The sequence below is a fragment of the Pipra filicauda genome, unplaced genomic scaffold (assembly GCF_003945595.2).
Source record: "Pipra filicauda isolate LSUMZ 115617 unplaced genomic scaffold, ASM394559v2 scaffold299_size895176_pilon, whole genome shotgun sequence".
NCBI classification, from domain to species: Eukaryota; Metazoa; Chordata; class Aves; order Passeriformes; family Pipridae; genus Pipra; species Pipra filicauda.
In genome coordinates, this window is record NW_024104419.1 from 695814 (window position 1) to 834159 (window position 138346).

General features: G+C 49.0%; 7 protein-coding genes across 11 annotated transcripts in view; 3 read left to right on the forward strand and 4 right to left on the reverse strand.

Moving 5' to 3' along the window:
* Window positions 1–18668: 18668 nt before the first annotated feature.
* YWHAB (tyrosine 3-monooxygenase/tryptophan 5-monooxygenase activation protein beta) lies at window positions 18669–32688 on the forward strand. The gene is made up of 6 exons (XM_027745852.2): window positions 18669–18803; window positions 26345–26645; window positions 27637–27760; window positions 28776–28939; window positions 30252–30347; window positions 30784–32688. Exons 2-6 carry the CDS (start codon window positions 26352–26354, stop codon window positions 30838–30840), a joined length of 735 nt encoding a protein of 244 aa, XP_027601653.1. The 5' UTR covers window positions 18669–18803; window positions 26345–26351; the 3' UTR covers window positions 30841–32688.
* Window positions 32689–35742: 3054 nt separating this feature from the next.
* Window positions 35743–46501, forward strand: PABPC1L (poly(A) binding protein cytoplasmic 1 like). The gene is made up of 15 exons (XM_027745883.2): window positions 35743–35944; window positions 36689–36882; window positions 37387–37502; window positions 38279–38418; window positions 39231–39325; window positions 39562–39699; window positions 40238–40333; window positions 40926–41192; window positions 41598–41688; window positions 41989–42114; window positions 43143–43276; window positions 43630–43723; window positions 44569–44699; window positions 45474–45557; window positions 46147–46501. Exons 1-14 carry the CDS (start codon window positions 35752–35754, stop codon window positions 45549–45551), a joined length of 1893 nt encoding a protein of 630 aa, XP_027601684.1. The 5' UTR covers window positions 35743–35751; the 3' UTR covers window positions 45552–45557; window positions 46147–46501.
* Window positions 46502–49144: 2643 nt separating this feature from the next.
* TOMM34 (translocase of outer mitochondrial membrane 34) lies at window positions 49145–53907 on the reverse strand. Its single transcript, XM_027745860.2, has 7 exons — window positions 53060–53907; window positions 52867–52966; window positions 52598–52750; window positions 51851–52011; window positions 51448–51592; window positions 50682–50808; window positions 49145–50164 (listed from the first exon to the last, which is right to left on the reverse strand). Exons 1-7 carry the CDS (start codon window positions 53310–53312, stop codon window positions 50066–50068), a joined length of 1038 nt encoding a protein of 345 aa, XP_027601661.1. The 5' UTR covers window positions 53313–53907; the 3' UTR covers window positions 49145–50065.
* STK4 (serine/threonine kinase 4) lies at window positions 53175–98192 on the forward strand. Of its 2 annotated transcripts, XM_039383061.1 has the most exons (12): window positions 53175–53342; window positions 55804–55884; window positions 56714–56842; window positions 58710–58824; window positions 59340–59504; window positions 59906–60073; window positions 60649–60786; window positions 61451–61579; window positions 62011–62064; window positions 63890–64076; window positions 77246–77403; window positions 95026–98192. In XM_039383061.1, the coding sequence occupies exons 1-12, from the start codon at window positions 53311–53313 to the stop codon at window positions 95182–95184; spliced, it is 1515 nt and encodes a 504-aa protein (XP_039238995.1). In that variant the 5' UTR covers window positions 53175–53310; the 3' UTR covers window positions 95185–98192. The 2 variants fall into 2 exon arrangements, with proteins under 2 accessions (XP_039238995.1, XP_027601659.1); XM_027745858.2 differs by lacking the exon at window positions 62011–62064 and having other exon boundaries at window positions 53177–53342; window positions 95026–95184.
* A 3358-nt stretch (window positions 98193–101550) lies between these two features.
* KCNS1 (potassium voltage-gated channel modifier subfamily S member 1) lies at window positions 101551–114846 on the reverse strand. Of its 4 annotated transcripts, none has more exons than XM_027745917.2 (4): window positions 113974–114846; window positions 109720–109861; window positions 108469–109461; window positions 101551–104016 (listed from the first exon to the last, which is right to left on the reverse strand). In XM_027745917.2, the coding sequence occupies exons 3-4, from the start codon at window positions 109432–109434 to the stop codon at window positions 103558–103560; spliced, it is 1425 nt and encodes a 474-aa protein (XP_027601718.1). In that variant the 5' UTR covers window positions 109435–109461; window positions 109720–109861; window positions 113974–114846; the 3' UTR covers window positions 101551–103557. The 4 variants fall into 4 exon arrangements, with proteins under 4 accessions (XP_027601718.1, XP_039239005.1, XP_027601721.1 ...); XM_039383071.1 differs by lacking the exon at window positions 113974–114846 and adding an exon at window positions 113847–113955; XM_027745920.2 differs by lacking the exon at window positions 113974–114846 and adding an exon at window positions 113499–113533.
* Window positions 114847–125045: 10199 nt separating this feature from the next.
* LOC114001059 (veswaprin-c-like) lies at window positions 125046–128655 on the reverse strand. Its single transcript, XM_027745921.2, has 4 exons — window positions 128487–128655; window positions 125777–125852; window positions 125436–125594; window positions 125046–125242 (listed from the first exon to the last, which is right to left on the reverse strand). Exons 1-4 carry the CDS (start codon window positions 128508–128510, stop codon window positions 125238–125240), a joined length of 264 nt encoding a protein of 87 aa, XP_027601722.2. The 5' UTR covers window positions 128511–128655; the 3' UTR covers window positions 125046–125237.
* Window positions 128656–129763: 1108 nt separating this feature from the next.
* Window positions 129764–138346, reverse strand: part of MATN4 (matrilin 4) — a 26281-nt gene continuing 17698 nt past the window's right edge. The window contains exons 3-12 of the mRNA XM_027745881.2: window positions 136081–136197; window positions 134519–135088; window positions 134063–134185; window positions 133491–133613; window positions 133267–133389; window positions 133004–133126; window positions 132146–132559; window positions 131638–131790; window positions 130765–130869; window positions 129764–130588 (exon numbers count right to left, since the gene is read on the reverse strand). Coding sequence (XP_027601682.2) covers window positions 130530–130588; window positions 130765–130869; window positions 131638–131790; window positions 132146–132559; window positions 133004–133126; window positions 133267–133389; window positions 133491–133613; window positions 134063–134185; window positions 134519–135088; window positions 136081–136156 — 1869 coding nt within the window. The 5' untranslated portion in view covers window positions 136157–136197 and the 3' untranslated portion in view covers window positions 129764–130529. The remainder of the gene's footprint in view (window positions 130589–130764; window positions 130870–131637; window positions 131791–132145; window positions 132560–133003; window positions 133127–133266; window positions 133390–133490; window positions 133614–134062; window positions 134186–134518; window positions 135089–136080; window positions 136198–138346) is intronic.

Here is a 138346-nt window from a genome sequence, read left to right on the forward strand (position 1 = left end):
GCGAGTCCCTGTGGCCCCTCACAAAACCTCCCAAACCTCTGGTAGGGGCAGAACTTTGTAGTCCCCAATGGCCCAGCCTTCCAGTGCCACATCCCACATCAGGGGACCTCCTCAGCCTCCCAGGAGTCCAGCAAGCATCACTGCTCCTCAGCCACAGCAGCCACATGCTGCCCCAAACTCTGGCCTTGTTACAAAGCCATAATTGAGCTCTTATCATCCTGAATTATTAAGTTGCCCTCTATTGAGAGAAACCAATTTGCCAGCAAATTTTCTTCTACTCTGCCTGTAGCTCTGTACCACTAAGTGGTCATAAGCCTGGTGCTGATCTTCCTGAGAATGTATGGAGAGATGAATCTTATGGACATTGTGATCCTCTCCAACTCCCTTCTTCCCTCTCCTCTCCCTCTCCATCTCCCTTCTTCCCTCTCCCTTTACTTCTCCTCTCCTCTCCTCTCCACTGGAGAAATAGCAGGAACCACGTGAATGAGATCATCTGCTCCAAAATTACTCACAGTGAATTAATCACCCAGAGCGGCAGCAACTGCAGTGGGAGTGAGCAGGGGTCACTGGGAAGGAGCTGGTGGCTCAGGCAGGGGAGGCAGCCCCACGGCAGGGATGGTGCTGGAGGAAGAGGCCCTCGCTTTTCCTTCTCTGCTGCCAAGCTGGTGCTGGTGGAAGGCATGTGCTGTGGCAGGAGTGTGCAGAGTAGAGAGGGCACAGCAGTGTGCACAGGAGAGCATGGAGAGTGCCAGGAGGTGTGCAAGGTGGCACTGCATCCCTGCACAGGTCATATTGCAGGGAAACAGCAGCAGGTACATGGGAGCTAGCATGGAGCCTGCTGAGTCCTGATGCAGAGCCTGGCTGCAGCCTCAGTGGGACCATTTCCCACTGGGGAGCCTCATCTGCTGACTCCCTTCACACAGAGCCAGCGCTCCGCACCACGAGGAGCAGGTTAAGGCTGATAGAGGAGTGCAGCTGCCAGAAAACATCACATTACTTCCCTCTGTCACCATAAATTAGAAGTGCTCATCCTGCCAAGATTGCCAGGCTTCTCCCCAAAAAGGAAGCCAGCCCTGAACTAGCTGAATATTTTCCTGCCCATTGCCTTCCTGCTGCCTGGAAGAGCAGCGGGCATGGGCAGGGAGGATGGTGCTGCCCTGGGAGGATGCTGCAGGCCAGCCCAGCTGGCCCAGGGGTAGCAGCCAGCGTTTGAGAAGCTGTTGGACAGAAAAAGGCCTTTTCCTGGATCAGTCTGCAGCAGCAGGTGACCAGAGCCACGGTGACAAGGACACTTTCAGTGTCCACACTGGTCCTCAAATCACATTTAATACAAATGCCCATGGTGCCCATGATGCTCTCAGAAGTGCAGCTCCCTGGTGCCACCTCAGCTACCTCAGTGCACGCTGCTGCCTCAGCTTTCCCTCCTCCTCTCCAAACAGAAAGTGCAAAGGTGAAAAGGTCTTTGGGACCAGGAGCCAGCTGGAATCGCCCCACCTGAGCCAACTTAGGAAACCATGTGAATCCCAGCAGGAATAAAGCAATTGTGTTGGGCTGGAAAGGGCACAGCAGCGAATGGAGCCGGGGAGAACGAGCCATTACGGAGCAGTGGGTGAGGCAGCAGCACCTCAGCACGGGGTGACAGGGAACAGATCGTGTCTCCTGCTGCCCTGTCAGCTGTGGCCGTGCCCAGCCCTGGCGGGTCCTGGCAGCCTGCACAGGAGCTGTGCCCGCAGGGAGGGGGCACAGATCCGGCCCAGAGACACAGCAGAGAAGTGTTCCCAGTGCCGTGGGTCTGACCTGCACACACCTCAGTGTGTGCTTGGTGTTTTGCTCCCTGTCTCAGACTGCTCCATCCTCCTCCCAGCTCCCGGCCTCTGTGGTTTGTTTAATGACATGGGATCTATATCCATGTTCACCTGGCATGGACCTGCATTCCTGGGAGATTAAATGATGTTCACATGCTCAGGTCCAGTGACAGGAATGAGTTATTTCCCACAGAGGACCTCAAAGCACTTTGCATCTGTCATCCCACTCACAGAGGTGCAGAGACATGAGTGGGTTTGTTCCATGTCACCCAGTGAGATGAGCACTCACCCCTGGGTGATGGCACTGGGGACGAGCTGCAGGGATCTGCTGGATGGGGACACAGAGACCAGCACTGTCTGCATCAAGCCTGGGACACTTTTTGTGCTTCCCCAAGTATTTTTGCTGAGAGTGTTGTTTGCCCATCACAGAGCCAGAGAGGGATGCCACACTGCTGCTGGGCACAGCCAGCTCCATCCATCTCTGAGCTCAGCTCAGGGTCCCAGAGTTGGCTGCCAGCTGCAAAAAGCCACTTAATCAGAGACATCAACGGGGAAAAGTGTTTGTCCCTGCTCCTGTCCCCTCCACTACAGCAATGATGCTCACTCCAAACCAAACCTTTGTCTTGCACAGATACATCCCTTGCACACCAAGACGTGATGTTGGTGATTTTGGATTAATTTGTTGGGTGGAAGATGGGTACATGTGGACCCAGTCACAGGGGTGAGTACCCTGCACCCCCAGGTCCCCTGCTGCTCCCCCCCCCAAAGCCACCAGGGCATTGAGGCACCAGCAGAGCCTTGTACAGTACATTAATGCCCACCCAGCACCCCACTGGAGGAGCTGGGCTGGGGTCCCACAGGCTCCAAGATAACCAAGTGAATGTTTCTGTGGTGTGTTAATGCTGGGATCAGTTCAAAACAGGGATGCTCAGACATGCACTGAGTGTGCATGTAGAACAGGAGGGCTCCCACTGAGGGGGGGGGGGGGTGTGCTCAGGGCTTCTTTGGGGTTTTAAGAATACTAGGGAAATTAGATTTTTTTTTTTTTTTTTGCTTTTGGTGCTGCCTGAAAAATTGCATGCCTTAATGAAATGCCAGTGTGTGAGCTCTAAGCCATCAGCAGCCCAGATAAGGTCCAAATCCATTTTGTTCATGTTTTGCCTGTTTCAGAGAATCCAAACTATTTTTTGGGGATTTATGTCCATCATAAAATCAAGCTCCTGTCCCAAAACAGCCGTAAGAAGGTAGGGCTGAAAATATAGAGGTTTAATAAAAACTTGTGGAGTAATTTGACTCTTAATCCCAAACACAATCTCTCCCCTCAAATAACTGAGTCTTTGCAAGATTAAATTCTCTCTACGTATTGTTTTTAAGTCTGATACCTTCTATCAAGCTTAGCTGGGTTTTAAGTTCTTAAATCATGGCTCTGTAATTGCACATCTTATTCAGTTTGTCATGCAAAGAGTTCCCAAGGAAGCTTTTGTAAAGATTTCTTCATATCTGGCAGTAGGGCGTGACACATGTCTGTATGTTGAAGCTACACAGTGCAGGGAATGCAAGAGGTTGATGTTTTTGAAAAGCAAGAGGAGACTGTGGCTTGTGTTCTCATTTTACCACTGAGCAGCAGGTCCCAGAAAAATCAGGACAACTGCAAACTGTTGTTGAACTGAGTGCTTCATAAATGGTGGGGAACATGTTCCTGAGGCAGCAAGGGCCTGGGGAAAGGCAGGACTAGTCACCCCCTTTGCCCTGAGCTTCCTTTTCTTCCAATAATTAGCAAAATCCCAATTCACAATGGATAACTGAACAGAAGTTTTAAGCGTGGGCTACAAGAAGAAACAGGCAGTGATGAAAAGAGGCCTGAAACTCAGGAGACCTGGTGCAGCACCAGACCCTCCCAGATGACCTCCAGCAAGTCCTTTGATCCTTATATGCCCCTGGAAACACCAATAAGGAGCTGTCCCTCTCCCCTGCTCTCGCCATCCTGGACTGCAGCCCTCAGGGTTGCATCCGCTCCGGGTGATGGTCCACATCCAGCTGGAGCTGTGGAGCAAAGGACACAGGGCTTGTGGGGTGGGATGTCCACACTGCCTTTCTTTTTTGGGCTTCCTTAGGCCAGGAATGCACAGTGCTTCCTTCCCAGGGCTTAGAAAATATCCCTCAGCTTTACTGCAGTTTGCCTGGACAAAAGCAGGATCCTGCAAAGGACCGGCTGTGTTGGTTCTGTCCGTGCAAAGGTCTCCAAAATACCTGCTTCACCTGCATCCCTGGGGCTCGCTGGAGAGATGCCCTGAAAACTGTGCCACTGCAACAGGCAGGTCCTGTCTGCATCTCGCTCACTCAGCAAAACGTCACTGCCTGGTTATATTTAAGTCCTCAGCTTGAATATCATTGTCGTAACCTCCCCTGCGATCTGCCTGGGCAGTGTCGTAATTAATAGTGCCCTTGCTCAGAGTACAAGTGGAACATGTGATGGCTCAGCGAGCTATAAATCACGACAGAGTTTCCATCTGGTCCAGCATCTATTTATACCTCACCAGCCCCAATTAACTTTGAAACTTTGGGGCTGGTGATTAAGGAGAAAAATTGTTCTTGAAAAGCGTGATGGAATGCACGGCCGTGTGGATGGGAAAGAGGAGATGGTGGTGGCTGCTCACTTCTCTGCAGAGGGAGCTGCATAGCCCAGTGCTCCAAAGGACACTGAAATGCAGCTCACAAGACCAGGTTGGCCTTTGAATCAGTTCAACAGCAGCTGTGAGATCCCCTGGGAGATATAGAATTTCAAGTAAGTCCTGGAGCCTGACACACATTCCCTACAGCCAGCCATGGCTCTGGTCCTACATCTCAGCCAAGGCCAGCGGCTCCAGTGGGCCAAGGGGGTGGTAGATCAGGTCCAGCAGCTCTAAGCAAAATGAACTCTTTGGAAAAACACCTCCAGGTGCTGGGACCAGGCTCTGCGGGGTGAGGGTCTCCTCCATGAAGGAGCCTGGTCCACCAGGCTGATTGCACTTCACCATCAATCACACCAGGTCATCCCCTATATCAAGACTGGGGAACTGAAGCACAGCATGAGCCAGCCAAGGAACCCAGCAGAGTCCTGAGAAAATGGCACATAATCGTCCTGTGTGCATCCAGGTCCCTTCAACGGGGGCACAAAACTGAGCTAGGAGAGTTTGGCCCAACCTGAGAAAGCTCCTCAGCAAAGACTCTGGCACTGCCTCCCTCAGAAACCTTGGAGGGTTTCATCCTGGTTTAGAGCCCAGCAGAACCACGTCCCTGATGTGTCAGCCCAGCATCAAGCCCACAGCTGCCAGCCACTGAGTTAGAGAGCACAGCCTGGCCTGGTGCCTGACAGCCCTGGAGCTCCCAGAGAAGTCTGAATTCAGCAGGTGTGGATGCAAAAACTTACCTTGGGCCTGGCACAGGGTATAACATGGCTCAGTGCACCAAGTCCAGCGGAGCTGCTGTGGGCTCTGCATGAGCTGGGACACAGCAGTGAGGGATGGTATGAAGTGCAAGTGTTCCCAGCTCCACAGGGCAATGGAGTGGCTGGGAAGGGTGCAGCAGGCACACTGGGGACTATATCTCTCTCTCCATCCATGCTGGATCAAAGCCCCAGCAATGGGCACAGTGCAGAGATGCCGTGCTGTTGCCTTCCTAAAAAGTCAAAATCTGCTCCTGGTTCTTCAGTACCCACCTCTCCCATCCCCGACTCCCTCACATTTCTCATCTCTTTTGCTCTGGCAGCACTCTCACTCCTGGAGTCCTGGCCAGCTCCCAGCTCAGGTAATTACACGCTGTCCTCTGCTATTTGAACAGGATATTTGTTCTCTCGGTTTCCTGCCCTCCACGCCTGTGCAGTGCTGCAGGCAGCCTGTCACCCTGGGAGAGCCTATTTCCCTGGCAAAGGCAGTCATCCCAGGGTGTCCAGCTCCAGCACTAAGTGGGCATTTTGTAAACATGGGATTATGTAAATGCCCTCCCCAGGGAGGCCAGGTGGTCTGTAGGACCTCTTGGGCCTGGCACAGTGCCCTGTACAGGTGTGGAACTCCAGCAGAATCCCCATCCCCACCTCGGTAGAACAAAATCCAGCCTGGAACATTAGCTGAGAGATCTCCCAGTCACCCAGGCCCCTCTTTAAAAGGCTGTTTGTGGCTCTCACCATGTCACCTGTTCTTGTTTGCTGTAAACTTTCCTCTCTGTTTACGTTGACCACTGACAGACGTGATCTCCAGCACGTCCAGCCTGGCAGGCTGGGTACCCACCTGGCAGGAGGGTAAGAGAAACGGGCTTGGGGTACATCTACCCTACTTTAAAACCCACCAGGAGATCATGAACAGAGCAGTAGCATGGAGCCCTTTGCCAGCACTGCAGGAGCTCTGCTGAGGCAGGGCTGGGGATTCTCCACCTATCTCTGGGCTTGTTCCCACCATGCTCCCAGGTGCGGGTGGATCACCATGCTGCAGCTTTCTCCATGGCAAGAGGAACAAGCTCTAGGGAGGAAAAAGTCCTACTTTCTAGCAAATCAGCTCTATTCCTGTGCTTTATTCGACTCTCTGCAAAGGAACCTCGAAGAAAGTTGGCAACAGTTTACTTTTTTCTTTAGAGTTTCTAGAGCAGGGACGTCTCGTTAGTTAAAAGCTGCAGGGAGAAAGAAGAAAGTTCTTAGAGGAAAAAGTGGAGCAGAGTTCTGTTCCTGAGAGTAGAGGGGAAATGCCCTGGGTGGTGGAACTCAACCCTACTCTCCAAGAAGCACCTTTCTCAGTGCTACCTGACTGCTGCACAGCCTGCTAAGCTCACCCTGCCCTTGAGCAGGAAGGAATCAATTTTGCTGGCCAGGCTGGCTTGACATTCCAACTTCTTGATACAAGGAATCCTGGGGCTCAATCCCTTCTGCTTTGTTGTGTGCACACAGAGCAGTGCAGCAGGTTATCAGCCCCGTGCAGCTGCACTGGAGTCCCAGTTTGCAGAGGGTCAGACAAGGGGCAATCCTACAGCTGCCAGCTCCTTCTGCCCAGCTTCTGCCGACTGTGGCACAGCTCTGGGCTTTGCTGGAGCTGTCACGGAGCTGCAGCTGGTTTCTGTGGAACACCAGAGAATAGGAGCTGCATTAGAAAGCCATGTTTTCCTTCCTGGGAAGGAACTCAGTAGTAAGCAATTGGAGAAGACTGGCATTCTTTTTTATGCAAAGTCTCTGGATTTGAGCTGGGTGGCAGACAGGTGCCAAGCAGCCTGGGAACTGAGAGAGATGCCTGGCACAGGTTTGCTCTGTGTGCAGCAGTGATAACCCAGAGCAGCTTCTCTCTGCTGCCGGTCTCAGCTTCCCGAGTGATGGGAGTGCTCCAAGAGGATGATTAGGCTGGGCCTGCTATTTTCTCACTCGGTTCCCACGAGCCTTCCTCATTCTGTTGCTCGCAGACTCCGCTGGCTCATGGCTTTCCTGTGCTCAGGACTGCTTGGAGATATTATTATCCCAAGGGCTGAGTCCCAGGGCAGGCAGAGCAGATGGCTGTCTCCAACAGCAAGAAGACTGGGAGAGGAAAGGGAGAGGGTGGGGAAGAGTAAAATCTTTGACACCCTTAGCATTCATCAATAATTGTTTCCTCTTAAAATGACAAATTCCTCTAGTTCCATGGGAGTTGTACCAGGAAAGAAGGCAATGGATCACATGTGGTAGACAGGCCCTACAGAAAACAAACACCAATTCCAGGTTTTCTCGTGCATTCCCTGGCCATGCTGTGGATGGAAGGCAGCCTCAGTCCTGCAGCCTCTGGAGAAACCAGAGGTGTCTGAGCTGCAGAAGAGGAACAAGGTCAGCAGAGGAATTGGCAGGTTGACAGACCCTGTGCCGGCAGAAGACTTGGGCTCCAAACCTCCTGGAGCAAACCAAGGTGTGAGGGGTCACACCTGCACGTGCTCCACCACCCCACCCCAGCACGGAGTCAGTCGTGTCACCGTGAGCTGCCTCCTCCTCCTCATTATGGAGGTTTCCTCAGACTTCTGACCGTGAGAAAGCCACTGAAGCCGTTTTGCCCCGTGGGGATGGTGGTTGTGTGAATGCTGGGTGCTGGGTGCTGGGCAGACTGAGCAGCCCCAGCCCTGGGACACGCCGGGGGCCTGCAGGAGGCTGTGCAGCCCACCCGCCTCGTGTCACAGCCCCTGCGTGGGGGGGCATTTGCTCCCGGCCTCCTTCTCCTGGCGCTGATTTGGAGCCTTGCTTGGCAGAGCAGCTCCACGCTCAGGCTGTGCCTGGGGACGGCTGGTGGCAGATGGTGTGTGTGTGGTGGCGAGGCAGTGCCACGTCACAAGCTCTCTGAGACATTTGGCCGGGCTTCCTGACAGCCACGTCCCACCACCCAGGAGTTCAGCTTCCTGGCAAAGCCAGTTCTCCCCTCCCGAGGAGCGCTGCTCTCCCTGTCTCTGGGCAGAGCCAACACCAAACACTTTATCTTTGCTTCCTCCCAGGCAGGAGGCTCGTTGGCTGGCAGGGCTCCTCCTGCCCAGGACCAGAGAGATCTGACATGCAGCTGAACAGGGAGCACTGGTCCCTGCCAGTCTGGACCACCTTCATCTGCTGCATCACATCCTAAACTGCACTCTCTGTTCCCTCTGGTGAGGAATATCTTATTCCCATGTTTTTGGATAAGACCCAGCACAAGCAAACCATAACTGATGGTAGATATGACAAATAATAATGATCACGGGAATAGTGGCATCACTGGTGCTTCAGTGTTTCTTCTGATTTCTTCCATTATTCAGATATTTGTGCAGAGAAGACCACAGAGATTTGGCCACAGAAAGAGAAGTGGGCAGATAAAGAGGCATCAAAGGGCTTTATTATGAAGGACAGTAACAGCAGTCCTCTGACAACTAGAAGAGTGTAACAGCCTGGGCAGTCTGAGCTCACCTGCTTAGGAGCCCACACTGTGCTTTGGTTGATCGAGGCTTGGCTGCTTCCTGCCTACCCTGGGGCTTCCCCAGGACTGAGGTACAAACTGACGGCTTTGTTGGATGACTGTGGTTTGATAAAGCTGTAACAGGTCCTGATTTGGGCTCCTACAGTCACAGACAAGCTTCAGAAGAGCAAGACTGCAGCCTGTCCTTCTCCCCTCCCTGCCTGCTTTTAGATGGCATTAAGCATCAGCTAAAGCCCGTGCCTGGCAGTCCTGACTACTGACAGCTCTTTGACCGGCACTGCTGCCTCCTGGGAAAAGGCTTTATCCCTCTGCCTGCAGCTCTGGCTGCAGAGATGAACTCTTTGAGCATTCCCATCAGAATAAAGGAGAGGATCATCTGAGACCTGGGCCCATTTGCAGTACAGGCTCAGAACAGTCAGAGAAGTAGATGACAGGATTTGATGGAGTCCAGGATATGGCCCCTGACAGGGGTGTAGATTTGCCTCTATTCTTACTCAAAGGTCATTAAATTAAGATTTCATGAGACCCCACACTGTTATAAATGTTGCTGAGCTCATTTCCCTCACTGGGCAGTGATTTATCTCACAGCCTTGATAAAATGACTAAGCTAAAAATGTCACCCAGTATCACTGACTTGTAAGTAAGGTAGAAGGAGCAGGAGAAGGACACGATGGATTTTCCTACCAAGGGAGACATTAATAAATGGTTTCTTCCTGATGTTCTCATTAGTTCTCTCTCATTCATCCTCAGGACCTGCCAAGCACAAATGACACCACCATTCTGCACCAGAATGGGGGGCAGATGCCCCCATGCAACCTTCCTGCCTCCAAAGCCCCATTTCTCTCTCACCCTGCTTAGTAGCTGATATATTCAATGGGAAGGAAGCAAGAGATCACAGTACTTCAAGAAACCTTATGCTATCACATCCAGCCTTGTCTTCTGATATGTTTTATACCTTCTGGCAGGAATAGTTTGGAGGAGGCAAGTGGCAACACCACAGTTCTCCAACACAACCCTTTCTCCCTCCTCATCCAGCAGTGCAGCAGGTCACACAAAAACGATGTGCTGGATTCATTTCCCTTCCTTTCTGCCTGTGAGGGGGTTTCAGACTCCTCTACTTCCTTTGAATCTAATCAAGAATATCTTTTTTTTCCTTGAATCCTTACTCCCAGGAATGAATGCCAAAAAATTAGTGCTGTTGCTTAGTTGTGACTGATCATGAATCACATTAAATTGCTTCTGTTCCTTTATTGGACATGCTGGCTGGTTCCTGGTATGTGTTATTAAATTACTGCTCTGACAGTGAAGAAAAAGCAACTGATTGGCAAGTGAGTGCTGAAGGAAAGAGGCAGGTTTGGGAATATCACAGGTTTTGTTTCTAAAACACTTTTATGTGGAAGGAACACGAGCCACACTTGAGGCATTTTCTCTGTCTTTACTCTTAGTGAGCTGTTCACAACTCTCCTGTGTTGACTGCAGGATCAGAACACTCCTGAATATTACAGCAAAGCAATTCAATGAAGGGAGAAACGGTGGGCACAGAACAGCATAGGTGTGTATAGAAACTTGCAGCATTGCAGCTTGCTGAGGAAAGGCACTAAACCATAAATGAGGAACAGGAAAAGAAAAGCAACTCGACATTGCACCTTTATCCACACATGCAGATCCCATGATAACCCTGGCTTGACGAGAGCAGGAATACTTGTCTTCTGCTCCTCCATATTGTTACTCTGAGGAGTTTATTAACACTGAAATGTTGGCTTTTCCATCTCACTATGCTTCCCTGAGCAGTGTTGCTGTACCCTGCTTTAAGGTAACAACAAAAAAGAAGCAAGACCAACTTTGGGATGTAGAAGCTCTTCCTCGGGTCCATCTGTCCAGATTCCTTATTTCCTCACACCATCACAGCTACAATACAAGGCCTAAAGAAGGGCATATATATATATATATATGCTCAGTTAGCCTGCTGAAGGACATCCTCTCTCCTGCACCACCAAGTTTGCCTCCCCTTTGTCTGCAGCTGATGGGTGCAGTCTGAGTGCTCTGGGACATCTAGTGGCTGGTAGCACTTGTAGTTCAGGGCTTACAGCAGTTTTGTGGTTCTTCCTCCAAGAAAACTGGTAAACTGATGTAAAACAAAAAGGCACACTCTGTCTCTATTCCTGGGGCTAAAACGACTTCACTCCTTGACATATTTACATTTGCAGGATGTTTAGGTATGCATTTGTGATGGTTTTGTTATTCCTTTGCATCTCCATCTCACCCAGCCTCGGGAGCCATCTTCTGCTATTTTCATTTTATCATTTCTTTACCACAGTTGCTTCTTTATTAAGGGCTTTCTGTGTTCCAAGGCAGCTGGCATTAGCACAGATAATTGGATAATGTTTTGGCAATCCAAGAGTGAATGTGTTAACATGTTCCCATTTACTGCCTGGGCCCTTGGCTGAGCTGTGAGTATTCGATAAATGAATCAGGCCTGAAATAAAGATGATTTGCAGAACCAGGCAGATCTTTAATATGAATAAGGAACTCGCAGTTGGGATTTTCAAGAAAGCCTCAGGCTGTAATGGGCCCCAGTCTTTATTCCTGTAGGATTCATCTTAGGCAAGAACCTAAAGGAGTCAAAGAAGAAGCAACACTCCCGGTGTGTTTTTCTGAACCTGGATAGTCTCCAATGAGCTGTAGTATCCTGGCCAGTGATCTGGTGACAGTTGATGGCTTTCTGGGAATTTGAGAAAAAAAAAAAAATCTATGTCTTCTATTCAGCCTTCAATTCAGCCTGTTTCTCTCCATCCCTGATGATACCTACTAACCCTGGGCAGAGGAAAGAGTGTATCTCAGCCCAGGGGATTGCCAGGCTACCAGGAGAAAGGACAGGGAGCTGAAAGGAGCTTTGTAACCGTGGAGATCTTTTCTGACTCGTGTTTGTGTCTGCACTGTTCTGAACAGGTGACCTGAGGCACAGCTGAAAGTCCAGCAAAAGGTCCACACCAAAGCCTTTGGGCAGCCAGCTGGGAATGTCCTGCAGTGAATCCAGGCCTGCAACATCAAACTAACTGCGTTGTAAACTCCTTTGCGTCCTGTTCTCTCCAGAGTACATTCTCTGATGGGTTATATTTCACTTCATCTACACAAATGCTAAGAGAAGGATCAGTTTTCCCTGATTCTTCTCTAGGAATCCTGCTGAAGAAACTCAGGTGGCCACTGACTGTTTTCTTACTCTGTTCTTGGAATATGGGACTAACCCACACTGCTGGGAGAAAGGGGGTCATGATGTCAAGGGGTTTGTTAAAAGGTGGGTGTCAAAAGTGACTCATTTGGAGAGTTTCTCCTGGAGCCAAGGGACAGTTTAAACAGCTTCTGAAAAAGCACAAGTGAGTCTGCAGAAAGCTGACTTGCAGACCGACTTCTGGCCATCTCAACTGCCCACCACTGCTCACATCAAGAGGTCAGCATGAAGGAACTTTTCGGTTACAGTGTTGTTCACTTGTACCCGGGATACAAACATGGTCTGTGCTTGGAAATCATATTGTGGTTTCCCCGTGCTCATCACTGGATAAGCCTCGAAGCTAAAGTGAATCTTGATTTTATATTCTGTTTTTTGTTTTGCCAGATCAGACTGTCTTACGGCTCAGCAGGGAAATGACATTTTGTTTTGTTAATACTCACAGACAGAACTCGAGGTTTCCCTGAAAGGCTTTAAGCTTTGTGAAAAAGTAGATCAAATCTAGTAACATATTGAATCTGGTTACTGAGATTTCAGGAAAAGCAGTGTGATGAAATGTCCTTACTTTGCCCTTGGGAGAAATGGTACCTTCATTATAACGAAACAGCTTTTTCATATGGAAATAGCAGGTGGCAGGAGTAAAAACAGACTTTCATTTCCAGAGAAACAGACGGAACAATTCCAGTAGAAGTGGAATAGCAGAGCTAGGTTGGAATGGTTGCAGTTTTATTCTGCAAAAATATTCTCCTTTTGCTGTGATGGAAGTGAGAGAAGGTGTCACCCCTTACCCTCTGTATTTATCAGTCACTTCAGTACAGCTCAGATACAAATGTATGCTTTAAGGATCAGAGTTTTAATATAAATTAGGAAGAAACCTAGTTCAGCTTGTTTGGGAAAGCTCTCCAAAGTCCATCCCAGAGCTGCACAGAAACTTCCAGGGAGAAAAAGCAATTAAGAGCAGTGGATGTAGAAAATAATCCTTAGAGCCAGTGTCAGACAAAACTGAACTCAGAGCTCTCGCAGCTGTGATTTATTAATCCTTTTATCAGGCCTCTGCCGTTCGCTGAGTTATTTTCCAGCTCTGAATGCTGGTAAGCATTTCCTTAGAAGCTGTGGACTGTCAAACTATTAATGGTCTAGTGGTAGGTGCTTACTAAGAAAAGACACCTTGAACCACAAACCAGAATAAGAACAGATATCCAGCTGGAGCCGTGCTACTTGAGAGCTCTCGCCCTGACTCATCTGAGAAAAATCAAGTTTTTGAGAGTCAATTACACGGGGAGATGGAGGAACAGTCATCTCCTCCTCTGCAATTGATTCATTGCACACTGGAATTTGAGATTTGGGGCAGAAATCATTGTCCTATTTAGGAGCAGATAAAACTCCACCCTATGCCGTCAATTCTTTTTTAAAAGTCAGGGTTTCCACAGGATGAAGGTTAAATATTTCATGCATTTATACTAATTATAAAGAAACTCTTTGGAGCTCCAGGCAGCTTGCACAGTTCTTTAAGCTTCAGATCTTAGTCCTTTGGACAGATCTTGTTTAAAAGGAGAAAAGCAAACACTAAAAACCCAGGCTGGACTTTGAAGCGTGCCCTGAAACAGATCTATATTGCTGTGAGAGGAGCTGCCTTTCCCTGGAGACATCCAGAGAAAACGTCATGCCAGGCTCCCCTTTGTGTTATACCAAAGAAGGAGCTCCACCACTCCGTGTATTAAGGAGAGATTTCTCCCACATTTGCCATAAAGGGCCTGGACTTGTCTAAGCTGATCTCACCAAACCCCAAAGGGATCCATCCTTCTGCCAAGTGGAGGTTTCTCCTCTGGATGTGTCTCTCCCCATGAAGAATTCCAGCTGACCTGCACCTGGCCAAGGGGTGAAACATTATCAAAATTTTAGCAGACCCAACTGTGATTACCACAGGGAGGATTATTTCTTCCATAGCTACTTTTCTGGCAGAAATCCCACTTCAAAGGCACCTGGAAGATAGGTGGTTGTGAGAAAGCTGGAGCTCTGCAGGGCCCAGGCAGCCAAGCCTTGGAACCGACACCGGCTGGGAAGCTCTGCACAGCAGACTGGTATTAAATACCAAGAGAGAAAAGAATGAGAAAGCAGGAAATGGAACAGTGTTGGTATTTCCTAAAGATCAGAGTTTCCTATAAAATGAATGCTTGCCATGCAATTTCAAAATTTGCCATTTCGAGACATTTGCCCTTCTTTAGGGCTTGTCAGAAACAGCTAATAAATAAAGTTCGGGGTTTGGGAAGCCACCTCTTCAAACCTCTCTTCACACGCTGCTTTGAAACTGGATTTCCTTCAGGTCACTGAGTTGGCAGCAGCTTTGAAGGATTTGCTGTGTGTTCCTTGGCTTGAATTTTTCTTAGGCATTACCTGGCATCAGATGTACACGACAGCTCTACAGGTCTCAGCAGCTATAAAATTTACAGCAATATATTCTGTTCCATTTCTGCTTGGTTTTTTTTGCACTGCCACTTTTTATGAGCAGAACATAAATTACCTGAGTTTAATTCATGCCCCAGAGTTCAGTGCATTTCCACAGAAATAGCATTCTCTGTTTTGGACACTACTGCCAAAATTGCATTCCTGGAGATGAATTCCTATCCCATCCAAGACATTTGTTCCAACCATATTTCCCATCATACTATTTTATACTATTTAGGTCATTTATATTTTCATGCTCCCACAGTTACTTCTTATAAGTTCCCTTGCAATTATGCTCTTAACTGTGTTCTCTAAAGTCACCTTCAGACCTTCGAACACCTTCAAATTAAAACAGCCATTTGACTTCAATCCAAATTGCATCTAATGGAGAAGCTTCACTAAACTACTTGCATTCCTTGGACAGAAGGAAGATGCCCAAACAAAGTATTATTTAGTCTAGCATTTAGCTGGCAGAGACCATGAGGAAAACCTGCTGCTCTTTGCTTTAAATGTTGCTTTAATTAAAGTTAATAATAGTTCTATCCTATGGCATATGCTTATCCCCGATCCCAGTTTGGTTGAAAATTTAATTCTAACTAAGCTAATTTGAGTTTTAACTTCATCACAGCAGTCTGTAATGCCACAAGCAGCTTACATACCGAGAAAATACAAGACAGACAAGAAATGCAGAGATTTTTCCCTTGGAGCTTTTCTTTTATTTCATATTGCAGAAATATTAACGGGGAAAAAAAAATACTTTTCCTTTTTTGTGTCCCTTGTTACTTCCTTACAAGTCTACTTCTTATCTCCACCGTGTACAGTTCAGAGTACACCACAACCAGCACTGACAAATGATGGAATTCTTAATATACTGATGAGACTTCTGGTAGACATCCATCCCAGCCCTCAGCTCCAGCAGAGCAGCCATAACCACTATGCCAGTTCCATTTGGGATCCATCACCTAATCCATTATTTAGTTATCCATGAGATCCAGCTCTAGAACAACTGAAATGTCCAGGCTGTGCACTCTCACACATAGAGGAGAAGATGGAGAAAATGAGTACCAGGAGATTCAAGAAATAAAACACACTTAGAAGGTGAAGGTCACATTTTGAGAGAGTCGTTCCCACAGCACGGAAGGGTAACACCTTCCCTTTTCATTCAGAGACAGGCTGCAGGGAGACATCAGCTGCAGGGACAGCGATCATGCAGTGCCATCAACTGTTTGCTTCTGGTACCCACAGCAGCTGAGACTTTGCTTTCAACAAAAAATTACCCCCAAAAAAATCGCAAAAATCGAGCAACTCATCAGGATTGTATTTCTGAATGAAGGTTTATCAGTTGAAATCCAGTATTTTAGTAAAAATCTCAGGTTCACTTTTCCTGTGCCAGAAGCTGCACACCTGAGGGCAGGTACGTGCCGCTGAGAGCAGCGATGGAAGCAGCTCAAGCTCTTGTGCCATCTGCTGGGAACAGCTTCTTCTGGCGTTGCTGTTCACACGGGGAGCAGAGCCAGCCCTCCCTGTTTGGCAACTGGCATCTCTGACAAAGAGCTTGTTCCACCTCTTTTAACTGCTATTGATGTTAAGTAAACTTAGTGCTAGAGAAGAGTTTTGGAGCCTGAAATCCTCTGTAGTGAAGCAGTTGCAAAAGACAGGAACAAACTGTCCTTGCAGCCCCAGCTGCCTGCAGAGAGGCTGCTTCCAAAGGTGAAGCCTGTGATGCACCCAGGAGAGAGCTCAGGTCTCACAGTCCTTGTAACCAGGGGACTCCATCTCGTCCATGGGCTGCCTCCTTTTCTGGAGCAGAATCGTGCGATTTCCTCTCTCTTGAATTTATTCTACATGAAGCTGCAGCTCACTGTGAGTGCACCAAGTGCTCTCAGTGCAGCTGTTCAGCACTCCCTGGAGCAATGGGGTTAACACTGACCAGCTGCTAAAGCCCAAATTCCAATTGCACCTCACACTTATTACCTGAAATGTGGCTCTTTGGGAAAACACAGAGCAGTGGTGCTGGAGAGCCTGGCAGGCTGGTCTCTGTGTTGGGCTTGTTTTCTCAGGGATCGAGCCTGTCCCTGAGGTAGAGGCTGTTCTTGCACAGAGTTTTGGGTCTCCTGTCTCAGATCCTTTGAGCCAACATGCACTTCCTCCTCTGAGAGGGGACACTTTGAACCACTCACTGCTGTTGCAACGTGTTTCAGAGCTGAGGTTTGGTGTTGGTTCCAGCCTTCACCCGTCTGTGCCTGGAAGAACTGCAGGGTTCACTGCCTATCTTTTCCAGGTACACAAGGACTGGGAAGATGCCAGGGCAGGAAGAGCTCAGGGAGGAATGACTTGTATCATTAACACAGTTATGTCTCAGTGGCCCCTGACCCAGCAGGGACTCAGCCACAGGAGCTCTGTGGAAGCAGAGGGTGGTACTTCACCTCTGTCACTACACAGCCTGGAATTGTCCTACCTGGATATTGAGATGGAAAGTGCACAGTTCAAAAATACCAGTTGAGAAGGATTGCAAGCACGTCAGCAGTGATGACTGGAATTTGAACTGGACTGATTGAAGGAGCAGTATGAAGAGAGCTGGGTGCACCTCACTGAAGTAGGAGGCACGAGCTGTGACAACATGGGCAGAGAGGTGAGGAGATTGGGGGAGGTACAGCAGCAGACAAATGAACAGGTGTCGACAGCACACCTCTACAAACAGAGCATGATATACAGATACACATATAAGAGTGTTGAAAACAAGTAATTCTGCCATGAATCAGCACTCACAAGACCTCAGCAAGAACACTGGGAACGGCCCAGACAGAAACTGGGAAGATAGGAGCTATGGAGAAGATCAGGGGCAAAAAACAAGTTTCGTCTAGAAAAGAAGAAAGAGAGTGATGACAATAACTGATGGAGCTGAATTGGTGGTTGCAGCTTAAGATAACTTGTGGGTGCCAAGTAATTTTCCTTCTGACTTTCCAAAGTAATTAACCTTTGGACCAAGACTAAGCAGGAAACTAATGAAGTCCTTCCATCACTGAAAAGGAATCTGACAGTCACTTTGATGGGCCCGGGATTGTATCTGAAAGCAGAAGAGAAAATTGGACTCTGGGACGCTGTAATTGAACCGAGCGCCTTCAGCCCCAATAATAACACTTTGACAAGTGCTGCTGCCATAAACTTGAGACATGGGAGCAGAGCACGGGGTTGTGTGTCCTGTCACTTCTTATCCAAAAGGATTATACGGATTACAAAACTGAACTCTTTTCCTTAGATTCCTTCTTGAAGACCAAGCCAGACTTTTCCTCATGCCCCAAAAATGCTTTCTCTCCCCATTCCTCTAGAAAATGTCGCTTATTACAGTTGCATAAAACTTATGTAGCCGATAAGGATCTCATTTTTTCCAGTGAAAACATGCAGTTTGAGTTGTAGGGAGAAGCTGCTACTAAAACACCATTTCAAGGTGATCTTGCAATTCAAAGCATTTGTGAAATTTTAACTTCCATAAGGGCACACAGATCCGCCTGTGCTCCGCGGGGATGTGTCCCTTTGGAATGGGCTGCCCGGGGAGGGGTTGGAGTCGCCGTCCCTGGAGGCGTTTGAGGCAAGACTGGATGTGGTGCTGAGTTGACAAGGTGGTGTTGGGTCACGGGTTGGCTGGTCCCCTATGACTTTAGAGGTCTTTTCCAACCTAACTGATTCTTATTCAGAAAAAAAAAAACCCACCAGTGAAAAAAGGCAAGAAAATCACGAAATCTGGTTCTTTTGTTGCTGGCACTGGGTGACACTGAGTTAACAAGGTAGTGTTGGGTCATGGGTCAGACTCCTGTGACTTTAGAGGTCTTTTCCAGTCTAACCGATCCCTCGATTCTGATCCCCAAAAAGACCACCAGCGGCAAACGGCAAGAAAACCGGGAACTCCGGCTCTTTTGCCGCCGGAGAAGCCGCCGCACTCCCAAACAACCCAGCGCAGCTCCCACCCCGGCGCTTCCCGCGGCGCTCGGAGGAGACAAAGAGCCCACAACTCCCGAGGTGTGCCCGGCTCACACAGGGCTCCGCCGCTCTCTCTGTGTCTGTGTGTCTCTGTGTGCGTTTGTGTCTGTGTTTTCCCGGCCTTCATAGCCCTCATCCCCCCGAGGGGAGCCCACACGGGCCCACCCCGTCTCCATGGCAACCCGGGCCCGCCGTGGCGGGCGGTGCCCGCTGTGGCGGCAGCGGCGGCGGCGGCGGCGGAAGGGGCGGGCGCGGCGGCGGCGGCGGAAGCGGGGCCGAGCCCTCAGGGCGTGTGTGCGTGTGTGTGTGTGCGTGTGTGTGTGAGAGAGAGAGAGAGAGAGAGAGAGTGTGAGTGTGTGCGGAGCGTGTCCGTGCGAGCGGCCGCCGCGCCCGTTCGCCCTCCTCCCCGTGCGATCGCAGCGCGCCGCCCAGGTGAGGGGGCTGCGGTGGGGATGGGGGGGGTCGGGGTCCGGATCAGCGAGGCGAGCCCGCCGCGGCCTCCGTCCCGGCGGCCGCAGGCCGCGGCGGGAGAGTCCTCACACCGCGGTGCCTCCCCCCGTGCCCACGGGTAACGGTGTGGCCATTGCTCGGCGGCCGCTGCCGGGCCCGGGCGGGCGGTGCCGCCCCTTCGCTGCCCCGCCCCGGTGAGTCACTCGGGGCCCGGGGCGCGGCCGCGCTCACCTGGGCAAGGCCCGCGCTCCCGCAGGGGAAAGGGAGGGGGGGAAAAAAAACCGGGCCGGGGTGATCCAGGGCGGCCTCCACAGCCCGGGAGAGCTCCGTGGCCAGCCCGGGAGAGCCGCGCGTGGTGGGTGCGAGCGGCCCGTGGTAGGGCTGAAGGTGATCGCAGCGATGCTTCCCTTCCCTTTAGGAGGCAGCAAAAATTATTTTATCATCATCGTCATTATCATTGTTATTCCAGTTTTTCACTGTTGGTTTTTCCCGATCGCGCCCGCTTGGGGATAGAGTGCTATTTGGGAATGGAGCCCTCTCTTAGAATGGAAACGAGGTTGCTCCCAAGCGGGTCCCGGCCCACAAAAAGGCCGGGCAGTGGCCCCGAGCTAACAGGCTTTGTTCGAGGTAGGTACGATCATCCCGATGGATGATGGAGTGACAGTGGCACACTGGGTCGCTGGGTTGGCGTAAACGCCTCTCGCGCGGAGGTCGCGAGATAAATTGGCTGCCTTCAGGTGGGTTTCTTATTAATAGTTAAAATACCTTTTGCGGTGGTGGGAAAGCAAAAAGCACATCATGCAGCACCGTAAAAAACTAAATTCCTGTGGGAAAATACCGGAGGCTTTGAGAATGTTATTAAGGTTTTGTAACTTCAGTGGGAGGAGGAATATTTGTGTCTTCGCACATTTGTTGTTGCAGGACACCTTAGTCAGAAATTTGAGTACTTTTTTATGAAAAGAGAGCTTACTTTTATTTCAAAGTAATAACGAGCTGTAATCTGGTCTAGAAAAGACAACAAGAATGCGAGTGCCTTTTTCTCCCTTCGTATTAAAGGACTGCAAAAATATCCCCAGTATCATATTTTGTTTATTAAATTGGTACCAATAAAGTGATAGACTCCTTGCACAGATGGGCCTGGTGCAGTTTTCTCAACCTCATTATGTCAGTACCGCATGTTCTGATCTCTGCTATTTTGATGTTGAGTCTTTTTATTTTTTCCTGAGCAGGCCTGTGCCAGTATGCAGCTTTTTGTGCTGCATGTGAATAAACTCAGATGAAGAGGAGTTCAGTAAATAATTATTTGTTTAATGAGGTAAAAGCTCGTACTCTGATCCGTGTGGTATCCTAATACCAGCAGTGTGTCTGTTACATGGCCACACTTCTTGCCCCACCCTGTAATACAAATACTGACAGTTTATTATTAACAAAAGTGATTTACCTGTGATATGAATACATTAGTTTGGCATGAACTTTATGCCTGGGGGAAGATTTTTCGGGCTAACTCACTATTTCCACCTGGACCCTAGCCAAAAACAATTCTGCTAGTTTGAACAAAAAGGTGTTACCATGTGAGTATGTTGTGCTGTGGAAGTGCCAGCGTGTCTCCACCTGAGTGAGGGCCATAGGCAGGGAGCAGAGCTCAGCTTTTCAGCCTGGCATTGGGAAGAAGAAGGCTCCTGTCACTAGATTGAAGGTGTCTGTACAGTATCAGTGTTCCCACGTTATTGGTACTGGTCATAGAGATTTTGTAATTCTCTGCGGAGGTGGAAAACCATTGGTTTTCATTTTATTCAATAATTATATTGGTGAGATTTAGAAAGCAACAGGTAATGATGGCAGATGACCAGAGCAGGTTGAGGCATGGTTTTACAGAATGTTAATTTTACCTGAGCATTTGCATAAAGATGTCAGCTGAAGGCCAGGGTAGATGCAGAGGAGGCCAAAGTTATGTGCTTCACAAAGTCAGCAAGATTATCACAGGTGGGAAATTATTTTCTTTTTTCCCTCATGTTTGCAGGATATTATACTGATCTTGCTATACCCAAGCTTCTGACAGTTGTGTGAGATTTTACTGTTCAGACCCATTCATTTTCTAATCAGTTACTTAGCAATCCATGATAGCCTTTGAGGGAACCAAACAGAGAAACACAAGTAATGACATCAAATACCTAATACTGCAGTAAAGCAAGGAAGGTTTCTTGCACTGCATGGAAAGAGTTGATTGATTTTCTGTAAAGAATAATGTTGGGGGCAGTGTTTTCTTGACAAGGAATGCCATCCCCATCATGCAGATACTTGTGTCAGCATGTGTGTACCTGAGTTATGGAGAAAGAGTTTCCATTTGTGTTAGAAACAGTGTCTCCAAAGCTCTTACTCGCTGTTGTTATAGAACTCTAGTTTGAAATACAACTCACCTCACATTAATGTTTAATTTCAGAATGAATTGCCCATTCAGAAATCAAATGCAGGTATGTTCACATATTGTTGGAATCTTGAGCTGCAAATTCTATACCAGTCTGCTGCTTTTCCCGTTAGAATTTGAAAGGAGCTTGTGCCTGGGAAGCAGGATTGCCTCCCGTTTCAGAATTTGAAAGGAGCTTGTGCCTGGGAAGCAGGATTGCCTCCCGTTTCACCCACTCTGGTTCCACATTCCTTTCTCACAGTGGAACATGCGGGTCTATTAACCTGCGCCTCAGCTCGACCCAGTGAGGACCAGTATGTCAAACCCATGCCCACCCTGATTTCTCACCAGTATTTTACAAAGGGGAAGTTTTGTCTGATAGAGTCTCGTGCTTGCTATGGAGAGAAAAACAGCGCACAAAAATCGATGGCTTAATTAGCATGAGAAGAACAGGTCATCAGGAGCAGCAGACTTCAGACCAACGTAAGCTTATTAGTATTGTCCTGTCAGTTCGATATGTTATATAAGGCAGAATTTTTTTCAGTGCCAGTTTTCATTTCATTTCTGCAGACTTTAAACACAGTTATTTGTGATCCGTTCTGGCTTTGTCCTAAACAGCCCATCGGAATGGGAAACAATAAAGGCTACAGAGCAGTTGGTAAGGTGTAGTTCTCAAGATCCTGCAGCCTTCTGAAGAACAGTAGCTGGATGTTTTACTCCTCAGCTGTTACTGGGATGCGAACATCCATTTCTGTGCGTCCGTCCACTCGTGGAAGATCCGTGGGTGTCCTGACTCCAGGGGCTGTTCCCAGGGTGGTCACACCATCTCTTTTCTCCCTGCATCTTTCACTGAAAGATTCAGGCAGCTACAAAGTAATGAGTTTTACAGGTTCTGACCTTTACCTTTGATGCTCTGTGAAATATTTCAGTCTTCTCTACACAGGTGTAAAGCTTTTCCAGGGTGGGAGTAAGCACTTGTAACTTGTAGTGCCTGCATACACGTTCTTCTGTGTTTGTGAGAGATTGAAAGAGCTCTAGGCTACATGGGAGATAGAGGAAAAGAATAACAAAAAAATTACATTCTAAGTGTGGGACTTAGTGTGATTCAAATTTCTGGCAGCTGGTACTACTGGCTGTGGCAGCTGGGTAGTGGTTGGTATTTCTTATTTGTGAACAGTGGCCAGCCACTTCTTTTTGGAGGGCTACTAAGCTGTGGTTTAACAGATTCTTAAGAACACAGCATCTTAAGAACTTGAAATGTGTTGATGCATCTAATATCAGAATCTTCTGCTTAGGACAGGCAACTTTCAGGACTCCTCCATGGCTGTGATCTGCACGTCTCTGCACCTTTTCCCATCTTCCCTTTTTTTCCCCTTGCCGCCATGCCATGGCTTCATTAGTGCTAGAATAGATCATTCCTGTCAGCCTCCCGTTCATCACCTCTGTGTGTTTTGCTCCTAGCTGCAGGTAACCTTTGGTAGATGGCTTCTGTGTGTGGCCTAGGAGTATTTTTAGCTCTAGGCTTTGCTTGTCTCAGACTGTGGCACACTGATCCATTGTTAGAGCGTGGCTTTCATCTCCTCTCTGGGAGGGACCAGTTATGACTGATAGTTGCTTCTTTGCCTTTTCAAACATCACTCCTTTCCTTGTATCTTTTTTCCTTCTGGCAAACACTTCCCTCTTTTGGAGCTCAAGCCAGCATAGCTCTGCAAAGCTCTCTCCAAGCTTCTAACAAGGTAAGCAATGGAGAATCAAATGAGGATTTTAAGTGTTTCTTTATGCAGCACCCTGGGGAGGAAATAATGGTAGGCTTACTGTCAATGGCAGATATTTTGGTGTGGGCAATGCTTTTCTTACTGCATTTAAATTCTGTGAAATCCATATTATTGAGTAATACTTTGTGTTTCATAGCAAACCTACTAACAGTACAGATATGAAGATGAATTAACTAAACTCGAGCCCTTGTATACTGAATTCTTATGTCAAAACTAAGCCAGTGGAGTTCTGAGGAGCTCCATCTTCAGTGATTGGTTTGAGTTACATTTAAGATGTGCATAAATTGGATACATTGCTGAGGAACCTTGCTTCATGAGAAACAACATTCTAATCTTTGTGCTGCTATTTCACTTGTATAATTGATGTGTTAAACTGGTTTCTGAATCTCTTTTATCCACTAGGTCTTTGTGCCCCTGCAGTTCCCTCTGTGATTTCCTTCATGTGTCCTTGTATGAACCCATTGACTGCCGTGAACTGTCTTGCATCTAAATATAAATATGTCAGTGAGCTTGATAAAACAAACTCTGCACCCTTTCAAAACTAAGCTCCGTGTTGTTTGTGAATGGAATTCTGCACAGATGACTTGTCTGCAGATTAGACCACTATTGGCAAAGTGCAGATCAAAGATTAAACTGACTTTTCAATGGCAAAATGTAAACTCTCTCGGACCTACTTGCCTCTGGACTTCAACAAGCAGGCTGCTTCCACGTAATAATCACATTTCATAAGAAGAAGAGGAGAAGATAAGATGCTTGCAGTAGAAATACTTCTAGAAGCTGTGCAGACAGTGAGGAAACTAGAACTGCTCTGAAACTGTTTTGTTTAAATGTCCGGTTGCTTAAAGTCGGCCCTTGCAATGTAAAATGCATTCTTCAGGTGTACTTTGCTCATGTTCAGATGTTACTGAGTGGGTAGAGAAATGCCACTCACAAATTACTTCCTGCCTTGAGCACACAGTCTGCAGTTACTGCTGACTTAAGGGAATGGTTTATGAGGTTCAATAGACTCAACAGGGAAAAGTGGGATGGGTTCTCTCAGTGGGAAGGGGTCTGATGATTCCTTGGTCTTGTTCTGCATGATAGGCTTCAGTGCAGAGAGAAAAAGTGAACATCACTAATCACACCCCTTTTCAGTCAGGAGCTATCCTTTTGGTAAGCCCATGGAAGCCAATGATAATAGAGCATATCCCCATGGCAAAAGAAGAGAGAACTCTTTATCAGTGAAGAGAGAACCAAATTAATCTCCAGAACCTGTCACACTGCTGCTCAAAAGCCACTCTGGCTTGTTGAGGGCTTCCATCTGAAGTGTGTGTGTCACCTTTCAATAGATCCCAAGATCCACTAGTTTAAACACAGTATTTGCAATGGGACTGAACTGCAGCCCAACTTTACTTACCAGTCTGCAAGAGGTCCCTTTCCAGGAGGCTGGGTTTAGCATTCCATATCCTTACCTTGAGTGCCTTATGTGGCTGGATGCATTAGGATCTACAAAGGATCAAAGGCAAGCAGGAGTGAGTTAGACTTGCAGATATAGAGCAGGTACATTTGGTTGTTGGATTTACTTCAGGAGCTTTCATGTGAAATAACGATGTTTGACATGATATCTTGGGTGATTATTTTTTTTTTAATATCTTCAGCTGGAGGGATAGAATGTGCTCATCTCAAAATAATTTTGTAGTTAGGGCTCGTCCTTGGCAGTTTGAGCAGTGTATGAAACTGCTCAAACACACAGTGGGAATTTGGGTCTGCATCTCATTGTCCTGGTTCAGGATTTAGTATAAGGGACTGGTTTTCCTGTATAAGAGTGTGGTAGGTGATACGTGGAGTAAAATACAAGCTGAGCAGGGTGTGCAAAATGTTCTCCATCAGAAGCCTGTCAGACTGGAATCTTTGAGGGTGAGAGCCAGAGAAAAGGCTGCAGCAATGGCTTTCAGCCTGTTGGTTCTTGCTAATAGGGCTGTAGATGCTTCTCTAATGAACAGAAGCCTGTGAAGGCAATTGTAAAGTTACTGTTCTTGTTTGCTTTTATTTTTCTTCCAGAAGTTTTTTTAGGCTCTAGAAGTTTTTTGTTAGGTCTCAGCCTGTAAACTTACCTGGACAGTGAAAGTCCTAATTAGGATTTACAGAGTAGGAGAGGGTAATTATTGCTCAGTACAGATGAGAATAACAGTTCTGGGTCTGTCCAAAAGTGAATTTGCAAACCTACAGAAATTCCGCAGATGAATTCGGGGTGTGTTGGAGCTTGTGAGGTATTGAGGTCTGCTTTGCTTTGACAAAGGCAAAGAAACTTGTTTAATTTCTCCTGGGAGCCAGGCCCTAGGTGGTGTATCGAGTGTGAGGTTGGTGGCTCAGTGGCTGAGTTGCTCTATGCTAGCATTGTGGTGTAGGAGTAAGCAACACTCAAGCCGCCTCACTAGCACGTTCCTTACTCACTTCATCTTTCATTGCTTAAGCTCTTCAGTGGCCTTGTGGTCACGTGATGTGTTTTTCTTGGCTCCACTTGCTAAACTGCATTATCAGAAATGATAAACAAATTGTTTCCATATAAGCAATTTGTTTTGTGGTAGTGACCATCATGTGGGCCGCGTCCCATTCAGATTTTATGAACATCAGTATTATTTAAAAGGTCTTGAGAACCTGAGGCTGCAGCCCCCATAGCTGTGTAGAATGATCCATTATGTGTACGTTGATGCATGTGTAAAAAAAGCTGTATTTTCTGGCAGAACAGTATAAATATGCTTTCCATAGTTGCCAACAACTACAGCTTTACTGGGTATGGTTTATGTAAACCCACAGAAACACCTCCTGTAGCTTGCCAAAGCTCTTCAGTGTCAGGAGGAGCTGTCCAGTGCTTCAGTGCTCCTAAGTAGTTGTTATTGTTTAGCAGTGGAGGGAAACAAAAACAAAAACAAAAACCCCAAACCAAAAACAAACAAACAAAAACCCCAAAACAAAACAAAAACCAAAACAAACAAAAAAACACAAACACCAAAACTGGTTGTTTCAGGGTCAGAACAGTGGATTAGTGTCTCCCAAATTGAGCTGTGGCCAGTATAGAAAACGGATTCATATAGGGCTGTGCTTAATGACTTTTGCTGCATTTTGAAGAATGATGCATCCATATCTTCAGGATTGTGATTAGTCATTTACACATAGAAATTATACATGTTTGGCAAAAGGTCCAGTAATTTTTTAAAAGGAAACCCTCTGTATTACTCTGATAGAATTTATAGATTTCCCTCTTATTAGTGACTGTAAGATCTGCTTCACCCTTCAGCATGAACTTCCACAGTGTGGACAACCTGGAGACACTTTTCTCTCTTTTTATTCCCCACTAATTGCAGGAGAGCCATGGATAAAAGCGAGTTGGTACAGAAAGCCAAGCTGGCCGAGCAGGCCGAGCGTTACGATGACATGGCTGCTGCTATGAAGGCTGTCACTGAGCAGGGACATGAACTGTCCAACGAAGAAAGGAACCTCCTCTCCGTGGCCTACAAGAACGTGGTCGGTGCCCGTCGCTCGTCCTGGCGTGTGATTTCCAGCATTGAACAGAAAACAGAGAGGAACGAGAAGAAACAGCAGATGGGAAGAGAATATCGTGAGAAAATCGAGGCTGAATTGCAGGATATCTGCAATGATGTTCTGGTAATAATCCAACAGCAAAAATAACAGTAGTTAGTACTGCAGCATTTTTCAGAGAGGCTTAAGGAATCTTAGGATTGCTGTCGACACTGCAGCACCTTAGCAGGGGAATAATTTTGCATAGCTACGTACTTGGATCCCATTCCAGCTTCTAAGGCATCTACCTTGTTTCTTGGGGGATTTGCTATAAAAGAGCATTTTTTTTTAGCAGAAAAAAGCAAACAAGGCCACATTGAAGACCCCTGGCTGCTGGTTGGGGGGGTGGTTCACCATGAAAACAAATTTAGATCTGGGGTACTGGCATGAGTCCTGCTAAAAGGCTGACCATTTAAATTCTTCTGTGAATGAATGCTGACATCTGAGGCTTGTTTAGTACCTTTTTGGAATAGAGGAGGTCTGTAGTTCTTCCCCCAAACTGGTTTTGCTCTTCCTTTTATTGCTGTTCAGGTTGTGTAAGATCAGTCAGGAGCAGCTGCTGTCAGTGCGGTCGGTCTGTACATCTCTTTGAGTTCACACGTGCTGACTGTGCCACTGCTGAGCTTTTCAGCTGGAGCTGCAGATAGAATCTGTTTCTCGTGGATAATTTCACAGCTCTGCATAGAATTCAGCTCTGTGGCAGCAGAAGTGACCAGATGTGCTAATGTCCAGCTGCTGCTTTATTAGTTTGGCTGTGGACACAGGTTTGCATCAGTATATTTCAAGGAAAATCTTTGCAGTTGTAAGCCCTGATAGTGAATAGATTCTGCAGGAGGGAATGGTGGGTGGCCTCAACAGAGCAAGTTTTCAGCTGTCCTGAGATTAGGTTACAAGTAATTTCTCTCTTTTTTTTTTTTTTTTTTTAAAGTGTAGACAACAGTAGGCAAAGTGATTAACACATGAGTAAGTCATTGTTAATGTTTGAACAGTTCATGCTCACCATTGTAACGAAGGCTCAGTTTCAGACATTATTTTTATAGCTTGGATTTAAAAAAAAAGGTGATGTTTCCTTTCTCAGGAACTCCTGGATAAATACCTTATTGTCAACGCCACGCAGCCAGAAAGCAAGGTCTTCTATTTGAAAATGAAAGGTGATTACTACAGATACCTCTCAGAGGTGGCGTCTGGGGACAATAAGCAAAGTAAGTAGAAATGAAATCTCTCATTCTGGGGGCCAAGCAGAATCAAGTGTAAAAAATACTTGTGTTCTTTTCCCCTAACGTGGAGTGTTTATTTCTTTTCACTACTGCTCTGTAGTATTCAAGATGGGTGCAGTGCAAGTCACTTTTAGAGAAAGACTTCACTGAAATTAATAGAAGTTACTGACAGATGTCCATCAATCCAGTCAAATTCTGCTTGCAGCCCCTGACCACAGTAGCTGATTTTTAAGCATATATAAAGCAGTATAAAATCCTTTTCCTGGAGAATGGTTTTGTTGGTTTTTTTTTTTTTCCTCGTGGAAAATCCTTTATCTCTTGTTTAAACTATGAATTTAGCTGAAGTCTTCACCATTTGCAAACTTCCTGCATGCAGATGTGGGTTATTGGGTTTGTGGGTCCTAAACCAGTTAATTCCGAAATGGTAAAGCAGTGCTGGACTCTGCCTGAACTCCTGGTGAGTGTCTGATGGAGTCCATGTCTTGCAAACTTAGTTTTATGCCAGTATGGAACTTATTGTTACTCATTAGCCAGGAAGGGACTGTTGGCTCTCCTCTGAAACCCCAACCTGAAATACAAAGTTCATGCCCTAAAGCTGCAGTAGTTTAGAGACCTCTTCTTTCCCATGTGGTTTTGTCTGGATTTATTATTGATAATTGTGACTTCTTCAGCTGGGCTGGAAGGGAGTGTTTAACACCAGAACACTTTGACTTAGGTAGGGTTTGTGTCCATCCAGATTGGTTGGAATTTATGTTGAATAAATGTTATTTTAAGTCTCTACCGAACTGCTGAACTTAATTTCTCTGTGTCAGAGCTTTAGCTGAGCACATGTTTCTGCCTTCATAATTCTGCCAGTGGAAAGCTTTTACATCTGCAAACACTGAAAGAAGCGTCTGTGCGTGTGTGACTGAATTTCTGGTGGCACAGAGAAGAGAATCCCTTTCCCCATGAAGTACAGAGATATGCTGTGCATTAATATGGTTGTAATTACTTCTTGCAGCAACGGTAGCAAACTCTCAGCAAGCTTACCAGGAGGCATTTGAGATTAGCAAGAAAGAGATGCAGCCAACACACCCCATTCGACTCGGTTTGGCTTTAAATTTCTCTGTGTTCTACTATGAGATACTAAATTCTCCTGAAAAGGCCTGTAATCTGGCAAAGACGGTAAGCAGACTCTCCATGTCACCAGTATTTGTGGAGGCTGAGGACATAAGTGCAGTGGTTGCAGTAGCACTTTGTAAATGATTATGCTTTTTCATATCAAATTGCTTAAAAATGCTATCGTTAAACTGCTGTCATTTTAGTATATTTTCAGGTGAGTTGGTTTGCTGGTCTGGCTTAGCTTTAGGTCAAGCTAATTTGCTACTGCAGCTGTTCCAGTGACAGGGAAGACAAAATGCCTCTTCTTAATGTCCACCTAATTCTCTTAGAATGTGTTTGTTTGAAAACACTTGAATTAATTTAGCATTTCTAAAGTGAAATATTTATTTAAATTTGAACACTTAGCAAATGCACGTGAAGTGTTGTCTGTGTGTCCATCTTTGTAACCCTGAATGTCCTTGTGTATCCATGTGCATGTGTGCCACTCTCTCCAGAGACCAAAATAAGCTTGTATGGTGGGTTGTGCCAAACAGATAATGAATCCTTTTTTTCTTGGCCTTCTCTCTAAAATAGGATTAAAACCTTCTAAGTAGAGTTTTTTGTGTCTGTGAAAATTGTCTGGTAGTAACTCAAATAGCATGGCATTAGGTGTATCTTAGTGTTCTTAATACACACTTCAGTAAGACTTTGTAGCAAGAAGTGATGTTATGCTGTAAAATGCTGCTGCTGTTCCTGCTTGTTTTTTTATAGTTAAAATTCTTACATGTGTTTGAAACCTGAAAGAAGAAATAGCACTTATTCATGGCTCTCAGACTTGCAGCATTGATTTTCACGGGTCACAGATGGATGGGAAGAATGGCTTTGTTAATGTCTAGTGGAACATACCTGATTTCCTCTGCTGTTTTGAAAAGAAATTGAAAACCTTCCACCCCACTGTCAAAAATCCCTGTCTTCCATTTTCTTGCCAAGTTACTCATGTACAGTATATATATAAGTGTAATGGTGCCTTTGTCTTTCACTGCCAGTTTAAACCAGTGAGACCTTCCTTTTTAATGGAAGTGTTGCTTTTAGGTGTTGTTCTTAAACCTGACTTCAAACTGTGTGAATCATTTTTCAGCATGATACAGAGTGCTCTTGCCTCTTCAGTATTTGGTGTTGAATGGTAGTGAAGTTGTTCTGGGCTTTAATCTGGACACCCCTGAAGATTTCTGTTTTCCCCTGTGGCTGTCTGGTGCTCACTTTGGTTTACATTTCTTCTTGTGGTGGAAAAAAAAAAATACTGGAAGCTTTTGTCACAGAATTTGAATAGTAATGTGCCAGATTTGTAAGCAGTTCAGAGAGCAGAGTGTGAAAGTGCTGTCTTGCATGTTTTCAGGCGTTTGATGAAGCGATAGCAGAGCTGGACACGCTGAATGAAGAGTCTTACAAAGACAGCACTCTGATCATGCAGCTGCTTAGGGACAACCTCACTGTAAGTACCGTGGGGCAAACCACTGCACTCTGGGCTGCTGCACTCCCTGAAGCAGTTCTGTGCCGTTCCAGGCCTTTTCTGAGCTGGTAACTGCATGTGATCACTGCTTTTTGTAACCAGACCGGCCAGACTTGCTTGTTCAGACCAGAAATCACTTGTTAACCACTGTAACAAACTCAATTTTTTTTCTGTAACACAAAGTGAAGCTTGTTCTCAACAGCCAGTTTTATGTGTAGGTAGCCAGCTTGTGCTGGTTTTTTCCTTGTTATCCTCACTCACGTAACAGTTTGTTATTCTTTAGCTTTACTGTTAAGTTCAGTTCTGTATTGCTCTTAGCTGAGAAAATTACACAACTAATTATGCTGTCTTCCCCTTCCTGACTATTGTAATTACCTGTGTGCTTTCAGCACAAACACATATTTGTATTTTCTTACAGCTATGGACGTCGGAAAACCAGGGAGACGAAGGGGACGCTGGGGAGGGAGAGAACTAATGGCTGTCACGCTTCACTATGTGTTCAATGTCACCCCGTATCCTACACATAATCCCTTTGTGCGACAAGCAAAAAGAATAGTACATCGACTGTCACAACCTCAACGTAGCAAAAACTGTCTGTGGGGTAAAACCGGTTGGTTGGTGTTGTGTGTACCTAGAGCGGAGGTCGGTTATTCCAATGGCATTCCGAACTTTCCTATGATGAACATTTCCAGTTCCGATTACCGTGTTTATATTTTTAACTGAACACTGTGATAACGGGTTTTGTGATCGCAATTGACTTTGCAAAACTCTTTATTGGTAGAAAAGTAGACATCAATTATGTAACTCTGGCGAGCTTAATCTGGCACCAAAATAGTCGAAGTACAATTCTGTTGTAAAGTTGTACAGAAAGTTATAGAGATTCTATTGTGACACTGGGGCATGGAAGGAAAACAATCCAATGTATGGCATTCCAGTTAGGGACACTGCTATGAGGTAGTTGAACAGGCACACTCTGTAGACATTTGTAACCGAGTCTGAGGCACCGCTTTCAGTCAAAAGCTCACTTTGTCAATCCTGTCTTTCTGGGGATGGGGTTTGTTTTGGGGAGGAGGGTAATGGGGGAGTTAGCAGCTTGATTTCCAAACTCTTTACACTGGCAGATAACTGGGATTTGACTTCTAAAAGTGCTTTCGTGCTCATACGACATGCATGACTAAGCCCCTTCCCACAGCAATAACTTACCTAGTTACTACACCTTAGATATTCTTCAGTAGTGAGAATTCTTGGTTCGCTGCCATGGACTTGCAATAGGAAAAGATTCAATTTTTTGAATGGCCTTATTAGTTTGGATGATACTTATTAGTTTGGATGAAGTGATCTGCCACTTTAGCATTACTTTACTCTTAGATGAGTCAAAATCTCCATGGTATTCCCATTTTGAATTTATCCTGAAAACCTCTTAGGTAATCCACTGAGCCATCTTTTAAGTTCACTTTATAGAAATTTTTCTCCCATTGGACTCTGTTCATCCTTGACCCTCTCACCTGTTTAAACTCCATTAAAGCAATTTTGGACTCCCGCATACGCGTCATCCTTTCTTTGGTTATGGGTGATGTCAGGATGGTGGCTGAGGCCTGAGCCTCACCAAGGACAGGTTTCTTCCTTGGATGTTTCAGAGCTGCCAGCGCTGTTGCAGCCTTCAGCTCTCGTCTGCCACTTTTTGGTAGTACCGGGATCTGGCTCAAATATTCAGGATTTCCCATCTCGTACTGGAATGCAGACCTACACATCTGTAACACTTGTACCTTGTAATATTTGAGCTCCAAACGTCCTCACCTGGCCATGTTTCAAACACGTCCCATTAAATAAAACCTAATAAGAGTTGCGTGAATAATGCAGTGGAAAAGATTAGGAATAGTCACCTATCAGTCCCGCGGTATCATCCCCTGCCTTCACATTCCACTTAGGTATAGGATCCATCTGTTTGTCCATCTGTCTGCTGAAGAGAATTTCATGCACTGATTTTAAAACTCCCCTCTACTAGCTGAACAAATTGTGCAGTTAATACTTGGCGCTTGATAAATGCAGTAGTGAATGTGGAACCGAGCCTGTCTGTATATCTGGTAGCTCTTTTCGCTTTGTTTTTACTGACCAGTATTCTGCCTAAAGTTTGCTTCTGTGACGGTTATATTGCCTAGCACACACGTGGTTGTGAGAATAGTATAGCAAAAAAGAAATACCTGGTTATTGATGTACTAGATTCGTGTATGTCTTTTAAACAGTTCTAGTTTCACCTTACACAAAATAATCAGGAAAGTGTAAAAGAATTCAAAAGTGGATAATAAAAAAAAATTTTATCAGTTGGCTGTGTCTGTTGTCTGTGGCAGTAGCAAAACCTGTGGTAGTAAAATCACCACTTGTATTAAATTCTCGGTTTGGGGACTGTGTGAGTTGATTCGTGGTTTCCACATACTAAATTACTCATTCCTTTGCCAAGAGGCTTCCCCACACGCTGTCCCAGAAAACACTGGTTCTCTTCTTTTTTGTGTTGAGGTCATACTTGTAATATATTGTCATTGCAGGGCTTAAATGCAACTCTAAATAACTCCTTAACTTGCCATGAGTCATTACATACTGTATGGTTGAGCACACTGTAAAAGGAGAAAAGTCTGCTGGTTACATCTGGAGGGTTCTCCTCAGGAATCTTTCCGATGCCCACTCCAGTGCAGGGCCGGCCTCACCTCTGCACACCCAGCTCTGCTGGGCTCAGCCCGTGGTGTGCAAAAGCAGCACTGGGAGAGGAAAATAGGTAGAGGAGTATTCCTGGACATAAGAGCCCTTGAAGGGATGGATGGCAGCAGCCAGGCAGCCTAAAAGCACCGAGGAGGTTGGTCCTTCCTGCTCCCAGAGCCTCCTGCTCCTGCAGTGGGGCAGCACAGAAGTGTGCACGGTGCAAAATGTTACTGGGCTGCTTTTGATTGACCACTACAAAGGCATTGGGTCAAAATCTAAGCAGCTGCTGATGGAGCACTGCTCAGTCCTGTGCCATGGCTTTAATTGGTGGTCCCTCTGTGATTATTGCTTGTCATTTTCCAGCCTTTATGGACATACCTGCTCTTCAGTGATTCTGTAGTGTACACTAACTGCCAATCTGACTCATGCTGATGGCATTGTCAGCTCTGAGAAGAAAAATCTTGTGTTCTGCAAGCTGATCCTGTTCATAGACCACTTCTGCCTCAGTCCTTTCACATAACATCTCCCATCCTTACTCTCCCTTTTCGGGAAATCATGAACCAAGGAGCCTGGTCTGCAGCAATTATGAGTTGAGGGAATATCTCAATTTTTCAATTTATTTTGTTGTTTTGGGGAAGGACACTCCCACTGGTCCAACCACAGTAAGAGTCCATGTGCACTCTACATGTTTAACTCATCTAATCGCTGCTGCTGTGGCTTCTCATTCCTGGCACCGGTGCTTGTCTGACCTTTGGGTGAGTCAGCTTAGTGTGGGAAACCATCAGAAGGCTTTGGTGACTGTAAGGGTTGTCCTGACTGCCCCGCTGCTGACCTTCCAAGGGGCTGGGCTGGGCTGGAGCTGGGGAGCCGCTGTCAGGGGCTCAAGGTTCCTGTGTGCTGTCACCCAGTGTTTCAGCAGCACAGTTACATCCATCTCTGTGGATGAAAGCGACCTTACAGCACTCTGCATGTGCCACACAGACAAAAGGTGATGGCAGAGGCCAGGTCCTGTATCCCGTGGGTCTCTGTTGAGTGCTGAGCGAGTTTGCTGTGGAGTCGGGAGTGTGCAAGTGCCCAGTGATGGAGGGTTTGTACCGAGCTGCGTGAGGCTCCTGCCTCGACTCCTTAACTTCAGGGAATTCCACACCAGAACGTGCATGTGATTCCTAAAGCTGCGTGGGTGGGACACACACGCTGTTAAGCGCTGTCAGTGTTCCAGGGCGACACGCAGCGCAACCCCCGTGCCCTTCGTTTGGGAAGACCCGGGAAGTGCTGGAGCTGCGCCAGCTGCGATTCGCAAAAAGGAGGGGATGCAACCGCTGAACCCTCGAGCCCCTCGGCTCCGCGGGATGGGGACACGGGGGGGGTCACCCCTGCCCGCCGGGATGCCCGCCCCGCCCCGCCCCGCAGAAGGGAGGGGAGGGCGGGGCGGGGCCGGTCCTGGCGGGGGGCGGAGGGCGGGGGTCCCGTCCCGCCCCCGGGGCCCCGCGGAAGAGGCGGGCGGGTCCCGCGGCAGCAGCAGCCGGAGCGGAGCTGCAGCCCGAGCGCTCGGCGTGAGTGCGGGGCCGGGACCCTCCGGCCGGCGGGGCGGCTGCTCCGGGGCGGGGGTGGCCGGGGGTCCCGCCGAGCCCCGCGCTTCTCCGCCGGCCCGGCCCGGCCGTGCGAGCTTCCCCTTGGCCCCGCCGGGCAATCCCCGCGGGCTGTGCCGCCTCTGCCCGGCCCGACCCCGCTCGGCGTTCTCCGCTCCGCCGCCTCCTCCCCGCCTGATCCCCCTTCCATCCCTGCCCCGCTGGCTGCGGAGGGGCACCGGGTTTGCTCTGTTACCCTGTCCTTGTTTGGGGGGGCCCTGGGAGGCGCATCTGGGCTGTGCCAGGAGCGGGGCTGTGTCACGGAGCCGGTGCGTGGCTGCCCTGCCTGTTCTCGATGCACCTCTCATTTGAGCGTGTGTGTGTGTGTTTATTTTGGATATCTGTAGGTTTCTAAACAAGCGTCTCAAGTCTTTTGAGCTTTCAGGTAAGAGCCCCAAAGGTGGGTTTATAAGCTTTTAGGGCAGGAGATGCAATTCTATGTTCCCAGGCAGTACCTTGGGGGTCTCAGGCAGTGACTCTCATGTCCACACACTTTATACCCAGCTGAAACTAGACAGAGATTGAGCATCAGTTTTCCTGCTTGCTCCAGGGACTTTAGCTGAGAAACTGGGAAGGGCTGGCTAAAACCCCGTGTTTGTCTTGGTGATGATGGGGTTGGCTGCAGGGAGTGGCGTGGGCTGCAGGTCTGTTCCCGGGCATGGAAGCAAACCCACACTCCTCGTGTCTGCTGTGGCTGGAGGGAGCCGTTAAGGAGTAAAAGGTCTCTGCTGGAGAAAGGCTGTTTACCTTCTGAGGAATTAAACTCCATTTTATTTCTCTTGGGGTTTGAGTGCTGAGAGGAGCAGGTCAGTGTGTGTGGTGTGTTGTGTTCCCCTGGCTGCTCCCAGGGTGTGCAAGAGCTGTGATGTGCGGGTCATCCCAGCTTGGCTGTTGCACCAACACTGAAATGTGCTGAAAAATTTCGGGTTGGTAACTTCCATCGGGCATTCCTTTTCCTACCACTGCTGGTGGGAAGGGAAGGGCGTGGCTGTGGTTGCTGTAGGCGATCTGAAACCTGCAGCCTCGGGTGTGTCTCCCTCTGCAGCTGAGCTCCGTGGGCGACCATGAACGCCAGCGGCCCTGGCTATCCCTTGGCCTCTCTCTACGTGGGGGACCTGCACCCGGACGTGACCGAAGCCATGCTCTACGAGAAGTTCTTACCCGCCGGGCCCATCATGTCCATCCGAGTGTGTCGCGACGTTGCCACGCGCCGGTCACTGGGCTACGCCTACATCAACTTCCAGCAGCCTGTGGATGGTCTGTTCCCTGGGACACAGCTCTGAGGAGCGGCCTCACAGCGGGGGCTTGGGCTGTGTGAGGGGTGGAAGGGTGGGCAGTGCGAGAGGAAGGACCTGAATGGAGGCATCAGCTGCTGGGGCTTGGGCAATATTCCACTAATTTGAGTTTTGGTTGCAACTAATGGAATGAGTGGGACCCATCCCACTGCAGTCTCTTCTCAGGGACTGGGAAAGGATGTGTCAGCTGGGCTTTGGGCTTAGAGGAGAGGAAGATGACTTTCAATAGTTACCCCCCTCCGTGAGCTGTGGAGATGCCCCTCCCTGGGGCAGCCAGTGGCTCACAGTGTTGGGCCCTTTCCTGGCAGGCATTGCCATGATGCTGAGCTGCAACTGAAAGGTGTTCCATGCTGAAGTGAGGCAGTAGTGATGGGAGGGTGTTTGGTTAGTTGCTCTGGAGACAAAAATCCTTATTGGGTAAATTAGTTGGGCATCTGCCAAACTGGAGTTTGCAGTGAAATGGATGATCCTGTAGGAGTCAGGCATGCTTTGGAGAGGAAACAACCCAATTAATTAGGAAGGAGTGGTGTGGCTGGAGGGGAGGGAAGGAGAGCATGGGCTTCCCTGGGAGGCAGAGCTGCCTATCTCGTTTAGGTTAACAAGCTCCTCTACAACAGTATCCCTGATTCCTGTGCCCACCTCAGCTGCTGCAGGATTTGAAGGAGATCTGTCTCTGTTACTCTCCTCTCCCCCCATTCTTTGCCAGCTGAGCGAGCCCTGGACACCATGAACTTCGAGGTGATCAAAGGCCGACCCATCCGCATCATGTGGTCCCAGCGGGACCCTGGGCTCAGGAAGTCAGGGATTGGAAACATCTTCATCAAGAACCTGGACGACTCCATTGATAACAAAGCCCTGTATGACACATTCTCTGCCTTTGGGAACATCCTGTCATGCAAGGTACACATTCCCAGGGGCCCTGCAGGAGAGGGCTTGCTGCAGAGCTGCCCCTGCTCTCAGCAGTGTGCTCCAGCCAGCTGGAATTCACTTTCTCATTTCACTTCCCACATCTCCTCTAAATTCCCACCTGCTTTGAAGCCAAAAAGCCTTGCTATGCTTCCCCTCGGAATAGGCACTTTCCCCCACCCCACCTTCTTCCCAGAGATGTCCTGTGCCATCCTGTCCAAGTGCATCAATGGTATGGGGGGCTTGGGGAGCCATAAGCTCCTGGGTATCATTTGTGGATCTGGCCCTGGGATCTCCTGCCTCCCTGACCTGCTGCAAACACCCCAACACAGCTGAGCCTCAATGGGAGCAGGGCATCAGGGAGAGGAAAAGCCCCTGGAAAATGAGGATGGGTTTTCCTGTGACTTAATCATGTGCAAACATGGAGAAAAACAGTGTCTGCCTCTTGGGTTTTTTGGTTGCTTTTTTTTCCCCTTCCCCCCTGCTCTGCATTTGCAGGTGGTTTGTGATGAGAACGGATCCCGTGGCTATGGCTTTGTCCACTTTGAGACTCAGGAGGCAGCGACTCGGGCCATCCAGACCATGAATGGGATGTTGCTCAACGACCGGAAGGTGTAAGTGCAGGAGAGAAGAGTCTCTCCTGGGCTTTGCACTTGGCTCTGCTCCTCCCTTGCCTTGGTGCACCCATGGGAGCAAATGCCCGCCCTGCTCGGATGCTGTTGTGCTTTCTGTGCTGCTTTCTGTGTTTTCCCCATGTGCTTTCTGTGCTGCTTTCTGTGTTTTCCCCATTTCCCCTCCCTGCTGGGCACAGCAGCTCCACTGCTCTCCAGGAATGAGTCACTCACAGTCGGTGCTGGTGGAAGTGTGATAGGGGTTTGGAGCTCTTCCCGATGGTGGGGAAGGAGTCCAGCCCCAGGCTGGGTTTTATTGCTGAGGCAGTGTAACAAGTGCCCACAAAGCAGGGCTGGTCCTTGATCTCAGCTGTTGGCATCAGATAATCTGGGCAGGAAGAGGTTTTGTTGTTCAGCTCTTGCTTGCATTGCATCACTTCATTCTTTACTTCCCACACAGGCAAGCGGATGCCCAGAGGGCTTGGGAATAACTTGGAGGAGGAGAGCTGGCACTTGGTGCCATCCTTGGGGTCTTTTGATGTCTCCTGGCATGACATCCCTACTTTTGGTAGTGCCAAGGGGCAGCTGGGTAGGGGAACACCCGAGTGGGACATGCTGAAGTTGCTGGATGTGAAACACATGGTGGGTTTGTGGATGAGCAAAGCATGGCCTGAGGTGATGGAGTCTCTCTTGGCCTGCAATGAGACAGATGTGCCTGTGTCCATCTTTGCTCTGCAGGGGACATGGAGGTTCTCAGGTCCTCTCCTTCCCTCCTGCAGGTTTGTTGGCCACTTCAAATCCCACAAGGAGCGTGAGGCAGAGATTGGGGCGAAGGTGGTGGAGTTCACCAACGTCTACATCAAAAACTTTGGGGATGACATGGATGATGACAGACTGCGGGAAATATTCTCCAAGTTTGGTGAGTTGTTGAAGCAAAGTATCCTCATCTAAAAACCTGGAGTTGGGGCAACTGGAAAGTGAGCTGGGGACAGTGCTTGGTTGAAATAGCAGGCCCTTCTCTCAGAGGGATCTGACTTGTTTAAACCTCCCCCCATCAAGGGACTGCAGTCACTTCAGTTGCCAGGATGTTACATGTGCTTTCCTGCTATGATGGAGGATAACTTGTACTAGGTGCTCTCTTGAAAAAAGTAGCTTTTTTCTTTCCTGAGTAACAAAGGTCAACTTATTTTTGTTTTGATTGGTTTCAAGATAATTAAAAAACCCCTATATGCTGGCTGGTTATAGCCTGGGAATAAGAGATGTTGAGTCTGAATTTAAAAGGCTTTTCAGTTTAACCTGTTACTGGAGGATGCCTCTTGTGATGGGGTTTAGTGTTGTTCCAACCTGTGGACCATACTGTCCGTGCTTGGTCAGTGTCATCCCAGGTAACTTGTGGATATCCTTCACAGAAACCCAGTATATGTGTTCATGTATAAAGGTGATGAGAATTCTGGCCAAAGGAGCTCAGTGCACTGGCTGGAGAGGCTGAAAAGCCAAAGGCAGTGAGAGCAGCACCCAGAGTGGGAGGGACTGCCCTCACCAACATACAGCCCCCTGTCCCTGCCTCCTGAGGATCCCGCTGTCTGTCCTCCTGCTGGGCTCTTGCTGCCATGGCCACCCAGTCTCCTTGCTGGGCTGGCATCTCATGGTGGCTCCTGAGCATGGTGCCACGTGCCAGCAGCACCCCCTTGGCGGGCATCCTTTAGGTGGCTCTTTCCTTCCCTGTTGCAGGAAAGACGTTGAGTGTCAAGGTCATGATGGACAGTGCCGGCCGCTCCAAGGGCTTCGGGTTTGTCAACTTTGAGAAGCACGAAGAAGCCCAGAAGGCAAGAGGCTCCTCACTGCCCTCTTGGCCCTTGGCTTGTTGCCTGCTGATGTTCCCAGCTGTCCTCAGGGGGAACCTCACCGGCTTTGTGCTCGCCTGGGTGCTGGCACTGGGTACCGGGACCTGGCAAGGGGGAGCAGGTCTCTTTGTGGTGGGGCTGCACTGGGGTGGTGAGTGAAGAGTAGAGCTGTGACCACTTGCTTCCTGCTGAGCCCAGAGCCCTTCCCTGCGCTGCAGGCGGTGGCTGACATGAACGGGAAGGAGATCAACGGGCGGATGGTGTACGTGGGCAGAGCCCAGAAGCGGCTGGAGCGCCAGAGCGAGCTCAAGAGGAAGTTTGAGCAGATCAAGCAGGAGCGAGTGAGCAGGTACCAGGTAAGGGGAGAGCAGGATGCTCCATCCCGCAGGTCTGCAGCAGGGATATGCCCTGGACATCCAAGGACGTCCTTGGCTTGGGGACAGCGCAGGGCTCTCCAGAACAGATGAGTGTGCTGGGGCCATCCTGCAATTAAAAACCTGCACAGGGGTCCACTCACTGCCTGGGAATGTCCTGGGAGGCAATATCGGGAAAGAGGAGAAAGATCTAAACCTAGGATGGTGTAGACAGGTGAACAAATGCTCCTGCTCATTAGCAGAAATGAAAATATTAGCCTGGGAGAGGCAGCTTCCCGAGTCCTGGAGCAGCTTCACAGTAATGGTCTGGGTGCCCTCATCACTCGGGGTGTCTGTACTGCAAGCGGAGCACACACACACTCCAGGCCCTCTCCATGTCACTGCTCCTGCATCCCATCTCACAGGGATGTCTCTGTGGGATGTCCCACCCTCTGGCTGAGCTACTGGTTAAACACAGAGCCAGCTTGACAAGCTGCTGTAAATTTTGGGATCTCAAGCTGCTTTTTTCACCTGTTTGCAGGGGGTCAACCTGTATGTGAAGAACTTGGATGATGGGATAGATGATGAGAAGCTGAGGAAGGAGTTCTCCCCCTATGGCACCATCACCAGTGCCAAGGTGAGGGACTGGGGCTCCTGGGGTCAGTCAGCTGGTGTGCTCAGCCCTTGGAAATGGATTGGGGTTATCATCCTATTGAATTACATTTCCCTGCTGATGGCTTGTATCTCAAGTGTCAATCTTTTCATCAAGACTGGTGTCAGGCTTCTCTTGAAGGCTATTGCAGAGGGTGGTCTGCCTTTAAGCTACCTGTAACCTGCCAGGGAGAGATGTTGCCTGGCCCTTGGCAGGACACAGTATCTCACTGATCCCCATCCTTGGCTGGCTCCTGCAGCATCAAGCCCTGCAGCATTGCTGGTCTGTGGGCTGGGGCACAGACCCTCCCCCCTGGACAGTCACAGGCTCCAGATCTCTGGCTGGTCCAGACTCTGCCATCTTCATTTCCAAAACCTACTGGTTTTCCTTGATCAAATCTTCCCCTTCCCCAGAGAAACCTCTCTGTTGGAGAGGTGCAACCCCATCCATCCCACCCTGGATGTGGGGGCTGCAATGGGCTGCCTGTGGCTGGAGGCTCCCACCCCTCCCTGTGCCGTGCTCTGTGGGTACTGCAGCGATCTCTGGACTTAACTGTCTTGTTTTAATCCAATTTTAGGTGATGACAGACGGTGGCCACAGCAAAGGGTTTGGATTTGTGTGCTTTTCCTCCCCAGAAGAGGCTACCAAGGCCGTGACGGAGATGAATGGAAGGATTGTCAGCACTAAGCCTCTCTACGTTGCGCTCGCTCAAAGGAAAGAGGAGCGGAAAGCAATCCTCACCAACCAGTACATGCAGAGACTGGCAACCATGAGGGCCCTGCCCGGCCCTCTCCTGGGCTCCTTCCAGACCCCTGCAGGGTACTTCCTCCCCCCCATCCCCCAGGTGAGTCCTGCTTCCCAGGGGCAGCCTCGCACAGGGCCCCAAGTTTGTCCTGGGTGGGGGCAGCAGTCAGGCTGAGGAGCAGAGTTGGGTTGTGCAGCCCTGGGCACATGCCCGTGGGGGACCAGTGGGTTTGGTGGGAGGGTGTGAGCATGGAGAACAAGTCTGCTGATGAAACCAGGGGAGGGAGAATGGTTACAGGGGTGCAAAAGCTCCTGGGGAGGAGAAAAGTGGAGCTGCTGCAGAACCTGCTGGCAGCAGGGCTGGAGATTGGTCTTTAGAGCATTCTGGCATGCTGCAGAGCGTGGCTTTGGCTTGTCTGTCTTTGTGCAGCAGCCACCAAGAGGCTCTAGGTTAGTTCTAGCTCAGCTCCCCAGTCACCTTGGATAATGTGTTCTCCTTTCCCAGCCACAAGCCAGAGCTGCCTTCTACGGCCCCAGCCCTGTTGTCCCAGTCCGCCCCTCTACTCGCTGGAGTGCTCAGCCCTCCCGGCCTCCCTGTGAGTCACCCTGTCTCTCCCTGGGGGCTCTCAGCACGAACTGGGCTTGGTCAGGGACTGAAGGTTCTCTAAAAGCAGCACAAAGCCTGTAGCCATGGGGAGTTGTCCTGCAGAAGTGTTCAGGAGTCATGGTGATGGGCACGGGGTGATGAGATGTCACCGGTGACACCAGAGGTGCTCTTGAGCTTTCCCCGGCCACAGTCACTCCCCCCGTGTCTCCTTCCATGCCTGTGCTACCAAGAAGCTTTATTGCTTATATATAAAGAGTTTTATCATGTGTCTGCTCCATCTCTGCAGCAGTGTATCCTGAAGCCACCCCCATCCTGAGGGCTGCTGTGCCACCCCGGCGCCTGCTGTCCAACATCAGCACCACGAGACAGGCCTCCACCCAGGTGCCCCGGGTGCTCCCCCAGGCCCAGAGAATGGGTGAGTGGGGAAGGACCCGGCTGGGCCATCGCAGCAGTGGCAAAGGTGCTCACTCTGAGCTCAGGTCTCCTGTGAGGATGGATCAGTTCGTGGGATTGCTCGTGGAGGGGTCCGATGGTGCCCCTGGGTGTGGTGGGCCTGGAGCAGTGCCTGTAGTGAAAAAGTGTGGGACTTTTGGGGAAGGTTGTGGTCTTCCAGGTAGTGGGGCAAGTCTCTGATATGCACATTGGTTTTGTTGGCTGCTGCTCCTTGAACATGTTCACTAAAGCAGATGGTGATGCAGCCGTGGCAGCTGGGCTTAGTACTTGGACTCAGGTGGAGGGTGGGAGAGGACCTCTGGGGAAGAGGCAGGAGATCTTCCAGGCTCTGGATGAACTGCTACCAAGGCTAAGCCTCCAATAAAACACACGTGTTAGACACGTTTGGAGCTGGGAACCAGACCTTGCTGGCATCCCCAGTGCCTTGCTGTTCTGGGGCTGTCCCTGTGTCCCAGGGTGTCCCCTCTGCACAGGACCATCTGCTGGGGCAGCATCTGCCTGCAGCCTTCCCAGCTTCATGGGATTTAGCCCAGGGTCATCCTTGGCACTGAGTGCCTTATTGCTGAAGTGAGCAGGGGGACCAGGAGGGCTGTTTGTGGCTCCTCCTCCCTCCTGTTGTTATTGTCCCCTTGTTCCTCTGCCCTCGCCTCCCTGCAGGAGGGGAACCAAGGTGAGCTGGGGTCTTGCAGCCCACCTTTCTCAGTGCTGTTCCCATCCTCTGGCTTCTGATGCAGATGGGTATTTCTGGAGGAGAGAACTATAAACTATAAACTCTCCTGCCCTCTGCTCAACATCAGCCCACCCCAGCCAGCAGGGTGACACTGCCCTGCCTGTCCTGGAGAAGCTCTCTTTGACCTGGGGGCTGCTTTCAGCCCATGAGGGATTTTTCAGGCCCTCCAGATGAGCACATTGCCCTTGTGGCTTCAGCCTCCATGGCACAGGCATGTGTTTAAGGGCTCTGCCTTGCAAATACTCTCGTCCCCGTTGCAGCCAACATCGGGACACAGACGGTCAGCACTCGGGGTGCCTCCTCCTCCTCCTCCCTGCCACGGGGTGCCTACAAGTACTCCTCGGCCGTCAGGAACGTGCCCATGGGGCACCTGCCACCCGTGGTGCCCCCGCAGGTAAGAGCTCTGCAGCCACCACAGTGTGACAGTCCTGGTCCTGCTCTGTGATGACACAGCTGCTGATCCCAGGCAGCCCCGTGGCTCCGTGTCTGGTGCTATGGGAACCTTTCCCGGGGCCTGCTGGAGTGACTGGGGCTGTGGATCCAGTAGCCACACAGCTGTGATGCCTGGCTCCAGCTTTCCTGGAAGCTGGTGTTTGGATACAAACAGACAGAGCCAGAGCCTCCGTCAGCATCTCGGGAGGGTGAAATGCCCCATGGCATTCAGGATCCAGCAGTGTTCCTGAAAGCCAGGTAACTTTTGCATCATTCCAGCCTTTGATTGCTGCTCTTCCCTGTTTTTTTCTCCAGGTGGTAGAACCTGCTGTGTGTGTCCAGGGGCAGGAGCCACTGACAGCATCCATGCTTGCAGCAGCCCCTCCTCAGGAGCAGAAGCAAATGATCGGTGGGTGTCACGGCTGCTCTGCTGGAGTAGGTCCAGCTGTGGGGTTGTGAGGGCACGTGTGCTTGCATGCACCAGGGGAGACCCAACTGCTAGGAGAAGCTGTAAGGCCTGTGGGATTGCTCTGGTATCACACTGCTTTAAAAAGATAACCATAAATTCAGTCTGTGGTGGAACTGGATGGGAGCAACAAAACCACTCCCTGTCTGTGAGCTGCCTGGCAGTGAGACAGTGTCTGGCAAAGCTTGGCAGAGAGAAAGAGCTCCATCCATCCTGCCTGTGCTGCCAGGCCGTGCCAAGGTGGTTGTGGTTCCCCTGGGCTCTGAGCCATCGCTGCTCTTGGTCACTGATGAACAGCTTGGTGGCTGTAGGGGTTAAGGTGAGCTCTGCCACACAGCCCTTGGGCTTCAGGTGTCCCATGGTGGAGTGGGCAGTGCCCTGGCAAGGGAGGGCATTGCTTGTCCTGCTGCTGGGAGGTGCCCTGCTCCATCTGCCCCATGGGCTTGGCCTGGCCAAAGCACAGCAGGTCACAGACTGGCTCTTTCCTCCCCAGGAGGGAACAGCTCCTGCAGAAGTTGGCACCTCCACCTGCATGTTGATGGGCAGGTGTGGGCAGCATCCCTGTTCCACTGCCCTGCTCCCAGTGCAGGTGCCTGCTGCTGACCTCACCCAGCAGCTTCCTGCTGCTGGGACTTGCTGGAGTAGGTTTGCTTGTGAGCAGTGACTTTTCCACCCCCATCACCACCCTTGTATCCCTTCTCAGTTGAGAAGGCAGGAGGGCTTGCACTGGGTTTGAAAACTCTGGAGGGCTTGCACAGTGCTGATGTCCTTCCTGGTGTTTGGAGCAGGTGAGCGCCTCTACCCTCTGGTCTGCTCGATGCATCCCTTGCTGGCTGGCAAGATCACTGGGATGCTGCTGGAGATGGACAGCTCCGAGCTGCTGCTGCTCATGGAGTCCCCTGACTCCCTGCACGCCAAGGTAGGAGTCACTCGGTGGCCAAACACATCCCTTTCCCAAGGGCTGATTCCCTGCTGCTGCAAGGAAGGGTGACCCCAGCCCAGGAGAGGGGCCCAGGACATGGATTGCCAGGGGAAGAGCAAGGAGCTGCTGGTTTTATTTTCAAGTGAAGAAGGAACCCCAGTGATGTCACCATACCCAGTGTCATCCACCTTCAGCAAAAGGAGAAACTTGGAGCAGATCCCTGAAAGCACAGGACAAGCTCTGAGGGTGGTTTGGAAGTGACTGGGAAGTAAAAGGGGGAAAAGCAGGTTGGGTGTTGCTCCCTGGAAGGAGACGGGGAGATGCTCTTTCCTGAGAATAGAAAGCAGATAAATGCTGCCTCTCTGCAGTGTTTATTCAGTTTCCTCCTTAACCCTGTTGAATATTTAGCTTTGGTTCCAGTTGCAGTGAATTGATTGAGGCAGGATCCACTTTCACCCTTTCACTGACTTTTTTTTTTTTTTTTAATTTTATTTTGGAGGAGTGTGGGCTCTGCTGGGTGGTGTCAGGCAGCTTTACCTGCAGAGAAGCCCCAGAATTTCCCTTGGGAAGAGACAGGAAATGTCTTTGGGCTGATCAGTCTCCTGCAGAAGCAGCAGACTTGGATTTTATAATTATAATTTAAGTCCTTTACCTCTTGGAAGTGGTTCTGTGCAGAGACCAAGTCGGGACCTGGAATACTGAATTCCTGGTGCAGTGCACTCCTCCACTGGAGCAACTCAACTTCCCCTTCCTTGTGTTCTCTGTTGTAAGATCAAGGAGGCAGTCGCTGTTCTCCAAGCACACGAGGCCACGGACACATCCCATAAGGGCAGTGCCTTCCTGCAGTGACTCCAGGTGGGTGCTGGGAGCTGTGCATGGTGTGCTCAGGGTCTCTGATTTCTCACTCTGAAACTGGGGATTGAGTTTCTCATCCAAACCAGGTAAAGTTTGATGAGTAACAAAAGTATCTTTGACTGTAATGTTCCGTTTCTTAAACTGCACCCTCCGTTTTCCAGACTTAGTCCAACTGCAGAGACCTTGTTCTGTGGGGTTTTTTTCTGTGTTGATGAGGGCAATGACTGTGCAACCAGAAAGGCAGATGGGAAAGGACCTTGCTTTTCTGTGGGTATAGTGGGGACCAGCACAATCTTTCCTGGGACTTTTTTTTTTTTTTTTTAAATCAGAATCTTGGCAGGAGATACCCTATAAAATATCCTTTGTGGGCTTTATCAGGAGAGCTGGTCCTGCTGCTGCAGCTGGGACAGACACATTAACAAGCAATTGAGGCTCTCATGTGCCCTTATATTTGAAGGTAGTATTTTCTTGACTTGTGGTATAAATGAAATTGTGTGTAATCTGAGTTCAGGTGAATTTCATCTTGTCTGGTTGAAATTCTTCCTTTAGCATTTGAAAACTCTATTTGGGGGTTCTCTGTTTCTTGTAGGCTCTGGGACTGAGAGTGAGCCCTAAGAATGTTGCCTTTGAAGAACAGGAGCAGCAACCCCACCATGCTGTTGGAATTATACCTGTACAGAGACCCTGGCTTGTCTTCAGTGCCCCATCCTATTGTTTGTATATGTTGTAAACCTCGTAGAATTGCTTCCTTCTGCACCTGTAAAAATCCCCACTTTAAATCTCTTCTCACCACTGAAAGCACCCTGTGAAATGTAGTGTGGAACCCAGCCTGGGTCAGTTGCCCAGGAAATAACTGCTGCTGCTGAATCACCATTTTAGGGAATTTATTGGGTTATGTAGTTTTACTTGTTCATGTAGTTGACACTAATAAAGAACTGATGCTTCCACCCTTGAAGCATGGGTTAGTTCCCTTGGCACAAGGACAGCCAGTGCTTTGTTTCAGGCAGGTGGAGGGATGGACGTGGGTCAGGCTGTAGTAATTAGTGTTTGAAGTTTGTGATGCTGGTGGGGTGGCAGTCCTGAGAGCTGACAGAAAGTTCTTTCTGAATCTTAGGAGGATGGATTTAAGCAAATTTCATACAATCTACCTGGATTTTATCCTCTCTAGATAGCTGTTTTAAACTTCCTCTTAGAAGGTGTCATCTTCCTGTGGTTCTCCTTTTGTAATGGACCTTGTACTCCTGCAGGACTGCCCCTGAATATCTTCTGCTGGTCACATGGGGGCTGTGTGTGTGTCTGTGGTGCACAAAATTCAGCTTTTGAGGTATTGTGCAGTAGCTGTAAATCAAAAGCTGCTTCTCCAATGTGTTCCTGACCAGTGGTGTCAAGGAGTCACTGAAGGGCCTGAAACCACATCATGTCCCACTGGGATGCTCCCTGCTCACAGTTGTAGCTGGGACCTGTTATTGCTGTGTTCTGCTCTCTGTGTTGCTGTCATCATCCTGGCCTTAATCCTCTGCTCTTCCTAGTTCAGTCCCCAGAAGCTCCTTGGTGCTTGAGGCTGGCGATGCACTGACCTCATTTGACTGCTTCCTTGAGCTGGCAGGAGCAGGAGAACACCTCCACCAGCACCACCCACCCTCTTTCTGTGCAGCTTGTGTACTGCTGGTGGTGTCTCAATCTTCCTTCTGTGCTGTATCATACTCTCACTTCAGCTCCCTGCTGAGTCACCCCTCCTACCTCTTGTTTTCCTTCCAGCATTTTAATAGAACAGTTTACACATTTGCTCCTGCTCGACTGGGACTCTGCCCTGGGGCTTCTCATCATTCCTTTTTCTCACCTTCATTTTGCCAATTCTTCCTCTGACCTCCTTCAATATTTATTTTCCTCTTAGTGGATTCCTCAGCCTGAACTGTGTGCTGTTTATATCTTCTCCTCAGTGAGATGCTTATGAAGGACTTTAATTAGCTTAATATACCCGACCTTCATTTGAGTTGTTATTTCTCTCGAAGTGTAACTGGCTGGAAGGTTTTTCTGCTTTGTCTCTAGAGGAAAAATGTTTATTTGCATGAATGTAGTGCATGTAAGGAGCTGGAATAAGCCTGTACAGGTAAACTTCATTCTGCTGTTGGTTAGGTTGGCTGCAGCCTCTTTTCAGGTGTGCCTGTGACAACACCTATGATCTCAGATGGCTGGGCTGGGTGAATGCTCTGTAAAGCCAGAGGGAATGCAGAGTGGGGGCCAGGAACACAGGAATGTTGGAATAGCCTAAGAAAGGACCTGAACAAGGAGCAGGGTCTTGAAATTTTTTATCAGCAAAAGGTGAAGTTGGCGCTTGGATCTCTGGCTGGAAAGTTTTCAGAACAGCTCCCCGGCTGGACTCCTGGGGAAGTCTGAGGCTTTAGGGAGTTAGGGCAGGAGCAGCAATGCAAATATGAGTCTGGAGGCTCCAGTCTGGAACAGCTGCTGTGAAAGGGGCAGATGGTGTGTCCCTGTGACAAACCCTCTCCAGCTGCTCCTGTGGACAGCACTCCCTTTGCTCACCAGGGCAGTGTCCTGCATGAACAGCAGCACCATGGCTGGAACAAGAGAGTCAGGAGCAGAAGTGCCCCCCCCCAGCTTGCAGTGGTCTCTTGTTGCTGTGCTTGACCTTTGCCTGCCCGGTGGTATTGCTGGGGAAAGCCTTGGAGATGAGGCACAAACAGCACTGATGTTGCTGTGAGGGGAAGGAGGGTGAATGCTGGTGCTGCAGGGAGCTGCAGTTGAACAGGGCAGGAATCTGCCCTCAGGGAACAGCAGGGCTCTTACAAGGACAGCTCTTGACTAGGTGAAGCCAGTCCTGCTCCTGGATTCTGTGACCTTCCTCTGCTCCTCTGTGTGCTGCTGTGTGCTTCCCCACCCTGAAAGCCATCCCACCTCCAAGGTGCCTGGGCAGATGCTGGCTGTGGGATCAATGGAGCTGCCTCACTTGGAAGCAGGAGTGGAGTGAATGGAGCCATTTGTGCCCCTCAGGGAGGAGTTGTTTCAAGCTCTGGCCCATTACAGCTGATGGAGTACAGCCCTGGGACCTACAAAAAGCTATTTAATGTCAGGCTAAGGGAAGAAGTCTTTGTCTTTAATGGCATTAGAGGGATTGTCTGCTCTCTAAATTTAATTGGTGCAGTACCTGCCTCAAACACTGACTGCTGGGAGAAGCAAGGTGGGAAACTAAGATACCTGAACCCTGACTTCAGGGCTGGCTTCTATCTCCTGGCCTTTACTGTGAGGTGGATCAGGTCTAGCATTGTCCAGCACCTGGACTTACTAGCTGAAGCAGTGTGCAAGTGAAAAATGGTTGGAAACCCTAATGCAGTGCTGTGCTTCCCATGGGCATGCCCTTCCCAGCCCCAGTGTCCCTAGAGCTATAGGCTTTCTTGTTCTGAGCCCTAACTTTAATGGCCACTAAGAGCTGAGGCCACTGTCTGAAAGAGCAGGGCCCTGTACAGTGCTTGAAGTGCTCTGACAAAAAGGTGGGACAGTGTGAAGTGGTTAAAGAAGTGTATCAGTTCCCCTATACCCTCCATCCCATGAAAAACACAGCTCCAAACTGAAAATAAACATGGCTTTAATGGTTTTAACAGTTCACAGAGTAACTCCAACTATCTCTTTACCTACCATTTTAAATCAGTGCCATCAATACCAGATCAGGAGAAGACCAAAAAGCATAAACATGCATTGAAGTAGTAAGCCAGACCTCAGCTGGGATGTTACTGAAAATTTTCCTCCCTGTAACACCCCATAGCAACTGCTCCAAAAGGCACAGAGGAGCTAAAGTGTTTTTAAAACAAACAAACAAACAAACCATTGCAAAATTCCCAAGCACCCAGAATCTGTAATAGTGCACAGTGTAACAAGGCAGGCTTAACTTGCTGCTGTTTTCTTAAATGTGCAGAATAACTAAAGAAAGCTGCTACTGTAAACATCTGCCCAGCCACACTAAGCAGCAGAACCCAGCTGAGGGCCAGCAGGCATCAAGGGGGCGAGGGAACAAGCTCAGCCCTGTGCAAGTAACTGTGCCCCTGTTACAAGAAGGGTATGTGGTGCTCTGGCAACTACAGCAGTTCTTGCAGCCACCTTATTTCAGTAATAGCAGCACAAATGCAGCAAAACTGTCACCTGAATAAGGACAAAAAACCCTCTGTTTGTAGCTCTTCAGAAAGAACAGCCACTTCACATGCATCTCAGCCAGCATGGAAAGAGTCCCTGAGACCAATAGTTACAGGCAAGTTGACTTCAACCAGGGAAGGGCATTAAAACTAAGCATGATCTTAGAGCCAGATTAATAGAGTTTGATACAGATTGTGTCTTAACATTCCTTATGCTGGTACAGAACCTCTTATATCTCAGCAGCAGTGGAAGATAGATTTCAATACAGATCCTGCATCAAGATTGGTCCCTGTAACAACATGAGAAGGGAAAAAGCTTTCTCCTGCAGTGGAAAACAAAGCTTTCCTTGTTGCTTGGTTACCCTAGGCTCTGTTCAGTTCTTGAAGTAATCTCAGTGCAGCTGTGTTCTTTGGTTCAGTTTTCAACAAGCTCTTGATATCAGCAATACTTGATTTGTAATCCTAGAAAGAGAGTATTTTTTAAGGGTTAGTGCATTAAAAATGCAGTTTAAGGTTGCAGAACTACTACTCAGGAACAGAGGCAAAGACAACCCAGGTAAGCCTCTGACTCCCTCTCTATAACTGCTCAAGCCCTGGCATTGATGTAGCTGTTCTAAAACATGCTTAAACTAGGGCTGAGAAGATAATTTCATGACTCAAGTGGGTTCTGAGTCCAAGACCAATGCACTGCATAGTCCAGCACTGCCTCCAGAATTTCTCACAAGACACAAAAAGATAAAGCTCAACACAACACACGGCTGCTTTCAGCATCTCTAGGAATGGGACCTATGTGTAAAAACTCATGAGATCCAAATACTGATGTGAAAGAAAATGCTCTCTCAGTCCATACAGGTCTCAGCTACCTGTTGGCAGGTGTTGTCTAGCACAGAAACAAGTTCTAAAGGACACCTATGGCTCTGATTATGCACAACCAGGCATCTAGTCCTAGCCTAAAACCCTTCAAAAACTCCTGACTTACCTTCAGTTCTTTAAATGCTTGAGCACGCCTGTAGAGTGCCTTCACGTTCTTAGGATCTAACTTCAGAGCTTCTGTGCAGTCCTGTGCTGCCTCCTTGTATTGCTTCAGGGTCAGGTAACAGAGAGCTCTGCAAAACAGATACCTGGTTAGAGATCTCTGGCTGAAAACAGCACCTACTGCTGCAGCATACAGAGCAGGTCCCAGTGGAGCACAAGGCTGGGCTCCAAAACCAGCCTTGATTCTCACACGTTATGTCATCTTACTTCTTGAGCCCAAGTTTATTTCAGTTAAAAGGAGGGGAGAAAAAAGGAAATGTTTTTTTGATTTAAAGAGGGGAAAAAAAAAAGGAGGATGTTTAGAGCAACCTTCTCTGAAGCTGAAGACCCTGAAGCTAAAGAACCTGCAGTTTGAGGATGCAGGTTCCTGTCTATACCAGTGCAGCATGTGTTCTGCTTGCTGCAACTGCCTTAGAAGTACTCTAAGTACAGTACTTTGTGGTTTGTAGGACAACACAGGCCACTCAGAATACCCCAGTCCTGGCAGAGTCCAGACAGAAGGGAGTAGGCCCTTCAGTGTCTCCAAGGGTTTTGCAGTACCTGATCAAAGAATGTTACACTACAGGGGAGACTGCACTTGGGGTGGATGTGTGTAGGTGGTTTTGTTTTATTCGTTAGTTTGGGTACAAACGTTAGACAGCTCTGTCAGAAGTACCACAGTGACCTTTATAAAGGGCCAAGAAGTACTTGGGCAAAGAGCTGAGCAGTACCTGTTGGTGTAGGTTGCACATTCCTGGTTGAGCTTTAAACTCTCAGTGTACTTCTCAACCGCTCTTTTATGGTTTCCTTTCTTTACAAGTTCGTTTCCTTCTTCCTTCAGAGTTCGAGCTCTCTCCATGCCAGCAGCAGTCTGGTCTGGAAACAGTGTGGAAGGATACAGAACACCATAAAACCAACAAGAACATCACAGCATCCCAGAAAACAAATACCCCCATACCAGAGGTGAGACATCAAAGGGACCAGAATCAACGAAAAGGCTGTGGCAGAGCCTGGCCTGGGTCTCTCCAGGCTGCAGCCCCAGCTGCAGACACACCGAGCAGGTGTGGCAGCTGCCTTGTTCATCACCCTTGTGAGCTGCAGGGCTCTGTGCCCAGCCCAAGGGCATGCTCCCACCTGGTTTTCCCTGTGGTGCAGCTGCAGGAGGAGTGTTTGCCCCAGGGGCTCCAGGAGAAGGAACGCTCCACCTCGTCTGGGCAGAAACAGGCACTGTGGGGATTGGCGGCAGCTTCTGACGCCAGTTCACGCCATCCTTCTCCAGCAGGGCTTTAGTCATCCTGGAAGGGACGCTCCCAGTCACCCTGGCTGTTGGCTGGATGGGCCACACAGTAGCCAGCAGGGTCACTTTTTAACCCAGTTTGTGTACCAAGGACAGCACCTCTCCCCTGATCTTTTTACATGCATCTCAACTAGGTTCCTTCTACAGGCAGGACATTTATGAAAAGATCTTCTTGGTGTCAGCAGGGCTAAAAATATCACAGGACAAGGGCTGGGGCTGTCAGTGCTCAGATGAGCAAGAGACATGCATTTCACTCCTCAGTCTGGCAAGCCATGAACGGAAACAGAAAGCACCAGGAAGAGAACAGGACTACAGCAGCCTGTAAATGCAGTCAGCGTTGAGAGGCTTAAAGGATAGGGCACTAGAGCTGGTATTTTATTATTTCCCTTAGACCAGACACTGAGCAAAGCAGAAACAGTCCCAGAGAAATCAGGCAGCATCTTGAAAGGACCTATGGGCTCAGGCAGATAGAGGGAGCATGGCCAGGCCTTGCTTTACTCAAGCTGGGGCCCAGCTTGCTCCTGACAGCGCTGCAGGGATGCAGCAAGGCTGGCGGCAGCAGGACCCGCGCCTGCCGGCGTTACCTGTTGACTCCATCGTGCGCCGCCTGCACGGAGCAGTCCACCTGCAGCGCGGTCTTGTAGTCCACGTAGGCCAGCGAGTACCTCTCCAGAGCCTCGTAAGCCGCCGCCCGCCTCAGGAGGGGCTTGATCCCGAACGGGACCAGCTCGAGGGCGCTGCGGCAGAGGGGGCACAGCGGGGTGAGCCAGCGCGGCTTCGGGGCGGCCGCCCAGCCGGGCCGGGGGAGCAGCCGAGCGCCCTCCGGCCCGCCGGTGACCCCGGCCCCGCTCACCTGGAGCAATCGGCCACGCACAGGCTGCAGGCGCCGTCCTTGAGGTGGCAGGCGGCGCGGTTGGCGAGCAGCACGCTGCGCTCCTCGGCGGCGGCATCCCCTGCGCGGGAGAGCCGGGATCCAGCGGGGATCCAGCGGGGATCCAGCCGGGATCCAGCGGGGTCCGGCCCCCCGCCCCGGGACGCGCCCGTACCTGATGCCTCGAGCTGCTCCAGCGCCCGCGTGTAGAGCGCGGCGGCCGGGCCGTACTGCCCGCGGCGGAACTCCTCGTTGCCGGCCCGGCGCAGCGCACCGGGGGACGCGGCCATCGCGCCCGGGAAGCCGCGCCCTCGCCGGGCCGGGGTGGGCGCTCCCCGCGGCATCCGGCGGCGGGCGGAAGCGGCGGCGGGGCGGGGAGCCATGGGGCGGTGAGAGACGGAGCGCCGGGATCGCCGAGTCGCCGACATGGAGACGGTGCAGCTGCGGAACCCGCGCCGGTAAGCGCGGGGCGCGTCCCCGCCGGGGATGCTCCGGCCTTGGGAGCGGGGGGAGCGGGGCCGCTCCGAGCCGGCCGGAGGGGCGGCGGGGGTCGGTGGCTTCGCCCCGAGCGGCGCCGGCAAGTGCTGGGACAGCACCGAGCGCAGGTGGTGGGGAAATGGCTCGAGCTGCAGAGCCGGGGAGAAGGCGGCGGCTGCGGGCGCTCGCAGCGGTCCCGCGGCTGTACCGAGGTGTGCCCACCTGTGCCGGCCGAGCGACAGAGTCCCGGTCGCTTGTTTTTCCCTCTCGTCCCTGTCCGGGTGAGTTCCGTGCGGGTCCGCTGGCGCCGGGGCCGTGCCCAGCTCGGTGCCCTGTCCTGGCACCTCCGCCGTCCCGCCGGGCCCGGAGCATCCCGGGGTTTGGGCTGAGCTCCATGAGCCGCCTATCTCGGAGCGCCAGGCCGGGCCGGGCTGCGGAGGGAGAGCTGGAGATCGGCGGCAGCTTGAATGAAGTGTCCGTGTCAGAATCCTATCAGCGGCTTGCAGCTGGGGCCCGGGGAATCAGCGGCGAACAAAGGAAGCTGCGGGCGCTGCTCCTCGGTGAGATTGGCTCGGTTCGTTAAACGGACAGCGATGTATCTTCTGTTAAAAACGAAAACTGGATTTTATTCTGTAATTGCATATGCTGGTGCTTAGCTGGCAGGTGATTCAGATTAGATCTGAATAACAACAAAGGTGAGGTTGAGTTTGTGTTGCTGTTATATCCGCGTTGTATAAACATCCAGGAGAAAGGCAGCGTGTGCCTGACAGCAGCGAGTGCTCTGCATGAACCAGACAGCCCAAAGTAATTCAGCTCCTGGTCTATAGCAGAAATGAGGTTGTTTGCTGCAGGCACAGTGGTTGTCTGGTTATTGTGCCTGGGTATGTTAAAAGCCTTTTTGTCCCCTTTTATGCTGGTAGAATTTAGGCCTCAACTTCAGCAAGAGGGGTCTGCCTCTCACATCACCACTTTTTGGGCTCTTTGGAAATGGTGGCTTATGTGGTTGCTGATGCATATATTAATTTCATCTCCCCCCTTTTCCCACACCTTCTTCCCTCCCCGTTTTCACAAGGGCAAGTAACATTCTGTTTAATGCTTATCTGTGCAGGGAAGCTAGTGACTACTTTCAGTATTTCACCACTTCCTGAGTCTGCTTCTATATAATGTTTCCTTTGCTTCAGGAAGCCATTGTATGTGCTCCATGCGCGAGCTGCTCCTCCTGTGTGGCTTTTGTACATAAATGTTATAGCCAGGGATCAATGAGTAGTTTCTCACTCTGCTTCTGAAGAAATTGGGGAAAAAAGTTATATATTTAGTTTAAAAATTAGTATGCCTGTGACTGGGCTCTTGATATTTAACAGTAGCGGTTCGAGCTTTCAGGAGTAATTTACAGTTGCGGGTGTTCTCGCGTATTTCACTTTAAACACTGATCACTGTGAGACCAGGCAGTGCTAAAAGCTCTGAGACTCATAAGTTTCTGTGTTTCAAAAACTCGCATGAGCCGGTTTGGGGAGATTGGAGGGGTTTTTGTCGTGTGTTTTATTGTTGTTTCGGATATTTTAATTTTTTTTTTAGTTGGTGCGAAAATGAAAGAGCTTGTTTGTGGGCAGTTGAATACTGTATCATTGACAGTAAAATACTTAGTTTTCAGAACTTTTTGTTACGTAGTCCTTAGCTGTTTCAGAAGGTTTGGTGAACAGCTCTCAGTGTGGACAGAAACAAATGATTGATCTTGTTGCTTTGGGCATGAAATCTCCCTAAAAGTTGTACAGGGGGAGAGGGGGGACAAGTGCAGGATCACATCACATGGCATGGGTTTTTTTCTCCAGAAGGTGTTTCAGCTGACTCTTATTAGCAATACATTTAAGAGTCATGGTATTAAGATACTGCAATAGTCAGATACAGTTTCCTTTTTCTTTTTGCCTGGTAGAGCTTTCCTAGTACGTATCCAGGCCCACAAAGTTAAGATCTGAACTTTTGATGTTAAAAACGTACAGGTGAGGTCAGTATTGCCTCTTGCTCTCCCAACAAATGTATTCCACCCCTACTCTTGAGCATCAGGGAAGATGTTGTTCCCTTTTGCTTGGCCTTGGTAGCTATCCTTTCATTCCAGATATTGAAATTTAGCAGATATGTTCAATAGCTGTTAGACTCTGCTGTACTGTGTTGGGATGTGACCACCAGCGTAGAGATCCTGGAATGCATTTCTATCAAGATGAGGTGTAGAACATTCTGTTCTTTTGTAATTCCCAGTCCATTTTTGCTGTTGGATGCTAATAATATTCATTCTTCTTGTCAGGTGAAATAAACTTACTTGATAATCAATTTACTTCACACCAAGCCTTTTGTACGTTTAAGTTGTGCTGTTTATTCTTCTGTTTCAGCAAAGCCTAAACTGCCATAAAATTAAATGCCATAATTTCTCTCTTCTTGCCCGTACAGGCAGCTGAAGAAGTTAGATGAAGACAGTTTAACCAAACAACCTGAAGAAGTGTTTGATGTACTGGAGAAGCTTGGAGAAGGGTACGTGTTCTGTTCAATGGGCCCAATGTACATGTCTCTGAGGACAAATCTGTGTAATGGGGGTGTGTTCAGTGATCTCTGCTGTTTCATTTTTGTTGTGAGCTTATTTCTGCAAAGGTACGTACTAACATAGTGACAGTGTTTGGTTAGTAACAGAGTAAAGAATTTGTTTCCCAAGAGTGTGATATCTTAATCCAAACAGTAGCTTATGGCTCAGCAGTAGGGAGTTGAAGCATTGTTGAAAAATGCCAGCCTGGAGTTGATTGAACCCTGTGGGAACTCAAGAGGTTTTGTAGTTGATCCCGGGTACCTCTTGTGGAAGATCTGCCTGGTGGAAGTGAACTTCAGTAGCATTGTGCCACTTGGTGAGGCAGAGCAGCATGGGAACAGTCAGTGAGTGACGTGTTTGCTGCCTTAAGCAGTTCATTTGGAAAAACTGAGTTATAAATCTGCCTGGCTGCTGTATGAAAGAAGCTGCAAATAAGAATGATAATATCTGACCAGGGCTGTAGTTCTTACTGATGCTCAGATTGTACTGTATGCTGGAAAGAGAGAATTTTATTTGTTGGATTTGTGCAAAAGGCCATTCCAAAGCCATGGTCAATGTCATAATGGTTGGCTCTTTTCTCACCATCTCAGTGTGCTGTGACTTATTTGTATTACAGTATTTAGAAACTAGCGGAGTGATTATTTACATTAAAATACAAAATATTTTTAACAGAAGGATATGTTTTCCCTGATGGTTACACTTGCAAAAAGCAAAGCCATAATATTTGCATTTTTAAAATGTTAGTGCATTTCAGTGTTTGTTTCATGTTTTGTTTCCTAGCTCCTATGGCAGTGTGTTCAAAGCCATTCATAAAGAAACGGGTCAAGTTGTTGCAATTAAACAAGTTCCTGTGGAATCTGACCTGCAGGAGATTATAAAGGAAATATCCATAATGCAGCAATGTGACAGGTAAGTGTGTGCTGCAAACCCCATCATCAGGATGCAAGGAAAAATGTCGCCTGTGATCTGGCACTTCATCAAATAAAAGCCGTGATGTTGCCTTAAATGTTTTTTAAAAGGCCGGACTTGAACAATCAAGTTACCTCGTATCAGCTGAGTCATGTTAACTGACCGTTTGGGTAGTGCAAAGGTAAGACAACAAAAATTCAGCTTGCAACAAGAGAGCACTCAGTCGAATAACCCTGCACTTGCTGCCAGCCCAGAGCCGAGCGTGTGAGCGGTTGCTGCGGTTCTGCCCGTGCTTGTCGAGCAGTGGTAACTTGATTGTGTGCTAAACAGCAGCTCCTGCCTCCACAGGGGGGGATGGCTTCTAAACAAGACGTAGAAAACTCTTAGAAGAAGGTTTTTTTTGGTTTTGTTTTTAAGGGGCACGTGGATGGGAGCCACTAATGCATGACTGCTCTTGCATGTGCACGACCTACGTGCCGTCACCTGCTCGGGCGGCAGGACTGTCCTTCCCGGCTGTTTTCTGCCTGTGCAGGCTCCAGTGCAGGACCAGCTGATCTGAGCATCCCCAGAATAACTTGCTGGCAGCTCTGCTGGTGGGCTGATGGTTGGCTCTCTGGGCTGTCTTTGCATGTTTTTATGGGAAAAGATGCTGCAGTGACTTAGCTAATGAAGAGCTTCTGGGTAGGGAAGACCCTGTCAAAGTGTGCCCAAGGCTGAAGGTTTAAAATACACTCATTTCTTCTGGTCTTATGAACCTGGCCTTAAAAACACTACTTTGAAGGACTTGAGGCATGGAAAGCCATTTAAAATAAATTACATGAGCAGTATAAAACTGTGGTCCCACTCGCTCTTATTGCACTCCACTCTCCCTGTCTGTAAATGCAGGTGAGTGGGGGCAGACAGCAAAATGTAACTTGAATAGAAATTTCTTGTGAAAAATTTTACTGTGTAACTTGGAAAGCATTACTAGGTGTCTCTTAAATTAAATATTAATATCTTAAGGCCTAAAATGAGACCTTGCAGTTGTGAACAGCAGAGGGAGTGAATCACTGGAGCGTCACATTTTCTGTGCAAGCATAATGGGACACTGCAGTGTGACTGACCTGCTAGTTTTTGGTTTTTCATTAGAAAACGTTCATCAGAGAATAGATTAAACACACTTTTGTTCCTTAGCTCCATTCCCATAAAATCAGGGACATTCTTTCTGTTAGTTTCAGCTTTACCTTTTCCAGAGAACAGATGGTTTTTCAGACCAATGTACTTTACTAGGTTGGTTGTTTTTTTGTGCAGCCAAATAGCTCACAGAGAGACAGTTGTACTGAGATCCTAAAATATATCCTGGGCTAAACTGTAGAAACAAATAGGTGCATGTAGCAATGGAGGAACATTCCTTTTAATGAACATGATAGCTGTTTTCCAACAAATTGTGGACTTTATTTAATGTTTCCATTTGGTGGCAAATGCTCTGCAGCAGCTTTACCAGGGACTGCTGTGGCACGTTTCCCATTCCCTTGTCCTGCCTTCCTGCTTGCCCCAGCACTGACCCTGTTGTAACCCTGTCCAGGGGGTTAAACCAGACTGAAGGCTAATCGCTCCTCGTTTCCGCAGGATTTGTTGTCTGACAGTTTAGCTCCCTGAAGTGACTTACTGGCAGGTCATATGAGCAGTGAGAACAGGCTTGGCAGGACTGTGGTAGCCCTGTGTGGGTTCAGGGTGGTTTGGAACACTTTTGATCAGGGTTTCAGTGGCATTTCAGCGCTGAGTTTCTAAAACATCCTTAAGGGTTCTGCAGTGTATCGTGCTTATTCAGTGATGCTGATTACTGGTATTTGACCCTTTGTTTTCTTCTTTCTTTCACATTTCGTAGTCCTCATGTGGTGAAATATTATGGCAGCTATTTTAAGAACACAGACCTGTGGATAGTGATGGAATACTGCGGCGCTGGATCCGTGTCTGACATTATTCGGTTACGAAACAAAACTGTACGTCCTCTCTCCTTTGTATGGATGGGAAGTGTGGGTGTCCAGCAGCTCAAGGAAATTCTTACAGTGTTCAGTGCCTGACAACCATTTGCCATAACTTGTGGTGCAGGTCCCTTGTTCCTCTGAAATTGAGAAAGGGTGATTCCATTGACTGAGTTTTGGTTATCTGGATAATTTAATCAGAGGAGCAGATCTGGGTGTGTTGGCTTTCCTGGAAAGCCAGACTGATTCCAAGTAAGCCTCCACTTTGCTCTACTTTGGTTATTGCACGATAGGAATTACAAGTTGGGGAAGGGTTATGGTATGTGAAATGTGGTAGGTGTGTATGTGTATGCTGATTGTAATCTAATTTGCTATACAATGCTGTAAGTCACAAACTAATTCCCCATTAGTGTGGCATCCTTTAGTGAAGGCAATTAAATGGCAATTAGTGAATCTCAGTAACATACAGACCAAAGCACAACAGTGCTGTGCCTCAGCACTGCCAGGTTGGCAGCAACTCTTCTCTTCTTTAGCTCACAGAGGAGGAAATTGCTACAATAGTGCAGTCAACCCTGAAAGGACTGGAGTACCTGCATTTTATGAGGAAAATACACAGGGACATCAAAGCTGGAAATATATTGCTAAATACAGAGGGACATGCTAAACTTGCAGACTTTGGAGTGGCAGGACAACTTACAGTAAGTAAAACCAAGATGTTTGTGTGCATTTCAGTTTGTCTTTTTAATCTGTGTGTGAGTGTGATGGGCTTGTGGAGGCTGAGAAACTGTTCATAGCTGTTGTTTAGCACTTCACATCAGCATAATGAGATTGTAAACTAGTGACAGACTAGAGCAGAGCTTGCTCTGTGGAAGCTGTAATACCTGAGTAATGGCTTGCAATAGCATTTGCTGTTTTCTTTGGGATATTTTTAACTTCTGTGAGGACATTCCAATTCCTCTTTGCAGCCCTCCATATCCCAGTCCTGCTGAGCCTAATAATGTGTGTGCATGCAAGATAATTAGGGTGATAATTCACTAATGAGTGTTTGTGGCTAATACAGTTGCCGCTGTCTGGCTCTTTATCCTTCTCTTCTTCTCAGGACACCATGGCAAAGCGGAACACAGTCATAGGGACCCCGTTTTGGATGGCTCCAGAAGTGATTCAGGAAATTGGGTATAATTGTGTTGCAGACATCTGGTCTCTGGGAATCACTGCAATAGAAATGGCTGAAGGCAAGCCACCATATGCAGACATTCATCCCATGAGGGTAAGGACTCTGGCCTCTTAAAATGTATTGCTATATGGAAAGGGTTTGCTGTTGCAGGTGGCTGAGTAACATACCAGCATGCCATTTGCTTTTAATTTAGTGCAAGTTGTTTGTTTTCTGCCAGTTTTTTGTAGTGTTGATTAAACGAAAAACAGGTCTTTGTCAAGAAGAATCTGCATGGGAAGAAAAAAAATCACAATCCTCTTCTGTTAAGACAGAGCTGAAGCTTGGTGTTGGGTATGAAGAAACATATTTTCAGCTGGATTATCCAAAGTGTTTTGTTTTTTTTTTAATGCAAGCACAATTTTTTAAGATTTGAAGTTAGCATATTCATACCTTTTGGGGCACATAATGGCCCAGCCAGATGTAAGCACCTAGTGAGAAAAGTCTGTTTTCTTGCTACTTGATCCCTCTGAGCAGATTTGTGTGTAATATTGGCACGAACTCTTCAGAAGCAGCAAACTTGACAATGTCCATCATCCTTTAGTGCCAGTGTACGTTTGGGTGTGTTTATATTGTGTTGTTGGAACGTTTTAAGCTTTGTTTGGAAATCTGGAATATTCCTTTGCTTTCAGGCAATTTTCATGATTCCCACCAACCCACCCCCAACGTTCCGGAAACCAGAGCTCTGGTCAGACAATTTTACTGACTTTGTGAAACAGTGTCTTGTGAAGAGCCCGGAGCAACGTGCCACTGCAACACAACTTCTGCAGGTCTGCCTTTTCTTACAAGAACATAATAAGCTCTAGAGAAGCCTTGCCAGGGTAGGCAGTGCTGTGTGGCTGTTGGGATGTTTGGTTTCCTTTCTTGCTGCTCCTGTTCACTACAGGTTTTACTTTTTAATATCTCAGTTTTAAAAATCTCACACTCAACTTCAGCTTTTCACTTCTTCTCTGAGAACTAGTCTAACTTCAACTTCCTTTGTCTACCCTGGGTTGTTTATGTTGTTTTGGCTTTTGGAGTTTGATGTTGGTTTTGTTTGGTTTTGTTTTACTTTCAAATTCTCACCAGCACTGCCAAAAAACTTAAAACACTAAACAGGGGAGGCTAAATGAAAGTGGTTGCTCAGAATGGTCTAGGCATGGAAATGGTCTGTGTAACTGGTTCTTGACAGCTAAGCTCCTAAGGAGAGAAGTAAGCAGAGCTGTGGAGGGGGGAATGAGCCCAAGGTCTTCACAGCAGCAGTGCCCTTGCAGCATGATCTCATTTGGAGGGTGGGATGTCTCCTTCCTGTGCCAAACAGAAGTACTGGATTGTTATTTCAGTCATGTTTCGAGTTAAACCTTAATTTAATTTGAAGTAGGCCCCAGTAATAGCCTTTCACTGTTACACCTTGCTTCGGATGCAGTGCTTATTTGTTTTTAAAATACCTCTCAGCATCCATTTGTTAAAAGTGCCAAAGGAGTCTCAATCCTGCGAGACCTGATTAACGAAGCGATGGACATCAAGCTGAAACGTCAGGAGGCTCAGCAGCGTGAACTGGATCAAGAGGATGAAGAAAATTCAGTGAGTATTTAATAGTAACAGTGTACAAAGTCCAAACTCTTACTGCTTTCATAAGGCTTAGCTGCTCTGGTTTTTTGGTTTTGCAATATTTTGTTCAATTGCCAGTGGATTTGACTTAGTTCTGGAGTTTTCTGCTTTGTGACTGTTGAACCTGGTGCTTGGTCCCTGCTCAATCTATATTTGGGTGGGATAGGCAGCATGTGTGGCTTACAGTCCACCTTTATAGACCTGTGATTGAGCAGGGCTACAAAGAACTGTGTGCAGAAGACTTGATACATTTTCCCAGTTGGATTGTATTATTTATCCAGTAGTGAGAATTTTTCATTGTGGATTCAGGTCTTAGGCTGCTCTGCTAGTATAAAATGATGATATCATCTGTGATGCACTATGATATAAGTATGTTGTGTTGTTTTACTATTGTTGTGCTTTAGAACCTCCCTTGTAGAAACTTTCTTCTACACAAGAGCAACCGACAGAAGCCTGAGGTGAGGGCATGGGAAGTGTTCAGGGGATTGCTGTGAATTGCAGTTCAGCTCCTTGTTTCAGTGGTTACAGCATGTGAATTTGGAAAGCATGTTGAAAGCTGTTTTTTGAGCCTCTGCCTGCTTCAGCCTGAATAAATGAAATGGGCAACACCAGGCGTTGTGTGCCAGCCCTGTTCAGGGCTTACACTTGAACAGCATGGTCCACAGTGTCTGTGCTGAACACATTCTTCATCTGGTTTTCCAGTCCAAGGCTGCATATTTATTCAATGTGGATGTAACTTTATGGGTCATGTTGCCATGATGTCGACTCTACAAGTATTATCCCTACCCTGAGTATTGTCCCCACTCTCTCTTCTGCATTTCTGACTGCTCTGGGGTCACGTTGCTGAGAGGTGGTGTCTGTGTAGCAGAGTTGAGTCGTCTCTGTCGGTCTGTGTGTTTTCCCAAAGCTTGTCTGCTCCATGTCTGTGAGCAGAAGAGCATTCCCAAGCACTTCCCAAGCACTGTGGAAACTTCTGCTGTGCTCCTTTGTTAAATGACGTGTAGCAAACAAATTTATTGCTTCCTCTCACCCACTCATCTCCACATAAAACTGCTTTTCCTCCATTAACACCTTGTGTAGTTTTCTCCTCTCTTGCTACTGGTTTTGAGGTTGGGAAGTAAATTTTGTAGACGTTGTTGACACAGCAGATAAAATGCTGGGAACACCATGGAGGGGTTTACTTCTTCCTTTCCATGACAGTGAGGTGGAGTATTGCAGCTTGGTGTGCAGTGCCTGTGTTTTCCCTCTTACACTAACACACATCTGTAAGGCCGTGGTCACACATCAAAAATGTGAACTTCATCCTTAGAACAACACTAAATTGAGCATCTCATCTAAGGTGAGATACCTAAAAACTCTACTCTAAACCCAGACAGTGACTTGTGTTCCTGCAGTTGGACAGCTGGTCCACATTTCCAAGAAACTAAATGGATTGTGGAAATTTTGACCTTATTCTTTGTTAAATCCTACTCACAATATACACTTAGTGAAGCACCTCTGGCTACCTCTGGCTAAGGTAACTCTCTACCAGGAAGTTGTTCCACCAGAATTTATTTGAAGAGCTTGTGTTTTCCTACAAAGTCAATCTCTTAAGCCTTGACAGCAGTTAATTCCAACTTCTTTAGTACTAGTGCCTGTTAACAAATGGAAAGATAAAAAATAATTTACAGTGAAAAAAATTACTAAACTTTGGTAATTTATTTGAATCCTTTTCAAAGATTTGCAAATGCAGCTCATTTTTCTTCAGTGCTTCTGAAATTTATAGCAAGTAAAACTACCTAAATGCTAGAGATAGGGGAAAAAAAAGTAGGATGAGGGTTTTCTTTCCATGTGCCACAAACACTGCAGACTTAGACCTGTTGCTGTCATTAAATAATGACTCCTCAGTGAACTGTAGCACTTGAGATAGTGGTTTGAGGTCAGCTCTTAGAACCGGCTGCATGAATAGAAACACTAATGACTGAACAAGTGTTGTAATCTACTCTTACAGGCACATCACCAGGTCAGAAATGAGAAAATGAGATACAACTTGCACTGAGAAGCTTCTGCTGGTTATTTTATCTGTTCTCTTATTTATCATGCTGGCAGAAAAGTATGAAGACTTTTCATTACCTGTTTGGAGATGACAGGGAGAGAACTAAGTGCATAAACCAAATGTGGCTCCTGTGTGTGTGTGTAAAAACCTCTGAATTAGTGAGCCTTGCCAGTGTCCTTGGGGACAGACGTTCCTCGTGGGACTTCACCACCATCAGTAAAATATGTATTCATGGCATCTTTGTACAGGAGGAAGATGAAACCGATTCAGGCACCATGGTGAGGGCAAGTGGAGATGAAACTGGAACCATAAGAGCTGTGAACACCATGAGTGACAGAGCCAACACCATGATAGAACACGATGGCACCTTGGAGTCCCAGCTGGGTACAATGGTCATAAACACGGAAGAGGAAGAGGAGGAGGGCACCATGAAAAGTAAGAGAACATCTCTGACTTCTAGAATATTCCTTAAGACTTCATGTGGGCTATTCTATATATTGCCAGCCTGCTTTGATGTTTTTGGTAGCTTGTGTCTTTTGGTTGTAGGAAGCTAAAACTTTTAGATCAATGCCCTCTGGCAGTAGAGAAGCCTTTCAGAATCCAAGTTTCATTCTTTTTAGTCTTGCACTTGGTGTAGCTGATGACTTGTGCACAATTTCCAGAAGTTTCTGTGCTGATTGAATAAGATCTGATTCTAGGTAATTTTTTTTGGTCAGTTCTTTCTCGCTTGTTTTGTCTTTCTCACAGAATATAGAGGAGGGGGATTCCAGCAGAGGGTTAATCAAAAAACTTGTGCTGCTTTAGATGATGATCTGGCTGTATCCTGGCATCTGAAAGCAGCAAGTCTGTGTCAGGACTGATACATCCAATGAAGATTCATGAAATGACAAATATCTTTCAGGTTTCCAGCACAGCAGGACATGCAGTGGGAGGAGCTGGCATCTCTCTGGAGTGATGTGTTTCTTTAGTGTTACTCTAATCACTGAGGACAACTGAATGAGCTGTGTGTTGCTGTTTGAGACATTTCAAGTTCTGCCCTAAAATAGGAAAGCTTACTATAGCTACAAACCTTGCCTTAGGATGTAAGATTTAAAATGATGTGACTGATAGTCTATGGAAGACCTTACAGCTTGAGCTGGAAAAGAGTTGAAAATGTTTCTTTGATTAAAGAAAAATGGCAGGGAGAACCTTCCTGGAAAAGTATGACTAGAAGAAAAGGAATCTTTTCTGAATTATGGATTCTCATAGAAATCCATTCCCACAGGTTTGTTAGCCTCACAGTCCTGAGGCAGAGGTAGTCAGGGATGACTCAGCTGGCCAGCAGGAATGTTTGTTTGCTCAAGGACTGAGGAAAATGCTGAGTGGGGGCTCAACAGTACTGAGATATGACCATCACAGGCAAGGCTTGTTCTTTTGTCTCTTGCACTGCTCCCAAAGACTTCCTTGGCAATCTGATTTTGAACCTTTAGCTCTAGTGATAGAGGAAAAAATTCTCAACAGGAGTTTGGAGAAATCCTTTCCTCAGGAATTTCTGTCTTGAAAGCTTCTTCCCTGTGGGGGCCCTCTGAAGCTTGTGGAAAGATATTGGGTTCAAGAGTGAAATTTCAGCAGAATCCCTTTAAAGAGTTTTGCAGACTCTGGCAAACACTGATTCATCACATTAAACCCCAGAGGTGTCAGCCCATGTGGCAGCTTGTGGCAACAAAGGCAGCGGGCTGATGCTCTCAGGTGCTGTGGAACAAGGTCAGTCTAGCAGGGAGATGGATGGATGGATGGATGCTTAGAGTAGCTAAACTGTCATCCCAAGAAAGGGACATTTGAACAGTATTAAATGAACCTGGTGAAGCTGCAGTTTCTCTTCAAAGAGTCAGCACTGTTATTTTCTCATCATCAGTGGGTATTGTTCCGTTCCATGGCTCACAGTCTCGGAGGTTTTGCTGTCTGCTGCTCCTGCACTGGCTGCCAACACTGTGTAAATAAAGTGTCTCTGAGTTTATCTCCCTGTTTTTGACACGTATTTATCTCCTCACTGTCTTCCTAAGACTGCAGCACTTGTAACTCAAAAGCACCTAACGCTGTCTGTGAAGCGGAGTACAGAGGTTTGAGGAAATGCCTTTGATAGTATCTCTTGCAAGGACATGCTCTCGTTCTGAGCAGAATCAGTTATGAGGATGTAGCAATTCCTTCAGGCTCATCTCTAACCTCAAGAGGGAGCTCCACAACAAGCTCCCACACCTCGACGTCTCCGTGACTGGAAACTCGAATTTTTATTTTAAACCCTCCTTGGACTTCAGGCTTCTTAAAAACACTCTGTTCTTCAGCTGCTGCTGTGTGACATGTTCAGGGCTGGGTGTGTGGCAGAGGTGCTGGGGCAGCTGGAGGAGGCATTTGCAGATCCTGGGTGCAGGTGGTGGCTGACACAGGGACCACCTTCCACGTCCATGGGCTTCACAGAGCGACGTCTGATAAACCCCAGCTGCCCTCAGCACCCTCTGCTCCAGGTTCTGCTGCAGTTTAATAACTTGTAACTTGATTCCAGGAAATCTAATGTTAATGAAAATGATCCTTAACACCTCATTCTCTTCCGTCCTGGGTAGTAGAACTGTGAAATGCTGGCTGCTGCACAGAGCAGCTCTCCTTGTTTTTGGGATGTGCTGCTGGACAGTGTCTCTGAGCAGCTTGCCCTTTGTGAGAATTGCCTATAGCTCCATTTTTCAGCTTTCCATTTCCATACTCATAACATTCAGTTAAATGGATTTAGCTGTAAAGCTCATCAGCCTGCTGCAGAACCCTCTGGAGCAAGTTCTCTTTGTAATCTGAAACATAAATGTAATAACACTGTTTGGAAACCACTGAGTTTGAAGAAGCTTTATTGATGCATATTTTTAAAGACATCTGTATTTTTTTTTTTTGGCAGCTTGTGTTATGACTCACAATAGAGCCTATTTGAAGTCAATAAAAAATTTCTGATTGATGGCATTAGTAGGAGAATTTAGCTTCCCTAGGTGTCTTGGGCTGTTTAACTGCAGGTTTCTGAGCTTGTGTTCCAGCCCTTCCTTCTAATTAAAAAAACATAAATCTGTATCTTGACTAGTTTTATGTTTGGTTACCATAAAAAGTATTTAGAGCATCGTATTTCAGTGTTTTACAGATAGGATTGTTTTAGAAATCTTTAGCAAACAACTTCCAATAGCCTTGAAAGTGCAAACAACTTCTAGTAGACTTCAAAGTGCATAAATCGATTTGTGACTTCTAAGGCTCAGAGGAAAAGCATTCCTAAACTCCTGTATTTTTACGTGGTAGGGGAAGTTTTCTTCTGCAGTCAATTGAGCCGTAATTGTGTTTGCCTAAATTCTTTTCATTTGCTTGGCTTTATTCTGGGCACTCAATATAAATAGTCAGGCAGCATTAAAAATGTCACTGTGACATTCTGTGACTGGTTTTGAAAGCACTCAAGTGATTGCCTGAAACCGCAGATACTAAATTGTGCCGCGACACATTTTAGTTCTGAATCGATGGCGAACAGATTACTTATGGATTGCAGTTAAACTATTCCAGGAAAACTTAGAAGAGCTGTAGACGAGCAATGATTTGTAATAACAGGCATTTCCATTGTGCTGGAGAGCTGGAGAAACCGTTAATATGTCTGGAATCATCTTTTTAAAATTTTTCTGTGAGAGAATATGTAATACTAGTAAACAGTGCAGCATTTTATACACTCCATGCTTTTTCTGCTTTATTTCCTGTAGGTCTTTAGGTAGAGGAAAGTTTGCATGAGTTTGTCTCTTCAATTTAAAGAGTGGAACATGATTTTATAATAAAGCAGATAAACATGTTGCCTTCCTTGGACACTGCAATATGATCAGATCCAAGTAAAATAGGATCTAGTACTATAGTCTGTCCTATTTTGTGTATTAAAGTGCCTCTTGCTTGTTTAAGCATCAAATGAAACGACATTGGAGAATGTAGAACTGCCAACAGTGGTGTGAGTTGGGCTGTCTGGTTTTTGGGTGGAGATCAGTGAGGGGTCTGGAGATGGTGGAAGGATTGTGGGGGTTCTGTTAACGTGGCCCACGTTCAGTGCAGCACCTGGTGCAGAGGTGGACCAGAAGCTTTCATAGCACTGTTACCTCTATCTTGATAACATAATGTGTAGATAATAGTTTGTGAATGTTTAAAAATTTCTAGGCTTCATTCTTACAACACAGTTTGGCAGGTTTGGGTTTTGTTATGTTTTTACCATGCCCGCATTGCTAAGCCTGGTTGTGTCCTTTTAAGAAAATATTTCCCCTTTTGAGGGGAAATCAGGTTTCATTAGCAAATTAAATGAGCTAAGATGCAAAGTTAGCAATTTGCTATTAGAAAAATGATTCAGAGTAAGCTTGTTAGTCTTGGTGGCTTTGTGAGGCAGCCAGTGGGTGACACTTAAACCTAAGCCAGAGAAACATTACTGCCAAGACTCAGGAAACAGTTTTTCCCCACAAATTAAACTGAGATTTTTCATGTAAAGCAATGACTGTAAAAGCTGTAACGTGAGCAGCAGAGTGAGTATGGGTGGCAGAAGGTTTATGCAATGGCATTAATACTGTAATTGAATAAAGTATTCCTGGTGTGTAGCTGAGGTAGCTGTAGTTGCTGTAATCTCATTAGTTGTCCAGAAAAGTGCAGTTGCATGTTGTCCAAGTCGCTGATGCAGGTCCTGCAGAGAACAGCTCCACGTCTGGTCAGGATTTACATCATGTGTACGTCAGAGACACTGGCTGTGTTTTGCCTCTGATTTTCTCTGTAGGCAATAACTCTTTGCAGCAGCTTCCCCACTACTTAATGTTATTAATGTCCAGTGGTACAGTTCTGTGTTTAAAGTAAATTGGTCCATTTAGGGATGATTGGACCATAAAACACTCTCAGCATTATGCATTTAAATAACATGCTGCTTATAGAAACTCCTACACTGATTAAATTGTTCTTGAACTGTGAGAATCATCATACTGCCACTCTTGAGGTGTGGAGAATACACATCTTCACAGATAAGTCTTGCAGCTGTGTTACTTTTTTGACTTTTAATAGCAGCCTTGCTGGCAAACTTGACATAAACAGTGGCCTGCAGGGTTTGTTCCAGAGTATTAAGCTGTGTGGACATGCAGACAGCATTTTGAGCAATGGGGGGAGTTGTTTATGCTGTTGGTTTTTTGTTTGAATACTGCTAGGCTCCTGGCCCTACTAATTGAAATAGTGGCTCAGACTGAAGCATGAAGAGAATTAAAGTCCAAGGGCTCAGTGGGATGCTTGTCCACCTTTGGCTGGCCTGCATAATTGACAGAGCTTTAACACTGAGACAAAGTTTAATTTTTATATTTTCAGAGACACATTGGAGAAAGGATGTATGTATAGAAACAGCTATTTTTGCTGTTTCTAACACTTTATTATTGAGCACTCCTGTCTTTGTGATGGTGGGGCATAGAGAGAAAGTGGGGGGATATTTTTTTCTTTTTCTGGGCAGCAACATTGTCTTACAGAAGATGGGAAGTGGGAAACATGACTACCAGAGCCCTGAACAGCATACAGGAGGCAGTGTGCTTCAGGAGACTCGACCAAGAGACAGAGCAGTAGTAAATCACTTAGTAAGTACATCTCTGTCCCATGCATTTGCACATACAGGAAAACTATAACCTACCTGTCTCTTCTAAGAATAAACTCACTCCCTGCTGGATCAAAATAAATCCTGGAGAAAGCTTACCTCCTGAGCAGGAGTAAGGAAAACTGTAAAGTCTGAAATTCCTTCACTGCAGGAGTTCAAAACCAAATTTGTTTTTACCAGCAGATTTTCAAGCTTCAGGGGAAAAGAAATGTTCATTGCAATGTTGTTTTCTGTTCTCTCTAGATAAGCAAATGAGTTTCTGGATTATGAATAGAAAGGGAGTTAGGAAGTGCTCACTTGGTTCTGTGCTGTCTGGGGAGCCTGAGCTGTTACCCACAGGTGCTGGACCTGCAGGCTGCACCCCTGTTGATGGGCTTGTTTCACATTAGGATTCATCAGAACCCGAGGCAGACGCTGCAGAATATGAAATGTTCACTTCTTTATTGATGCACCTTCACATCTCAGTGCCTGTCACACACTGTGGTTGCTGGACTGAGCTAACAATTCAAGCTAATGAGGTGAAAGACATAAGGTGTCCACTGAGCATTTGGGATGGAGGAGGAAAGCTGCTATGTATTTATAATTGTGTCTCAGTTTTTATGTAAAAGAGATCCAAGAGGAGGTAACCTGGTCTTAAACAGCTTTCATTACTGTGAGGATTTCCTCCCCTTTTCCTGAAAGGGTTCTCAACTATATGCTACTAGCTTTGGATGAGTATTGGTACTCTTCTCCTTGATGACTTTCATCTCTTATTTGTTAAGAGATTTAGGATACCTAATGTTGATTTTTATGGTCATTTAGGAGTTTCTTCTTAATAGCAGAACCTGTCAGGAATGTTCTGATTTGATTTAGTTTGAGATGAGCCATAATTATGGGGAGACTTGTCCTCATAAGCTTCAAGAGATAGGAAGTGTTACGTGGTCTGCTTTTAATGTGAGGAAATCTCAGCTTCTCTTGCCACAGGGTGAACTTATTAATGATGGAGCACTTTTTGCTCTGGTTGAATAATTTGACATCTCTCTGCTCTGCTGCTCAAAATGACTCAGTCCTGTTCATGCTGTACAAATTATGCTGCCCAGCTGCTAAAGTTCATCTGTGATCTCTAAGAAATAGCCCAAAGCAAATAACACACAATTCCATTTGAAATTTAATATTGATGAAGTGTTGCTTGCACATAATCATCAGGCACTGTTTTGTGCCTCCTAAATATGTATTTTCAGTCTTAGTTACATAATTGAATCTAAAGCAGACAGCAACTTACTGAGACTGCTGGGGACTAAGGCTGTTATGTGAGAAGTCAGTGGAAGATCTGTGCTTATTTAGACCACTAAAATGAAAGATGACACTGGATATTTGAAAAAAAAAAATAAATTTGAGGCAAGGAGGGCAGGTGAACAGTGTAGGGGATGGTGGTTTGAATGCTGAAAAGCTGAGCCTTACTTAAAAGCAAGTGAATATCCACCAGCTCCCCATGAACTTCCAAGTGGAAATGAGAGGGTTTATAACTCGGGGAGAACAGCAGGGCTGTCAACAGCAAGGACAAAGCAAACCAATTGCTCCACAATAGATCTTGATCCCTCTGTGAAAGGGACTGTATAATCTCGTATACAATAGCAGAAGACAGTGCTGCTTGTCCCAGGGGATCCTTTCTGTCAGTGTGTGTGAATAAAGGCAGTGATGGCTCTGCTTCCTTCAGAGTGCTCTTCCCTCGTCTCTGCAGAGCTGCTTTGAGCTCCTGCTCACAGGGTGCAACTTCCTGAGCACGAGTCAACTTAAAAATTTTTTGTTTTTTGCTCCTGACGCCACATTGTCATCCACACAAATATTCTCCAGAGCTGAGGCCAGTTGTCTTTCTAAAGATTGCTCTGAAATCTTTGACAAGTCACGGTTTATTTTGATATTGCTAATGTAGTAATTGCTCACTTCATTGTTATTGATTCACATTATCTTTGTAAATTAATTTGTAGCATGATCTCCTGACTGTTCCTAGCTATAACTCCAGCTGGGAGTTTTTGTGATATAGGGAAGAAATCTTATCATTCTGGCTTCAAGAATAGGTATTTAAGTATTAACTGTATAAACTGACTAAAGAGCACACAAAATATGCTCCTGAGGTTATCTTACTCTCTCATGGCAAGCTTTGTGACTCTAGAATATTCACCCTAGGTAGATCATTGCAATCCCTTTCAAGAGGAAAGAATAATAAAACAAGGATTCTTCTGATGTCAAGTTTGAGTAGAGAAGAAGAATAATTTTAGAGAAAAGCAGGAATTTTAGTTTCATTACTCAGCAAGCCTGTTCAGAGAGATAGAAGGACTTTGTAAATCCCACTTTTTTTCTGAAGGCGTCTTTTGAAGCTCATAAGCTTCTGAAAATTTTCAATTGTGAGAGCTAATTTGACAGAATCAATGAAATGAGTCCTTTGATTTCTGGGACTAGATGATAGTGAATGATCTGGTTTCATGGATATTCTTTACTGCTGGGAATAAAAAGTAAATGTCTTGCTGGTTTGATTGACTGGGCTGTTTCTTCTTTATCACTGTGCTTTCCCTGCAGCATCGTATGGAAAGGCAAATGGCTTGGAGGCTCTCCACACCTTCTTTGTCATCTTTTGCTTGATGTGAGGAGGTCTGTATGCTGCAGTCAGCCACTAAAACTGACCTCTTCCATTCCCTCAGCTATTCAGAAAGGTCACATTTTTTGGAAAGGAGCAGACTGTTGTTCAAGTTTTTCCTTACCAGCTGCCCTTGCTGTAGCCTGGCAGAGGAGAGGATCCAGTACTGGCTGTTGCTGATGTCACCTCAGTGGCTCCTTGCAGAGCCCTGCCTGTACCTGTCAGTTGTCTTTGGGCTTGTCTGGGCTATTTGTGCTTTGGGTAGGGACTGTCTCAGCTTGCACAGTACCACGAGCAGTTGGGCTTTGCTTTCCAGTGCTGAAGGGTAACACTGGTAGTGAAATCATAATAAGCCTGGCATGATATTCCTTCAGTAATCAGAATCTTTATTTGTTGTGCACAACTTATGGCATTCTTTGGACCCACTAGTTTCACACCTTTTGCTGTTGTCACAACAATACTGATGTTTTTATACTTTCTAAACATGACTTTATACCAGGCAGCACTTGTGAGTTTTCCATGGAGGGCTTCTGTTCTTCACAGGATGGGCTGAGCTCTCAGAGTCCCTCCCAGTGCCTGTGGCTCTGCACAGCTACCCCGAACCTGCAATTCTGCAGTCAGCTGGACCAGCCCCAACAGAGCTGTGGTGTTCCATTTGTGTAATTAATATAGCTCCTAAAAGATGACTGCATATCTAAATGATAGGCCGTTAATGGCTCCAGGGAGCTCTCGTGGCTCATCCTTATAAGCAACTCTTTAGATTCCAAAATAGATGCACAGTGAAGCCTTTCTTGTCACCACGGGGTGACCTTCTCATAAAAGGCTCTTCTCTGCCACAGTTGTGATCTCACTTTGTGTCAGATGTTCATATTTTAGTCTAACCCTATAAAATTAGGAAGTTAAATGCTTTTTGGCACAGACTCGTTTGGTGCAGTGTCATCTTTCAGCAGCATCTGTTTCTGCAAATAGCAGTGATCGATTTTTGTCTTCAACAGCCTGTTACCAAAATTTTAAAGATATAGCGGAGTGACTCTTGTGTTGAATTAATAGCAGATCATCTTTGGAAAGATGACACTGCTGTTAAGTGCTAAGATTGACAAAAAGAATTTCAGTCGTGCTGGGATGATAATTGATTTGGTGTAATGTCTTTCTGTCTCCGGGAACGTTTCTGTTGGTCTTACTGCATATGCACCCCTACTGGGATCAGAGCAGCAACTACAATTTCAGATATCTTAGATCTGTATTTCTATTCCAGCTGTTTCTCCTTTTATATTATCTTTCCTTTCCCATTTTTTGTAAGTTAGCAGTCTCTATTTTATATCACTTAAGACAAGAAAACGAAGCGTCACTAAGGCGCAGTGTTACATGTTGATGCATAGAAATGTACTCAAATTGGTGACAAAACGTTCTGAAATTGGTGGCTAAATGTTGTTTGCGTTTGCAGGGCCTAAGGTGACTGCTGGGTTAGCTGTGTCTGACAGTGGGTGTGCAGAGCATGAGTCTCAGAGGCGCTGGTCTGGGCGGGGACCTCTGGAGATCATCAGTCTGACCCCACTGTGATGGCTGGGGCAAGTGCAGTGTCAGCTCTGGTTGCTCAAGGCCTTGCACAGTCCCTCCAGCCCCACTCTGTTGCACAACCATCCCTGTTGTGAAACTTTCTCCCCTGTGTTCTGCCAAGTTGCCCTTGCTGCAGTTCACACCGTCCGTCTCATCCTTGGGGAGAGCGAGGAGGTCACGCAGCAAACTCATTGCCTCGCACTTCAGGAGGGCAGATTTTGGCCTCTTTAGGGATCAGCTTGGTAGTGTTCCATGGGATAAAGTCCTGGAGGGAAAGGGGGCCCCAGAAAGCTGGTTAATATCCAAGGATCACATCTTCCAAGCTCAGGAGCAGTTCATCCCAACAAAGAGGGTAGAAGCAATGACAGGTAGCCCGGGAGAAACAGAGAGAAATTGTCTGAGCAGACAGGGATCAGGTTAGGAAAGCTAAAACCCTGATAGAAATAAGTATGGCCAGGGACATCAAGGGCAGGAGGAAAAGCTTCTGTAGGTACATAATTTTCCCTATTCCATTTATCACTGACAGCACCAAGTTGAGTGGTGCAGTTGACACTCTGGAGGGGAGGGTTGCCACACAGAGGGTCCTTGACAGGCTGGCGAGGTGGGACTGTGCAAATCTCAAGAAGTTCAACGAGGCCAAAGGCAAATATTGCAGTTCTTGTTAAAACACAAGATGTGGGGAAACGAGCACGATTGTTTTAACTGGCACTCTGAATCAAGCTCTCTTTTGAGTGAACAGTCTTTAAGAAAATAAAAAGAACGAACTGAATAAGCCGATATCACTAGAGTGAAACATTTGCTTTCAAAGCCTCCTGTGCTGCAAACAATAGTTTTCAAAACAGAGAGTACAGTCATGATTTAGATTTTCATTTTTTCCCCCTAGGAAGTCTGAGTTAGCGAGACCCAGACTGGCTGTCGGTGAGCTGTGTATAGATTAGCCTGGCTAGTTATGAATCCCTGTATTTCTACAAAATTAGTTGGTGTTAAACATTGCCGAGATTGTCCATAATAACTTACCTCCTGCTTCAAACAGGCTGAGCCGCAGCAGAGCACAAGGGGTGTGTTTACTTCATTCTAAATAAATGTTTTATCACTCAGCAGTAATTGGATTGTGATTGTATTACAGTAATTATTCCCAACAGCAAATCTGTTCTCCACTTCGCAGGCGTGTTCCCTGCCTGACCTTCACGCTGCTGGTCTGAAGGTGTCCTTCTTGATCTAATTCCCTGCGATGAGTTTTTTGGGTTCGTTGTTTAGAAAAGGGGAACTGCTGCCAGGGGTGGAATAATTTGTCTTTGCTCCACTTGTCGTGGTGCAAAAGTATCAGCACTGCAGTTCATGCTTGAGCTTTTAGCTGACCCTGGAGAGGCAGAGCCACGCAGGGCTTTTTCAAAATGCATCATGACATTTCAGGCCGTGTAGAACCACACTTCTCTCAGTATCACAACCCAAATATCCTGCCAGGATTTCTCATACTTTGCAGAAATTTGTTCTGTATTTAACGTGTCTATAGACAAATAATTTCCTAAAGTATCTCGTAGCTGACCAAGGAATTCATCTGCTTGTCTGAGGATCAGACAGAATCTGCAAGGGAAGTTCTGGATCACTGGGTGGCAATTTTGTGTGCAAGAATAACGTTCAGGGATTAAATCTTAATGGGTTTCCAGAGCAGCTAATATTTTTTCAAGAGGAAAGCACTGCTGAGTATCCTTAGAGAGGACTGCCTTGTGACAGCCTGCCTTCTGTACAGACTCTTGTAGGAGAGAGCATTACACAGACCAACCCATCACAGAACATCCCCTGTGTGTCTGTCTGAAGCTCTAAAATTTGTTTGATTGCCTGCCTGACAGATTATATTTATTTCAAGTGTATGGCATTCGGCAGTGAACTTATTTCCACAGTCCAGAATTAGGCTATTCTGATGCTATTTTCTGTTAACTCCAGTCCTGATCCTGCTTTCTGAAAATGATGGTTTCTGCATCACCTAAAACATGTGTTTCAGGTATGAGTAACCTATTGCACTGTCTAGAGAACCTTGTCTTATCAGAACAAAACCATTTACTGACTTTCAGTGCTTGCTTCCATGATGCTCACAGGTTCTGCTGAAGCATTTTATCATCAAGAGCAGTGCAGTGGCATTAAGCTGTGAGCAGCCTTTAGCTGTGTTTGCAGCTGTCATGGCCTTGTGTTGCAGCCCTGTTACAGCATGTTTGCTGTGCAAGACAGCTTCTTCCTTTGGACTGGGACTCTTCACAAGATATTTAGCAGTGCTGTAAGTCACAGGACTGGCCAGTTTAAGTGAGAGGAGTCTGTGCAGCATCTCAAGCTGGACTGGTTGCACTAGTGAAGAAATCTTCCTTTGGAGATACTGAAAGCCTTTTGATCTTGACTTGCTGTGAAGTTAAATGTCATGTTTTCTTCCTCTGTTGGTTTTTTTTGCTGTCTGTGCTAGAAATCAGTATTTCCATCCTCTCATGTTTCATCACTTCCTTCCCTGTTCTGCTGCTGCCACCCCACAGCCGGAGCCGCCTCCCGTGGGGAGCCACCTCTGCTCTCTCCACACAGCCCTGGGGAGCTGCTCTGCTCTGGGAACTTGTGACCTGCAGTGATGGAAACCTGTTTGCTGAATGGATTGCTAGAATTATTTGTATGCAGTGGTTCTTGAATCACATGAGCAGGGGATTGGATGGTGTAATGGCTAAAGGAAGAAGGATAAAGTGCTCGTATCCCTAATCCCACCAACTACCCAACCTACCTGTGCACCCTGTGAGAATGTGGTTTTATTAGCTCTTAATGGATCAACAGCATTCTCCCTTTTTTTTTTAACTCCTGCTCATTCCAAAGGATAATTTAAGCAAATGAGAGCAATGTCAGTTGTGCTAAAGCCATGTGCTCTTGGCCCCATCCTTTCTTCTGCCGTCAGTATGGGCGAGCTCTTTGAGAATGGTGCTTGGGAGGCTTATGAGACCTGCTTTTAAAAATCAAAGTATTCATGTTTACAGGGTTATTTTGATTCCTCTGTCTCTCTTTGTACTCTTAACTTGTTTCTTATTACCCCAAGTTTCTTAAATACAGCCTAGAATTGAGAGGTTGATCTGTATATCTGGCTTACTTGAGTAATCCACTAGGAAAGTGGACTTAAAAGAATTAATTTATGAAAAGAAAACTGGAGCAGCAAACTTGAAAACTTACTATTTATAAAAAGAAAAAAAAAGAGCTTTTGTCAGCTAATTAAGCCTTTCTACACAAACAATGTAGAACTTGACTACTTCTACCCAAGGCAAGTTATGTGGTATTTATAAGGTATTTGTGGTCTTGGAAAGCCTCATTTTTGTCCTGTTCTGTTCACAAATATAAAGGTGAGTTTCTGCTTGTAAAACAGCGCTGTTTAGTTTTTGAACTTGGCTTATTTTTGCAGTGCATGGAACCTGGCTGGGATGAAGTAGCCCAGCCTGTCTCGTGGGCAGCAGTTCAGTTCAACATTCAGTGCATGAGGTCGAGTTACCTGGCAATGTGCTGTGATGATGGATTGCAGGTCTAGAGGCCAAGGCCTCCAGCATTGTAATCTCTTGTGTGCTGGGCTTTAAGCTTCCCTTCTCCAGTTTTCCCACTGTACAGTCAGTTTTATGATTGAAAAGCTGCTGAAAAATAGTATTTTAGCAAGTACTTTAGCAGTACTGTGTGATTTAGTGTGTGCTAAAAAAATTAAATCACTTTTGGGCGTGATGTAGGGCTGTATAAGCAAAACTATATTTTTCAAAACAACTCTTTTATTGTTATGTTTAATATTTCCAGGGAGGGATGAAACCATGCAGCCAGCCAAACCATCATTCCTTGAATATTTTGAGCAGAAGGAGAAGGAGAATCAAATCAATAGCTTCGGGAAGAATGTGTCTGGCCAGACAAAAAATTCATCTGATTGGAAAGTACCACAGGATGGAGACTACGAATTTGTAAGTCTATACTTTGAAATTCAATCAGTGTGACAATCCTTTAAGAATTTTAGTCAGAGCTGCTATAAGATTATTTCTTGTTTTGACAGACTAATGGAAACTTGAGGAGATTCTAATGGCTAATGCATTTGGATGGGGCATTTTGAAAAACTCGTTTTCTTTAGGTATTTCTCAGTAATCATAACCAGTCACTGTCTCTATACTTTCCTTGTTTAAAAGCAAACAAAACGAACAAAAATGCCTGAGGACGTGACGGTACAAGTTGTCTTGCTTTACTTCCCCGTTATGCATTTAAAATAAAAAAAAAAAAAATCCAGATGGTAGTTGGAAAATGCAAATCCACGGTGTGTAATGCCTGACAAAGAACAGTGTTAGAACCATTGAATTCCCTTGTTTTTCTCAAGCTGTGGCGCTGGGCTTTGTTTTAATAAACATCAAGCTCGTCTTTAATTACTCTTTCAAATCCTTAATTTTCAGTCTCCCTGCCTACGATTCACATGCTCAGAATTTTCGTGAACTTTTCAGAAGTCCAAAGAAAGAGCCATTATTCATAAATTTGTTTTTTTTTATTTTTTTTTTTGGTGGGGATGGGAAATCTCTGGTTTGAGTTCCCAGTGCCAGCAGCAGCGTGCCCAGCTGAACGCTGCATTTTCGCACAGTGATCCTTCACTGCCAGCACTTGTTGCTCTCAGTGCCCTTGTGCTGCCTCGTCGTGCTGCCTGTGGCTCAGGTTGTCACGCTGTCAGGAGCTGGTGATATTCACTCCACCTTCACAGAGCGTGCAAAGCAAAATCCCTCTGCCAGTCACGACTCGAGGAGATGCTTCTCTTCAAGGCCAGAATAATCTCTGGAGCTTTTCATCATCTTTGTGCATGTTGTAGGAGACTTACTGCTGTTATGTGTATTTTGTTGTCTGTGCTGCTGCTTCTCCTGTTTTCTCACTCAGGCTGCAGAGGATGGCTGAGGGGACCTCCTGTGTTCTCTCTCCTTTGCACTGTGCTGTGTTCAGCCCGAAAGCTTAAAGTCACTGCATAAAGATGTTTTGCAAATATAACCCTCAAGCTGCCTGTGTGTCGCAGGGTCTGGGCCAAACACACGGTTCCAGTCGAGTCAGACACTTCATGTATCTCATTCACCTTGCCTGCTGCACCCTCATCTAGTGATAAATAATTGTTTTTTCAGTGTGTGGCATTTCCCAGGAAAGGTGGGCTGGTTTGGGGTATCTCAGAAGTCTTTTGTTGTCTGCAGAAGGTGGCCCAAGGGGAAACTTGCTGTAATTATTTTACTTTCTAATTCGGTTGATAACAAGTTTAGCAGTGTATTCCATGTGTTCCACTGTGCCCCCTGGGAGCTGTGGGTGCAGGGCACGCCCAGGGAGCACGGATAACACGAGGGAAGGTCGGTGCCACTCCAGCAAACGGGACCTACAAATATTTTTAGAACATGCAAAGCAGTTATTTGACACACATGACCCTGCTTACTGATTTCCATTAGTGCTGCAGTATTGCCATGTGCACAGATTAGCAGTGTGCTGGAAGCAATAAAAGTGAGCAATAAATCGGCCTTTGGGTCACCTTCCTGTAATAATTTGTAGAAATCTCACTTCCCAGCTGTATGTGTTTCTCTAGTTCAATTGCATATGAATATACCAACCTGCCTTGCATGTAAATTTTGGAACAGAGCTGCTTTATTTTCTGTAGGATAAGAAAATTACTTGAAAGCAGTCTTGATAAATAAGGTGGGTGTTCAGATAGCCTTTATCTGAGGGTTTGTAGCAGCAAGCTCATGTTGTGTAATGTATTTAAAGACTTAAAATTGTGTATTTTTTACCATTTGCCCAAAAATTGATCAATTTGATAGCTAGCTGTGGGTGAAAGTCATGTTTATTAATGATTTTTTAATTGAAATCATCAATGCAGTGAGCATTGTGGAATAAGAAAAAAATGCATTCACTGGGTGTATCCAGTAAATCTGTCCTAGATCTGCCTGCAGCTGTAACTTACTTCTGCATTGTCAAAATAGGCAGGTTTGAGCAGCCTTTTTTTATAGAGTTTGCAGGTTTCCAAGTAGAGATGAGATCAGTGAGATGCTGGGTAAATACTAGTTCCTCTGGGCCTTAAGAAATGATTGAAATATTGTTGCTTTGTGCTACTGGAGACTAGATAAATATGCTTTCTCTTCTGTATTCCTTTCCCTCCTATGTGAGTAGCACCTGGAGTCTCCTGTCCTCCAAAAAAAAAAGGAGGGGGGGCAATATTAAATTACAAAAGATTTTTTCTCTTTTTCCCTGTGGCAAAACCATTTGACCTTTTCTTGCCTAACGTTGTTCCTCTGAAGCAGGCAAATAAGACACTATTTATATCACAATGGCAGTGTCACGTTGGATGAGGGTTAGATTGACTCAACCCCATCCACTGCAGAGGTGGTGAACTCCATTCCTCCCAGATGTGATGCTCTGGCTGTGTCCTGGTTGTGGTCAGAGATGGCATTAACCCAGAGTATTTCCAGCCTTGGATTTCTGAGGTAGAAGTTGTTATTAACTGATTAGTCAATGCCTGATGCTGTTAATGTTTATCCCCACTCACGCTTGAACAAGGATCTCTAAAGATTTAAGCCCTGCTTGATTGCAAACAATGTTTTCAACAACATTATGATTTATTTAACATGGGGTGGGGGGAAATAGTAATTATGGGCAAAAATGCTTGCTTTTAGGAAAAATATAACAAACTCTTAACAGGAGACTGCTGCGGGAGTAGGCTGTTAATGGGCAGGCTGCATTGTATGGAGAATTCTTAATTGCCATAATCAGATTTCAGAATTTTTGTAGTTGAATTTAATTTTGCCAGTGAACATTAGTCACATGCTGTTGCACAGACTTAATAATGCTAGAAGATTTGTTTAGACAATGTCTTACATTTTTTCACTTTAATCTTTCAGTAGTACTGTAACATAAGGGAAAGTTAGTTGTGCAGTGTTTCCTGCCCTTAGACACAACAAACCCTTTACTTATTCTTATTTTAAAAGCCTTTTAACTGCTCTGAGCAGGTCAGTGTTCTAATATCATTTGTGGCTAAACTGGGATCACTTGTTCTTTATTCTGGCCCTGCTTGAAAGGCCTTCAGTCTTGCCAGACCTATTGTAGCACACATTTGTGGATCAGCCAGTCACCAATGTTTTGTATTACAACACTAATCCTTTTACTGAAGGCCTGTTTTGTTAACAAATTAGCAGGTGTCAGCGACTGCTGTGATAACACTGCAACCTTTTCAGTTTTATTTCATGACTGTGGTTTCACTGGTGAAAATCAGTGTCAGTAGAGCCCCGGTCAGTCTCAAATTTTGCCACCATGATGCAACTGCTGCGTTTTTAATACCTGTATTAACCTTAGGTTTTACTGTAACTCTAAGTCATAATTTTTTATGTATCAGTGAGTCTTTGCTAATCAAGTATCCTGGGGGCATGTTTGGGATGTGAAGTCAAATAGGACATGAACTTTTAACAGAGACTAGAGCAAGGGTACGGCAGGACATCAGATCTTTCCACAGGCTTTATACATAAAGCTGAGGCCATTTGCTCCAAGGCCTTTTTGCTTCCAGCACCTGTGTATCTGCCAGCCTGTCAAGAGCAGGGGTGGTACAGTCACTTTTACAGTGTCTGAGCTGCTCTTGCTCTTGGTGCTTCCCTGGAAGAGCAGCAGGTGGGAGCTGGGCTGTGGAGGGAAGGCAGTGCCATTCCCCTGCAGGATCTTGGTGGAGAGCTGCCACCAGCAGCAGTTGTTGTCTGCACTGGCAGTCTCCACCCTGCTGCTGCAGTGCTGGGGAGGAGGCTGACATTCAGAAACGAAGTTTATGCCTCTTTCCTAAGAAACATGCTGCTTCCTTTGGGAAGACCTTAATTTGCTTCCATCTGCGAGGTCTTGGTGAGTCAGACTTTTCCCTTTCCTGCAATTATCAACAGCTGTAATTCGGGTCTTTCCTTCTCACTCCTGGGCTTAATGAAGAGGATCTGCCTTCACAGCAGAAAAAACTTTGGAGCAGAACTGGTTTCCTTACAAAAATAAAATTAACATGCCCTTGAGAGTGTCAAGGTTTGCAGAAGTGGAAGGAGCAGACACAGCCAGTGTCTCAGGTGTCTGTGGGAGGGCTGTGGAAGGTGGCTGCTGCTGTGGCCTTTGTTCACAGCTTCACCACGCTGCAGTCTGCTGGGAGTGAGCCTGTGTGCCAGCTCTCGTGCTTCCATGCTGTGAGTGCCATTCCCTGCACCAGCCCATCATTTTAGCTCCTTTTGAGCAGTGTCTCTTTGGCTGCTGATGGGAATTTCTTTGGACAGGAAAGATTGCTGTGATTTCCCTTGGTTCCGAAACAGACTTTATCACTTTTCAGTGCTCAGTGTCATCTGTTTCTCTACTGCTGGGGAAGACTGTCCTGCAAACAATATAACTGTGGCTTCTGAAATTTTTCCAGGGCAAAGGAAGGATTAGCAGGAGGTGTTAATTGCCTCTAATTGGGGGGAATAATGTAAGTGCTGACCAGCTGCCACTTTTGTCAGGGCTGCACAGTGAGAGTCCCCACGTACACTGGTCTCCACCTCACCATCTGCCCGGCAGAGAAGGGGCTTTGCTGAGTTGCAGGAGTTGTGGGATCAAACCCAGCTCTTGCCCCAGCTACAGATCTCCTTCCAGTAACCAATAGCCTGTTGCTTCCAAAGTGCTTGGGCCACAACTTACTGTCAGTACCTGACTTCTCCAGGGAATGTGCTCCTTAAAACTGACTAGTTTTGAAATGAGACCTCTTTGTTTCAAAGGCATCTGCAGACCACTTGCTGTTGTGGTCTCTGGTTTTGTTTCCTTACAAGGAAGGAAACTGTGTTGGTCTAACGGTGTCTTCAGCTTGTTCAGTTGGACAACAGGCTGTTTGTGGTGAAACCTTGAATGTGAGTCCTTCTAGTTGCACAAATTAGGTATTGGTGTGATAGCAAGAGATTGAAAGTGTTTGTAGAAAGCTGAATTCTATCAGAGCGAGGCGTTAGGATGTCAAAGCATTAGGATTGTGCTGTATTTTTGACTCTGAGGGTAGATCAGCCTGACAGTGCCTGCAGGTCCGAGTCTGCCTGGCATGTCAGGTGTGGCCCAGGCAGGAAGGATCCAGCCAGGATGGATCCTGTGGGCTGGAGCCCAAAGCAGGGATGTGCAGTGACGATTCCCACTGGCCTGGACCAGCAGCAGTGGCAGCTGGAGCTCAGGTGCTCAGTGTTCTGCCTCTCTCCTCACCCCACTGCTCCCCCCAACACCACTCCAGAACAACTGCAGTTAAAAATGGGCATCATCAGCACAGCACATTCCTTCTCCCTGCTCAGGGCTGTGCTGAAGAATGGCTGCATACTGGAACCATCTGTTTCTTTCACTGGAAGTTACTTATAGGGAGGAACTGTTGGAGGGCAGGTGATTTATTGCTTATCAATAACAGTAAACACGTTCTGCTTTACAATGACCAGAGTCTCTAATTTATTGTATTCTGTCTGTGAAGGTGTCATTTATCTTGTGAACAGCTTGTTGTCTGCCAGTACCTGGAACATTCAATGTCTTTGGTTTCTTTGAACATCCATTTGGATAGCATTTATTAGCAATCTAATATTGATGCTTTATAGCTTTACTACCTTTTGTCCTTCTAAAAGTTCAATCGATTAAAAACTTGAGAGTATTTTCTGTGCAGTTGCCGGCTTTGAAAATGATGGCAGACTAAATAATTGGCTCTCATTTTGTTGGAATTGGTCTTTGGGTCTTTGCTAGCAGTAGGAAGAAGGCATACTGAGGATACAGGGATGAGGCAGATGCTAGAAGTACTTGCATTATATGGGTGAGCTGCTGGTGTGTGACTTTTTATAGTTTATCATTTTATAGTGTTTCCTGACTCTGCTGTGATCCTTCTTTTAACTTCTCTCTTTCAAGCAGCTTGGTAAAGGTGTCAGATGCAGGCCCCTCCACAGTAATCTTTCTGTTCCTCCTTTCTCCCATCCAAATTACTCAAGTGAATAATCCGAGCTGGTTACTAAGACTCCAGAAAGTCTGTCTGCTTGGATAGGAGCAAAAAAAGCTTTATTAGAGCGTGCACATTTGTAGGTCATTTAAATGGCATTATTGAAAATCAGATAATCGTGAGACTTCTACTGAATTATTATTTTCAAAGAGAGCAAGTTTCTCTGACCCTTGTGTGATGAATAAAGATTGATTGTTCCAAAAATTCATTTGAATATGTATACTTTTGCACAGAAGGAAAAGAAGTTTGGTTAAAGTAGAGCTTTTCTCAATAACGTTTTTCTAAGACTAAAACAAACACTTTGAGTGAATCTTCAGGGAGTTCTCTGTCCAAATGTTTCTGCCCTTCATCTATCATGAACTCTCCTTTTTCCCAGTGGTGGCTGGAATAATAGTTACTTCTCAGGCACTGATTTCTTCCAATAGTCTTACTTTGAACGTAAAGTGAACTTATTTGCTGGGGCATTCATCAGTTTGAGAGATGAAGCCAGATCTGGGGTGGCTGATGGATATCCCTGTCTAGGCCCTATGGAAGTAGGGCACATTCCTAGGTGGGAAGCAAGTAAACTTGTTTCTGCTGTGCTGAATCTAAAATAAAGGTTTCTTTCTGTGGGAGAGCATTAAGGCTATAACTTTCTTTTTATGGGAGGGAGAGAAACAGACTCAAATAAGACCATTTTTCTGACAGCAGAAGGCAGTCCAGGATAGACAAGTATTAACTTCCAAAGCTGAATCGTACCCCCATGGTGTCTCCTGCTTATGGAGGAAGATCTTGAAGTATAATATCTGGATGTAATTCCACTGTGAAGTATGATTTATAAAAAGAGGCAGGTTTTTGTGATGTTTTATTCATTGGTTTTAAATGTCACCTGTCTTGATTCATAGCACTGATGTCCCTTGAATGGATTTCCATTTTTTTCCTTCAGCCATCTGCCAAGAATTTTTAAAGCTCTGTTAATTGTTTGTGTCTCTTAAGCATTACCTTTTCAGCATATTCAGTATGTTCTTCTCAGCAAATACTTTTAACTTACGACATCTTTATTAAGGACAAATGGTTCATTTTGTCACCTTATAGTCAAACACACAGTCATTTTAAAAATAAGCCCAGGAACAGCTTGCTTCTCTCTTTTATTGTTTGTTAATCTTCTGTGACATTTGCATGAGGAAAGCACTCTGAACCTCCCTGCAAACCTCATTGGATTCGTGGCTGCCTCAAATCACCAGCGTGGTTTACAGCAAACTCTGTGTATGTAGGTTTTATAAACCTTTCCAAATTTCCTTTATAAGAACAAACCAACAAAAAAAAAAAACAAACAGAAGATACCACATTTGGTTTTAAAATTTGTTAGCAATATTTAAAATTGAAAAAGGTAGTTCAGTGACGTGACTCTTGTATCTGCTGGGGAAGAGAATAGATTCCTGCTCTCTTCCATTTGGTAACAGGGTCATTGCTCACCACCTGCTTTCACTTCGGTGCAAACTGACATTGATTGCAAAGCACTTTCTGCCACAACTCGCTGTCAAATTTTCGTTTTTTGCTATATTTTTGTATATAACAGGCCTTCTGTGACATGAGGCTTTTAGATGAGACTTGCAGGGAGTGGGAAGTAAAATGAGTTGCTGCTGTTTGTGTCGAATTGTTTAGGTCATAGCCCTTAATAGAGACTGGAATAATGTAACCGGAAATCGACTTTATATCACAGTGTTCAAACTTGTAAACTCAACATCCTGGACTATCTCTGAGGCCCCTTTCCTGCTGTAGCATTTAATCAGCTGAGACATTGACTGAAAGTTTTGTGGATGAACTAAGTAACTAACAGAACTTCATCCAGAGTCTGTGATCATTGGATTTGGCTGTATGTTTAAGGTCAGGCTGCAATGTGCATTTCTGCTTTGGGAGAAAGGGAAGAGGAATTAATAATTGAGGGTGTGATGCTGGAAAAATTATCTCTGAGCATACTGTATTCTTTAGAAAACCTGTTGGAGCCTTGTTATGCCTTGAGATCTGTTTTCAAGGCTGGATGTGTTCTTGGCACAGCGTCTCCCTTAAAGAAAGAACACTCCTGCTCAAATGAGGTCTATTTGAAATGCTTCTAAAATCCTCTTCCAACTCATCTGTCAGTACAAATGTTTTAAAGGGTAATGTAGCTTAAAAAGACAAGCTTGTCCAGGTTTTTCTCATCTGTAGCAGAAAAGGCTCCTTTTGGTGACTCTTTGCTTGAGGAGCCCATCACAGCTGCTCTGGGTTGCCTCGTGGGAGGTGGAGCCTCTGGACCATAAATGAAGAGCCTGGGGATAAAGTCTCCATCAGGCCCCTGTGAATACTTTCCAATGGGCAGGGTCTCATCTGGACAAGTGCCTGAACTGATGCACTGTGGGAGGAGCAAAGTTATCTCAGCTCTGACTGCTGGACCTGCTGCATTTGCCTTTGTGCCCCTTCTTCTGCTGTTGGTGTAATCCTGCAGAAACATCCAGGTGTTGCTCATTGCCAGTGTAATTGGTGCATGGAATCCCTGGGAATCTGCCTGCTGACCTCACCGGGAGACTTTGCAGGGGGGAGCTTCATCATGGGTGAGGCTTCTTCGAGGTTTTGCTGATTTGTGTACTGATTCAGTGTTAACTAATTGGTTACCACTTCAGGTACATTTGTGTTTCATGCTGGGCAATATCATGTGAATGAATCACTCCTAGTGTAGGATAAGTGATCCTGAATAAAGAAGTTTATTGTCAGTCCTTCAGTAGGTAGAGCCCTTAGGAGCAGGGGAGAGAGGGGGAAAGGGTAGGGGGGATTGGAAGGAAGCTCCATTACAGACACATGTACCCTTCCTGGCAGAACTTAGTTAAACCTTTCAGATCTGTAAAAACATTTTATTTGGTTTAAAGGATTCAGCATCTCCTGACAGATTGCTTTTCTTAAAAAAAAAAAAAAAGGGGGGAAAACCCCCACATTGGTCAGCTGTGAGCTCTACAGTTGAGTTGTGCAGCTAGCCAGATCCTCAAAGCCCAATGACATGATTTATTTTAGCATGTTCAGAGGTATTTTGGTACTCTTACTTAAGAAAATTAAAGCATAATCACTTAGAGAGGGAAAAAACCCTCTGCTGTCTTTTTTCTTAATCAAACCTCTGGCAAGCAAGTGCTTTTTAAAAGCAAGTGATGCTTTTTTTTTCTTTTTTTTTTGCTTGCTTGTTCAGACAGGCTGACCTTTTATCTTGGTTTGTAATTCAGTTACTGGGGAAAAAAACAACCCAGTGAGATAACTTGTCTTTGTGGTTGCAGGATTAGTCAGCCACTTTCTAAGTCCCTAAAGGATTTTAAGGTTTGGACTTCTTGAAGTTCAGTGCTGCAGAACAACACCAACACAATCTGTCATTCCCTTTGTTTAGATTGAGTGTGTACAATACTTGGGATGATTTTGGAAGTGAATGGCGTTATTCATGCTCATAATTGACACTAAGGCTAAAAAAGGAAATTTAATCTTGGAGCTGAGAAGATTAAAACGAATTGGTCTTTTTTTAAAAAGCTCTGTTGTTTTTTTTTAATGACCACTCACCACTCATATCAGTGAGTAGAGATTTGGATGGGTTTGCTTCCTTGATACAACTTCAGCATGGTGCTGAGGTAATGACAGCCTGCAGTGTTTGTGTGCTTGTGCTGGCTGGGACACCAAAACTTTCTTGAGCCTTTTAAGGATTACAGTGAGAATTACTGAAGTGCAGTTCTTGGCTCAGAGCAGCCCAGGGATGCAGGCTGTGCTGTTCCCACAGTTCTGCAATCCCTGTTCCGTGGTAATCACTCTGCATAATCACTGCACAGTTCTGTCTGGGTAGCCAGGGAGAGCTGGATGTTTGCTGTGATCCTCTGAAATTGGGAATTTTCTGGCATCTTGCCAACAGCAAAGCTGCTCCGTGGTTTTGAGGAATGGGGGGAAACTTCCAAACTGTAGGGAAGGTGAGAAAGCAAAGATGCCTCTTAGCTGGTGAAGGAGCAGCTGTGTGTCCAAAGTGTGTGTGTGTGTCTCTTCCAGAGCGCCCACAGGAATTCTCTGCCAAACATGGGTGGAAGTAATTCTGTAGGGATAGTAACAAATAAAATGGTCTGGTGTCATGCCCCTGTATTTTAATCAAATAAGCAGAGCTACATGGCAAATGAATTGGGATCCTTACTGGTATTGTAGCAGTGAGATCTTTCAGTAGCCATCAAACTCCACACCTGTGCAAGTAAGGTAGAGCTGGAGAAACAGCTCATCTGAGGAGCCCTGGGTCTCCTCTGATATAACTCTCTGTTAAAATATATTTTCCAGTTTGACCAGGGATCAAACACTGAGTGTGTGGTAGTGTCCATCTTTTCTTCCACAAAAAGTGATGCTGTGATTGCACTTAAATATTTAATGGTTTCAACTGCTTGACTTGCACTGACTTGAGCTGACTTGACCTCTAGAATGATCTAGAACGATGATCTGGTTGGAAGCTGAGTGTTATTTCTTTCTGGAAAGCCATGTGCTGTTCAGATGAGGTGGCCTGAAACCACTGTCTCCACATGTGCACTGATCACAGATCCTGTTCTTTTTCTTTGGGAATTTCTGGCCATAGTGCTGGTTTGACTCGTGCTGGATGCTGCAGCCCATGATGTGTTTTGCTAGTACATTGCCTAAATAATTAAGATGCATTAAAAGCAGAAGCTTGTGCTGCTGAGACTTATTTTTCAAATCCTTTGAAAGTTTAATATCTGTATTTTGAATCTTGCATGAAATCCCACAGTGAGTGCATTTCATCCTCTGCTTTCATAACAGTGAGAAACTTCACTGATGTGCTGATGCTAAAAGGGGGGGAAAATCAAGATAATTAGTATTTGTGTAGGCACAGGGGCTTATCCTGATTTACTGCAGCCCCTCTGTAGAATGGCTGCCTGGCAGATATGTGGAGTTGTAGGGACCTGACAGTCATGAGAAAAAAGTGGGCAGAAAGTGCCTGTAGGTTCTTAGGTTCTTGTGTCCTTTGCATTTGACAACTTAAAGTGAATAAATAGTTAATGCCTGCTCATATATTACATCAAGGCTTCCTTATGCTAGAAACATAAATGAGAACGAGGCACTTAATTTTTAGATCAGTGATTGAAAGTATGCCAAGCGGTATTGAGGCAGCATTTCAGGAAAAATGCTATGGAAAAAAATGGCATGCTATTCCAACACCAATTTATATCACCATCCTCAAGACCTGAAGTCTGCTTAGCGTGAGAAATCACCTTCTACATTTAATTTTGGCCAGAGAAATGGAATACATTTTTTTCTGGTTTAAAAAAACGTGTGTAGTACTATTGAGTAATGTGCTCCCTCCGAGTATATTTGATAGGAGCATTTAATTGATACGGTGTTTAACCAGTCTTTCGAGTTGCAGAAAGCTAATTCCAGAATAATCTCAGCTCTTACACTTGTCAGAGCTCACATTCATGAATCCTTGAGATGACACCTCTCCCTAGCTCGTGGTCCTCTGCAGCACCCGTGCGCTGCCACGTGCTGCAGGCTGAGCTCTGCTCCGAGGTGGTTGCTACAAATAGTCATGGCAAGTGGTATCTGAGGGGTGATCACCTCCCAGAAATAAAACTCTGCTTGAGGAGGTGACAGAAGAAAAGTTCAGAAGTTGAGGTGGATACACAAACCGATCTGCAGGATCCTGGAGAAGGAAGTACAAGTGTGCCCTTGGTTTTGTCCGAAGGGAAGCATCTTGATAACAGTGCTGATAGCCAAGGTGAAGGGAAGCAAGAGTTTAATTAGTCTCTTCTGTGAAGAGCCTCCCTTCCCAGAGGACATCTGAACACTTAATAGACTGTGTGTAGGAATTCCTTTCTACTTGTCTCTGATACAAAGCCACTTCTGCTGTGGAGTGTGATCATCAATAGCCTCCTGTGAGGGGCTTCCATACAGTTGCAGTCCCACTTGGTTGCTCTGGTTTTGTTTTTCCAAAGTAGCCTGTTGCTACTATATTACAGTGGAAATATTTTTCATTATCTCTAAGCAGCAAATTCCTATTTGGCATTTAATGTTTAGCATAACTTGGATATCTCTGTTTGGATAAAACCCCTTCTCAAACCATGCTTAGAGTTTGCCTCTCCAAATATACACAAGTAAATGATGAGTTGTGCTCCCTACTGATGTGATTGATGAGTTTCCTGGGGGGGTTTTGATCACTGGGCATGCAGTCAAGAACTGTTAGATTGCAGCATAAAACTAGGCAGAAGAGGAAGTTATAACAATAAAACCTCTGCTAAATAGACAATTAATTTGTTTTTTTCTTTAGTTCCCATCTAGCTCTACTAAGAATTTATTTCCCTGTGTAGCGTGGGAAGCTGCAATTTTATTACTTCTGTATTTTAGTCTTCAAACTCCCACTGCCCCTTATGAAGTGATAATTGCTAAAGCCCGTTTTTCTAAAGGCTATTTAAAACTTAAAAGTTTGACATCAAGTTATGTTGAGCAGTAAATGCCACCTGGAATATCTGGGTGAAAGGCAGAGAGAGCGATTGCTGCAGCTGGGTGTTTCCTTTCCAAAAAGCCACTGGGGTAAGTGGGAGGATATTCAGAAAATACTCTGAGCATGTGGAAGACAAGTGTTCAAACTCAGAGAAATTATGGTCGAAGGATGTGACTAGAGGGCTGAGGAAGGAGAGAACAACTTCCTAATTTTATTCATAGGACTGGTTGTAGTACCAAAACTCGAAAATATCTTCCTTCTGCAAAGCTGTTCAGATACCTTCACCATGAGGAAAGCAACCTCATCTCATCAGTGTCATACATATTCCAGTTTTGTCCCAGAAGTCAGGGTGCATCTGCATGTTTGAAGAGTGATGGTAGAACAACTGCATCCCCTCCCTGGGGATGGAGGGTTCATGTTTGGCACAAGCTTCAGAACTTCAAAGACAGCATCTAAAAGCAAAGCCCAGATAGCTTGAAACGTTGCAGACATGCAAGGAAAAGGCTTTGTGCTAAATCCAGGGATCAGATTCAGTGTCAGCAAGTAAAAAGAAAGTTTCAGGAGGAACATGCTTTCCTCTTGCCCCAAGGTAATGTTTTTTGATTCCTGTGCAGTCAGTGAGCTAGAGCTTTACTGAGACTCTTTGTTGGGGGAGAAACGTGTGAAAGCTGCTGGGAAACAGCTCCTTTCTGTTTGATGCTCATAATTCATGCAGCAAGAGGATTTTGCTGGCAGTGTTTTTTGCTAGAGAAGCAAATAAGAGTGCTAGCTGAAGTGACCTGGGGGTTAGTGGATGACCATATTTATGTCAGTAGTGCAGCCTGGTCCAGGCAGTGGTGACCTTGTGCTGCTGAAGGGCTCTTGAGGGACCAGAGGAATGTGCCAAGTCCCAAACTGGTCAAGCTACAGACCTTGCTATGGGAAAACCAGCATGGGGTGCTCTTCAGGGTAAAGACTATGGGTCCCAAGAGAACCTGTGATAAATCATTTGCATCAGCTTCTAATTCAAAAAGTTTTTACTGTTTGGGATTTTTGTTTGGTTTTTTTGTGGGGACAGGGCAGGAGCTGAGTTAATTCTCCAGGCTTTGTGTTTTACAACTGATTTTTTTTGTTTTGTGTAAATAAGAAATCTGGCATGGTCTGTTTAAAAATGCTGTGGCAGGGTTTTAGACAGCTTCCTGCTTAGGACAGAGCAGTATAAAGTTCAGATCACGGTGCCCTTGAATATCGAACCTGTGGCTTTTATTTATTCTCCTTTTGCTGCTTAGGTTCATTTACATTCAGTAAAATATCATGTTGCTGTGACACTTTACCTGACTCTAAGAATTGCAAGTGTTTGGTTTTTTTTTTTCCCCTTGTTCTTAAATGCTGATTTAAAAGGATGGCAACTCAGAAGCAGTTTGCTGAGTTGAACATTATTCATGGGGTAGTTTGTCTGCAAATCTGTCTGAAATGCTGACAAAGGAATGTCATGAATAGCTTACAAGTCTTCTCCTCGAGGAAGAAACTGTATTTCAAATGATGTGTTCCTGGTTTGTCCATCACTACTGTGCATGCATGGGAAGGCTGTAGGTTATGTCCTTCCAAAGGATATAATTATGTATGTCCTTCTGAATTATACAGCAGAAATCATCAGCATATTGAAACAAGACGTTGCTGTCAGTGGTGTCTGAAGAACAACAGCACAGCAGTGGGTGAGAGGCTTTCAGGTGAACACTTGCACCTCTGACACTTGTCTTCAGTTGGGCATTTTTACAGAGTTAGGATCATTCTCAAAACCTTGAGTAAAAATACCGCTGTTCATCAAATGGTTAAAAATTAGCTTTCTGCACATACAACCTTGCTGGAATGGTTTCACTGCGCTGCCTCCTCTCCATTTTGATAGATGTGTTTGACCAACCTTAGAACAAGTATTTTATATCTGTCTTTACATTTGAAATGAGATTCCTTCCTTTAAAAGTTTGTCTTAGGTATTTGATCAGTGCAGACAAAAATAGATTGCTTTTACAGAGACACTTCGACTTCTTACAGCAGAGGAATTGCTGAGAAGTGAGGAGAGGAGTGGGACTGAGCCCGTGGCTAAAACCAGCTCTAATTGCAGCTGCTCAGCACTGAGACTTTACCCCGAGTAACTGTCTGTCATGAGATGCTGTCCTTGTCCTTCTTGTCTTATTTTGCTCCTGGCGTTTCACAAAGAGAATAATGTCAGTGTCCCGGGAGTGTTCCACTGAGAGACAGAGATCCTGGAGTCTGAAACTTCATTTCTGGCAGAAAGTCTGTCCGTGGCATTGGCTTGCAGTGAACTGCCACGCAGCAAAGTGAAATGGAGGCCATCACGTTTGAAACAGTTCTCTTGCTTTTTTTTTTTTTAATTCTAAAGACGTGTGTGTGAGTGGAAGGGCGAGCTGAGTAATCGCCCAGCCCAGGTCCTTGGGCTGGTGCTGTCACAGCCTGAAGCAGGGCAGGAGCAGAGAGCTGGGTGTCCTCTGCACTGCGTGGGTGGGTGGCTCTCATTAGCCACTGGGTGCTGTCAGTCTCTCCTCAGCTCATCTGGGCTGAGCAGTCACGTTCTGGACCTTTTCCCAGGGCTGCCCTTTGGCTTCTCTGCCTCTTTCAGGACCAGCATGGCACTCGCAGCCAGGCTGCCGTTCTTCCAGGGGAAGGCTGTGTGGTTAGTTCATCCTCACCAGCACAGAGCACTGCACACAGGATGTTCCTGAGCTCCCAGATTTTTGCAGTGCCTTGCCTTGCCTCCCTTCCTTCTCCCACCACCCCTGTGCTGGTTAACCCGTGATCAGGCTCCCGAAGTAGCAGCTTTGCTCTGCGTCAACGCGTCTGCGCAGGGAACGCACTTCCCAGTTTGCTCATATTAATATATATCTGTGGGCTTTTGCCCACTCCAGACTTAGCAGTACTCCAGCATCTCCCATGCTGTTAGCCATCTGTCCTGACAAACACAGTCCCGGGAGCTGTCACAGCCGTTGTGTCCCTTGGCAGGCAGTTCTCTCCGGCAGCAGGAAGACTCTGTGTGTCAGTACTCACGAGGGTGTCCCAAGATGCTCCATCGGGTTCAGGAGCAGCAGCAGGGCAGTATATTCTTACTGCTACCTTCTCAGGTGCAGAGACCATCGCTGTACATCTGCCCTGCCCTCTGCTCTGCCAGCTCTGGCCCTTTGTTTCTGGCTGTAAGCAGCACCCAGCACTTTGGGAGGTGATGGAGAAGGCTCAAAGGGCATCCATGAAAGATTGCAGCCCTATGACAATTTCTGACATCTAATAGTCGGCTTAAGCCTTGATCAAGGTGTTTTAGATCTGTTCCAGTGCTCTCTTTCAGCAGTCCAGCACTGGGTACGCTGGGGGACCTGACAGCCCTTTGCTCCACTGTAGCTGCTCGGTATGTGTTCAGTACTTGAATTAATATTTTCTTCTGTTTTGCATTTTCATTTGACTTTTCAATTCCCTGGACTGCGAGGAAGGGGAATGTTGAATAATTACCTGTTCCATAATGAATTAGTGTGAAAAGGCAACTGGTGCCATGCATCAACTTAAACTGCTGCCTAGTAAAGTTGCATTAATGTGTATAAATAATGTATATCTTTGCAGAGGAAGTGCTTTGTCTTTCTAATGAACAGTTGCCTGATTGGAGAGGCCCAAAGACTGTATATCCTCAGCAGAAAGGTTGTGTTTCACGTGTGCCTGGATGATTAAAGTGAATTCATGATCCTGTAAATGCAACTAGGAGAGATCTTTAGAATATGCTAAGGAACTTCAAAAGACCATGTAAGAAATCAGCTAGCAGAAACCATCTCAGGAAGAGGGATCAAGATTTCTGTATCTTAGTATTATTTTTAAGGACTGATGCAAACTGCCATTAAACTTTCATTTGTTGCCTTGTAGTAGGCAGCAAACATTTCACTGAGTGTTTTGGTTCAGAAGTGGTTTGAAGAATAACCACGACAGCTGACTAATTAACAGCTAAACCAGGACAGCACCACTTGCATGTAACTGAAATAAAAAGATAAGTCACTCAATTATGACATTTGTTGAAAGTCAAAAAAATTGACAGTTCTTTGTGCACAAAAATCCCCACATTATTTTGCATGTTCTTAGCATCCACAGCAGTGGATGGCATCACTGATGGCAGGTGCTGCACAGTCATCCTTGTCCTGCTGCAGTGGCTGTAAAACAGCATCTCCTGTGTGTTTCTGATGGTCACTTGGTTTTGGATGGGAAAAGGGCTCGTGCTTAAGTGAACATCCGAAGCACTTCCAGTGTCCATATATTTTAATGTTGTCCTAAAATCCTGTCTGTTCCACAGGTTATAATATTATAATATTACATAAAGGCTGTAGCTGTGGACAATCTAGACTGTCCAGGCCACACTTGGCATCTCTAATCACATGGTAAAACTGTGCCAGTTCTCAGCAAATTGGCGTGGACAAGAGAGCCAGTTAAACTAAGGTCAGGCAGAGAGGGAATTCAGGGAAAGGGAGCTTGTCCAGAGTAGTCTGACATCTTCACACGTGCAGGAAAATACAAATTGTACTTGCATACTGTATCAGTACAAGGCTGACCCACAGAGACCTGGTGTGTGTGCTTGTGCTCTGGGATTCCTGTCTGAATCCTCGCCCTGATTGAGCTTCAGCCTGATTGTACAGAAGTGATTTTTTATTCAAATGCAACTTTTGTCAATGGTATTTTTTGATTTCTGTTCCCTTGTCTCCTTATGTCATTTAGCAGAAGGAAGTTTAGTTGCAAGGAAAGGGAAGGGGAAGAGAACTTTGCTGCTCTTCCATCTCAGTGCAGTATTTCTGTTCTAAGCCTGCAAAATGAAGCGTTAGAAAAGCAACTCAGCGGGGGAAACATTTCACTGGTTGTTTATACGCTCACACTGCCACTAAACAGAGCATGTAATGTACCTGTAAAATGAGCAGAAGCAGCCCAGTGTCCCCAGGCTTGTGCCAGTCTCAGTGAGAGCAGCAGCCTGGAGCAGAACTCTCCCACTTTTCCCCCTGGAAGGTGCACCGTGCCCACCGGATAGGCAGGGGGATCCCTGCAGACCTGGGGGTGGTGGCCATGCTGACACCGCTGTCTGTTCTTCTTTTGTCTCCTGCTCAGCTGAAGACGTGGAGCGTGGATGAGCTCCAGAGGAGGCTCTCGGCCCTGGACCCCATGATGGAGCAGGAGATTGAGGAGATCCGGCAGAAGTACCAGTCCAAGCGGCAGCCGATCCTCGACGCCATCGAAGCCAAGAAGCGGCGGCAGCAGAACTTCTGAGCCACGGGTAGAATGTTCTTCCAGCCCCATACAATCAACTCCTTGCTTTTATGACTACTGAACAGATTGTTTTCTATCGAAATACGCTAGCGAAATAGAGGGCAATACTTCTGCTCGTTTATTTTTCCATAGCACCTTTGTGAACTCAGGAATGCCGTGACCTGGAGGATCCTGGTGGTTGTGTTTTCATGTTAGGCAGGTATTTAACACATTATTGCAAAGGAGTTCTGTTACTGTTTTTAGGAGGATTGTTTTTAAACCAGAGGAACAGATAGGAATAGGCTAATGAAAGTTGGCTCACTCTCTTTTTCAGCTGAACTTTCAGGAGTCCATTTTGGTTTCAGTGAATTTGGATTGTGGTATTTAACGGCTGCATCTTTTGTGGGTTTCTTGGTTTTGTTTTTCTTTGTGAATGCACAGACTCAATTTCAAGCTGTTAACTGTCTCTACTGTTAAGGTACTGATAAGTTTTAGGTCACTGAAGAGAGCAGGTGAGAACTTGTACAAACTGTTCCAGCCTTTTGAAAGAAACTTAAATCTCAGTTTTTGAAAAGCCTGTAATAAGCCCCATGCCTTACACTGTGTGCTTTAAGCAAGTGTGGTTTCTTCAAGACCTCAGTTTTGTCTTCTTTTTGTGTCCTTTTTGAATTTATATGAGTACATAAAGCACGTTGTGCCTCCATAAGAAATTACGTTCTGTCATTTAAAATCCACACCCATTTAAACCAAAAGCCAGTCAGTGATCTGATTCCCCTTTGTCTGTCTGTCTGGAAATGTCCTTCAGGGAGACCCTGCTGACAATGAAGTGCTGAGGAAAGGAAACAGCACTTGAATGGGTGGAAGGAATACTCTCAGGAACTGGGTACTTCAGCTGTGTCTGAGAGGACTTAAAAAAATCTCCACAGCTTGTGAAATATTTTATAGGCTTCATTTCAAATTTACATCCTTAGACACTTGAATAAAAATTTGGTTTCACAATCCTTCACATTTCTGCAAGGTTTAGCACATCAGGAGAGTTGAACTGGAAGTAAAAACTGTTGAATTAACAAAGATGTGCATTTATGGTGGTGGAGCAAAAGTGGAGTTGATCTGGATGAGAAGACAACTACTGATGTCTTGCTGGAAGAGGTTCAGTCTCTTCCAGTTTCTCTGGATGCTCCTGTGTTGGTAGGTTGTATTTTTTTTTCATTTCCCTGCTGTTCCTGCCCAGTAAAGGTCAATCAGTGGCGATGCCCCAGCGTGTACAGTCGCTGTGGGGATGGTGCAATCAGCTCACACCAGAGAGGAGAGAGGAAAACAGAAGAAGCAAAGAACCTTTTTGCAGGGCAAAGACTGAGCAGTGCCTCTGCCCTGTGGGCTGTAACAGCAGAGCTGTGTAGTTTTAGATGTTCCCAGCATATGATGAATTGTTTGGACAGAGCAAGTATTTCTACCAATTTATTTTCATTTTGCTCTGATAGAGGGAACAGTTTCCCTGTTGATCTTCTGAAACAGGCTTTGGTACATCACCTAGATAATAAAACAGCAGTGTCTCCTGGATCAAGTGCTGCCAGAGAGGTGAAGTGTTCATTTCGTGCCTCTGTGGGCTCTTGTTTTCCCCTTAGAGCAGGCTCTTGGCTTTGCTAACAGGTCTGCTCCATAGCTGTGAAAGGAACCAAGCCATTCTTACCCTCTGCAGCTCTGGTTGCATCAGTTTGTCTCTGTTTGATGTGCATTGGGGTCATGGCAGTTTTGGAGATCAGCAAGCTGTCCCTAAGGAAAAGGGAGAGGCAGTAAGCAGTGTATGTAGGGGGGCTGAAGGAGGAGTACATCCTGGGATAACCAGCAATTTGATAGCCTCAGGTATTGGGAAACATCAGGGCTGCTCGTTGGAATCTGTGCAATACTCTTTGCCCTGGTCTTGTCTTTGTTATGAGCAATATCCATGAGCATCCTTTGCATCAAAGAAACTCCCCCAACTTAGGAGGGAGTTCTCTGCTCAGTGCTGAGTCTTGTATTAGTCACTGGGATGGATCTGGCCCAGCACCTCTGGTGTGATGGACACACAGACATGTGACATGGTAAACTGTGCACTGCCTGCGTGTGGCGTGGATCAAACGGGCTCTGCCGGGAGGAGTTTTACTTCTGCACTGTGTAGGTAACTTTGTAGTGATCAGAGGGCATTAGAACCCCAAGTTTTAGGTGAAACACCACGGGGTGGTGTCTACTTACAGAATATGCAACCTGTGACTTCTGTAACCGAATGTAAGCACTCTTGAAATACTCTGCTTTGCTGACGCGATTGTCTTAAAATATAGCAAATGAACCAAAATAAGTAGAACTGGTCCAATGGCTTAACTGTCTTTGAACCTTTCTTAAATGCTTGCAGTGGCTGAGACTTAATGATGTTTCTTGCACTTAGAGCTGTAATGCAGAGGAATTATTTTCTCTTCACTGATTTTCAATCTGTTAGAGAAAATATTTCCCTTTTTTGGTCCCTTTGTAGAGGGTCTGGAAGGACAGGACCTGTTCACTCCTCAGAGTGAACTCTTAGCACTCCAGACTAAGACCAAGGCTGGTGACATAAGGGAAGGCTGTTCTGACGAAGTTTTTAAGCAAAAAAACTTGTTTAATTGTGAAGCTACATTTGTGTGCTCCTTGAATCCATCTGCATTGCTGAAAGGGTTCTGGACAAACTGTTCTCTTTGCTTCTAAAACCCAGAGATACTGATGATGTCAGTCATGTGAGACTTACAAATGTGAAGTTTGTAGCTTTAACTTTTTTGTAACAAAGAAATTAGCGACACTGGCATAAACTGCTGACTTGAAATGCTATTTTGTAAGATCTGGCTGTTTGTATATAATAGTGTTCGGTCTTTAGTTTGTATATGTATGAAATAGTAACTTTTATTGCATTCCTCTCAGTTTGATACAGGAGATTTTATTTGATCTTTCTCAAATATCTTGCCTTATTTGTTCAAAGGGGCAAATAAACTGTCCCTACCTGAAAGCATCAGGTAGAGTCGTGACTCATGTTTGTGCATTAAAATACTTTGGTGTGTTATTGCTTATGAGGATGAGTTTTAACACGGTGTACCTCTAGTCAGCCAATGTTATGCAACATTCTGGAGGAGAGTACAAGCTTTCAGGAACACAGGCAGTAAACACATCAGATAAACATTTTGGAAAAGGCAGTTCCCCACGGTGGGGAGCACAGGCAGCCCTGCCTGGAGCCCCAGTCATGCAGGAGAGTCATTTGCCCCACGTTGTGCTCTGGCAAATGGGGATGCTGAACTCTGCTGTAGGTCCTTGCTGTCTCTGCAGCAGCTTCCCTGAGCCTGCAGTCAGGTTTGGGACTAGGTACATATCAATTTATCCACCTTCCTACACAACAGGTGAGGCTGGAGGCTCACTCCCAATTCTGGCTCACTTTGAGCTTTCTAGCTCAGAAAAAGATGAAGCTGACAGCGAGTGGGTGCTGCCTTCCAATGGTGAACTGTTGGCTTCGACGTGGTTTCCCTGAGCAGTTACTAAATCTGTCCTGGAGGGATGACTAACGGGAGCAGAGACAGAATTCATTCAGGAGTCAGCTTTGGTTAGCAGTCCCGGAAGAAACAAAGTAGATGTGAGCTTTTAAATGCTCGGAAGGAGCGTGGAAGTGAAAGGGAGGGAGGCTGCAGGCATTTCTAGTAACTGGGAAAGCCTGGAGCTCTCCCATATCCTCAGCAGTGTTACCAGGATATTGTGGAGCCCCAGAACAAAGGGAGGGTTGTGTTCCCAGTGCTGCCATACCAGGGGAGTGTTCATGTGCTGCAGCACTGCACCTGCTGCACAAATATTAACTGCATATAAGGAACAAAACCAACACTGACAGGTACCTGTGAGCTGGGACTGATGTTTAGCCAGGTTTTTCTCCCCAGTAAAGGGAAAAGTCAACTCTCCACTAAACCTGTAGAATCAGCAGTTATTAATAATAATCAATACTGAAGGACAGGGGCTGCTGTGCCAGTGTCCTGTATGCCCAGCTATTCATTTCCTACACCCTCATTTTGTCCCATTTCCTCCTGTGCACAGGCCAGAGGAGTCTGAGCTTGGATAAATGCTCTGAGCATTGGCTGACAGCCCTGCCTCGAGCGCTGACAGCTTTTCATTGCGCTAATCACTCTGGCAAAATTTTGAAGGGTCAAACCGGGAAACAACCATCTCTTTCTAGACTGAAAGTTAATTGTCCTTTAATTTAAGAGCCCAGGAAGGTAGCCAACGTGTTTATAAAGTTTAAAACAGTTCAGTTCCAGCTCTGAAGGACAGTCTGTTCTGCTCCCCTCTAGGTTGTCCCTGTTCAAATCAACAGAAGCAGAGGGAGCTCAGAGTCCCTGAGTCCCATCCTGAGTGGTGAGAGCAGCACAGCAGCCTCTTACCTCTGCACAGGCATCAGGTGGCTGAGCTGTGGGGTGGACTTTCCTCAGCCCGAGGGGCTCACAAGCTCTGGACCATCACTCCTTCAGCACAGAGGGGATGGTCTTGAAAAAGGCACGGGGCAGTTTTCCCCCTCTGCTCTCACCAGACTTGGTCTGGATGTGAACATGCAGATGATGTGAACATCACTGGTTTTGTGCCTCCCTGCACATCTGACCTGTGGTTTTCATTCCCTGAAATGGTGTGACCTGTCTAGGCATATTTGGTTAATTCAATTCCATGCCTTCAAGGCTGTTCTTTTGGCTTTCTCAGGCACTTAGAATGGAAGCTTTGAGACTGTGTGTTTCCTATAACTAAGCTAACAACTGTGGTTCAGATGAACCTCTACCAGGAGGAAGTGTTTTAGCGTTATTTTGTAAAACAAAAAAATAGAATTACTGCACTGTTTGTCTTTACTGCTCTCCTTACACAGTTCAGCAGATAGCAGTAACACTGATTTAACACGTCAAGCAGTGTGCTCAGGCACTAAGCTTGGATTTTTACTGAGGTCAGCAGGGCTGTAGGAACCTGTGAGCAGCAGAGATCCCAGAACGCTGTCAGTGAGGAGTCTTCCCTTCCTACAGATCAAACCCTTTAAAATCTCCTGAGTGCACAGAACAAGCTCAGGGTAGTCACGGTGCTTAGAGCTGGCAAAGGAAAAGAAGTTTCAAACAGAGGTAATGAAGTTTACTTTGTCTCTTTGAGGAGAGTTGTCTAATTCTCAGCTGCATTAAACAGCTTAATAAGGTCACTCCTTAATCACCATTCCCTGGAGGCAAGAGAGTCGTGCTTTCATCAATCATTTTGTGAATGTGGAAAGCAGCTTTGTAGGAATAACCTGATAAAGTGTGTAATTGATTTACCCACTGTACCAAATGAAAACGCAGCCACTCAGGAAAACTGATTAGGGATTAGCAAAAGAACCCGAGTTTCCTCCTTGCCTTAGAAATAGTAAGTCAGCCCCGTCCTGGCAGCCCCGTTGCTGCACAGACGTGTCTCTGCAGCGCGAGCGTGGGCTGTGATCACCCACTGCTGCTGGGCACCTTCCTGCACCCGGCTCTTCCCTGCTCTGCAGAACTCCAGCTCTGCTAGATCTGCCTGCACAGCAGTGGGAGGATTTTCCTAGTGCAGTTACTCAGAGCCATACAAATCCTAATGTCTTCAACAGAGTGCAGGAGGCTAAAAAAAGAAAACATCTCTCGTGGCTTTCCCAAACCCGAACTGGGAGCTCTTCTGCAGCAGCCCCTCCGAGAGCTGCTGCCCCAGGGGGGCCCGAAGGATGTCCTGCCTTGCTTACAGCCCCCAAGGCAGGGGAGCTTTTCCCTTGGAAAGATCAGCAGCTTGTAGATTTTTATTTTTTTAATGGAAAAGCTCTCAAAGGAATAGAGATTAAATTCTATTTTTACCCCTGGCTCCTGTCGCACCCAGCAGAGGAATGCACCTGACACAGGAAGAGCAGTGGTAAGTCCTGCCCTCCCCAGCCAGCCCTTGCAGAACAACAGCCTAGAGAGAGATACCCCGTTCATTTCAGAGCATCTGAGGCCACACCCAGCATCAGGATTCTCTCCCTCCCAGCTGTGATGCCTGGCTCTCTTGTGTGGCTTTTCCCAGAGCCCACCAGCTCCAACCCATCCCCTTGCACCCCAGGAATGCCCCTTCCTTGAGCCTCAAGGAGGTGGGTTATCCAAACTGCTCCAGCCAGGATGACACCAGTGGTCCAAGCATGAGGACAAGCTGTCACTCACCACCCAGAGCAGGGATGAGGTGGAATCTCCGCTGTGCTCCGAGGTGGTGCTGGAGCTGGCTGACAGGGACCTGCAGTGCTGTGGGAGCAGCTCCTGCTCACCCCAGCCTGCTGATCCAGCCCCAGCTCAGCCCATGGGCTGCATGAGCATGGGCACGTGCAGCTGCTACAAAACAGAAACCAGCATCCACAGCAGGTCACTGAGGTCTTTAATAAAATATACAGTATGCATCCCATGCATAGATATAAAATTAATTTACATGCTCCTAATTATTTGCATAATGCTTTTTCATTAATAGATGTAATTTACTCTTCACATTTTAATACATTTTGCTACTGGAATATTTATGGTGAGAAGGGGAAACTCCTTCCTTTTTTCAAGTAACAGTGCAGCAGGAGCCGGTCGGAGCGGACGGAGCCGCTCCCCAGTCCCAGCTCAGAGCAGGACTGAGCGCAGAGCAGACCACAAACCATCGATACTGGAAGACTTGATGATGCCAGAAGCGTGAACACCCTCTGATCCCACACCACAGGTCCTTGGGGACCCTCTCCGAGTCCCACTGGGGTTCAGAAAGGCTGGACCTGCACTGGCGTTGGTTTGGCTTTTCTCGCCCGTGATCAGCAGATCCAGCACCGGCAGCTGCGGCTGTGCCGACACCCAGCCAGGACAGCCAGCAGCAAACCCCGTGACCCAGGTACCTGGGGTCATCCTGCAGCCACCAACGTGGTTTTGAGCTGATTTGGGGATTGCAGGATGCACATTTCCCCTACTCAGAACAGGCGTTGCTGGGTGTGTTCCCCTGTGCACAACGGAGCTGCACAGTTTCCAAACAGAGAACCATGGGGGCAAGGAAAAACTCCATAGGGAATTAATGCTGTGCTGGGAGCAGCCCTGAATGTGCTCAGGTGGGCTGGGGGTCCAGGCAGGAGGGCAGTCTGATGCTCCAGGTGGACCTCCCTGCCCGGCTGTGAGGTGCTTGGTCACCGAGGAGCAGTGCAAGGTCTCCTCTGTCCCACGGACATGGGGGTGCCCCCTCCGGGCAGAGGGAAGGTGAGTGCATCATCCCCCGGGGAGCTGAGCTCCCTGGGGGACAGCGAGGACACCCAGGGCAGTGTGACCCCCCCACTCCTTACAGCCCTCCTGCCCCTGCCTGGCCCTGAGGCAAGGAGGGAAGAGGCAGAACGAAGCTAGGCTGGGGCTGTGGTGAGGGGGAACAGGCTGTGTGCCAAACCCAGCTGGCTTTGGTTGTGTCTCCTACCCCACCATGGCCTGCTGCAGGCCCTGGGCTCCCATGGCATAGGAGTGCCGTGGAGGGAAGGGCTTGTGGGGAGAGCCCCACTGGGGATGGCTCCTCAGTTCCCCCAGCTTGATCCCCTTCCTCTGCTCCTGCCTCAGAGGACAACGTCCCTTTGGCCTGGTCATCCCTGGCTGGTGCCCCCCTGCATGGGCAGTGCTCCTGGCTGTGCCATGCCCCAGCCCCAGATCCCCGGGGATCCCAGCAGTGGCAGTGCAGGCGAGCAGATAAGCCCCAGCTGGAAGGAAGGTGAAGTCCAGTCAACCCCACTGCAGGGACTGAGGACAGTGGGATTCACCCTGAGCTGACACCACCTCTCCCCTTATACAGACTCACTTCCAGCCCCCTTTCCTTTATGGCTGGGGGGCCAGTTGAGCCTTTTGAGGCTGTTTCCAGCAGGGGGTAGGACAAGGCTGGGGCTGGAGTTGATGCTGACCTGGCAGAGGACCTGCAAGGGCAGCCAACTTGGTCAGGGGCTGCCTCACCCTCGAGCTATTTAGCCTCACCCTGGACAACACACAACCTCCTGGCAGAGGGAAATCCCCCTCTACCCAGCTGGGGCAGTGCCTGGTAAGGGCTCACCTGTATTTCTTTTTTCTCCCTCCCCTTTTGGTGGGAGTATGTTCAGCACCACAGCCTCCATTTGCAGCCAGGGGGAGCAGGGTGAAGGCTAAAACACATCCAGGCAGACCCAGTCACCGCATCCCGGGGGCTGGAAGCAGCCAGCACCCACTGGGCATGTCCTCCAACCCCTGCTGTCCTTGGCAGGGCCGGGGCAATGCCAACTGTGGTGCAGGACAGGGAGAGCCCGGCTCCTCTGCCGTGTCCCAGTGCAGCAGCCGTGCCGTGCTCGCCGTGAGCAAGCAGGTCCTGCGGGCCCCAGCGCCACGGAGCGGTGGCTCAGGGGCTGGGGTGGGCACCGGGGGTCAGACCACGGCGGTCGGGGCTGCCTCTGTCCAGGGAGGTCTCGCTCAGGGCCTCCGAGTCCTCTCGGTCGCGGCTGGAGATGCTCTCCACCTCCTCGTGGTCCTTCTTCCCGCTGTTCCTCACGGCCGCCTCCAGCGCCTTCTGCTTGCGGTAGAAGTGAGAGAACTTGTTGAAGATGATGGTGATGGGCAGTGCCACGACCAGGATGCCCCCCAGGATGCAGCCCGAGGCAGCCAGCTTCCCCGCCACCGTGACGGGCACCACGTCGCCGTAGCCCACGGTGGTCATGCTGACCGTGCCCCACCACCAGCACGCTGGGATGGTGTCGAAGCCAACGTCTTCCTCCTTCTCGGCAGTGTAGGCCACTCCAGAGAAGACAGAGACCCCCACGGCCAGGTAGAGCAGCAGGATCCCCACCTCCCGGTAGCTGTGCTGGAAGGCAAAGCAGAGCAGTGGTCGGTGGGAGCCACCACACCCATCACCAGCCAGGACACTGGGATGCCACAGTGCAAATACAGCCCTGCACACCTCTGCGTGGATCTCAGCGCCCCTGCCCACCTCTGCCATGGGATGTCCCGCTGTAGGGACGGGCTGGGACACGCTGGGAGGTGTGTGGGTGACCCACACCTGGAGCGGGTGGTGCAGCTGGGAATCACTCCCGGCACCCACAGCCAGCTCTCTGCACTCCACCAGCCTGCAAGTGCCAGGAGGGAAGGCTGTGCTCTCCAGCCAGGGATACCCAGCACAGGCTGCTCCCCTGCCTCCAGCACTCACTCCAACAATATTTATCACATTTCCTTTTATCTTGGCAGGTCCCCAGAAACCACCTAATAGGCAGCCGCTAAGAGAAGCAATTTGTACCTTCCCGAGTCTCTGGCAGTGCTCTCAGGGAAGATGTGGCCTCTGCTGAGGCTCAGCTCAGCTCTCCCTGGGGACCCCACAGCCAGAGCCCCAGGGTCCTGGTCCCTGCTCTATCCCACCACCACTGGCAGTCTCAGCATCCATGGAACCCTTTGCTACACACATGCATGTATTACTGCAGAAACTGTTTTTTCTGAGATAATTACATTCCTTTCAGATTTTATTGCTCTTCCGTGGGAGACTCCAAGTGAACCTCAGAGCTGACATGGATCCAAGCGGCCCTGGTCATCTGGTCAGTGCAGGGATCCATCCAGTGTCAGCGTGGGCTGGTCTTAGCACCCATCCAACAGGGTGTTCCAATCCCCAGCTCGATGAGCCCCAGCCCGAGGGGTCTGGAAGCCCTGGTGGGAACAGAGCCAAGCTCTCAGGTGGGTGTGCAGGACCTGGGGGGACAGACTGACAGCAGAGGTGTGCAATGCTCCTTGAAGAAGCCATCATTCCTCTGGTTTCAAACTAAAACCTTTGTGCCACAGTCTTTCTTTAGATATTCTTAATATCTGAACAAAATATAAACCTGTGCCAGAAGCCCAGGGGGAAAAGGCAATGGGTAGTTGCAGGATGAGGTAGCAAGTCATGCCGGGAAGGGAACTTCCAGGGGACAGACTGCCAGCACCATCCTCCCAGCATGGTTTGTCCAAGCACTTTTTGACTGTCACAAGTGAATTTCTTGGATGTTTCTGCCCACTGATCTGCCAGCTTGCTCTTCATCGTTTCGGGAAAAGAAAGCAGAGCTTTGATCGTGGGGATTTTTTCCCAGTCTCCTAACAGGCAGAGAATGCTTTATTGGAGACCACGTAATGACTAAGGGAAACAATGTGAGCAAAGCAAACAGCACAGATGTGGGAAAAGGCTTCTGTGGTCAAGACAAGACCTAAGGGAGGAGGATTCATGTCAGGGACTGAGGAGACTTTGTTTAGACTGCTGGCAAAAGCTGCTCAGTTAAAGCCAGTAATACCGTGGGGAAATAACCACCACCTCCTCCTCTTCCTCCTCTTCTCTCACCTGATACGGGGCAAATGCCCTAGAGCAGCTCCGAGGGAGCCTCTCGAGGAGGACGAACAGCTCAGAGGTGCTGAGTTTTAAGGATGTATCACTTGGCCATGAAAGACCTGCTCCTGGCTGGAGCTTAACAGCAGGTCTGCACATCCCAGCTGGGCGGCAGCAGCACCAAATAACCTCATACATTTTTTAAAAGTATTGGTTCTGGCCCTGGGTTATGTTGGAGGGGAAAGGCAAAGGGGAAGTCAGGCAGCTCAATAGCTCCTGCTGCTTCAATTTACAAGCAGGGTCAGGGCTTGCAGCAAAAAGGAGGCTCCAGGAATCTCCCAGCTGGCACTGGCTGCCACCTATTTGCAGCCATTTATCTGCAAAACTTTATCTGCTCACTGATTGAGGGGGAAGGCAGCTGCAGCTGGGGTTCGGGTGGGATGCAGGTTTAGCAAGTAGCCAGCCCTGGCGAGGCGATGCTCAGTAACACAAGGCTCCAGGAAAAAGCTCCCCCAGCAGGAGTCTCTCCAGGGTCCTGCTGAATGCACGTCTTTCCTCCAGTACAGCACAAGACAATTGGAATGGAAGACCCCAGCCTGAGCCTGGCCAGAGATACCAGTGTGGAGACTGAGCAGAGATGGCCCATGGTAGCAGCAGCAGGGTGATGCATCTGCTGTCCAGGGTCATGCAGCTCCAGCTCTTCCAACCTGCTTGTGTATTTAGGCCCCTGAGGGGACAGACAGCAACTCCTGTAGATCCCTGCCGGTGCTGTAATTACCCAGGGCCCAACACCTATTGACGACCAGTGGGAGACAGACTCCAAACCCACACCCACGGAGCTGCAATAGTTTTAATGGACGTCCTGCACTGCAGAGAGGGAGAACAGAGACACGTAGGAAGCCTCTCTTCAAATTAAACAGACCCTGGATCAGGCCTCAAGCAATCTGAGGATGGTTCAGGGCTCATGATGCACAAATGGCAGAATTCCCTCTGCTAGCACTTTCGTGGCAGGGGAACAATCGCTCGGCTTGCCAGAGCCATCGCTCCCACTTCCTGGCTGTTAACAGCCTTTACCACTCCGCTCCCGATTCCTGCTCTTGCAATAGGAAGTAAATTATGATTAACAAGACGCTGTAATTTATGTGCCCAGTAAATCACAACGCCAAGCTGCTGCGTCAGATCTGTGTCTCCGCTCATCCCCATTTACAGCTGGCTCCGGAGTCCCCGGGAAGCGACGCTTTCCAGCGCGTCACTGGGTGAATCAGCCGCCCGGCAGCAGCCGGAGCCGGGACGCTGCCGACTCCCCGGATCTCATCTGCTGCTTAATAATATGCAGATGAGCCCCTGAGTCCCTGCTGTGCTGCAGCGTGTTGGTCACGCTCGGATGGAGCACGGACGTGTGCAGGTTTGTGCAGATTTCAGCGGCGCTTTGACACGGGTCTGTCACTTGTCAGCGCTCTTGCAAGGTGAGTGTTTGGGAGTTAGTACCCCACAGGTAGGACTTCAGGCACCTTCATTTCAAAGAACTCTCCCTGAACCCTGTTTTGAGGGTTTTGAGGATGCCAGGAATATTTTGATGATCTGTGGGCTCTGCAGGATTAGTGCTGGGCTGGGCTAATCCTGCTTCACAGCAGAAGCTGGCAGAAGACCTTTCCTGCTGCCCATCCTCAACACCAGTCACACTCGAGGTTTGCTTTTCTCCATGACTCAGCCACAGGAATGGGACCAACCCCGGCAGCCGAGTCCTGCTGATACCAGGACACTCCATGCTGGCTCTGCCACTGCTGCAGCAGTGAAAGCAGGGTGTCCCCAGCCACTCATCCCTATGATGGCCCTGCAGAGGCAGCAGCACCAGGAGCTGCAGCTCTGTCCCATGCCAGGCAGTGGGATGAGAGCGTCCCTTTGGTTGAATTTCAGGCTCTGTTAGGAGCAGAACCACGTGGAGGCTGGTCTGTGCCACCCTGCTGAGCTGCAGTGATGGGGGTCTGGCTGCAGCACCAGGATGGTGATGATCTCATGACAGATTTCAAGCTGCCTTTGGTCTTTCTAAAGAGGCTGGGGTGCTGTGGAGGGGGTCTGGAGAAACACAGCCTTGGGGCATGTTATGGAGGATGTGCACCCTCTCACCAAACCTGCAGGGCTGCCACCTCCCAGCATGCCTGAGTCCTGGTCCTTCACTGTCTCACCATCTCCTCATCCAGCCCTTCCTTCCAAGGACAGTGTGGTCCTGGGACCAGCTTTCCCCAGCCCTACAGGCAGAGTTTTCCATCACACTGAGGGGCAGCTGCTGGTAGCTCAGGCTCTGCTGAGGGCTCTGTGCTGAGGGCACAGACTCTGCCTGGGGCTGGTTGTCCAGGGCCCTACAGCTCACCCCTTGCTTTCCTATTGCTGCTTTGTGCCACACATGGTTACACATGAGCCAGTCCCAACCTCAATCTGGGAGCATTCAAGTGTCAGCTCACCTGGACCAGGATCTCTGTGTCTCCCTAGATGGGCAGACACCAAAGGTCAGCTGGCAGCCTGGTCTTAGGAGGTTCCCCCTTCTCCCAGACTAGGGATAGGAGCAGCTCTGACCCACAACAACTGGTGCTGGCAGATCCAGCAGCTGCTGCCTGGCCTGGTGCCTGCTCAGCAGGTCGTTTACTGCCCAACTAGGCACAGACTCGCTTCTTGTGGGACATCCCCATCCACCCACACATGGCTGAGTCCATTCCAGTGCTGTGCAATGAGGCCTTCACGCCACGGTGGGATGGCTGAGTCCCTGGAAGCACATTTCTGCATGGAGCAAAACAGGGTGGATGGGTGTTCGTGCTGAGCCTGTGTGAGGAGAGGACACGTGCAGTGCTCCTCACACTTGTTTGCTTTACCAGACACACCAACAGCCCAGCCCACCCCCCCAAGGAAGCTTGCCAGGCACCACCCAGAGGTCTCCTTACCCAGAGACTAAAGGAGTAGATAAGGAGATAGCCAGTTTACCTTCAAGGTGGCCCCCAGTGACCTCAGTCCAGTGGAGTGCCGAGCCAGCTTCAGCACTCGGAATATCCTCATGAGACGGAAGACCTGCACGACCTTGCCCAGATTGCCCAGCTCTGAGTCACTGCCCATGGTCACGTCCACCAGGAGGGTGAAGTAGAAGGGCAGCACCGAGACAATGTCAATCAGGTTCAGCGGGTGCTTGAAGAACTTCCTGGGGTTGGGGGAGAGCAGGAGGCGGGAAGACACTTCGAAGGTGAACCAGGAGATGCAGAAATACTCCAGCTTGTGCAGAATGGGCTCATCGAGCACATTGCCATTCTCGTCCACCTCCTGGTACTCGGGCATGCTGTGGATGCACATGGTGGCTATGGAAACCAGCACCACGCTGATGGACACGAAGCTGAAGAGTTTGCTGGGGATGGAGTAGCCGGGGTTCTCCATGGTGAGCCAGAGCCGCTTGCGCGCGTTGCCGCAGCGCAGGGTGCTGTACCGCAGCAGGTCGTGGTTGATGTCAGAGATCTCATCGGGGGACGTGTCCACGCTGCTGACCTCGCTCTCCTCATCCCAGTTGTGGTGCCGGCTCTCCAGCTTGCGCTCGTGGTAGCGGTAGCTGCAGCAGGAGTCCAGGAAGAACTCGTTGATGCCCCAGTACTCGATCTCCTGGCAGAAGGAGAAGACGCACAGCTCCTCCATGACGTGCAGCTTCCCCGTCTGGTAGAAGTGGAGGACATAGAGGAAGAAGCCGGGGTTTCTGTCGAAGTAGAACTCCCTGGCGCTCACGTCGTAGTCATCGCAGAGCTGCAGGATGGACTCCTCCGAGTCGCAGGACAGCAGGCGCCCCAGGCGCGTGTCGGGGAACTTGGAGAGGGCACTGGAGCTGAGCCGCCTCCTCAGACCCCCCACGTTGATGTTGATAACGTCCTCCTCAAAACTGGGACCCCAGTAACTTAAGGTCTTGTTGACCATGATCAGCAGAGCAGGAGCTGGTTCCACCTGTGGAGGAGACAGCGGGGCTGGAGGGGATGCAGGGCTCCCCCCGGTCTGGGTGCTCCTGGGTGAGGCGGGGCCAGAAGCACCCTGGGGAGTGGGGAGGGATGTCTGAATTTTGAAAAGTGAGGACCGAGGGGAAGAGAGGGGAGGGGAGAGAAACAGCTTTAAACAGTTGTTCTTCTGTGGTGTGGAAGCTAAAAAAAAAAAAAAAAAAAAAAGCCAGTGATTTTTCCAGGTGAAACTTTTCCTTGCTTTGTTTACCTCTTAAAGTTTCTCCCTTTGCAGGTCGTTAATGCCTAAAGAAGGCAGTTTACTGCACCTCCGGCACCTCCTCCATGGGGCTCTCCTTGTTCAAACAGGTAATTAGTCACTGAAGAGAGAATTTATCCCCCAAAGAGCATCCCTGTGGAAAAATTAGATCTCATCAAATCACCGCTGCTGTGATTCTGCCAAAGTGCTTTGTAGCCCCACTACCTATGCTGCTAATTAGACCCGGTCAAAAAGTCCTCAGATGGTGCAATTCTCCCAGCAGCACAGGCAGTTTTGCCAAAATCAAAGTATTGTCAGAGAAGGTGTCAGTTTTAGGGAGAATTTCAGAGGAAGAAGTGTCAAAACAATTCAACCGCCTGTTTTGTTTCCTCCTGTGTGTTCTGTCATGTAAAATACTAATATTATTTTTATAATGTTGAAACATAACAAAAGCATTATTCAGAATCATCGATGACTGTATGTCAGTGGGGAAATAAAAGCGCAAAGTTTTGATTTCTGCTGTGTTTTAGGAATTTATAAGTTTCAGGGAGCTGGGCTTTTCCATGCAGCAGAAATTCCATTTTCTAATGAGAAGCAGTTAAAGCATTTAAGAAAGAGAAGCATTCCCACACCTTCAGATGCATTCACCTGTCTTGACTAGGAGCAAAAAAAGGCAAATAAAAGGTTTGTGATCTTTCTGCATCACCTTGAAATCAGATTTTTTTCACCTTTCTTATTCATCAGAACACCTGGGGATGCACAGAGCAGCCCTGTATTCCTGGGGTCCCCCTGCTCCTGGCATGGGGTGGTGGGTGTTGAGGGACACTGCTTTGCTCTCTTGGTTGAGGAATTACATTTTTCCTGCCTTGTGTCACCCACAGAATTTTTCAAACTTTTAGAGACAGGTAACGGGGTAGTGGTTAAACCCCAGAGGTTTGTTTTTAAGCAGAGCGGGGCTGTGGGTGCAGCAAATGCCAGATTTGTGTGAAATAGCCTGGCAGAGGTATCTGCTACCTCCACTGCACCTCCCAGCCAGGGCTCCTTAAAGACACAGCTTTGCACCACAACGCCGGAGCTTCCATTACACCACGTCTGGAGGAGGCAACCGGCTAGTGATAAACCTCAGAGCTTAATGGACTCATTGTCTTGAAAGGGGAGGGAAGAAGGAGAAGGATCAGCTCTTTCAATGCTTAAGAAAAAAGCAAGGGAGAAAAAGGGATGTAAACACTCTTTTTCAGGGATAAACTGGAATTTCAGTGACAGATTAGCTTTTCCAAAGAAGACATCACACAGCCCATCTGTGGGGTGTGGATGACTAATCCAGCTTCCTTCCAGAAGGATGCTCATGCATTCAGGCTACAAACACACACAGACAGGGCCCTGGGGGTGCCTCTGTGGGATCCAGCTTGTCCCCAAACCAGCCTCAGACTCTCCCCACTCTCCCTATAGAGCAGCCACTCTGTGAGGTCAGGCCAAATGCCACCAAAATCAAAGGCAAGGTGTTTTTGAGGCCCAGGGCAGCCCAGGACAGCAGGATAAGCCCAGAGCGATGCTCCAGCTCAGCAGGAGCATCCCCAGTGCACAGCTGTGGCTCTGGGTGAGCCCTGCCAAACCCTGGGGGCCAGGAGGGAGCTGGCTCCCACATCTCTCCCAGCTCAAAAGAAAAAGGTGCGTGTCAGGACCCTGCAAGCCTTTGTACTCCAGGGAAATCCCTCCATTGCTCCTGTGCCAGAAGCAGAGTGAGGAGAAGGGTCACGAACCACCACAGACGCTCCTTTCTGATGTTCACTTCTGAATAGAACAAATTATTTCTGCCCACATACAGCTTTCATCTAGGAACCTAAAGCAGCAATTAATAGTTTTATAACTCTGTTGCCTACTTGTTTCACAACCAGATAAGCTCAGCTTTAGAACAAAACTAGGGTTTGAACTGAGACGGGGCGTGATGTCCCCCGTTGGATCACCAAAGTGTGCTCCCCACTCACATTTGCAGGGCTGTCAGGTGGGAAACAGAAGCTCACATTAGGAAGGTTGGCTGATTTTTGTTTTTAAAACACAACAGAGAGAGAATACAAATGTGTCTGTCTGGAATAAAGTGAATTTGCAAAATTTTCCTTTAGTTAACCCAGAATTTCCACGAATTATTTGAAAAATGGAACAGATAAAGCCAGTCTCTCTCTGATAAATGTTGAAATGTATTGTAAGCTATTTTGAGACAACCATCAGAATTACACAAGCCCAGTGTGAGCTGGGTGTTGGGCATTCAATTGAATATCTGTGTTGTGGAGAAGAAAAATATCTGATACATGCATTTCTGACAGTAAAAAAAAAATATAAAAACAGATCAAGCATATCTATAAGAAATGCTGGAAGAGTTTCCCTTGACAACATATTTTTTTTCTCAAAGGCTTTCAAATGGAAGTTATGTATATCTATTCTACCTGTCAGAGGGGACCCAAGGGAGTGGGAAGGAAGGTGCTAATAGACATTCAAGCGAGGAGGCAGCAAGTGCAGGGAGTATTGCACACAGGGGCTTTTCCAGCCAGGTACAATGGATTTAGATTAACAGTTCAAATAAAAAACCCTGTACTTACAGCTCAGTGAGGCTTCCCAGCAGGGAGTCGTGTGGCTCGTCTCAGAGGAATCATTAGAAATTCGTAGAGGAGGAGGAATCCTTTATCCTTTGCCCTGTAGCCCAGACCTAAATGCCTTGTCAGCCCGGGCTTGTGACTCTGCACGTCCCAGGTGTGCCAGGGTGGTGGCTGTAAACCACTGAGGAGATCCTGTGCGGGATGTCCATGGGGCCGGGGTGGGGCCGGGGGTCCCCTGCTGGGTACCTGAGGGGGCGCTGGGGCTGGGTGACCTCCCAACTCCTGCAGGGTGGTGTCCCTATGCGCTGGGTCATCCAAAATTGCCCCTGCAGAGCCCCGTCCCCGTCTCTGAGCGTCCCTGCACGCATCAGCCTGAATATGCTCAAGACCAAGCCTTGAGCGGTGGGGGGTTTGCCAGGCGGGCAGTGGGGAGGATGGAAAGGGGATTCCCACTGCTGGCTGCTCCCTGCAGGCAGAGCGTAAGCTGCTGCTGTACGATGAGAGGCCACCAAAATGCCCAGGGCTGGGGATGGAAATGACGGGGGGACTCCCCACTCTCCTCAGGGTGCAGGAGGGGGTGATTACCAACAGCTCGGCTGTCTGCTGCCAGCGGGCAGCCCAGCGCCGGCTGCAGATGATCCCTGCCCTGTGCCAGCCTCCGCTCCCAGGTCTCACGCAGCGGGTGCACAGCTCTCCGGAGGGAATCCCGCACCACGCTCCGTTCCGTGGGGAGGGAGAGATGCAGCTCCGGGGAGACGGGCTCCCCTACACCCGTCCGCAGAGGGACGTGGAGTGTCCCTGCGCCCTGGGTCCCAGCAGCATCCCGGGATGTGGGTGTTGGCACGGCGGCTCCCCGCTTACCCCGGGATGTCAGTGCCTCGCTTCCCCGCTCATCCCTGCGTGCCGCTGCTCCAGGTGCCCTCTCACCCCGGTATGCCGGTGCCCCGGGTCCCCGCCGCGCCCCAGGGTGCCGATCCCTGCGATGCCCGGGGATGCTGGCACGCCGGTTCCCGGGATGCCGGTGCCCCGGTCCCCGTGTTACCGATCTCACGGTCCTCGCCGCGCCCCGGGATGCCAGCTCCGCGGGTCCCCCGCCCCGCCCTGGGGATGCCGCTGCCCTCGCCCCCGCCCGCCCCGGGTGCCGGTGCCGCGGTGCCCGCAGCTCCCCGGTGGCGGAGCCCGGCCCGCGCCGCCGCTCACCTGCCTCGGCGCCGCCCCCGCCGCAGCGAGCGCGCCCGGCGCGGAGCTCGGAGCCCTGCGGGGCCGGCGGCGGCGGCAGAGGCTCCGCGGGGCCCGGGGGGGTCCCGCCCGCCGCCCCTCCCGGGTGCCGCCCCCCGCCCGCCCGCCGGCACCGCGGCGCGGGAGCAGCGGGGGCGATCCCGGTCCCCGACTCCCGGTTCCCAGCCCCCGGTCCCGGATCGCCGCTGCACGACGCCCGGCTGCCTCTGCCGCGGTCCCCCCCGTTCCTCCGGGGCGGCCCCGACATCTGCGCAGGGCAGAGGGCTGGGGATACCCGGAGGAGCCCACCCGGACCACAAGACCGGGTACCTGATTTTGGCGAAACCGACCGGCATTTCGGCACAGCTCCGCTCCGGGCACCGCCGCGGCTCTCACGCGGAGCCGAGCCGGGAATCTGGACCGGGCGTGGGTACCCCTGCCTGTCCCGATGTCTTACCTACTGGAAGTCCTTGGCAGCCGGGAGAGCTCACGGGATGGCTGTGGGGGCCGCGGTGGGGGTTCCGGCCTCACGCGGCCCTGGGCTACCCCGGTTCTTCGCGAAGCTGCCCAAGTGGCGAGCGCTGCCCTTGGGGCCGAGCCCCCGGAGCTGGGGAGTCCCGGGCGGTCCCGTGCCGAGGGCGTTCAGGCCGAGCAGGGCCCCAGCAGCGGTGCCGCCCTGTGCCGGGCAGGCGATACCCCCCTGCCCTCGCAGTCTCCCTCCATGCGATCCAGCTCCATCTTGCTCCTTGGAATGGGCGGTGTGTAGGGCACCGGGGCAGCCCCCCGGGGAAGAGCCTCCCTGGCTTGTTGAGCTCCCCAGTGTCTCTTTAAAAGCTCATTGGGAGGTGAGTGAAAGCGGCGAGTCCCGGGCATGGCACACGCTGGGTTTCAGGTCAGCGAGCTGCCGCCGCTGCCCGGGGCCATCCCCAGACAGCCTGGGGAGCGCTGCAAACACACCAACTCCCCCAGAAGTCAGCTGCTGGAGCAGAGAAACGGGAAGGAGAGGATGGGAAAGAGACCTTCCCGGGCTGACGGCCGGGGCTGCGTGTCCCCGCAGCGATGGCTCATCGCTCCGGCAGCCGGCACAGAGCAGCTGTGTCAGGCAGGCGGCTCGCACCGGGGCGAGACTTCACACCACCCTCTGCATCCGATCATCGGCTCGCTCATTCCAGTCCGAGGGGCTGGAGCCTGAGGGCTCTCAACCTTCTTCGGGCTTGCACGAGGCGGACTGAGAGCTCTTTTTAGTGGCGAGCATCCTCCCCCCTGCCCGCACGCCCTCCTCCTGCGTGTGCTGCCAGCCCTGTCCCTGTGCCAGGCAGCGCTGGCCGCTGCAGGGCCATCAGCGTGTCTCCATGTGTGTGATGTGTCAGACTGTGTGTGTCTGTGCTTGTTTACATGGGAAGGAGGCAGCGGAGGGAGGGGGAAGGGATGACTTTGAGGGAGGCCTCAGAAAAGAAACAAAAAAAAAAAAAAGAAAAGAAAAAAAGGGAAATTCCTCTGTTCTGTGATATGAAGCAAAAAGCATTTATATTTATGGCAATTAGGGATGGCTGAGCATCCCTGGAAGCTGCAAGATAAACATGCCCATCTTTGTCTGCTCCAGGCAGATGCAAGCCTGGCTGACAGTGGGTGCTGAGCCCCAGCGGGGTGCAGCCCACAGGGTGGGAGGAGGGCTGGCTCCCACGTGGGGTTTTCTCCGCCTGTCACTGACATACGGTGATCAGGGTGAATTTTCTTTTCCCTTCTGAAAATAGTTCTCATCCAGCCATTTTTCAGGGAAGGAGCTGTGCCTGGCGCTGCAAGGGCGCCCACTCCATCCGGCACTTTGTGTCTGCACCAGAGCCCCATTTATGCTCTGCCACAGAGTAACCTGAGCCCTGTCCCCCAAAATCAGCTCTCCCAGCACCAGGAGGTTTGCTGAGCTTCCCTGGGCTGTGTGGAGGAACTGTAGTTTGAGTGGGAAGCAAGGTAGGGAGTTGTTGGGGCTATGCCCCTACTGCCCTCAGGCTGGAAGGATCACTCTGGGAAGAAGGAGGGGAGATACCTCCATGTCTCCTGCTGCAGGTCAAAGCTCTGGCTGGAAGCAGCTGCAGAAGATGGAAGTTCACCTCCCTGGCTGCAGAGGCCCTGTGCAGGTTCTTGCTTGGCATCACGGAATCCTTCAGAGGGGACTTGGCTGCAGTATCAATGGCACCTGAGGTGAATTTTCCCTTTTCTGCACAAACTCTGAGGCAAAAAGCCCGACTCTGCCATGAGCTGACCAGAGCTTGTTGGCCTGACTTTGCACTGACACTGGCAAGCTGTGGCAGGAAAGGAAGACTCACATTTTAAGGCCCTTTCCCAGCAAATTGAGGTGTAAGGGCCCTTCCTCAGCCCTTCCTCAGCACAGGGTTTGCCACTGCCCTGGGAGGGCGCAGTTCCCCGTGGCACTGGCCAGCCCCGTGCCCCCACCGCCACTCCTGAGCTAACTGGTAGTGATGTGGAGATGGGAACAAGCAGAAAATCAGGTCAGCTGGAAACGCCTCGCCATCTCTTCCTTTCATGTCTCCCCCCATCTTCCTCTCTTGAGGAAGGCAGGTCTCCGCCCGCCCGCAGCCCGGGGCGGATCTTGTCGATAACCACACGGCCAATCCTCCACGCGGGGATGGGGGCGAAACCTCTCGCCGTGGTCCCTCCTGCAGTCTGGAAGAGAATCTCAGAGGCAGGGTGAGGCTGAAGCCAGCAGCCATTTCAGTGCTGCAGTGAGTCATCCTGAAAGGCGCTCAGCTTGTGGCAGCTCCCTTCCTTTCTTCTTTCTGCCTTTTTTTTTTTTTTTAAATAGCTGATATAGCAATAAATTAAAAAATAGCGGAAAATATATATGAATGTAGCATGTCTGCAGAGCCCCTTTAATTAAAGGAAAAAAAAAATCTTCAAGCAGTTTTCAGCCCCTTGGATATCTCTCGAGAAGGCCGGAGCCGCTGGGTACCTGCCACGTGGGAGGGTGGATAGAGCAGCTCACCTGCAAGGGGGATCCGTGGAGCCAGCGGCTGACGGGGGCTGATTAATGCTGGGGACATGAGCACAAAGCATTGCACAAATAGTCCTTTCCAGAGGGAAAGAGCTAAATTAGGGCAGATGCAAAAGCCTGGTCTTGTGTTTCTCAGTGGCAAAGACTTTAATACTAAATACATGGGCTTTCCCTAACAGTCTTTTTCCCCGGTGGTTTCTGTGCTCGCTGGTGTGTTTATCCCCCGAGCTCTGGGAGGGGGTTGCTCCAGCTGGAGGGGTTTGGGCTTCTCCTTCCCATGCCATTGGCTACTCCCACTCCTGTGCCATCAGCTGTCCCTGTTCCCATGCCTCTCTCTGGAGCCAGCCCATGGGGTGCCGGGGAGAGAAAGCCGAGCTGTGATGGCAGCATCCTCCAAGCAGGAGGAGAAGACTGGGGACACAAACTCTGGGGGATCCCATCCCTACAACCCCCATCTTCCTCCCAGAACCACAGGGTGCCTGTAGGTGCTGCTGACAGGGGAATATCAGCCTGCTTCATGCTGGAAATTATTTAACCAGCCTCATTCATTCTCCGGAGCCCTTGGATCCACCTGCACATCCAGCCCCCTGCAGTAAGGTGACTCATTGCCATCCATAGGATAGGCTTGTGGAGCATGGCCTGCAACAGCCCATGCCTCTGACAGCCTGCAGCTCTCCTGGACTGGAGTTTTAGTGAGCCCACTGGGTGCCTGAGCCAGGAAAGATTAATGAACATTCCTGAAGTTGCTGGAGACCTTGGCTTGGGGTTGGACTCTGAAGCTGTAACTGGAAACATGAGGAAATCTGGAAAGTCGTACCGCAGTGGAGGCTATTTTTTATATAGATGGAGAGCCTCCGGAGAGGGAGCAGGGAGATGCTGCAGTGTAAGGTCAGCCACTTCAGAGCAGTGATTTACTACCTGGAGGGCTCCCACGTGCCTCGAGCATATGCATTGCCTCCATCTTACAGCAACTTGCAATCTCCAGGTGCTGTGTCCCTTCCCTCCGCTCTCTCTCTGCCCGAGGTTGTTTCACTGTCCTCCAACACCCAGGACACAAACCCAAAATTGAATTCAACAAAACCAAGGGCCATTCCCAGACTCATCATTAATCTGCTGGAACGTCTCAGGCCAGGGCTTCCCATGGGCCAGGCAGCCCTTTCCAGACCATTCCCAGCAGGGCTAGGAGCTGTCACAGGCAGGGGTGCTGGCAGAAGAGCAGCGTGGTGTCAGAGGAAAGGTTAATAGCAGGACTTGCTCTGTTCCCTGACACCCAGCTTTGGTGCCAGAGTCAGCCCAGGGACATTTCATTTACCAGTAGAGAGAAAGCCACAAGAAACAATCATCATACCCACACTTGCACAGGCAGCACGGGCTCACTTCTTGCTTTCTCTGCCAGGAGAGAGACACATGAAGATGGAGCACAACTTTAATTGTAATTAAATCTTACAATATTGCAGGTTGAATCATGTGGGTAACCAAGAGTGCAGCGAGCTTTGACTCTCCACAGGCTCGTGCAGGGCAGACACTTGCCCTGCATTTTGCTTTTGATGGATGTGCACAGCCACGGCCACGGAGGGAGCGGGTGGTGGCCTCTCATTCCTGCTGGCGTGTCCAGGCAGGATGGAGCAGTAATTAACAGGGGAGGGCAAGGATAAAGGGAGATGCCATTTCCCTGAGACTGATCTGATCCTGTGGATAATTTCATCCTACAGCAAATCCAGGTGAGGGCCTGGCACTGGTGGAAGCAGGGCAGCAAACCTGCCTTGAGGCTTTGCTTCTCTACCAGAGATATGGAGAAGGAGTGGCCAATGGATTTGAGGCCCTTCAGTCCCTGCCCAGCTGGAAATTTCAAGGGAAAGCTGGTGAATTATCACCACTGTTATTTTGCAGATGGAAGTGCCTGGTGGTTTGAGGCTCTGGGTGAGCTCCCAGCTCCCATTCCAGCCCTGCCTCCAGCTGCCTCTGTGTTCATGGGGATGTGGTGCAGGAGCAATTACAGCTGGAGATGCATGTGTGCAGGGAAGGGGCTCACCTGTCTCACCTCATCCAGCAAGGATGCTGAATTTTGGGTTCTCTCCAGAACATTCAGGCAGTGCTGGGAGTGGTGAGAGGCCCTGGTGCCAGAGGGTTTTCATGTCTCAAGGCTCTGAAGGATGCCAAGGGACTCTCTGGCTTCCTCCATCCCATCTCTGCCTCTCCCTCCTGCAGATATCATCCCTGCACGGGTAGGACACCTCAGACAGGGAGGAGGACATGGGGCTGATGGAGCTGCAGCATCAGTGACCACCCTGCAGTGCTCAGGAGTGGGGGGATGTGCCACGCAGGGCTGCAAGGTGGCTCTGGGGGCCCAGACTGGCATGGGACCCCCTCACTCCCCCAGGAGCCCTTGGCAGCAGCTCAGCCCTGCTGTGGTTCAGGGCTGGTGACTCACTGCCAGCCCTGGGAAGGCTGCAGAGCCACGGCGGGGGGGAGCAGGGGTGTCTGACGGCTCCTCGGTCTCCTGATAGATATTCCTCTGCTGCTGCATGGAGAATCACTGCTGTGTCCATGTCAGAGCCCAGATTTGCAGTGCTGGCTGTGGATTTTTCCCTGAAGTACAGCCAGCCTGGCTGCTTGTCGCCATATTTTTGTAGTTTTTAGGCTTTTTTCTAGGAATCTTTGAGGAAGCAGCGGAGGAGAAACCAAAGATGTGGGATGCAGGTGGATAAGAGCTCACTGGCTGAGCCTGGATGGCAGGGAGGGGCATGGGCACTTTTTCCTGCATAATGCACACAGGATACCACATTTCATCATCTCCTTCCACCACCTGCTGTGTTGAGGGCACTCTTTGTTCTTTCATGGATCCACAGAGTTCAGGGCTTGCCTTTTTAGGCAGATTCAAATAACAAGAGGAGACACAGCTACCTTCTTTCCAAAGTCTTGGAGCAGTGCAAGAAGCATTTGTGTCCCAGGAAGACACCTTTTGGTGGGCAGCCTGTGCCCGTTTGCCTGGGCCCTGGAAGGAACCTCCCCATGACATGTCGGGAAAACATTTTTCTATTTTTAGAGACCATGGTGCACAGTGCCAGGGAGTCAGTACATGAGTCCCAAGCACTGGCCCAGCCCTGTGCTGGGCACCAGGGCTCACGTGGAAAGCAGTCGTGCATCTCAGGGTGTTCGGAGCAGCAGCCGCCTGCCCTGGGCTCATTAACGTGATCGAGTCACAGGAGCTCCTGAAGCAGAAAGGTATTTGGGCAAAGGCCTGTTGCCTCTTTTGGCCCCTGCTGGGTCAGGCTTTGATCATGCTGGGGCCAGGGTCTTCCTCTGATTGCCACCATATCTCTGATTTGTGCCTTGAAGGCCCAAACCTTTCCGTTGGCCCGGCTGTGCAGGGACGTGACACGGCGGGTCTGTGGTGCTGTGCTGCCTTTGCCCAGCTCTCCCTGATTAATGTGAAACCCAGCCTCATGAATCATTCATGAAGCTTTATTTAGTATAATGATTTCTGACATCCAGTGCCTGGGAATAGCATTTTGGGACAGACCGTTTGCGACCAGCGAACTCCAGAAATAATGAGCTGACGTTTATCCCGTCGGAACAGGGAGTGTGCGGGAGGGGAAGGAGGGGGGTGAAGCAGCCGTACCTCCTTCCCAGGGAATCACAGGTTGCTCTCTAATTAGCCAAACGTGTAAAAGCTAAATATTGACATCGTGTTGCGGTTCCCCGTGTCTTGCCATCACATTGCATGTTATTAACCTACATAGCGCCGGGGAAAGGAGCATCTGTGTGTGCCTTGGCACAGGCAGGGCTGAAGAGGCAGGAATTCCCCTGTGCAATGCTGCTGGTGGGACCTGAGGGAGCTGGGAATGGCTTCCTCTCTGCAGCTGGAGCTGGGGTGTGGCAGGAGCTCGTTGGGCTGCCCTACAGCATAAATAGCCCACCCTTCCCATCCACACTTTGCTTTAGGGAGGTGTTGGGTTCAGCTGGGAGGGGCTCGCTGCAGGTCAATGGCTCCATTTGGGAGGGAATGGACAGGTACCCTTCTAACTGTGCTGGTGGATTTAGGGGGTGTGGTGAGTTTATGGCCCTGAGCTGGGATTTGTGCTGTAGGTTTGTGTGTGAGCAGGGGCTGGTGCAGGGCCGGTGCCTATGGGAGATGCTTTGCTCTCTACAAACTGCCTCCTGTGAGCCTCCAAGTGCTTTGCCAGCCTTTGCCAGAGCTGTTATTTGTGGAACATCCCAGCTGCTTGGCTGAATGCAGTCATCAGCCTCTCTGAGGGACTGTAGAGGGAGTGTCCCCCTGAGAGATGGGGTAACAGAGGGGGCAGGGGTGATGGAGCAGGGCTGCCCTGCCTGTGCCACTGCCAGTCTCCTGCTGAGCCCTCACATGTGCCTCCATGCAGCACGGCTTACTGCAGAGAGAAGAGGTTTCTGTCTCCTTTTCTCTCTTTCTGCATGGGGACGAGGACTGCTGGCATGCAGGGATCTTCATCAGCTACAGGGTGCTTTTAGTGCCTCATTTTTTTTGCCTCCCTTTTGGCTCCCTGGCTCAGGGAAGTCCTGCCAGCATCTGACAGGCTTCCTGGGTGTGCAACCGTGTGTGGCTGCAGCAGAGAGCAGCCTGCTGAGGATTCCTGGTGGGATGAAGGGGGGATGGAGCCAAATGGCTCAGCACAGCTCTGCTGCCTCTTGGCTGTTGCAGGTCACGCAGAGCTGTCCTGTGCCAGACTGAAGGGCTTTGTCACAAGCAGCTTGTGAGGTTTGGCAGCACTTTAGGCAGGAGAGAAATCACAGTGGACTGCTCTGACATCCCTCAGCCATGGTCCCATCCCCTGTCAGACCCCCCTGCTCTGGGGCTCCCCACCTCACAGAGGGCTGGGTGCACTGCGTGTCTGGGGCGGTGCCAGAGCCAGGCAGAGGGGACAGCCTCCAGCCTGGCTCAAAGGCTTCCTGGTGGCAGACACAGCCTCCCTCCACTGTGCAATCCCAGGACATGGCTCCCCCTTCCCCGCTTGGCAGGAGCTAGTGTTGTGTGTTGCCCATCACTGAGGAGGGTGGGAGGGCACTGGGAATGGTTAGTAGTGCATCCTGGCCAAATAAGCCAAGGAAAAAGGCATCCCTGTGTCTTCAGAAAGAAAATGCTGGAGGGCATCAGCTGGCACGAGACAGCTCTGGCCCTGACCACCCTCTCCCTGCCACTGGAGGGTGTCTTGGTCCAGGTGAGGAGCTGAGTTTACATGAATCATCCCTCAGAAGAAAGCACAGAGTGAATTCATACATCTGTTGACCTTCAGCAGTGTGAGGATGGTTTATTTTTCTGCAGCAGTGTATATTTATTTATTTTATGGGAAGCAGAATGGTATTGACTCTTTTTCCCACCTGGAATACTGCTGCTCCTCAGCAGGAATGATGAGAGCTGTGCATAGCTGACCACCAGAGAGCTCTGCCCTGACCATGGGCAGAGCCACTGCTGAGTGGATTCACTCAGCCCAGGGAATTTTCCCCTCTGGAACTGATGTGATTGCTGCATCCTGCTGGGACTTCAGCTTTCCACTCCTGGGCTAGGCTAGCTAAATAACCCTCCCTTTTCAAAGGTTGTCAAAGCTGTAGTAATTCTTATTAGGCTGGTTTAAATCATCTCTTGAAAAGGTCTCACATCACTCTTGTTCACCAAACTGTTCTGTATTCAGACCCCAACCACCCAGTCTCCTGAGCCAGAGCATAACATATGCAGGGAGAGGCTCCAAGAAAATATTAAAGATGTTCTGCTGTGCTCTGGGTAAGACCTGACTTCTCCCTCCTCTGCCCTGTCTACATTTCAGAGTGGAACAAAGGACACTGTGGAACGAGGCTGCCCCTGTGATCCCAGTGAGGATCATTAGCTGAACCCTTACACAGCATCTCTGTTCTCTGTTCTCTCTGTTACACAGCATCTCTCTGTTCTCTGCCGATGGATCCCTGGTGAGACACTCTGGATTCCACCCCCTGGGATGGTGGGGAGTGCTGGATGTTCCCCTTGGGAATTGTCCAAGAGTGACTGGCCCCAAACCCCCTGTTTTGGGGGAAGATGGAATAAGCCAGACCTGCCATATGCCAAAGGAGCTGTCGGCTCCCTGCCCTGTGGTGGTGCTGCTGCTGTGATGTGCCACCATGGATGTTTCTAACTCAAAGCTGGGGCCTTGAGCACAGCCTTTGACCTCATTCCCAGCACCAGACCTGGTGGGCTTGTCCCAGGAGGGGGTCTCACAGCAGCGAGTCCTGAGCTGTGGTAAGCCCCCAGGTAGAGAAGGGGAACCTCTCCATCTCCAGGCTGCTCTAGCCTGGGGAGATCAGGTAGTGTGGGAAGAACCAGCATGGAAACACCTCTCTGGCACAGGACTTCCTGCTTTTCCTGCTGTCTTGCTGACACTACATAGGACACAGAGGGAAATTCCCTTCCTCCCCAGAAACCTGAATCCAGAGGGTTCAGCCAATGCACACTGCCAGGAGCTTAGCACAAGCAGTGATTCTGACCTGTGAGTTTTGGTGCAGTGCCCAGCTCCTCCCAGGCAGGTGCTGTTGCATGGGTACATACAGGTGAGTCTAAGCCAGTGTTGGGTACAGCTGGAAATGCTGTGCACAGCAGGGGTAGGTGTGCCTGGGGAGAGCAGGGCAGAGGATTTGTTGATGCAGCTGCAAGTGGAGGTGCAGTTGGTGCATTGCCTCAGGGGTTTCTGACTTCTCTAAAACAGAAAGCAGCAGGACTGAGACAGACTAGATGTCCCCAGAGCATCCTCTGAACTCAAAGCCACCTACTCCTGCCTTCCTGGGCCACCAGCTGGGTGACAGGGGTGACATAGGCAAGGCTGACTCTGTCTCAGGAAGAGGGACCCCTGCAGGCCATCACATGGAGATCTGGAGGCCCAGGTAGCAGTTTTTGGGAGGATGAGCCCCTCCTGCCTTGCCCTTGTCTCTGCAGAGGAGCTGCTGCCCCGGGCACAGCATCCCTCGGGCCAGCTGGGAGGCACCCCATGCCTGGAGCTCTGTGCTTAATCAAACCAATTAGCAATTTAATCTTGTTAACAAACCAAGATAATTGCAGCATTATCAAATTAGCCAGCTGCATGGAAATGCCTGCTTAATAGCTGATAATAGCTGGTCCTGATGGGGGAGGAGGGCTGTGATCTGTGACTAATGACCGCGGGAGGTGTAATCAGGCTGCTCCGCCGCGGCTGCCAGCCCCATCCTGCGTGTGGGGATGGCTGGGGGAACGCTGGGGTTCTGCCCCTCTCACCCCACGGCTTGTGTGGCACAGCACTCCCCACACAGAGGGCTGGGCTGGTGTCAGGAGTAGTTTTCCCCTGGAAGGACACTGCACTGGAAAAAAGCAATGTCTGAATTTACACTGAATTTCATAGAATCATAGAATCAGCTGGGTTGGAAGGGACCTTCGAGATCATCAAGTCCAACCCTTGATCCACTACCGCTGCGGTTACTATTATTTGGCTGATGAGCTCCCAGCTCTTGTTCTGCCTGTCCCTGTTGGATCACTTGGCGTTTCCAGCCTTCCTAACACTGCAGGAGGTCTCCAGTTATCTCTGCCCTCCTGTGGCCAGGCTAAGCAGAGAGGTGTTTTTTCACCATAGGACTTTTTCCTTCTCAATCACTGAATAATTTCTGAGTCTTTGTCTCCCTCCCATTCCTCCATGGGGGGGGACCATAGAAGGACTCACTCCAGCAGATGCTCTTCCCAGTTTTGGCCAGGGAGCTTCCAGTGTCTGCCTTGGGCCATGCTAGGGGTCAGTCCCACAGCCAGAGGCTCCATCCTGCTGTGTTTGGGTAGTTTAAATATATGGCCAGTTGCTGCTGCTCTCCAGATTGGCTGGCTCGTGCCTGGCAGGCAGTGGGGATCATTATCCGAGCCCTTACACAGCACCAGCTCCTCTCTGTTCTCTCCAGTGTGTGCAGACAGACCAGGATCATCTCCCAGTCTGGGCTGGGTCTGCTTCTTGAGAATGGGACATGCAAGCCTGGCATCAGCCATGGGCTGGGGAGGGCTGGCAGGCACTGTCTGGGCACCAGCACAGGGTGGGTGATGCTCTGCCCCTGCAGCACATGGTGTAAGTGCCTGGCTCTGCTGTTACACTGGGCAGAGGCCGGCGGGTCCCTCAGGCTGCACATGCTCGCTCTTGATGATATTTCTTGGCATTTCCTGAATTTTTGTCCCTGGCACTCAGCTGTACAAAAATTACAAGAATCCCTTGGAGCCGTGATTTTATTGTCCTGGCTTGAGGCTTTCCCAGGCAAGTTTCCTCAGCTGAGTTTTCCCCACCAGCTCAGGTCCAGTGAGGGGTTCAGCACCACTTGGGTCTGTGTGCCCCTGGATGGATTTTCTCCTTGAAGCCAGCCCCTAACCACACTGCAGGTGTGTAGCCAGAATGTTTTCATTCTCTTCCACAGGCAGAAATTCTGGGGTGAAACCAGCAGTGGGGCTGTGTGCCAGGATGGGCCCAGAGAGGGGCAGGAGGAGGTGGGGAAAGGAATCACACACCACAAGCACCCCTGAGACAAGCCTCTTTTATTTGCTAAAACGGCAGTGGAGAAGCAGAGGGAGAGGGCAAGCAGGTGGCACATGGCACTGCACAGGAGCTGTCATGGAGTGATCTTGGGGCCGAGGTGGTCTGAGCATGGGCTGGGGCCAGAGGTGGCATGGGGATGCTGAGATGGCCCTCGGTCTGTCCTGGGAGCCGAGCTCACACTGGTGAACGGGAGGGTAAGAAGGTTGGGTCTGGTGTTCAGAGTAACCTCAGCCCACATGTTTGCCCACCAGCCACCCCCCATCCTGACAGTGGAGGGCTCTGGCAGGGGGACACAGCTCCCTGCCCACCGTCATCACACCCCCTTTGCTGCCCGGGAGGTGGGCACAGGCGGGGGGGCTCCCGAGCTCCTACCGTGTATGGGGCCGCTCCTGGGCTTCCGGATGCATTTCCTCCCGCAGGAGGTGGGGCAGCATTTCCTGAACAGGGGGCAGTCCCAGTTGCTGTTGCACCGGTTCGGGGGGTTGTGCAGCGCGCAGACGACGCGGACGGGTGGGCAGGACCAGGCGCTGCCTGCAAGAGGAGGGACTTGTTTGCTCCAGGGCAGCTGCGGGACCCCGGGGAGATGCTGCCCAGCAAACACCCTTCTACTCTCCTCTCCCTTCCCCTCCCCTCCCACAGGATCCTTGTAAACATGACTCCTTCCCAACTCCTGAGCTTTTCCTCCCTGTACCTTACCCTGGGATGTCCCGTACCTGTTGGCAGTTCTGCCCAGAGGATGAGCATCCCCACCAGGACGAGGGCGGCCACCGACTTCATGCTGCCGTGTCCCTGGGAGGTGTGAGTGTGAGAGCTGTGGCACACAGACATTTAAACCCTTCGGGAGGATGGGGGTGGGGAACAGGATGTTTGTACCTTTTTTCCTCTGTCTATTGCGTTGTGTCTTCTGGAAGCCTTTTGCACAAGACACAGAGGGTATTGTTCAATTGCTCAAAAAAACGTTATTCCATTGCACAGCTGTCCCCTGCAACCACACCTGGGGTGAGGGTCAAGCCAAGGGAAGATGGTCCAAGGCATCGTTCCCCCGGCAGGCTGGAGGCAGTAAAGCTGCTTTCTTCTGGGCAAGTACCCTTCTGCAGGTATCCTTCAGGAGAAACCATTGTGGTGACCGTGCCATGTTCCCCTCTGGGGCTCTATGAAGTGGGTTTCCCCTCTCTACTTTGCTTGCATGTGGATCTGCAAACCAAACCTTACAGCACAATCCGGATCAGCATGAGGCTGCCTGTGCCTTCCCAGGAATGATCCTTCAAGTTTTTCCCAGAGGTAACTTGCCCCAGCCCCAAACCCTCCTGACTCCTGCCCCACTGCAGGTATAAGCTAATATGGGGAAAACAGCTTTGGCTTAGCCAAGAGTGAGTCTTTCTCAACCTCTTTGGGGGTCACCTGAACCCCAGTATCTTCTCTGGGTGGCTGCTGCCTTGTAGGAATCAGGTTGATGCTGGAAGAAAGTGGCTGGCTTCGCTGGGGTAGGATAATCCACTCCTCACAGCCCTGTCATCAGCCATCATGGAACACAAGGACAGCTCATCTAAGCCCTAACTCTTGATGGCTGTAGGGAATGGGGACTGTATTCCTTGTCTGAATGGCAGAGGTCCCACCAGCATTCAGCCCTCCATCTCTTCCTCCCTTCCAAGGAATGCTACACCCTGCTTCTCCGGCCTCCAGGCAAATCCGTTTTCTTTAACTGCCCTTGGGCAATGGGAAGTTGCTCCATTTCCCACCGGTGGGTCAACGGCCCCCTCACCTTGTGTAAGGGGTTCCTGGAGCCTTTCTGTGGGACTTCTCAGGCTGTCAGGAAACCAAGCTGTGCTGGAAGCAGGCTTTGGGAATGTCCCTGTGGAGCCAAACACTCCACATTCCCACAAAGAGCAGGCTGGGGCAACCCCTGATTTTGTAACCAGGAAGGGTGAGGAGCAGCAAAAGCCCAATATCACCCCTAGATGGTCTGTGCAGCCCCTGAGCCCCCCACCATTGCACTGACCCAGCCTCTGGAGCCACCGCCTTCCAGCCAGGGCACAGTGGGCATCTTACTGCACTGCTTCCTTTTCAACCTTCCATCCTCAAGTCTTAATGGGCCACATTAACTTACTGGATATCTGTTAATTATTGTCCGATTTCCCTGTTAACTCTGTGGCTGCATTTAGCTCTTTGTAAAGTCATTTATTAAATAACCAACAGAGGATATAGCCAACCCAAATAGACTTTCTGGGCTGTGCACCAACAATTTAGCACTTTTAATGAGAAATACAAGCATTGGATTAATTTTTAAGCAATCCTTTGGCACTCAGCTGCTGTTGGGGCTGGAGAGGACAATGCTGTGCTCCCATCTGGTGCCAGGCTCTGGCTGAGGTGGGGCTTGGACCTATGCCTCCAAGGGAGGAGAAAAAACTAAGGAACAAGGCTTGGATTAAGCTGCAGAGAAGATGGAGGGGAAGAAATCCATCTGAAGCATATTCAATAGTGCTTTATTTATAGAGGGGGAATAGTCTGAACTCCTTCTGTTGTAAACTCCCACAGAATAACCAGGACCCAGGCATTTCTGGGCACAGGACTGCCTGCAGGCCCCGTGCAGCACCCATGGCCCCAGGGTCCCTCAGAGCAGTCCCTGTTCCATATGGCTCATGCTCTTCTACATGAAAACCACTCTCTGAGCCTCCTCCCGAGGCAGCAAGACCTGAGCTGTCAGATGCCGAGAATGCTGTGGCAGATGCTGCATTTTCCCAGCCAGAGCAAGGCTCTCCAGTTTGTATTCCCTGGGGATGGAAGGGATGAGACCAGTAGCCCTGGGTCCCCCAGCCTTAGAAAGGTGCACTAAGTGCCCAAGGAACAGCTTGTGCCCTGCAAAGCAGCCCTTGTCCCCCACCAGGGGATGAAGTGCTTTCAGCCTGATGATGACTTCCATCCATCAATCCCCCCCTCCATCCAACCATACATTCCCCAGCTCATGGCTGAGGATGCTCTGCTCCCCTCCGGGCCGCCTCCAGCACCTCAGGGTGCCCGGGAGAAGGGGGTGCCCACAGCCCAGAGCACCCTCGTGAGCGCTGGTGTCTGGTGCCACCTAGTGAAGAGACATTAATGAGGCAGGACCAGGTCCCAGATGGGATCCCACGGAACAGAGCCCGGCGGGATTTGCATCTCCTAATACCAAGAGTGTACAAAGAAAATTAAAGCAGAGTGTGACCTCTGCAAGTAGGGCTCCATCTCTTCCTCCACATCCTCTTCCAGATCTATCTCCATCGTTTCCTCACTATCCAATACACTATCAGTTTCCATCTCTTCTTCCATGTCTCGGCAGCCCATGTCAGGGGGCACAGTCTCAGAATGGGGTCCCTGTCCCACACCATTCCCACAGAGCTCCAGCCCACCTCCATGGGGGGTGCCCACCTCCATGGAACAGCACTGTACCTTCATCAGGACAAGAGGGAGCATCCTGCTGGGATGGATGACAAGATCCACACAGCAGCTACTGTTCAGGACTGATGGGTATTGGAGGGAGCAGGTGAGGACAGCCTGCTGGGAGCAGGATGAAGGGTGGCCTCTGAGTAGGGTGAAGGGTGGTCAGGGCAGAGGGTGCACTGGGAGCTCCAGAAAGGTGCAATGGTAGCAGGGCTGCTTTGTGCTCATCGCTGGGTGCTGGCCATTCCACATGGAACACGGACACTACTCCGGGACCTGTCACAGGAGTTGTGGGGCCGCTCCGCAGTGGGGGATGGGAATCATGGAATGATGGAATCCTTGAATGGTTTGTCTTGGAAGGGACCCTGAAGATCATCTCATTCTAACCTGAACAACCTTCCACCACACCAGGTTGCTCAGGGCTCTGTCCAACCGACCCTTCAATGTTCCCAGGGACGGAGCCTCTCAGGCACTGCCTGTGCCAGTCCCCTCCACCCTCACTGGAAGAAAACATCTTCCTTAGGTCGAACCTAAATCGACCTCCTTCAGTGCAAAGCCACCCCCCCTTGGTGGCCCTGCTGAACACTCTGTCCCAGATTTCCTCTGGGTCCCTTCAGCTCCTGCCCAACCACACTGAGGCCCCCCTGGGACCTTCTCTTCTCCCAGCTCAGCAACCCCAACTCTCTCAGCCTTTCCTCAGGGCACAGGGGCTCCAGCCCTCAGAGCACCTTTGAGGCCTCCTCTGGACTCTCTCCAGCAGGTCCATGTCCTTCCTGTGCTGAGGACTCAGTGCTGGGGGCTGGGATGAGCCCTGGAGGGGCTGCAGCTTCATGGAGAACCGTGGGGAATGTTGTGTTATCCCTCCAGAGGAAGGAAACACTTTTGTGCTTAGATAAAGGAATGAAGATGGTGCTGGTTCTTTGTAGAGTGTGCAGGGACGTGTCAGGAGCAGGTCCCGTCTGTCCCTTGTCCCAGCACACACCCCAGAATGGCTCCATGGGGTGCCTGGGCCAGGCCATGGGTCCATCCCCCAGTTCACCTTGGAGATCCCTGTGTTCCAACAAGCACAGGCTCCAAAGCAAACCCCGGCAATGGGGACACAGCATCCATGTCATGCTGGCTCCCTCCAGCTGAGGCTGGGCCTGGGTTGTCCACAGAGCAAAGATTTCCCCAAAGGACTTGTGGAGCCCGAGCACAGGGGAACTTCCAAAAGCCAGAGGCCCCTGTCCTGATGCAGAGATACCTCTGGGACTCTGAAGCCCTGCTGAAAGGAGAGGCACGTGACATACAAATCTTCAGGGGGTTTATTGTCAGGATAGAAATTCCTTTATAGAAAAGATGAGTTTCAAAATAGCACTACTCTGCTCTCAAAATTAAATATACATAGATATATACACACACATACATATTGATAGAATAATTACCATTTTGCTATGTGATTATAAAACCAAACAAGATAATACCGATTCCCAAATAATTCTGCCAAACTAGGGCCAAGGGATCTGACAATTCCTGCCACCCGCTTTCCCATGGGAGCCCACCTTGGCACCATGGCAGGAGCTGGACAGGCATTCCTGGCCCTGCCTGTGCCACCCAGCTCTTCTTGCCCCGCCACTTGGCAGCAGATGCTGAGACAAGAGAAACTCTCAGGGTGACACCACTGTAGGATTTTTCTCTTGCAAAGTAGCTTGCCAGGCTCCAGAGGGGCTGTGCAGGGCTGGGTCATCCTAGTTGCTCTGTGGAAAGGCCAGGTGTCACATCTGTCCAAAGACCTGTCTGGCCACATGGTCATCTCCCCTCATCCCACACCTTCCAGCTGGGAGAAACGAGGCAACAGCGATGGGTGAAACCCCTTGGCTTCACAGCAGAGGTTTTGATCAAGTTCCTTTTTGGTGTTCTTAGGATTTTTTTTTAAATACAATCCACATCCCCCCAGGGATTTTGAGATATAAGAACGAACACTGATGCTTTACCATAACCTAGCAGTAATAATGTCATGTAGCTACTGTACATCCCTGTGCCCCATCTGAGTGCTGCAGCCCTCTGCCAGGATCACTTCTTGTTGGCAATCTGCTTTTCCAAGTCTTCAAGTCTGGCTGTCATCTGAGCAAGTGAGCATGCTAAGGAAACAGCGTGAGCTGGACGGTGTGGGGGGCAAAGAGCTTTTTCCCTTTGAAGAAGCCTAAAATTCTTCTCACTCCCCTTAACTTTCCCTCCCTTCCCCGTGTGAGCTCTGTTTCCAGCTGCCCTACACCCAAGCAAGCCCAGGTTTCACCATAAAGGATATTTTTCTCCGTCAGGCTCTGCAGGATGGCCACGGTGTTTGTCTGGAACTGCACCAGCGCCTCGCACTCACACGGGCTGCGGATCTCTGTCTCCCCTTTGCCTTCCTCTGGGATGTGGGGGTTTGGCTGCAGTCAGAGCCACAGCCCCACACTGCCCCCACGGCCCTCCCTTGTTTCTGTACAACTCCCTTGTCCCTACAGCCACCCACCAGGACTGGATCTGAGCCTCATGGCTCTTCCCACTGTTTTGCCCTTTTTTTTCAGCCTCTCTCTTTTTGCCAGGCTGCATCCCTGCTAGCCCAGCAAGTCCTTTCCTAGGCATCCCATCTGGCATCTCGCAGAGCTGTCACACACGTGGTCACAGTGTGCCAGGGACAGCCAGCACTGAGCTTTACTTTGCCTTCAGGCTGGGGTGGCAGGTGGCATCTTGACTCCACATCTGCAGCCCCAGCCTTTCCCACGGCAGGAGGACCTTCACAGAAACCCACTGTGGTCCTTGTGCACCCAGCAGCAGAAGCACAGGTCTGGACAAGGCCACCTTTGGAGCTGGGGCAGGGTGCCATCCCAACTTCTGCCCATGCAACAGCATGGGGGTGGCTGCTCACATTAACACTTTTGTATTAACCCCCCCATTTTTTAATTAATCCCCCTAGCTCCACCTTTTCTTCTCCCAAAACCCTCTCTGAGACCCACCTCTATACTCACAAGAGCCTGGTGAGATCCAGAGACAACCTAGGCTCACACCAGCCCAGCTCAGCCTTGGGGTATTTGACATGGAGTGACAGACACACAAACCACCCCAACTGGCTCTCTGGGCACAGGAGGGCCCCCCCTGGCTTGGGACCGAGTCTCCTGGTGTGTCCAGGAGCACCCACCTGGGCAGATGTTCAGTGAGAAGTTCTCCACAAGGTGGGTCATGGTGGTGAAGTCCGCTGAGTAGGAGAAGTGCTGCTCCACCGGCTCGGAGGCGATCGCTCTCAGCTCCTCTTCCACGGCCTTTCCGACGCCCACAGCAAACATGACGATCCCTGTGTGGCAAGGATGGATCCTGAGCACTGCGCTGGCCACCCCACAGCAAGCAGCCCCGAGCCCAGATGGGGCAAAGCCGAGGATGCAGGATTTTCTCTGGGCTTCCCAAACACACAGCAGGAATTCAGGAAGGATGGGCAGGAGCAAGGCAGCACTGTGGTGGTGCAGGCTGCTGCATGAAGGACGCTGCTCAGAGCACCCTGCAACCACAGCAGAGCACGTCTGCCCCTGCCAACCCAGGGGATGCAGCCCCCCTAGGCTGGATGCTGCAGCCTCTCCCCCAGACAGCCACCCTGAGGAACCATCCCAGGATGCCCAAAGCACGGTGACCTGGGGTTCCCCAGACCCCCACACCTGACTCCTTTGCTCTCCTGGCCCATTCGGAGATGTCGTCCTGGGAGCGTCCATCTGTGAAGACGAGCCCAATTCTTGGGATGTTGTGGGAGAGAGGCCTGGCACCTTCCAACTCAGAGAAGCTGTGCTCCACCATGTGCTTGAGGGCAAGGCCTGTCATGGTGCCTTTCTCCATGTACTCCACATCCATCACCGCCTTCTTGATCTCATCCGCGCTGTGGTACTTGTTGAGGGGGAACTCGGTGCGGACACGGCTGGAGTACTGCACCAGTCCCACCCGTGTGCCGTGGGGGGAAATGTCCAGCAGGTCCACGATGCGGTTCACAAACTGCTTCACCAGCTCAAAGTTTTGGGGACGGACACTCTTGGAGCCATCGATCACCATCACCAGGTCGACATGCCCAGCTCCACACTCTGCAAGCACGGGGGGAGATGAGAGGGGACCAGCCTGGCCATGGGCATTGACAGAGTGAAGGTGCCCAGGGCTGGGGCAGAGCTTCTGGGCTTCAGGACACTGTGGGGAGCCCCTGGAACTGCAGCTGGGAAGTGAGGCAAAGCATGCACAGAGGATTCAGCCCCAAAACCTCCACTGACACCCCAACACCCTGTGAAAGTCTTTCCTAGGTCTCTCTTTCCCTGAACCTTTCCTCAAAGTTGTGCATCTTCTGGGCCATGTCTCTGAGGAGACAAGCATCCATCCCTGCAGCACCAGGGTGCTCCCCCAGGCACAGCTAGCTCTCCATCCTCTTCCAAACTAGCTCAAAGTCCCACTTAGAGTCCCCCAGCCCAGTTTCAGATGAGCCCTCCCCAGGAGAGCCCAGACAAGGAGAATGCCAAGAGCCATGTCCCAGTACTCACTGCTGCATGTCTTCCCATCAGCCTGGAGCTGCTGGCCCTCAGGGCACATGCAGTGGTAGGAGCCCTCCGTGCTCACACACTTGAACTCGCAGCCGTGATCCACCCCGTTGCAGAGGTCAGTGGCTGGAAGACAAGCCAAGGGCAGGGGGTTATCCCCATTCAGGTGGAGTGGTCTAGGAACAGCCCTTCCCCTGGGGACAGGGCAGGACATAAAGGCATCTACCATATGCACAACCTGTGCCGTGTGCCACGTTGGGACCTACCCCTGCAGGACCTGCCGTCGGGCTGCAGCGTGTACCCGCTGCGGCAGCGGCAGTAGTGCCCACTGGGAATGCTCACACACTCGTGCTGGCAGCTGTGGTTCCCGAAGCTGCAGTAATCGATCACTGGTGAGAGAAGGAGAAGTGAGGGCAGAAAGGGAAAGACCAGAGGAGAGGGAGAACGAGGAGCAAAGGAAGAAGGGACAGGGAGGGAGACCATCACTTACTAATGCAGCTCCTCTTGTTCTGGCCGAGGTAGTAACCTGGCCGGCAGCGGCACGAGTACGATCCCCGAGTGCTGACACAGTGGTGCTGACAGCCATGTCTCCCGTCTGCACAGGCATCAATGGCTGCAGGGGAACAGGACACCCATCACCTTCCTGTCCTGGCCTCCCTGGGACCGCTCCAGGACTTCAAAGCAGCTCCCAGCACCGTGAGACAAGAAGAAAAAGTCCTGGTGTGGTGACCAGGCCGACTAACATGGCTTTGAAGTAAAATACAGGGAAAAAACAGTGCGCTCTTCAGTGCTGGGAGGTGCATCCTCTGATACACACTGCCCAGACCCCCTCAGATGACAGGCCATATGAGCCCCAAGTGTTCCATCCCAGAGGTGTGGCCGGGATTTGGCAACACTGAATGTCTGCGGTCATTACAGACCCGGGAAGCAGAGGGCCCAGTGAAGAGAGCACCCAGGCTGCTGCTGGCCTTGCTGGGTCCTCTGCTGTGTCCCAGCTTCCCTCCATGGGACCCATAACTACAGGCTCCCTATGAGAGTTTGGATAATAAAAAGAGTTTTTACGGGAACAGGTCTTTCCATCCACGTTGAGCCTGTAGCCGGGGTTGCACTCGCAGTAGAAGGAGCCAGGGGTGCTGACACAGCTGTGCTGGCAGCCGTGCTCCTGCTCCACACACATGTCCACTCCTGCAAGACAGAACGGGCATCAGGGTGGCCCACGGGCACACCGGACACCCAGCTTTGGAATATGCCCTGTCCGTGCAGCAGAAGCCACTGGGACGACCCACACAGCCCCAGCCCTGCCAGCCCCAGTGCTCAGCCGCTGATTTCCAGTGTACAGACATGGACACTGAGCAGTGCCCCGTCCCAGTATCTCACTGGGGAGGTTGCTTCCCCATCCACACCGCTCCCAGCATGGGCAGCCACCCCAAACACCCCTCTGAAGGACATCTTCTATCCCTGGTGAGGAGCAGACACCAGGGCCACCCTTGCAACTCCACAGCAGCATCCCTCGCTCACCACAAAGCTTGTCCTGGAACTGCTTCCCAAACTGCTGGATGAGCTCAAAGGACTCCACCAGGAAGACGTGCTCCTCCAGGGGCGGCGAGGCCATGGCCCGCAGCGAGTTCATGTCTGCCCGCTGGATGCCCACGGCGTAGATCTCAATGCCAGCATTCCGGGCCTGGGTGGCCACCTCGGTGACACGGTCCTGGGGCCGCCCGTCCGTCACGATGATGGCGATGCGGGGGATCTTCTTGTGCGGAGGGCGCGCGCCCTCCTGCGCGGTGAAGGCCACGTTCATGACGTACTGGATGGCCAGCCCCGTCATGGTGCCCTGGGCCAGCGGGATGATGCTGTTGATGGCCCTCTCCATCTCTGCCCGCGTGAAGAAGGTCTTGAGGGAGAAGATGTTCTGCACCTGGCTGGAGTACTGGATCACCCCCACCCGCGTGGCGTTGGGGCCCACGTCCAGGTTGCCGATGATGTCGATCATGAAGCGCCGCATGGTCTCAAACTCGAAGGGGCGCACGCTGCGGGAGCTGTCGATCACAAACACGATGTCCAGGGGGCCCGTCCTGCACTTCAGGGCTGGAGGGGGGCAAAGAAACGGTTCAGCCTCGTGGCTGTCTGCGGGGAGCAGGTCTGGGAGCAGAGCCATCCTTTCTGGGTGGCTGGAGGGGTGCTCAGTCGGGGATGGAGAGAGCGGGTCTGGGTAGCCCTCACAAACCAGCACCTTCCCACCGCCCAGTAAAGTCATGGAAGATGCTGGTAGTGTGGGAGCAGGGTCAACAGGCTGGGGAGACATGCCTGACTGTGGGTTGTTGTGGTTGTGTTTTTTTTCAGGGCAGAAAATGAGACAGAGTAGAGCAAAGCTAAGGGCATGCACAGTGTGGAGATCAAGCCAAAGAGCCTCTCTTGGACACAAGGATGATACTTCCAGTGAAAATTGGGAGATTGTTCAGCAAGTGAAATGCCAATGAATATGTTTTGCTTGGCTTGTGTGCACCCAAGCCTGGGAGAATTTGGCCCTAATGGTAAGCAAACAGTTTGAGTCCCCTTGGGATGATGCCCAGACCTAGGCTGTCATCTCAACTGCTCTGAAGGTCTCTGAGACATACCCACTCCTTTCTCTATTTGGATCCTTCACTGGTTTTAAACTGAGATTGATTTAGATCCCTTTGCCCTGAAAGGAGAGGGACTGCTATCCCTGGGTTTGCTTTGTCCCCCCCCCCTGGAAACTCATGCAAGGAGGGGGTTCCCCCTCATGCCTGCGTGTCCTGCCAAGGTCACAGCCCATGGGGAGGAGGGTCACAAGCCCTGAGCTGGGCTGTGTCAAAGCTGGGGATATGCCCAGAGCAAGTGGCACCAGACCCACCATTCTGGGGCCAGGCTGAGGCTCCCACCCCCCATGGCAGCACTGGCAAGTTTGGGCCTCACATCTGGGGGGATCTCCATCCTCCTGGGGATGCCTCCAAAGAAGAGGCATCATGTCCCCCCACCTCACACAGCAAGCTGTCATCCGAGGGCTCCACTGCCCTGATGCTCTCAGTTCTTTCTCCTCCCCACCATCTGGGGCTCACCTGCAGGTTTTGGTCTGGCTTCCAGTGTCGTCAGGAGAAGCAGGAGGAGAGGGGTAACAGGCAGGAGCTTCATCATGGCTCTGCAAGTCCACACAGTTCCAGGGCTGGAAGGATGTGCTGCAGGGAGAAGACAATGTGGAATCAGTGCAGTTGGTGGGCTGGGCCACAGAGTGGCATCCACCTTCAGTGGGTGTCCCCAGGCAGTGCCAAAAACCCTAAGCAGCAGTTTTGACAGATCCATCCCCAAACTTCTCTGAAACCACGTGAGATCTTTCGCATTCAAGGACTGGCAGTCTCAGCACAGCTCAGTTTCATTACAGCAGCACTGCTCTGCCAAAGGGTCTGATTTTCTGCTCTGGGTGGAGCTGGCCATTGGACAAGCCTTATTTTCACTTGCAAACCAGGCAGATGGAATGTTCATCCAAATGCTTTTTCCCCGACTGTGTGGCTGCTCTCCACAGCCATTGGAGAGTGGGAAAGCTGCACCCAGGGATGCAGAGCACCAGCCCTCCTGACACTCCCACACGGGAATAGAAGCCCCCAGATGAAACACCAGCACAGATAAAACCTGCTCAGAAGTCTCTCAAAGTCACTGGCAAACATCATTTTTCCACAAAAATCCATAAATTTATTCTCTGCCTGTTTCCAAACTCCCTTTGGAGAGCAGAAGCCTCTGCAGGCAGAGGGTGTAAGGGTGCCTGCGCAGGTGGGCTTGCACCCGTTCCTGAGGGAAGGTGCTGGGTGAAGCACTGCTGCTCTCCCTCACATCACCTCAGGGTGCCCACCACCCTGTCACCAGTGCTCTGCAGCTCTCCCTGTCCTGCTGTCTTTTCAAGGGATGCTCTGCATCATGACAGTTTTTTTCATGCCTTTAAGGTGGGATCATTGGAGGAAAAGATATTTAAACTGGTTACCCGAAACCTCAGCTTGTCACTTCTCTCCCTCCCTGCTCCACCTCTGTGTTGCCTTGCCTTGCCTTTCCCTCCCTCACCTGGCACCTGCAGGGACATGGATTTATTTTGTTTATTTTTATTCCAGCTCCGGTTGGAAACCCAAGGTGCTGAGGATGGAAATGCCACAGATAATGCAACTTTCCCCAGGAGACATGCAGTGCCAGGGCTGGGCACAGATACTGGAAGGCTGCTTTAAAAAAAAAAAAAAAAAAAAAAAAAAAGCACAGAAATTCATTTTATCGGTAGTTATCAGCCGATATTTATTTAGCCCCAGGAGGTCTCAGTTGTAATTCATCACCAGGGCTGCTGTTTAATTGCTCAGTGGTTACGTGCAGCCCTGAACAGCATGTCTTTGACAGCAGGGACACTGATAATAGGTTTCACAGCTGCATCTTAAAACTGTCTCCAGACTCAGTGTTCACACCTGGAAAACTGTATTGAAGAATGAGAAGGACAGAAAAGGGCTACAAGAAGAGACTGGATCCAGAATATCAGTCTCAAAGGGCCTTTCCCTGGAGGTGAGCAGACCACCAGCCCAGGATCCAGTGACCCTGCAGTGGTATCAGGAGCTCCTGCAGAACCACGCAGGAAGGGCCAGTGGGACCGCTCTGGGATGAGGGGATGGGTGGGGGTGGGCAGCCTGGCAGGTGTTTTCTAGGAAGCCATGGGGCTGAGGTGAGCATTGCTTTGTGGCCTGCAGTGCTCAGGTGCCTTTGATCCCTCACGAGAGCACCACGAGCAAGCAGAGAGGCAAACAGTCCCTGCTATCCCAGCTTCATTTCCCTATTTATTTAGCAGATTCTTTTTCCAAGTCTTCTTTCCTGGGAGAAAGCACTCACTAACCACGAAATATATTTGGGACAGCCACGCCACCTCTAACATTTTTCAGCTCTCTGCTGTCCACACCTCCCTGCTGTGGCAGGCTGCTGTGGAGCCTGTGTCTCACAGCACCCACACAGCTTCAGAGCCAGCCCAGAGAGAGGAATGAGCTGTTGGGCCAGGAACCAAGAAGGAGAAAACCAGTTCACGACTGATCTATTTTTAACAACATCTCAGCTTTGGATGAAGTCTTGGCGCTCCCCACGGGTGGAAGGGCTGATGCTGCCTGGACAGGGCAGGGCATGGCAGCTCAGCCATACATCCAGCGCCGTCCTGGCAGCAGAGGTGAGGCTGGGACAGTGTCCTGGGTTGATTCAATATAACACCCAGCCCTGTCTCGGCAGCAGCAAGGCTGATGAGGACCAGGAAGCAAAGGTGATGGGACAGATGCCCCCCAGTATCTCTCCCACCATCCCACACTGGGCAACATCCCT

What these genes read in the sequence shown, in the direction of transcription:
- YWHAB (XM_027745852.2), top strand. Translation starts at nt 26,352, where the DNA reads ATGGATAAAAGCGAGTTGGTACAGAAAGCCAAGCTGGCCGAGCAGGCC. An exon ending in ATATCTGCAATGATGTTCTG is followed by an intron (nt 26,646 to 27,636) that starts GTAATAATCCAA and finishes TTCCTTTCTCAG; the next exon opens with GAACTCCTGGATAAATACCT. An exon ending in TGCTTAGGGACAACCTCACT is followed by an intron (nt 30,348 to 30,783) that starts GTAAGTACCGTG and finishes ATTTTCTTACAG; the next exon opens with CTATGGACGTCGGAAAACCA.
- PABPC1L (XM_027745883.2), top strand. Translation starts at nt 35,752, where the DNA reads ATGAACGCCAGCGGCCCTGGCTATCCCTTGGCCTCTCTCTACGTGGGG. An exon ending in AGCACGAAGAAGCCCAGAAG is followed by an intron (nt 39,326 to 39,561) that starts GCAAGAGGCTCC and finishes CCTGCGCTGCAG; the next exon opens with GCGGTGGCTGACATGAACGG. An exon ending in GCACCATCACCAGTGCCAAG is followed by an intron (nt 40,334 to 40,925) that starts GTGAGGGACTGG and finishes ATCCAATTTTAG; the next exon opens with GTGATGACAGACGGTGGCCA.
- STK4 (XM_039383061.1), top strand. Translation starts at nt 53,311, where the DNA reads ATGGAGACGGTGCAGCTGCGGAACCCGCGCCG. An exon ending in GAGTGGCAGGACAACTTACA is followed by an intron (nt 59,505 to 59,905) that starts GTAAGTAAAACC and finishes TCTTCTTCTCAG; the next exon opens with GACACCATGGCAAAGCGGAA. An exon ending in CAGACATTCATCCCATGAGG is followed by an intron (nt 60,074 to 60,648) that starts GTAAGGACTCTG and finishes CTTTGCTTTCAG; the next exon opens with GCAATTTTCATGATTCCCAC.
- TOMM34 (XM_027745860.2), bottom strand. Translation starts at nt 53,312, where the DNA reads ATGTCGGCGACTCGGCGATCCCGGCGCTCCGTCTCTCACCGCCCCATG. An exon ending in GGAGCAGCTCGAGGCATCAG is followed by an intron (nt 52,967 to 53,059) that starts GTACGGGCGCGT and finishes TCTCCCGCGCAG; the next exon opens with GGGATGCCGCCGCCGAGGAG. An exon ending in GCGCACGATGGAGTCAACAG is followed by an intron (nt 52,012 to 52,597) that starts GTAACGCCGGCA and finishes CGTCCCTTCCAG; the next exon opens with GATGACTAAAGCCCTGCTGG.
- KCNS1 (XM_027745917.2), bottom strand. Translation starts at nt 109,434, where the DNA reads ATGGTCAACAAGACCTTAAGTTACTGGGGTCCCAGTTTTGAGGAGGAC. An exon ending in CACTGGGGGCCACCTTGAAG is followed by an intron (nt 104,017 to 108,468) that starts GTAAACTGGCTA and finishes TTTGCCTTCCAG; the next exon opens with CACAGCTACCGGGAGGTGGG.
- LOC114001059 (XM_027745921.2), bottom strand. Translation starts at nt 128,510, where the DNA reads ATGCTCCCTCTTGTCCTGATGAAG. An exon ending in TCCCTCTTGTCCTGATGAAG is followed by an intron (nt 125,853 to 128,486) that starts GTACAGTGCTGT and finishes CACACCTCCCAG; the next exon opens with GGACACGGCAGCATGAAGTC. An exon ending in CTGGGCAGAACTGCCAACAG is followed by an intron (nt 125,595 to 125,776) that starts GTACGGGACATC and finishes CTCCTCTTGCAG; the next exon opens with GCAGCGCCTGGTCCTGCCCA.